Below are 141945 nucleotides of genomic sequence, written 5' to 3'. Positions count from 1 at the left end.
GTTGGTTTGTTTAATCCTGAATTAGGAAGCATTATTGGGCTCTAAACGATGTGATTAATTATTATAAGTCGTCAATTATGGTACAGTTGCTATTGTCGAATGGCTTTATATAAAGGTGTTGGTCTGCCATTAAAAGAAGTTAATTTTTGGTTTATAAGCAATGTGGTCAGTGTCACTGAACCTTGTTGTGTTGACATGAAAGAAAGCCAAAATCAAAGTATAGAAATAGCGGAAAAATGTCAAAAAGGGAAGGAAGAAGAACTTCACTGCTTAAAATGGAAGTCACGTGACCCAAAATTAATTACACCCTATATTATTATACCAATAACTAAATACAAAAATTTCAAACAGTTATTTATTTGTTAAACAAATTATATCATTTAACTTCTCATTGCTTTACACTTATGTCAAATTATATTTTAAATTTTCATTTAAGATATTGTCGATTTAAAAAGATAAAAAAGTATATTTAAATTGCTTTTGTTCTCTGTTATGCTAAATAATGTAAAATTGTTAAAAGTATCGGAACAACTTTCATCTTCACTTCAAATATCAAAGGAACAAAATTTTAACCTATTTTTTATAATTTTTTTTCAAAAAGTAAAAAATATTAATTTAATAACTAATAATAATAATAATAAAACAAAAACAGCCTATAAGTGTAAAAGATATAATGAAGAAGCATAATCTAGAATTTGTTGAATAATTTAACGAAGGGAAAAGAAGATTTAGTAGAAATAGTAAAAGAAATAATAGGAAGTTGGCGTGTTGTCTGGATCGTAAAGGGTTGAGATAAGATAGAAGAGGAAGGGACCCCCACATATCTTTGCATGCATCCATTACTTCACAAAGTCAAATTTGGAATCATATATCATATGAACGAATGAATGAATGTCACTGCACTCCAACATCATACATAACTATGCAACCATTCCATCACTCACATCACACTCTTTCATACTTCCACTCCCACATCATTAATGTTACAAGTTTTTCACTTCCATGTCTATCTCACTAATTCCAAAATTTTTAATTATTTACTTACGTAAGAATTAAAAAATATTTTTTTATGAATGAAGTTTGATTATTTTATTATTAAATTCAAATTTATAAAAAAATTAATTAACTGAGTTTTGTTTTATAGAGATTATTATTCTTTTAGAATTCTTTTATTTTTTTTACTTTTTTTATCTTTGGTAATTTTTTTTTAAGGATTAGAAATTGTCATAGGAATCTTTAGAATTTTATTATAAATTCATTTTGTATCTTTTGTTGAGTTATTTTAAAAATTTCACTGACTCAAAAATGTCTAAGAATAATCTCTATTCATATAGGAGTATTAGAGTATATTTATATTGTTTATATAAGTGATAGTAACCTACTTGGCTAGGTTAGGTTAAAGCTAGGAGATGTGAGGGATATTTCATTGGATGAATGGTGCAAAAATGTGGTGGTAAATGGTCCAGTGATGATGAGCTAAGGTGTGGATAGGATAGAAACTCATGACCTCTAGGAAATATGGTGGTGGTGGCATAGTGTTTGGTGGCTCTAAGAGAGGTTAGACTAACTCAAGGAAGAAAGTGACTAGAGGGACCTCATGGGTTGCCTCCTAAAAATCCTAAAAGCATGATCTCCCACCTTTGCTCTCATTGACTAAAAATAAGGCCTTCTAAGGAGTGGACAAGTATCCACAAATTCTCTCCAATGATGAGAGGACATGTGGTCACTCACAAAACATAATCCTCTCCATTTATAGAGTGTCATGTGGCCACTAATAAAGTTAAATCCTCTCCAATGAAAACATGACACATGGCACATACTTTCCACTTGGTTTGGATGTCTAGCTTAAAGAAAAGTCCTACACTAATTAGGCCTTAATATAAACCTTAAACAAACCTTACTTGGCCAAAATACATGACCTAAAGAAACCTACACTACTTGGCGAAAATACATGGCCTAAAGAAACTTACACTACTCCAAGCTATGCTTCATGATGACTCCAAAGGTGGTATAAAGGATAGAGTTTAGACCATCTTCATGGATGACTTCAACTCTTCTAGTTTAGACCATCTTCATGGATGACTTCAACTCTTCTTGTAGATGTTTGACCATATGGCTAGGGGGTATGCCATCAATAAGTTGTTTGTGTACATGTATTGTATTATATGAAGACACCTAAATCTATAATAGGATTGTAATGCTCATCCAATTAAAGGAATGATTGAATGTGGTATTTAATATATGATGAGTTTATCCATTTGAGACATTTAGAATATGATGGTTATTGAATATTGATTGAGATTTTGATTTAAGATATTAATACGTGATTGAGCAACAAACTAAAGATAGGTATATTAGTTTTATTATATTAGCTCATGGTATCATATTAATTGAAATGAATTTGTGACTTGTAAGAGAGATAAAAACACCAATTGGAGTCAATAGATCAAGCTGATATATTTGTCATATTTATGAAATTATGCAGACTTGTAGAGCAATCCAATCACTCATTAAATGAAATTTGATTTTTGAAATTTTAGAGAGCTTAGACCATTTTACTCATTGAGCAAGTCAAACCTTTATTGGGTGAGCCTGATAAATAAGGCTCTCAAGATTTAGGTTGTTAGGAAAGTAATTGATTGTTAAGAAAAATTCATTTTAATATGATCCAAGGAGTTTAAGGTGGTCAAATTGTTAAACAAGTCAATCTTCTCACTAAGTGAAATTCGAGATATTAAAATCCAAAGAGCTTAGAGAGAATTGATCGTTGGATGAATAAAATAATCATTAGGTGAGTATACCTAGGGGTGGAATAATGAGTCTGACTTGCCAACCCGTTAATAAAAGGTAGGTCAAGTCAAGATATTGAACCTGTCAACCCATATCAACCTGACTCATGTCAAATTGATGGGTTGCAAGATGGGTTGACCACGAGCTAGCCTATAACCCGTAAGTGATTTAGAAAAAGACTTGACATGTGTGGCCCAATTCATTATTTTGCTACTTTGCATTCTCACTAGAAAATATGGATGGATATTTAGTTTGTTTGCTTCTGCTCTCCATTTAACTATCTTTTTTAGAGGTTTTGAACGAAAAAAAAATGTTAGTTTATTACCAAACATGATGATTAGGCCTTTTCTTTTACAAGTTTGTTTTGGCTGAAAAATTACAGCATAATGATGTTTATTTTTTGGTAATTGAAATTTAAACTTCATAATATTATTTTGGTAGGGTTATACAAATGTTGGAATTGCTTCCTAGAAGGAAAATGTTGGAAGTAGTGCAAGACATTGTTATAAACTAGTGAAATAAAAAGGTTTTCAAGAAAGTCTCGCAACTTCAATGGCTGATTGTAAAGATGGAGTTTCCTTTCTTGTTGATCAGACTAAAATGTAAAAAGAAAAATGTTGCAGCTATACTTGAACATGGTTAAAGAAATAGTTAGTTCTTAAGAATTGACTTTCACGAATGAATGTTTTATCTCCATATATATATACTACAATGTACTCCTTAATCTTTTCTCTTTTAATCAATTATTTTGTAGGTAGTCAAGGACAAATGATTTTTTAAGTTTAACTAGAGTTAAAAAAACACACAATTTTTTCTTAAAAAAAATGATGGAATGAGCGGGCTAGACGTGATGGACCGTTAGCCCGTCACGAAATGAGACAAAGTTGTATTTTCTGGTCCATGTTGTGTAAACGTGTTGCCAATCCTGGTTCATTTTCAATAGTAAAATATGGATCAGGTTAGCCCGCTTTGTCACCTCTAAGTATACCTCTAGAGGTGTTTTGTTGAGCGAGCCTAAGTTCGAAAAACTCCTAACATTGTCTTGTTGGACAAACTTGTCTCATATAATAAAAATAAATTATTTTAAGATTTTTAAAATCAAATGGGTGGGTGTGTGGTCAAGTAAAGTTAAGGTGTTAATCATAATCTATTAGTTTATATGGATAAGTGGTTGAGTAGAGTTAAGAGCATTAGCCATTATCTCTTAGTGATATTTGGTATGAGGCCGAGTAGAGTCAAGACATGAATCATAGTCTACTCTAGGATGTTGATTTGATATATAGATATGTGTTTGATGTGAATGTAGTTATGTGTTTAATGTGATTGTAATTATTTTCAATGAGAAAATACTTTGTACTATTGTATGACCACCCGTCAGTCAAGAATTAGACGGTCGACCATCCAGCAATGAAATGACCGACCAGTCAAGAACAATAATTAATTGATAATTAATCTGAACAATAACAATCACTAATGGGCAATTAGTAAGAATGGTAATCATTAGTTGGAAATTAATAAAAATAATAAAAGTCATTAATTTGGTAATTAATGGGTCAAACCTAATTGTAAGTGCATTATAAGGTTTATAAATATATGTTTGACATGGATGTTTCGGTTAGGGGTCGAAGATCTACCTCCTTGCTCAAACGATCTTCTGCTTCCCAGCTTTGATTGCCAAATAGTAACTCGCAAAAGACCGAATAGTTCAAGAGGATTTATAGATTATTTCACGATCAAAGCTGGGAAGTAGAAGATAATTTGAGCAAGGAGGCAGATCCTCGACCCCTAACCGAAACATCATGTCAAACATATATTTATAAACCTTATAATGGACTTAAAATTAGGTATGACCCATTAATTACCAATTAATGACTTTTAGTATTCTTATTAATTTTCAATTAATGACTATTATTCTTATTAATTATCCATTAATGATTGTTATTGTTCATATTAATTATCAATTAATTATTGTTTCTGACCGGTCAATCATTTCGTTACTAAATGGTCGACCGTTTAGTCCTTGGCTGACCGGGTATCATATAGTACATTCCACATTGAGATTATTGTAGGAGTTGTATTAAATAGTGATTTCAAGAATAAATTTATCTTGGCTCTATCAATAATTGAATCATATATAGGAAGATAATATTGGTGAGAGTTGATAAAGGTTCCATCATCTTAAGGGGTGGTGTGCAAAATAATTGTGTCTTGTGAAAGAAATATATCGTGTTTTGGAGATGTATTTAAAACGAAGCATTTAAAACTATGTGATATTACTTAAATTATTGAAAACTAAAGCCTATAATCAAAGAGAGAATAGACTTTGGTTATTTTAAAACCGCTACCTATAGTTGGTCAATAATTACCAAATTTTCATTGTTATTGTAAAGTTAATTTTTGAAAAATTTACATACCCAACAAGGGATCCTATTACATCGTGTTGCTACAAAATTCACATTCTCTTCTCCTTTACCTTTGGAAACTTGCATTTTGTTGCATTCTTTCACTATTTTCATCATTTTTCGCTCTATTCGTGATTCATTTACACCGCTAGATAACTTGTGATGTGTCATTTTCTTTGCTGCCACTCCACTTGTTAGATGTGATTTTTGTTGTAGTTGTTGGGTGCCATTTTCGTTGCCACTATAGTCCTATGCATTCTTCTTCTATTTTCACCTTGCTCTATTTCCACTATTGGCTCACTTGTGAGGTTCGTTCTCTCTTCCCTCATGTTCTTTTTTTCTGTTTCATTAAGGCTTGTTATGTTCTTCCTAACCTATACTTTTGTGGTACCATTTGTGTCTAGGTTTTGCATTCAGGTGGCATTATTGTAGCATGTATTTCCTTGCTTAAAAAAAGTGTTTGCACTGCTACAATCCTTCTCTTATTGTTCTGGTACTTAGTATTTTGCTATTAGATTTTTCTAATTTCTTTAGATTTCGATTTTTATTTTGGATGTATAGGCTTTGGTTAGAAATAAAAAACAAAAGAACCTTTTTTTTTACTTTATTTGAATATTTGATTAAGAATTTACTTTGGTTGAATTCATTGTGAATAATCTAGAAAGGTCTTGCATTTGATTGAGAATCTACTTTGGTTATCTGCATGAATTATTCTAAACTTGAGAGCGGTCATTCGTGTTGTATTGGGAGTTTGTTTTTGATGCGCTTTAAGTCTCTGTTCCTCACTTTCTCTGATTTTTGCTTGATCAATGAGTTCTAAGAGTTCACTAGGAACGACTTAAAGGAAGATATGATCCAATGGGAGGTCGCTCCTCACCGGTCAACGAGCTATAGGGGTTCTCTTGGAACATTCCCTAGGCTTATAGGAAAATATGATCCGGTGGGAGGACGCTCCTCACCGGTCGGCAAGCTCTAGGAGTTCACTTAGAATATTACCTAGGCTTAAAGGAATGATATGATCTCATGGGAGTATACTCCTCACTGAATGATTGCTCAAAGTTGGTCAAGTGGTTTGTATGCAGGGTCCTGTCATCTACACTGACGACAATTAGCAACTCGAATTTGAACGGTCAGAAAAAGTGTAACCAATCAAACCAACGCATTTACGAGTTTAAACAATTAATATCAAGTTAGTTTAGGCTATAAGGCCGGATGGCCAAGCAAGCGAGACCGCTCGATATTTGATTAAACGTTTGAAGACCAAAATGGGAAAGCACATTAGGATGTGTCACAACCGAGATTTTAATTCTTAATGCCTTCTGACCTACCGAAGAGTTGAGGATGTTTACTGTAATTATACCCTGCACAAAAGAAAAATGGCCCAACAAGCATGGCCAAAACTGGGAGGAGATTTCCCTCCTAAGTATTACATGGAATATCAAAAATATAATTTTGAAGGTGCTTCTCAAAGAGGGAGTCAAAATCGTAGGTTTGGACTAAAACCTTAACTTCACTCGACCGTGCCCAATTTGATTGCCGCCGCTAAATCAGTGAATTGTTTTCACTTTTGTTTCCTCCTTAAAAGATTGGGTAGGATTTACTTTCACCGATTATCATCTCTAACAAAAACCACCTGAAAGTGTAGATTTTATGAGTGCTTATATACTACTAAAGCTAGCTCCTTTGGACATAAACTGCATTATAGCATTCTATAAGGCATTCCACGACACCAACTTCAAGGATCACCACTCTCACTTCATCGTCGCTTGTTTCCTATTTCTTCGTTGTCGCGAAACAAGGGACAAGGTTACCCATTCAGTAGGGGACAATTGCGACGGTCGCGACAGGCTTTGCCAAAGGGTGCTCTCTGTTGTCACATTTGATGTGGAAACTTCCTCTTTGAATAACTCAGAGAAAAGCTTATCAAGCAAAAATTCATTTGCATTGGCCATGAAGCAAAGATGATCAAAATAGGGAAAGTATTTTGCAACACAAGGCCTTAGCAATGGTTGACTTGCCAATTCTCCCCATATCCTGAATTCCAATGACTCAAGATTTTTTGCAGTAACAATTCTACCTTTGCACAAGTTATTTTAATTATGACTAAGCTATTTAGTTTCGTAAGATATCTTAGGTGTAGCTTTTGCCATATATCATTGACAAGATTATCCTGTTCTTCTGGAATCGACAAGAGCATCTCTTGCATCTCCTGTATACCTAATTTGGACATGTTCCTAATCCATTGTGGCATATCATATTCATTTTCATTGGGCTGAACCAATTATTGAACGCGAGAGCTTTGAGAAATGTGAGAGTAGATGAACAGGGCTTCGTTTTGAAAAACCTGACCATTGAAGAGTAGCGATTGTTAGTCAACGGGAATGTTCCTCAATGTCTTTATCATTTCTTTGATTTCTTGGAACTTGTCGGACAACTCCACTTTAATACAAAATTATTTCTCATCCCTCTCAAAGGTTGTTATGAATTTTCCTTCACATTGATGCTTCCATTGAGAAGTCTCAAATACTTGAAGCCCTTAGGGTAACCGTTGAAAGAGTGTGACCAATGTTCATTACTCACGAAGACCATTTTGTGAATATTGCAAGAAGACGGCCATCTAAAGCAAATGAGTATGCTCATTATAGCTCCCTGCTTCCTAGTTATTGCTAAGGTGACTTTCCACAACCCATTCAGATACAAGAATCAAAACGAGTTCTTCGTTGCTCCCAACGCTAGGTGCGACTGCCATATCCACGACACCATCCGCTTCTGGTGGTCTGTGATTAGGCTGAACATCCAAGATAATCGGTCACGCTTTCAAGGCTTAACAAAGACTTACCGCTCGGTTATACAACAAGTTGTTATGTGTGAAAGACCCTCAGGTCAAGGTTGAGCACGTTACACAGTGACAATATTGAGGTTAGGCGACTAGGCGATTATGTTTCCATTGTACCGCTCGTCTGGTTCCTTATGGCTACAAGGGATGTCGCTTGCCCCCACGGTGGGCACCGTGGGTGTTGAAGTCCCTTACTCAAAGCACTCAAAGTTGTCCTAAAGATTGGATGAGCTCCCTGATGATCCTCCATCATCCAAGTTACGATGTTTGCTCTCTCTCCTTCTTGTCCAAGCCGTGTGGGAAGGTGCATGCAGAAGACACTCTGACGCTCAACTCAGTGGCTTTGTGTATTAATGTTGTAATAAAAATGATTAATCAGAATTAAATACCTAACAACCTCCCACGTATATGTATAAATATTATATTAAGCTTACTAGTAGGTCTGCCCCATTTATTACCAATAAATGACATTATTTTTATTAATTGTCAACCAATGACTATTATTCTTATTAATTATTCATTAATAGTTGTTATTACTCAGATTAATTATTAATTAATGACTATTTCAGACTTGTCGGTCATTTCCTCACGAGATTGTCGACCGCCCCGTCCGATCATACCTTCCAATTTGTCAGCTCACTTTTAAATATTATTCCTAAATAGATGGCTTGTATTTTTTTTTAATTTACTTTTATTATATATAAATTAATATAATTATTGGTCTAAGTAAGTTAAAAGTGGATTAATTGAGTTGAGGAGGTAGATTGACATGAAAACTTTAACACCTAATTAAGTTGGGAACCTATACAAATAAATTATTAGAATGTACTTGCTAACATGGTGACAAATTTGCACGTGTTGACAACAAATTATTAACTAGATTTTAATAAGCTAAGAATTTAAATTTCTTATTTTAATAGCAATATAGGACGACACCTTCTTATTCTAACTAATTAAAATTTATTATTTTTACAATTTATCCAATAATTTTAGTTAACTAAAATCATATTTTTTTGTATAAAAAATACATCACAATTAATTTCTTTTAAAATAAGTACAATGATTCTTTTCACCTTCTTGAACGATAGGATGACATAAATAACTCCATTTTTTGTATGAAATAACTAATCTTTTGTTTATGAAAAAATTAAACGCTTTTAGGTTTTTAAAACATCAAAATTTTATAAGATTTTGGTTAATTCTTTTCATAATTTTCATAATAATTTCTGAGCAAATATAACATTACAAATTATCGGTTGTGTGAATAAAATGTTTTTGTGTATTATCATCAAATCAAATCAGAATAAAACCGAAGACAAATTATGAACATAAATCAAACTAAAAATGATGATTCTCCCATCCAAATTTGTGCATGACAAATGAGAATATGGAACTATGTTTCCCATAGACCCTACATCCTCCAAGAAATGCCACACCTATTATTATACAAGTCGTTTTTTCAGATAAGATCATTTTCACTGTAACAATGAAATTTTAATGTATCTTTTATAATTTTATGTTCTGACATTATTTTTAAGATTTTTTTTCCAGATTTTATTTTAATATAAAAAATCTTATATAACCTGCATTTTAATATATATTATTTAAATTTTGATAAAAAAATATTTTCAAGATTTGAAAAATATTTGTTTTACTTTTACAATTGATTTTTTATTTAAGTTTTTAATATATTTATTACATCAACGTACTTCAATAAAATAATTCTAAAATTCATTTGCAGTTTTAGTTCAAAATTAAATTTATTGGCGTGACTGTTATATGTTATCTTAATTATTTTTATGTGTTAAAAATGTGGAACATTTTTGTTAATATAATATAATATTACAATTAATATAAACTAAAAAATAATTGTTATTATTTATATTAAAATTTTCATTGAAATCGGATTGTATAATAATATATTGTTGTCTTTACCTACATTAATATAATAGTTATTATAAGTCATGATTTTGTTATCTAATATGTTTTTAGTTAAAACAAGAAAATTTATTTGTCATTTAACAATAACCATATAATCATATATAAAATATCATATTTTTTAACATGTAAAAATTAAATAAAATAAAAATACGTCATCCAATTAATTAAGAAAAATAATAAGGTATAAAATATAATAGAAAATAATTAAAACTCAATTAAAGATATTAAAATTTAATTAAATATTTTAAATTTCTTTATCGTATACATGTCCTTATTAAGCAGCTACTGATATAAGTTTACATGTGATATATATGTTTGGTAATATTGAATTGGACGTTTATTATTGTATGAAAAATTGTGAAGGACTAATTACAACGCTATCATTAATGCATCGTAGACCGGAGACCTTATAGTATAAACTTTTTTAGTGGCGTCCAAAGCTTCATAATGGTAGAATTCATGCTTCTCTTTAACCAACCCACTTGCAATTCATCTTCAAAAATAATGTTCATTTTAAATTTTCAAAAATCTCGACCTATTTTCCCCAATTCAATCATGGGTCCGTTTATGCTTTATTTACATTAAAATATCATGTAACAGAGCTTTCATCTGCGTGTGTTTTTGTTTTTGAGATTTTAGTTAAATTTGAGCTTTGTAACCTCACTTATTGGAAGATGCCTTTTTTACTCACATCGAGTTTTTATACTAATTTCACTTCAACTCTCTGAATGAATTTTAGTTTAGGCTTAAACTTTTGTGCACAAATTAAATGAGTTCAATTAATTAGGTTTGACTCGATTTAGTAGCCAAATTGAATTTGATTTGATTATGCTTGTGATTAGAGTATAAACAAGTAAGTTACTTTATTTATAAACTAGTGGACTGAGTAATTATTTATTCAAGTTTCTTTTAGTTAATAAATAAATTTAAACTTTTTTTTAGATTTGATTTTTTAAATAAGACAAGTTCAAACATTTAGAAATTATGAGTATCTCGTTTTTATATATATACAGATACACTACAATCGAAATCATAATGCAAAAACTTCACAAGAAGTTTATCTCTTATGTTTTTCAAATTTAATATGAGATATTCCTTTTTGTCTTTAGGTATTATGAGATATGTACATGTTTATATTTCTTTCGAATTTGAGAAGGAGTGTTTACACTCTAATATTGAAGTTAGGTATTAAATGATAACAACAGTCATAATAAATACGTAATTATTCATCTCCTAAATAAGAAAATAAGAGGAAAAGAGAGAGGCGCGTATAAGAGAATGAGTGATTGTGTTTTTATCTTTAAATCCAGTGTATTTTAGATGAAATATTTATTATTTTTTCTACCGATAGATTTATCGACGAATTTTTCTATAAATAATATATTTCTTATTTACTGACAAATTGTTTCATTGATAATTATTTTCATTTACTAATGAATTTTATTGATGGATTTTTCTATCAATAATAAAATCCATCGATAAAATTAGCCGATAAAATTCATCAAAAATTTAAATTTTAAAAAATTCGTCAATAAAAAATTCTTCGATATATCAATGAGTTTATTTTAATCGATAACTTCATGAATTTTTATAGTGTCAATTAATAATAGTTGATTCTTGGTAATTTTGTCATCAATCATATATATAACACAAATAGTACTATATGAAATAATTTTATATATATTACACTTTTATATTTTTATTATAATATTTTTATCTATATAATACATTTTTGAACTAAATTAAAATAAGATTTTAATAAATGTTAAATTGCATTTGAATTGTTATATTGATAGAGTTACAAAATAACTTAAGAATTTGTTTTGAAAAGTAAAATTAATTAAGTTATAAATGTATTAAACAAGCCAAACTGAAGCTAAATAAAAATATTTTTTTAACAAATCAAACTTACGTTTTTAATTAAGCTCGGTTATAAACAGTAAAACAAGATTTGTATCCGTATAAAATTTCTAAAATATTAAATAAGTCATCTAATATCCCTCTAAAATTTAAATACATTTTTCGGTCCCTCCAAAATTGAAACATACTTTTTAATCATTTTTAATAACAACGAGAGAAAAATATTCACGTGGATAATTGTCTTAACACGATATTAATTACACATGATTAAAATTACTTTTAATTATAAAAATCTCAATAAAATTTTCATCCGCATCAAGTTTCTATCTTTATTATTCCTAACAATAACTTCAACTATGTATCTAACTTGAATTTTATACAAGATAATATTTTATATAGATTCATAGCACGTTTTATCCTTAAATTAAAGGAGTCAAACTTTAAGTCATAACCTTTTTTTCTTACAAACAAAACCCTTGACTTCTTACACTTCTGCTTGTTATTGGCTTGATTAAACTTGAATTCATGAAATTAAATGTAATAAGATGTAAAGTTAAAATTATGAGCGTGAATTAAATATGAAGATTTTTTTTATCATATTTGTGTTCGAAACATTTTTATACATATTATTTATCCTGTTTTAAGAAGAAATTATAATTTGTACATGAAAAGATGTTGCATAATGAGGCATGTAAGTATGAATGGTGTCTGAAACAAACATAACATTTTATTCTCGTTCCTAAAGAATATAATAAGTGGATAGATAGAGAGATAGGGTTATCTTAACCAAAGTGTATGCAAATCAATCTGGGGTCATGCGTCTTCGTTTGACTTTTTGTCTTCTTATGTTAGTCTTTTTCGATTCTCTCAACTTTTCTTGTCTTAGTTGCCATAATAATGATGCATGAAAAGGAAACCACACACTCAATAATTAAGTCTCTATGGCAAAACACATAATCTCATTCTTTCTTTCTCAAATCTCATTATCTAAAAAACCAATATTTCTTTTCCATTTCTCTTTTGTCACTCTCCATCCAACTTTAACTCAACAAACCATAACCAGAACTCAAGGGATCACTCTCCATCCATACACTTCATTCACTCGTTCTACTTTGCATATAAACTGTTTGATAAAAATCTTTCAACCCAGTTTTAAATTTGAATTTTCTGAATAAAAAATGAATCTGAAAAACTGATGCTTTTGACAGACATTAATCATAAGCTCATCTTTCACGTTTATAAGTAAAACAAGTTTAACTGAGTGTGATGCCCGAGTTTACAATAGTTATGTTTTTACACTTCCTTTATTGTTTTTTTACACACTCTGAACACGTCTTTTTATGGTAAAAACTGGGACAAGAAAACAATTTTTTCTTGATGAAAAGAAAGAGTATAAAAACAGTGTAAGATATAAAAGTGTGAGAGAAACGTTATTGAACACGCAAGAACATCCACCCCACGTACACTGGATATATAACGGATACATTAATTTCAAAAAGTGGAAATGAATAACTTTTTCTTAAATTCGAAGGTGTCTATTTATAAAAATGAAGAAATGGAAAACATGATAAGGAAGAAGTTATATTATTAGGAAAATCTCTGGTCTGGTGTTTTGGTGAAGTGACCCTACAAGGTCTTTGGAAGTGAGTCTCATGAGAAATTTCATCTACAGTGCATTGTTATGTGTTGTAATCTCTCTCTCTCTCTCTCTTTTCTGAAATTTCACTGTGATAAAATTGTTGGGTTGTGGCTACACACATGCTTTGCCTTGCTAATATTGATGGCGCAGTCAAGTTATTTTCGTCCCACACACATCACAACAACTCACTTGTCCTTTCCTTCCAATGTAGGTTTGTTTTCCTAGTACTTCCCTTCTATGTCACCCATTACAATTTTATTTATTATTTTATTATTATGGCCGTTGTTGTTTGTGTTATGTTTTTCTTAATGGAGTTAAGAACTAAATTTTAAATGTAATTTAAAATTATAAAATTAATTTATAAAGTAAAATTTATATCCATTTATATATTATAGATTTATTTTAATTTTAGTTGATCGATGTGAAATTTCTAATATATATTTTCGTATTGAAGTATGTACATATCAAGTTTGAGACTATATTAATAAGTGGTCCGATTATGGATGACAAAATCAATAAACAAATTATGTTAAAATATGTTTTGGATATCTTTAATGTCATAAGAAAATAATTTAAATCTAACTCAACCTTATAAAATTGCTTATAAATTAAAGTTTCATCCATTCATAAATTATAAATTCATTTTATATTTAGCGGACGTGAGATCTCTAACTTGTTGAGATTTTGACTCAACGAGACTTAAGTTTTTCATTCAAACAAGTCAAGACATCGTTAGTTAACACGTCATCAATATTCTATATAAAAAAGTGAAGACATCATTTCAACTGTTTGTGACGGATCCTAAAAAATATTTTGGGAGTGTCAATTTTTTTTATAAGTATATATAAATTTGAGAAGACTAAATATAAAATTTAATAAAATTAAAAAAAATACTTTTATTTATATACTATTATTTTTTGTTTTTGAAAAAAAAATTGGGAGATACAAATCTCCTCTAATCAATGAAGAACCCTCCTTTAACACTATTGTGGAACTAAACTTTAAGACAATAAAAATGTGAGCCTTCTTTCTTATACATTATTTTTCAAACTCATTCTTAACACTCATTCTTAATGTAGAATTAGGGATGACAAAAAAAATTGTGCTTACAAATATTTGCAGATAAAATTTGTGATGGTTTACTAAATGAATATTCTTAATGGATACCCACATATAAAAGATACAAATATTTAATTACTCATTTGCTAATGGGGCAGGTACGAGTATTACTATATTCGATCCAAGATACCCGTTAATAGTTCATAATTATGTTTTTCATATTTGTTTTCTTGAAAAATAATTATTGCTGAGTTTATTTTAGTATTTTTTTTAGAACGAAGTGATCAAAATAAATTTTATTAGTAAAAAAAAAAGTTATTGAAGAATTGTTTAAAATTTGATATCATATATTTCTACTTTTACTTAGGCCTATAAATTAAAGTTATTTTAATAAATATAAAATTCTTTAATTTAAATTTGCATTGCATTAATATTTTAGTAAGTAATTTGATTTGAAGTATACCTTAAAAATACTTTTCTATTTAATGTTATATTTTAAAGATTTTGTTTTAAATAATTTTATTTAAAATTAAAAGATAAATAAAATATAAAAATATACGTTAGTATTTATGGATATCCACATGTGTAAAAAATTTCACGGATATTTTTACGTGGTTGTCATTATTACGTGGTTGTCATTATTACGTGGTTGTCATTATTACGTGGTTGTCATTATTACGTGGTTGTCATTATTACGTGGAACTAAACTCATACTTGAAATCATAATCATGATTATTATTATGATTAAATATATTTTTAGTCTCTGAAATTTAATGTGAAATTGGAATTCGTCTTTAGGGTTTAGGGTTTAGGGTTTAGGGTTTAGGGTTTAGTATAAAACATGTCTGTTATGTCAAAAAAAATTAATATAATTATATTTAAATAATTATATTCATTCATTCTTAAATTAGAATTAAAATATATTAAAGTTGAAAACAATAACAAATTTCATTTTTTGTTAACAAAGTTCAAAGACTAAAAAATATATAAAATCCTTATTATTATTATTTATCATATCTTCCATTGCACTTGTAGTTGGTGTCCGTATTTTATTATTTTTGATAGTCAATAAAGCAACTTTTTTAAGGTAATTACGTTTGTATGTTTATTATTGCTTAAAAGCTTGGAGTTGTGTTGGCTTGTCTGAAGAGAAACAAGCTCCAAGTAGAGTAAGACGCATTGGTTCAAGAATGCTAGCTAGCTCAACCTAATCATAAAATCATCTCTAATTATAACAATCCAAAAGACACTTTAATCAAATGATGTGTAATTATAACAACCTGATCAACACTTTCATTGTGTTTAGAGTGATTAACTTTCTCATCAACATAGTATATAAGAAAGGTCTTCCAAGTTTAAGTTACTAATTAGATATGAAGGGATATTATATTGCTATTTTATGATACATACATATTACGTTTTTATATTCTTGGCCTTTTCATTCCGCTGAAACTTTATTTTGTTCATCAATTGTAGTTTTGTTAATGGCATATTGTGAGTAAAGGCTTCAAGATTCTTCCTATATACTCTGAAAAATAAATAGTTTGCATTTAAGGAAAATAATGATTCTTTCACAATGTTTTTACTTAAAAGATTGTAAAATATATATCATTTAAAGTGAATTAAATTCAACACAAGCTAACACAGTTCTGTTGAAAATACGTTCTATCGTTTTTTTCCTATTAATTTTTTAATGCGTTTATGTTTTCTTAATTGTATAATATAATATAATATAATAATATCGTATTATATTATACAATTTTAACACAAGTAACTTACTTTTGTTTGTAAAAAATTAAATTAATGTGCATAAATTGGTGTGAACATGAGAGGATTATTATTATTATTATTATTATTATTATGATACTGAAATAAAAACAATTTCCGTCAAACAGTAACTCCAATCGCTGTCCGTTGCGTCACTTTCAATTTCCTTTCACGTACTTTATTTTTCAACAATCACAATTTTATTTTTCTCTTTCACATAGAGAAGGCAAATTGGAAAGAAGTGATTAATTAATTAATCAATCAATTAAAGAAAAAGAAAACGGAGGTTTTGAGGGAATTATCAGCAGGTTGTTAATGATGAAAAAATTGGCCTTTTCTCCGTTGCAATCGCATTATGTGCAAGACTTTATTTCCTTTTGATCAAGAATATTTCTCCGAAGCATGATTATGTCTGATTTGATCGATAATTAATCATACGGAGCCATCAAAATTGACATTGATGGCTACTTAGAAATGAAGACTGAATATGGAATTATCCACCAAATTCATGGTCCTGGAGCCATACCACTCATAACTCAAAACATTGCTCTAATCTTCACTGAAACGTTACTCTGTCATTCGCTTTGGACAACTGAAAGGACTCATACACACAGGTGTCAGTGTTCATCAGTACCCACCCAGAATCAATGTTCAAGTTCTACACCAACATGCATCAATCACACATGCCCACCACAATACCTCTAATTTTTTACTAACTATAATCATTACTTAACACCTTATTATCTCAAATAAATTAACTCCCTGTTTTGTTTTATAATTAGGATAGAAATAAACTTTTATTTTACGTAAAGGCTAAAAGAAGTATTATATAAGCATTTATGGATATTTTTTCAGTAAACAAATTAAAAACTTACAAACGTGTAATAACTCTTTTGTTCAAACACATTATTATTCATTAATACTTCTGTGAAAAACTAAATTTAAATAAACTCTTTTACAACTGCTTGCAGGAATTAATAGAAAATAAAAGGAACGTCTGTGCAAAATAAAATAAAAAAAGAAAAGGAAAAGCCGTTTTGTTTTTAAGAGGGAAGAAAGAAAGTATCATTTTCCAATAAAAAAATGTCAGTTAGCAGAAAAACAACATGAGGTGCTTCTGCGTGGAGCTGACAACTATGTATGAAGTTAAGTCATGCACATAAATTTAAACTGAGTTTTGAAATTAACTCCTCTGTACTTTCTTTCTCTTTCTCTTTCTCTTCCCTTCCCTTCTCTTCTCTTCTCACAGTGTTGCCTTGCTACAACTCACTCACTCTACAAATCCTTCACACACACCATAGTAAGTAAATAAGTAAGTAACTTCCATAAGGCCATAGCATCAACATTTAACACCATTCTCTCTCTAGTGGGCCTCAACTTCCACTTTTATCATTCTTTGCACTCACCAAAAACCTTCCTCTCCTTCACTCAAAGAACAACAAGTTTGTTTGTTTGTGTGTGTGTGTGTGTGAGAGAGAGAGTGTGTGTATGTGAGAAGGGAGCTCCCAGATGCAGTTAGAGTCTGTGTGAGCATCAAATGAGTTTGAGTTTCTGCATCTCTTGCTGGGGGGTGAATGGGGTGCATGGTGTCTCAGTTGGCCGCGAAATTCGCCTTCTTTCCGCCCTCTCCGCCCACCTACCACCTCAAGAAGAGGGACGACGGCAAGCTCACGGTGGTCTCCACGGCGGCGCCCATCCCCCACGCCGATGACACCTCCCTCGACGTTCTCCTCGTCGACACCAAGCATGGAAACAAGATTGTCGCCTTTTATCTCAGAAATCCCTACGCTCGCCTCACCCTTCTCTATTCTCATGGCAATGCCGCTGACTTGGGTCAACTCTACGATCTCTTCGTGCAACTCAAGGTCAATCTTAGAGTTAATCTCATGGGGTTAGTGGTTTTCTGATAAATCATTCTTGCCTATAAGCTCCTTCTTTGTTTTTGCTCATGTTTTTGTCTTTGTCTGTTCTTATTTTACTTCATTAAACCTCACGAAGTTCAAAGACCGCACGTTATCACTGACCCTGTTTTGTATTATCTCCGTGGTATAGTTTTATATTTTTACCCCCTCTCTCTAAGTTTTTTTTTTCTCTTTCTTCCTCCAAAGTTTTTTATTTTTTGTTTCCTATTTTATTGGGTGAGTTGGTGGGGTTTGTTTGTGTTTTATGGGGTAGATCTGAGATTAGGTGAATGTATGCATGGTTAAGATTTTGATGAGTTGTTGTTGTGCGCGGTTTTTTAGATCTGGTGGTGAATGGCGAATGAGTGTGTAAGATATGGCATGGCAATGGCAATGGCAATGGCAATGTCAATGCCTTTTCCTACATCTTTTCAATCAATGTGGAAAGTGAAGGGAGTTGGAGTTTTAGGCACCTGAGCGTGGCCTCTTCAAACAAACAAACAAATTTTGGAAAAAGTAAAAGTAAAAGGGAAAAGGAAAAGTAGCTTATATTTATGGTTGCTTCTTGGTACTCCTTAGTAATCTTTTTGCTGATCTCTCTATGTCTTCCATTTCATTTTCTTTCTCCTCTGTATAAAGTATTCCAGTTTTTTACCTCTACACGGATGGCGACGTACCCTACCGTTTTCTTCCCCTTTAGTCCTGCTCCACCATCACCCTTCTCTGTCAATTTTTACCCTTTTTACACCTTCACATTAAATTTCTCATCTTTCAAACATTAAATTAAAAAAAAGATAAACATAACAAGACCACAGTTAAAATGCTGTCATCTATCTTCATGGAGATGCATCAATTTAGTTCACCATTTGAACAAATTTAATGGGACTTGATTGAATCTGAATTGGGGATTATTGTGCTTAATTGTTGTACACAGTTTTTGAAAGATGAAAATGATGTTACTTCGGTATTTTACGGGGCCAACATTTCGAGACTAAAGTTGAAAATTGATGTTTTTATGCAATATTTGGTTTGCAGATATGACTACTCTGGATACGGGGCATCTACTGGCAAGGTAGGCCATTCTTTGGCAAATACAACATTAGATGTTTTGTTTTATTGAGTGGACAACACAAATGAACCCAAAGAGAAGAACAAATCTGTTTTGTTGAAAGAGTTGTTACCTTATCAGGGTACTGCTGTATCCTGCATTTCACCCTTTATTCTTCCCTCTGCAATGCACCAAAAGGGTTTTCGTTTCGTTGTGTATTTTTTTTGGCATGTTTGGATTGTTTTCTTGATCATGTATTGCGTTTGAAGTGTGACAATACGAACCAATAGCGGTTTCTGGACAAATCCATGCACACTGCACCTCGAGTTCGAACCGGGTAACCGGGTTTTTAAGTAGTGACCAGGACCACTGTTCTACAAACAGTGACCCAAACCAATGCTCACACTAGCCACTGCATCCAATACTCAGTATCCAGATCATTGGCTCAGAAACCACTTGTTGGAATCAAGCGGGGGACCCATGTACCAGCAGGCTAAAGTAACCCAACAAAAAGTGAACATGACCTTGCATCTTCACTAAACATTATTAAGGAATTAGGTGTTTGGATTTTTTCTCTCTCTCTTATTATAATTATCAACCTCATTCTTAACTAATATACGACTTAAAAATAACAGTACTCCAATTTAGAAACATAGTTATCAGGTAAGTTTCTGATGATGTTAGCAGATTGTTAATAATAATGTATGTTCTCTTAATTAAACTCTGGTTGGAGATCTTAGGTAGACTAAAGATAAGATGATTAGATAAGACAATTTCATAAAATTAAAGATAAGACAATTTCATAATAATATTAGAGATAAAGACGATTTCATAATATACAATGAATACAAATTTCATTTTACAAGCCGATTTTGTACAATTGAATTAGGTTTAAAATTTAATTTTTCATTTGAGATGGATTTTATGGCTCTCTGATGTATTTTTTGATACATGATGCTAATCCTCGGTCTCCTTTTATTTTGAATTTACAAAGAAAATGGTAATTTTCTTTGTAAGAAATTGTATGAATGATTATTGATATGTAATACCAGCTCTTTAAAATTGTACAGCCTAGTGAGTCCAGCACATATGCTGACATAGAAGCAATATATGAATGCCTTGAAACTGAATATGGAGTTAGCCAAGAAGATTTGATTTTGTATGGGCAATCAGTTGGAAGTGGACCAACACTGCACTTGGCATCTAAATTGCCAAGGTTGAGAGGTGTGGTTCTACACAGTGGAATTCTTTCTGGCCTTCGGGTGCTCTGCCATGTGAAGTTCACATTTTGCTTCGACATTTATAAGGTAACATATACAAGGTTATTGATTAGGATGTAACATGTAGTTTATGCTTGATAAAAATAGAAACATGACACTGATGCTATCTGCTTTTAACATTTGCCTACATAATGTATGAAAATCGATGTCTATATGTGTAATGGTTCTTTCTTTTCTGACCAAAATATTAGAGCAAAGAAAAAGTATTTGGATCTAGGCTCTTCATAAATCTTAAGCAAGATTGAAAAGGACCCGTATTCGAAGATTTCATTAACTGGAACTAATTGTAATTTTTTCTTCTAAATCATGCAGAACATCAACAAAGTAAAGAAGGTCAAGTGCCCTGTACTTGTAATACATGTAAGTATATGATGGAGTGTACTCGCTCTATTTTTCCTGTGTATTTGCTTGTTTCATTTATAGAAAGTAGTGAAAGTAGCACTTATTGCACAATGATTCTCAAGCTTTTGAGCTTCTCATTATATATGATAAAGCATGTCAGCCATCATAATTTAGTTATTTCCCTTGTTAGGTGAGTAATATGGAAAGTCTAGTACATCTTTATGAAAAGGAAAATTAAGAAGTAAGGACTGGAATCAATGAAAAACTTTCATAGTGATATGTTTTTTATAAATTTAAACTTGTTTTGTGACTACTGTCTATTGTTAAAAGTAAATAATTTGAAATTGTTATGTCTGAAAAATGAACAAGTAGCAACTGCATAACCAGATAGATTTGCTTGATGCTTTATCTAAGTTCATGTTCGATTGACATCAACTTTGGTCAGTGGACTGTTAATTTGATGTGTTTGTTAATTAGTATTTCAAAACTAAAAATTCAGCTTTAATTGCATATCAGGATTACAACTTGTGTAGGTTTACGGGCAAACCCTTTTTCTTAATTTCTTTTCTACTGTATTAATGATCATTTAAACATGAACATTTGGACTGATTATTTATTCTCTCACCAAATTAATTTGCCATGTATCATGTCCCTGCAGCTGGTTTGGGAATTATAAATTAAGAATTTCTGCAGTTTCCCTGAAAGCAGCATCTACTCAGCTTTCATGATTGATCTGCTAAATTGTATTGCAGGGTACAGAAGATGAAGTTGTGAATTGGTTACATGGTAATGGACTTTGGAAAATGGCAAAGGAATCATACGAGCCCTTGTGGATAAAAGGAGGTGGTCACTGCAACTTGGAGCTTTACCCTGATTACATCCGTCATTTATGCAAATTTATCCAAGAAATGGAGAACATGACAACCGAGAAGCGTCTCAAGAAGATCAGGCAAAGTGCCAAGGAATCAAAGTCAAACACTTGTTCCACCTGTGGAACAAGCTGCAGAATGAAGTGTTGTAGAGTTAAGTGTCCTGATTGCTCTAATTGCTGCAGTGACTGCATGAATGTTTCATGGTCTATCAACTGTCCAGAATGCTGTTGGAGACCCAGCTGCATGAAGGGTTGCTGTTTCCTCAAGTTCCCTAGTTGTTTGGGATCATCCTGCTGCACAAAATGCTCATGGCCTAGCTGTTGTGGTGTAACAAAATGTTCATTGCCTAGCTGCTACCCCAAGTGTGCAAGACCAAGTTGCTGCTGCAAAAGTTGTTTCTGTTGGCAATGTTGTGTAGGAAAACACAGTAATGGCAGCACAATTGGAAAACAGAATGGCTAATGTTGTATAGAATGGCCAATCTTGCTATGCTAACACACCCTTCAATATTGTGCAGTGGTGTCACAAACAGGAGGAAGTAGTGGATGACAAGGGTAGGAAAGTGATAATATGATCCAGTGTCCTCTATTATTTTTGGTTTATTTGGAGTTATAACTTAAGTTCTACTATTGGAATTTTTTGCTCATAAAACATTGGTGTTTTAATTAATTTTCGCAGCAGTTGATGAATGACATCATTGTTGTATCTTCTGGTTTCTGTAGCCTTTTAAAGTTTTGCAGTGACCGTGTCTTGGTGTCTAATAGAAATAGTAATAGACAACAACCTTGAATAGTCTTATCAGTGATGTCACCTTACCTGTGTTTCCACTATGCAGCAGCGACAAATGAGTTATGGAGTTGCAGGAATTGGGTAAGCTAATAATTACTATCACCATTTTCATTCCCGGGGTGAATGTAAAATGTTGTCATCCTTGGAAACATGCAAAAGATGCAAGAAATCTTTAGGATAATTTTTAATCTGAACAACTTCATTCTATTCTTGACCTTTAAAGTATTATAATCTTGTTATTTTAGCTTCTTATATTCTAAATTAGCAGAGTGAGATTTGCTAGGTATTGTAATTGCATGATTCTTAGACCCTACAATTTTAAGACTAGATTTTGGATCTTTTTTCTTGTAATGTGCTGATATTTATCTAATGTGAAATTTAGAATTACATTTATTATGAACCATATAAGATAGTAAGTATATTGCAGATTTAGCAAAAGATGGACACGAATATCAAATTTGCATTGCACAAACATGATCCTTGAATTTTTACAATTATAACTTAGAAAATTAAAATAGTAATAAGTTAAGTGCATATAACTAGAAGTACAGCTATTTATTATATTAAATACACTTATAGATTACACTAGTCAGTAATTTTGTGGGAAAAAAAATCCATTTAGAAAATTAGTACACTTAGTAAGCATTGCATGAACATATCTGAATAAACATAAAATTTGTATTATTATTTTCAACTGAGAATATTAGAATCTACAACTAGACTTGGCTAGAGAGTGACAGTTGTTCCCTTCACCACCACCGAATCCTCTCTGCATCACTCCATACCTATTTTGCCCTTGTTCTAAAATGGATGTCAACATTCGTTCCACCTTCAACCGATGTTGACATCCACTTACATATTTTATATTTTAGTTTATTGTTCTTATTTAAAAAAAAAAAAAAATCTTCAACGGGTGATCACATCCGGATGTGGCTCTTCCATTTTAATAAATTTTTTAAAAATATTTTGATTATTATTTAAATAATAATACATAAATTAAATTAATAATAATTATTTTATTAAAAAATAAAACTAATTTATAAATAATTAAGTAATATTTAAAAAAAATTAAATAATATTTACATATTAATTTAAAATATATCAAATTAAAAAATAAAAAAGCTATAACGGATGTCGCCACATCCGTTAACGGATTCCGTTTTAATAAATTTTTTAAAAATATTTTGATTATTATTTAAATAATAATACATAAATGAAATTAATATATAAATAATTAAGTAATAATTTTAAAAAAATTAAATAATATTTACATACTAATTTAAAATATAACAAATTAAAAAACAAAAAATTAAAAATACAAAAAAGCTATAACGGACCATTTTAATAAATCTTTTAAAAATATTTTGATTATTATTTAAATAATAATACGTAAATTAAATTAATAATAATTATTTTATTAAATAAAATAAAATTAATTTATAAATAATTAAATAATAATTTTAAAAAAATTAAATAATATTTACATATTAATTTAAAATATAACAAATTAAAAAACAAAAGATTTAAAAAACAAAAAAGCTATAACGGAAGTCGTCACATCCGTTTTAATAAATTTTTTAAAAATGTTTTGATTATTATTTAAATAATATTACATAAATTAAATTAATAATAATTATTTTATTAAATAAAATAAAATTAATTTATAAATAATTAAGTACTAATTTTTAAAAAATTAAATAATATATATTAATTTAAAATATAATAAATTGGAAAACAAAAAGGTAAAAAAAAAACTATAACAGACGTGGCACATTCGTTTTAATAAATGTTCTAAAAGTATTTTGATTATTATTTAAATAATAATACATAAATTAAATTAATAATAATTTTTTTATTAAATAAAATAAAATTAATTTATAAATAATTAAGTAATAATTTAAAAAAAAATAAATAATATTTATATATTAATTTAAAATATAATAAATTAGAAAAAAAACTAAAATAAAATATGCAAGGGATGTCGTCGTGGCACATCCATTTTAATAAAATTTTTAATTATTATTTAAATAATAATATATAAATTAAATTAATAATAATTATTTTATTAAATTAAACTAAATTAATTTATATATAATTATTTAATAATTTAAAAAAAATTAAATAATATATATTAATTTAAAATACAATAAATTAAAATACTAAAATCTAAAAAAAAAGAAAATAATTCAACGAACGTCGACATCCGTTTAAGAAAAGAGGTGGAGTGTAAGATATTTTAAAATATAAAGGATAATTTTGGAATTTAAAAAAAAATATGATGGTGCAGGGAGTAATTTGGGGTGGTGTAGAGTAACCCTCCCAGAGAGTTAGTGATAAATCCCTGGCCCGTTTTCTTCCGCCAGAATAATTCTGCCTAAATTTCTTTTAACACTCTCGTGCTTCCTTTCTACACTTCTAAAAAACATCAAATTGTATGGGAGTTCAGAATATTTTGAATGGTATAATTTAGAAATCTATTTTAAATTATATAAATTATAATATAAAAATATATTATGTTTATAAAATTACAAATTTATCTAAATTATTTAATGTAAAATACATTGTTGTAATCTAAAAGTTTAAAATATACTTTTTAATTTACTTAAGTTATGTAATATAAAATATGTTTCTGAATTTAGAAATATATTAACTTTTACCATGGAAAACATATCTGAGTTCCACAATTAAAAAGTATAAAATTTGAATATTTTAAACTTTTATCTTCATAAATCTTGTCAAGAAATTTGTCTAAATACATTCTTAGTCAATTATTCACTTCGGATTTTTTTTAGTATTAGATGTTGTTAGAACACGGGAACATTGGAATCAAATTGAATATATAATATAAATGAAAATCTAATGTCACACTTTGGTATGTTAAAATAATTAAACCTAACCGAGTTAATATTGAACAAAATTATATAAGAAAATTGAAATAATTTTATTTAATTTTAAAAGTTATATTTATGTCAAATTGGTCTAAATTGAATAAATCGAAAATAGGGTTAAATATGTTTTTAGTCTCTAAACTATCAAGCGAATTTATTTTTAGTCTCTCTTTCAAACTAAATTACATTTTGATCTTTCTCCTTAAGGAAATCATAATTTTTCGTCTCCAAAACTAACAGCGTTAAAAATAAAGCTGTTAGTTTTGGAAGAGGAAAAATTATGATTTCGTTAAGGAGAAGAATCAAAATGTAGCTTAATTTGAAAGAGGGACTAAAAACAAATTGGCTTAATAATTTAGAGACTGAAAACATATTTAACCTTGAAAATATAACTTACAATTATACATTTATTAGTAACAATTCAAATAATTAAGATGATAAATGTAATTCAATAATAGTTTAATTTTATTTTATTTTATTCATTCAAATATGAGACAGGTTAATTTGTGGTAACAAATTCAATTCAGTTTATGTATTTTCTTCTCCATAATTGTTCACATGTGATTGCTTAATTTTCTATTTATTCGTTTTTTTAAAATGAAGTAGCCTTTGAAATTTAATGTCTATTTTAGATCATGTTATGTTACCACAACATTTGAAAGTTAGTTTGCAATTTTATCATTATAGATTTAAAAGAGTTTATCCTTTCCAAAATTTAATTTATTTTCTTTAATTTAAATATGAAACCATCTTGAAATATGTATATCATGTTAATTTAATGAATTAAAACTTCATTATACAATTTTAGCAATATTATTATATGCATTTAAACGAATTGTATTATTTGGCATATAATATAAATGGTTAAGAGTAGATGTTGAATTTATGTCAAGGTAGACTTGGTTGAATTTGGTTAAATTTTAATTTGGGTTGAATTTGACCTAATTTTAGTCAGGTTGGTTGAATTTGGTCAAAATTTAGTTGGGGTTAACTTAATCAATTTTAGTCGAATTTCGATTAGAGTTAATTTGACAAAATTTAATCTAATTTCATTTGGGATCGATTCGATCGAATTCAGCCAAATTTTTGTGGAAATTGTTGTATTAATTCAAGTATGTTTTTCTACTTTTAAAATGTTTTGGTTTAAACTCTTGTAAACTCTATAAATAAGAGTCATTTATTCTTTCATAAATATAGAGTGTAAATATTACTTCTTATTAGATTTCTTTTCCGTGTGTGTATCCTCTGTTTTCTCTTCCCCTCTATTTTTGTCTCATTCAAACAAACAGTGGTATCTAGAGCAAGGTTGAATATGGGTTTGTGTAGTGGAAAATGGAAAATGGATGTGGAAATTTTCTAAGTAATCTACCATTTCTTGATGGGAAAAATTATAACCACTGGGTTATAAAGATGGAAGCTATTCTTGGATATAAGAGATGCTGAAGATTATGAAAGATGATGTCCAAGAGAAGGATGAAGCCGCAAATAAGAAGAAAGATTGCAAAACTTGTTGTCTTCTCTCCATCAGTGTGTGGATACGATGAACTTTGAGAAGATTTCCAAAGCAAGAACAACAAAGGAGACCTGAGATATATTACAAAAGGCACATGGAGGTGCGTAGAAAACCAAGAAAGTGAGATTGCAGTCCCTTAGAAGGCAAAATGAGTTACTGCCTATGTCTAATTTTGAAACAGTGGCATAATACCTCAATCGCTTGCAGTTATTGGTGAACTCAATGAGAGCGTGTGAGGAGATTGTGACTGATCAAAACATGGTTGACAAAATACTGCATACGTTGTCTCCAAATTCGACTACATCGTGGTGACAATAGAGGAGTATAAAGATATAGAAAAGATATGTAAATGCATGTCAATGATTATATCATGGATATTTCTACGGAAATAGAATAACAAGAAACCAACTAAGAGTTTCTATCATATTCCTAAAGGATAAGTTTATTTTAAAATAAAGCATCCAACTAATTTGAAATGAGTCATCAATATTCTTTCGACATGCCTTCCCTTAAACTGAATTGTTATTTAAGTGAATATAGTCAGTTTATCTCTATAATACTGGATATTCCAAGTCTTTCTCTCAGTTGCACGAACACTTCCAGTCTCAAGGCTTTGGTCATAATGTCAGTCAGTTGACCCTTAGTACCACAATGTACTAATTCAATTTCTCCTTGATTGGTCAATTCCCAAAGAAAGTGAAATCGAACATGAATATGCTCACTTCTATCATGCATAACTGGATTCTTTGACAATTTAATAGTTGAACTTTTACCATAGAAAATAATACACTTATTTTGTTTAATCCTCAAACTCTCAAGTACACGCATCATTCAAATACTTTGAGTGACACTTCTTGCTACGAAAATATATTCAGTCTCAATGGTGGATAATGATACTATAGACTGCTTCTTTTTAGAACTCCAAGCAACTAACCCATTTGGCATCTTAACAACATACCCTGAGATACTCATTCGATCATCAAGGTCTTCGGCATAGTCACTATCACATAAGGCTACCAAATGCTCATCTCCTTTTTCTTTTCTTTCATAATGACATGAAAAAGTTATTCTTAATAGATTCTCATCTTCTTCTTGTTAAACCCAGAAGCTGCTCGCACCCAAAACACCACTTGAAACCCCAAACCAAACCACCACTGGAAAACCACAAACCGCAACCATCACCCTACAAACGAAAAAATTATAGAATCCCAAATCAAAACCGTAGAGAACATGTAGAGAAGAATCAAGAACATAAATTCCAAATAACATAACCCAAATCAAAACAAAAGCTCCAAATCGCGAGATCAAAACCTGTAAAGAAGAATCAAGAACAGAAACCCCAAATAACAGAACTCAAATCAAAACCTTAATCCTAAATCGCGAGATCAAAATCTGTAGAGAATAATCAAGAACATAAACCCGTAAGAGCAGAACCCAAATCAAAACCCTAGTTTTAGATCGCGAGATCAAAACCTGTAGAGAAGAAACCCCAAATAACAAAACCCAAAATTCAACACAACCAATCACGTTCCCTAACCAGAAAAGGAGAAGACAACTCCTAACCAAGACAAAGGAGAAGAAGAAAACCCTATGAAACCCGTAGGGACACCCCAAAGTTGGGTCTGTTCGAGAACCAGAAACAGAGACCGGGAACTGGAAAACAGAGAGGGGAAGAAGTTTCTAATTTGGGTTTCATGATAGTAAATTAGGGTTTAATTAAGGTAAAGTAAAATTAATTCTAATAAAGAGGTTTTAATTAAGGCCAAAGACTTTTAACATTGCCACATCGATCGGGCTGATCTTGCCACATATTTTTGTTGTTAGTGTTTTTAACATCTTAAGCAAAAAGGACCAACTTGAACCGTTTTTACAAAATATGGGAAAATTGTGAACATCCGAAAAAGGTAGAACCACTTTGAACAAATCTACCAAACCTAGAAACCAAAATAAGTATTAAACCAAATATATATTTTAAGGTATATAAGATAATCATTTAATTTTGTTGTGAAAAACTTAATGAATATGTGTCATATTATATATATATATATATATATATATATATATATATTATAAACATATTTAAGTAAGTAATTTCTTACTTTTTAATGAATTTTTATCAAAATTAACAATAAATGTTTTATGATTTTTCATTTCGTAATATTCACTAAATTTATTATTATTAGAATGAATATTATATGCATTTTATATGTTAGTTGTTATTAATTTAATTATTCAACATGCACGTAGTTTATTTGTTTGTAATTTTTTTAATCATACATATACATTTCTATTATTCTTTATATCGATTGATTCATTTTTAAAGTATATGTTCTACCGTCATACACAAAAACCGTCATACACAAAAAAAAGTGAGTAAAAAAATATAAAAGGTTATCTTTAACTCAAATATTTAAGGTTAGAATCCTTGGATGATCGTTATATTTGTTCAGTAATCTTAATTCGATTATCAAGTTTTAAGTTGTTTCAATTAGATCCTTATTTTTAAAAATGTGATGCAATTTGGCTCTTTCTGTTAATACAGAACTAACGACGTTTACTCAATGTCACGTGTCAATCTGTGATTTTTTTTATGAGAACAAATATGTCAATCACGTGTCAAATTGAGACAACTTAAAACTTGATAATCGAATTGAGATTCTTAAACAAATATGAATCATAGGAGGGTTTAAACCAAAATTTTTAACATGAAACTTTATCTTTATGCTTAAACTTCTAATCATGTTGATTTTCTTCTTTATAGAATTAAAAGAAATTCAAAAACTATTAAAATGTTATAAAAAATACATAATATATAAAAAATCAATTATTTATCACAATCTAAAAAAAAATCACTTCTTATTAATTAAGCAAGTCATTTATATCTTTAAAAATATTTATTTGATTTTAAAGAAATTAAAACCTAACTAATATAAAGAAAATTTATTTTATTTATTTAACATGAACATTTTTTTTACAAAGACTACATTTGGTTAGAGAATATGTTATAGAATGAGAAATATATTTGAAGTGTTATTTCATATATAAATATTGTTATATAAGAGTATGATATAAAAAAATGAAAATATATATTTTATTTAATATATGAAAACACAAAAAATATGAAGTATTATTATATATTTTATTAAATAACATAATAATTAGTATGTTATAAAATATTGATTTAAATATAATAAAATTATAACATATTAAACTATCTAGTAATATAATTTTATATGTATATATAAATGATATTGCTTTTAAAAGTTAATTAAAGTTTTGTAATAGGATTAGAGAACTCTGGAGGTTGAGACTTTTTATTTGTCATTGTACTATATGAAATATACCGATCGAAATTAATTCTCATACATCAGACCAATTTAACCAAAACATTTTGTGTCAATTTTCATCATCAATTATTCTCTCTAGCCCCCTCTTTTCCATATATAAGGCTTAGTGGAACTTGACAATGTTGAACGTAAGACTTAACCTTCTTGTAAAGGATATTTTTACTCACAAAAATGAGTTAAACAAAATAAAATAAATGCTTCAATATATTATAATTTATAAATTATAATAAAAAGTGGAACCTGACAAGGTTGAACGTAAGACTGAATCTCCATGTGGAGGATATTTTTACTCACAAAAATATGAGTTAAATAAAATAAAAATTATAATTTATAAATTATAATAAAAAATATTGGAACCTGACAAGGTTGGATGTAAGGCTGAACGTTCTTGAAAGTTCTCAAAACAAAAGACATGCCTTGAGAAATTATTATGGAATTTTGTACTCTTGTTGCAAAACTTGGTATCGATCCGAAGTAGCAATGTCGAGACCGAGCGCACGTCTACACGTATGATTCCTCATGGTTTCATGGGGGTGTGCTCGGTCCCACGGTGGGCGCCAAAATGTTTCGATTAAATTGGTTTGAGGGTCGGTCGTCCTTCCTTGCTCTCTTTTGATCTTCAATCCTCTTCCAGAATGCAATCCACTTTGATGAGTTGTTGACCTGCAGAAGACACTCCAACGCTCAAGTCAGATATGTTTCATAAAGAGAGGTCACTATTTTACTAGGATAGAAAAAGATGATTGTACCTGCACATCAATTGTATATTTATAGGACTTGTGACAACCAAGTCCATTGATTAACCATTAGTGAAATATATTTTTAGGCAATCAAACCCAATAATATCGTATATTTGTAAAGCATAAGGCAATCTGACCTATTAATACCTGTTCATTGTCCATAAATGACAATCTGATCGGTATATTTCATATAGTATATAAGTCCCCCAAGCCCAAACAAGGTCTTTATTAAAAGAGGGGAGTAGGGATTATTATGAGCTTTAAAAGAGGTCACTCACGTTATATTTAAGAAGTCTATTTTCGGGGTGTTGCTCCCTCCACCACCACCACTTCTCCCTCCACCTCCCCAACCTTCTGCACAAAAATTTTAATTACAAAAATAACCTTTTTTACTTTTAACCCTATTTATTTACTTTAAACTCAAACCCTATCTTTCTACCCATTTTTACTTTTCACTCAGCCCCACCTCCCACCTCTCCTTCTCTCTTTTCAGATCCCCCAACTCCATCACATGCGTTTGTTTTAATTACAAAAATATTAATATAATAAAATTATATATTTCATATAATTAAACTAATAAATAATTTTTTATATAATTATAATATTGTTAAAGAGTAGAAAAACCATATATAAAAAATATATATTATACAAAAACATTAAAACAAAAAACTAATTATATATAACTGTAAAATACAAAAAAATATAAATATAAACTAATAACAATAAAGGTCTTAAAAAATACATTATTAATATACATCAAAAATATATTAAAAAATGATACATCAAAACATATAAATTACATTATTAAAATATCTCCAAAATTAATATAAAAAAATAAACTAATAAAAATAAACTGGAAAATAAACATGTAACTTTAAATGGATGTGAGCATCCGTCAACAGATGTCAACACCCGTTTAAGGCAAAACGGATATCGACATCCGTTTTCCCTTAAACGGATGTTGACATCCGCTGACGGATGCTCACATCCGCCGAGAGATGCTCACATCCAATTTAAAGATTATACGTTTATATTTTTAGGATTTATTACGCACTTTCACGACGAATCCTTCAAGCGCCACCACACCACCACAACACACCGATCTTGGCACGGCTGATCAATTGCTTCCACCACCACTTGCAATCTCTTACTAAGCACACTAGTTAATGAAAGTCCACCACACTCTGAGACCACAATTCTATCATAATTAAAGAATGAGAGGAAGAAGTGGAACGTGAAAAAGAGAAAGAAGAACACAATGAAACAATGAGAGGACGAATGATAAAGAGGAAGAAGAGTTTTCACTGCATACATGTAGATGATTGGAGTGGGTAGAGGTTAAAAGATATTAACCCTAAAATTTTACTAAGGGTAAAATAGGAATGGGAAAATAAAGAGAGGGGTAAAACAGGAATGAGGTGGTGGAGGGAGCAACACCCCTATTTTCGATGTGCTTTAAGTAGAGCGCTTGAGCGCCAGTGACACGAGCCTGGGTTTTGTTTCTGTTCTGTTTTCGCTCTATTTAAAGGACCTAGACGTCCGACCCTCAGACTGATTTAACAGAAACAACCCTCATTTGAAGGGCTTCCTAAAAGGGAGTTTTTTTAATAATGGGTTAGGAGTGACCCATAGAATATGGGTCAAATTACAATGATTAGGTAAAGGGTGTTTCATCCTGTACCTCCAACCCTTTCATCCTACACCTCCAAACTTTAATAAAATGTCAATTTCGCCCGTAGAGAATCTAGAGAGGAAATCCATTGATTTCATGCAACTAGAAACTTGCATGCCCTAGGTTCAAAGGAAAGGGAGGAACAGAGAAAGATAACTTACCCGTCCAAAGCAGAATTTTAATCGAATGAATGGGAAGCTCTCAACTCCGTGAACGAAAGCACACTACCTATTAGAAATTTCAATGGTGGGAAGTGGTGGAAAAGTAGAGAGAATTCAGAGCAAGAAGAAGAAAATGGAGTTGAATTTAGAGAGAGAAAGAGTAACTGGATGAAGAACTCAGAGCTAGAAAATGAGACCTCTTCTAAGGTCCTAGTGTCCTTAGCTTCTTGGGCCAGACCGCTAGGCCTAATAGCCTTACATTTTCAAGCTCTTACAAATTTCGAAATCTTATTCATAATTTTTTGTTAAATTTTATTTTTAAATTTAAAATTTAATAATAATCTAATTTAATTTAAAATTTTAATATTATTTAATATATGTTTTTATCTTAATAATTATTAAAATATAATTTCTATTATTATAATAGTTATATTAAAAAAATAATTAAAATAATTAAAATAAAAGTAATAATAATGTAAAAAAAAATAAAATCCGATTTAATATATTTAAATATAATAAATTATATTAAAATATTAAATGAAGTTAAATAATTATTAAAATTTAAATAAAAAACAAAATTTTAAAAAAATTTGGTTAATCGGATAACCAAAGTTAACGAATTTGGATAGATACACAATTTTTTTTCAAATTATATTTTTATTTAAAATTTAATAATTATTTAAATTAATTTAATATTTTAATATAATTTAATATATTTAGATATACTAAATCTGGTTTAAAATTTTTATTTTTGTTTTTTATTTTCATTATTATTATTTTTATTTTAATTATTTTAATTTTAATTTTTTAATAAAATTATTATAAAAGTATAAATCATACTTTAATAATTATTAAAATATAAAATTACTATAAATTATATTAAAATTTTAAACTAAATTGAATAATTATTAAATTTTAAACAAAATACTTTGATGGTAATATCCGATAAAGAAAGTTTTTTAATGGATTTTATATCCGATAAAGAAAGTTTTTTAACATATTTTAATGGATTTTAATATTCGATAAATAAAACTTTTTAAAATTTAAATTTTTATTTAAAATTTAATTTTTTATTTAAAATTTAATAGTTATTTAATTTAATTTAATATTTTATTATAATTTAATATATTAAAATATACTAAATCAAATTTTACATTAATACTTTTTTATCATTACTATTTTTATTTTAATTTTATCATTTAATATAACTATTATTACAATATGAATTATATTTTAATTATTTTCAAAATGCTAAAATAGATTAAATAATATTAAAATTTTAATTAAGTTAAATAATTAAAATATTTTACATAAAAAATAAAAATTAAAAGAAATTGTTTATGGATATTAAAATCCGTTAACATATGTTAACGGATTTGGATATCGATTAACCAAATTTTTTTAAAATTTTGTTTTTTATTTAAATTTTAATAATTATTTAATTTAATTTAATATTTTAATATAACTCTATGTATTTAAATATGTTAAATCAGATTTGATATTATTTTTTTCATTATTATTACTTTTATTTTAATTATTTTTATTTTTTTAATATAACTATTATAATAATAGAAATTATATCGTAATAATTATTAATATAGAAACTTAAATCAAAAAATATTTAAATTTAAATTAAATTAAATTATTATTTACACATATAATATCTATGAGATGAGATTGTCTCGTTTAAGTATTTATATATATAAAAGTTCTTACTATTGTAGCTTCTAGTTATTATTTTTTAATTCAAATTACTATTCAGAATAAAAAATCACCAGTGTAATAAAAAAATACATACAATAAAACTATAAATTAATTTCTTTTAATAATTTTTTATAATTACTATTTTTATTTTAATAATCATTTTAATAATTATAGTTTTGTTTTTTTTATAAAGAAAAAGTACAGTCTCGTGTAATCACATGTTTCCAATGAAGCAATTCATTTTGTTAAAACAATATTTAACAATAAACCATTATAGTTTTCTTTAATAATAATAATAATATTATTATTGTTATTATTATTATTATGTTATATAATTACGGTGGCATGCCAGCAAGAGAGTGATCACTATGACACATTTTCTTTAACTCTTGTGTGACTTGAATGGATGGTTCTAATATGTTCAACGTCTGGTTTTCTTATGTGGGCCCTAATATCTTCATCGTAATATACACGCCACGAATTCACAACTCCGAAGATGATGCTTATTTTGTTTTATATTTTATTCCTGTCAACCTAAACCAAGTTACTTCATTCTATGGCTCATCAAACCCTAATTCACTATTCTAGAAAAGAAAATTCATTCTATGACTTTTCTTGACTTTCTAAATATGTGGATCTCAATAGTTCAAGTCATTATTAATGTAATATTTTTAAGTTGTGTTCATTTGAGTAAATATTATTGTGCACACTTATTATTGAGTAAATATCTTTTGTTCGTATGAACTCATTGAAGACTGATATTGTGGATGAATTTGCAAGATTAGTCACTCGCAATTTCAGGGATTTTTAAGTGTTTTTATCATACTATTTATATATCTTTCGGAAAACTTTCTAACTCACTATTTATAGGTTTATGAATTCAGTGTTACTTTTTCTCTCCACATTATCAATTACGTGACCTAACAATGTTTTTTTTTCTCAGTGAATGTACCAGATAATATATATATATATATATATATATATATATATATATATATATATATATACATACATACATATATTATAATAAATAATAATGATAATAAATAATATATTAATTTTTATCATAAAGATAAAATAATAATTTTATATTTTAATTTATTAAAACTCATTTTATCTATCATATCAATTAAATCACTCACAAACTTCACTTCAAAATACATTACTTCCACTTCCAAAAATCTCTTCAAAAAAATATTATAAATCCATTCACTCAAATCTATCTAAATTCATCTATACATTTGTTTTCTAATTCATTTATTTATAGGAACACTACTTATGAAACTGGGAACGCATAAAGTAGATATTGGAAAACTTTAATTTTCTGTATTCATTTGTACCGGATTTTTTTTAATAAATAATAATTTTATTTATTCACATGTTTCTGTATATGTAGAATTAGAATTTATAGTATATATAGTCATATGTTAATTTTTAAGGAATCTATATTCTAATTCATCATGAATGCAGAGTTATATATGAAAATGATGTGAAGATGAAATTAATGGAAATTCCATCTTTCAAGTATGAAGAGTCTTATATCTTCTTTTTTATTTTCTCTTTTATAGATGAAGGAAAAAATATATAATAGAGTAAGTAATATTATTCTCTTAAAAATATATATCATAATTCATTTTATACTTTCTGTAAATTATATTCAACATTTAATAATTTTAATTTAATTTCTCATCAAATCAAAATATTATGATATTTATAAAATAACTTTTTGTGAGACCCTAAAAATTTCTCTGTAAATTACCTGTCACATCACCATTAATGCACCCCTCAATCCATGCTTATCTCATTTTAAAACCCATTTCCAAATCTGATAAACTCTCTGACATACACTGAAACCGCGCCCCTCATTCTCTGAAAACGCACATGGCTTCACATGCACACACGCCACGTGTTGCAGAAGAAGCTTCCAGTTCAGAATTTAGTGGGCACGTGTCAGCTTGGGGTACGTTCGCTCAAACGAACGTGAATTTCACAAAACTGGATTTCCTAGAATTCTCTCTCTTACCTGCACCACTCATCCTCTTCCTCAGAACTCAAATCCTTCATCTTCTCCAACCTCTCTCTAGAAACCCTAAAACTTCTCTCTACTGTTACTCATTCATCTCTTCTCCGTTTAACATTCAGAACCGTAGGAACGTTCCTTACGCCGTGAACTTCATTTTGGTCCGAACAACTTCAGATTCTGTTGACGGTAAGATTTCCAACTCATAAGCTCGTTTCTGGAATTCCTTCGAACCCAGATTCAGTTACATGCAAGGGCTTAAGTTGATATCGTTTACGTTTCTTTGGTTAGACTTAGTTGAAGAGAATAAGAAAGATCTTGGAGGGTAGAAAACCATAAGTTGGGCAAGTCCAAGTGATACTATTAGAACGAACACTGCTATCCAGGTAAGGGAAGCTTATATGTTTAATTTATACTGCATGTTGTATGATCTGAGTTGTATGTATGAAAATTTTGAAGTTTGAGCTGTTATGAACGTTCTCTGATATCGTATATGATTTCTGGGTTGTTGAACTGTATGTTGGTTTGATACGTATGAATGATGGATGAATATTGTAATATATGAGTTATTAATATGTTGATTGTTGAATGTGAATTAATCTGGAAGTGAAAGTTATAAAGTTCATAGACTTGAGAATCATTTGAAGTATAAAGTATAGGTTAAAATGTTGAAATCTGGAATTTGTTAAGTTTGAGAAATCTGAAACTGAAATCATCCCCTTTGATAAATGACGCTCGTCATCGTACGGTCTTAGACCGTTCGGTTTCTCTTAAAATCACTTAGAATGGAAATCTTTCATTTGGAAAGAATTCTGCTCGAGAACGAGCGTCCCCATATGGATGTCTGAGCGTTCGTTCAGCTCAGCTGTTATAAATAATTGAAACTTTATAAATACGTAACGCTCGGTCTTATACCGAAGCGTTCGCCCTTATAGCGTTCGGCCTTCTGTCGAACGTTCGTTCTTAATAGCGTTCGGTCTTACGTCGAACGTTCGTTCTTGATAGCGTTCGGCCTTATGTCGAACGTTCGACCTTAGTAGCATTCGGTCTGATACCGAAGCGTTCATCCTAAACAGCGCTCGGTCTTATACCGAAGCGTTCGTCTTAAACAGCGCTCGGTCTGATACCGAAGCGTACGTTCAAAATAGCGTTCGTTCCAACATTTGAATATTTATCCTCTTACGTTCGTTCAAATACTGGCATCAGTTCATTTAATTGGTCAACCAGAGAGTTACGTCCGTCCATCCAGTACTGTATTTGGACGTTCGTCCTATCTTCTTCAAAGGACTGAACGTTCGTCTTTTTGTACTCTTAAAGTTAAAGATGAGATTGATTATGAATTATGATAAATTACAGTGCGAACGTTATATTAAGTGATTTTATGATTATGGAATTTGAACGAGCGTTCCAAGGAGGAACGTCTCAGATATGTGGAATATTGAATTGGTAAAGTATGACTGTGGTTAGCTAATGCTGGCTTGGTCCATCCTGATATTCCGTGATACTCATCTTCACGTAGAAGGGGGTAGTCATGTGTGGGAATGGCAGGAGGTTCTATTCCTTAGGGGTACTTTGGATAGGGCTAACCTCGAGTGGCAGCTGTTGAGTGTATCCCAGTTACTACATCACTCGGGTGCAAGGACGCCTGTAGCTACATGGTTCATACAGTCCGGACAGTCGTCTATTATATATATATATATTACTATGATGAATTATGTTAAATTGTATGTTGTGCGTGTGCATTGAAATGTTGAATGTGTATGTTGGATGTATGAATTAAATATTATAAGCTTACCCTTTCGTTTTCATTGTGTTGTCAATTGTCCATGTACGTTCGTCCTGTTTTGCAATGATCATCCGTTGTGGATGTGAGCAGATGGTGGTACGTCCCTGGAAGAAATGCTGGAAGAAGAAAATTTGAATGAAGCTAATCTGGTGGAGGTAGAAGTAAAGGCCGAGCCTTAGAGCGCTCGATAGATTAGAATTATGAATTGTTAGCTTAGTTGGACGTTCGGCTAAATATTTTGTAAAGCCGTTCGTCCTAATTATCCCTGAACCCTATTTTGAGCGTACGTTATTTGTATCTAAAACCGTTCGTTATTTAGCGCTCGTTGTTTTGAGTTGTATATTGAAACTCTGCAACCTTAAGCCGTTCGGCTTTTGAACTCTGCTTTATTAATGAAAAGACTGCTTATTTACTGTTAATTGTAATTAATTCTAAATTATGGTAATTACTATATTTTGGGATGTTACATTAGTGGTATCAGAGCAGTTTTGTTCTATAAAAAGGACACTGTAAGATATGGGTGCACTGTGTTTTTGCTGTGTGCTTATTATATGTTTAGTGAGTTATTGTTTTTAACTCTTGAACAATTCTAACGCTCGTTTTCTGATGAACCAGAGAACCTATGGCGCCTAGACTTCCTCCTCCCCCACCGCCGAATGATACTGACGCGTCCAACAACGCTAGGCTGTTGGAATCCGTGATAGATAGGTTGCAACAGCAGAATAATACTCTGATGGAACAGAACGCCACTCTGATGCAGCAAAATCAGAACGCCATGCAGATTATGGAGGCCGCTCGCGCCAGTTCGGAAGCCACGCAGAGGCAATTGATGGACATTCTTGCTGCTACCAGAGGCACGCCAGGAGCGTCCTCTTCCAATGCCACCCAGCCCACTACGGAATGGAGTTTGGAAAGTTTTCTACAACATCATCCTGCCAAGTTCAATGGAAAGGGACTTCCGGATGCAGCGGATCAATGGCTAAGGGACATGGAGAGGATTTATGATGCCAAAAGGTGCCCAGACGACAACCGTTTGGCATTTACGGAATATTTATTAACTGGTGAAGCTAGCCACTGGTGGACGAGCGCAAAAGCTCTCTTGACGGACGCCCAAACTCCCATCACTTGGGAAGTGTTTAGGAATAAATTTTATGAAGAATACTTTCCAGATAGCGTTCGGTTTGCAAAAGAAGTGGAGTTTCTTCAATTGGTCCAAGGAGGGATGTCTGTTTCTGAATATACGAACAAGTTCAAACACTTGGTTCGTTTCAACACAATGGCCACAAATGAAGAGTGGCAGTGCCGGAAGTTTGAGAACGGCTTGAGAAGTGATTTGAAGGTTATGATTTCAAGCTTGTGCATACGAACGTTTTCTGCCATGGTGGAGAGGGCCAAGGTGTTGGAGAAGAACATGGCTGAGGCGGAAAAGCACAAGAAGCAACATCAGGGTGTAAGGGGACCAATCGTAGCAAGGAATAATACCAGTCAGAAGAGATTCCCTTACGCTCGTCCAAATCAACTCACGAACGCAAGCGGATCGCAAGCATTGGTTCCTGCCGGACAGTATGGGCAGCAAGGTGGTATTACTTGTTTTTAGTGTGGAGGGCCGCATTACCGTTCGTCATGCCCTCAGTTGGTGGGTGGAAAACATTGCACTCGTTGTGGAAGGAATGGACATGTAGCGAACGAGTGCAACTCTGGAGGTCGAGCAGTAATGAGACCACCAAATGCTGGAAGGAATCAGCCGAGAGGGGGACGAGCTCAAGCAGTGGGACGAGTGTATGCGATCACTGGAGCGGAGGCAGCGAGCTCAGGTACGCTCGTCACTGGTACCTGCTTACTTCATGGAATATCTTGCTGTGTGTTGTATGACTCGGGGGCAACACACTCCTTCATCTCGAAGGCGTGCGTTGAAAAACTGGGGTTAGCAGCGAGTGAGATGCAGTTTGACCTGGTGGTGTCAACACCAGCCGCTGGTGAGGTTAGGACGTCTACCATGTGCGTTAGATGTCCTATTGAGGTAGAAGGGCGTAGATTCAAGGTAAATCTCATCTGTTTGCCTCTCAAAGATTTAGAGGTAATTTTGGGAATGGATTGGCTGAATACCAATCGCATTCTCATAGATTGTGGAGCTAAGGAGTTAATTTTTCCTGAAGAAGACGAAGAGGAGTTGGGTGTGACGCTCGGTAAATTAAAAGAAGACATTATGGAGGGCGCTGCTTGTTTTCTCATAATGACGCATGAAGACCAAGAGCTGGGAAAGTTGAGGCAAGAACGAACGTCCGTTATTGGCAGTAAAGAACGAACGTTCGTTATTAGCAGTAAGGAACGAACGTCTATTTTGGAGGAGTTTCAGGACGTTTTTCCAGAGGAAATACCTGGGTTACCTCCTGTTCGGGAAGTTGAATTCACCATTGATTTGGTGACGACAGCCGCACCTATCTCAGTTCAACCATACCGGATGGCGCCTGCAGAGTTGGTTGAACTTAAAAAGCAGATCGAAGAGTTGATGGAGAAGCAGTTTATTAGACCGAGCGTATCACCATGGGGAGCGCCTGTGCTTTTGGTGAAAAAGAAGGATGGCAGCTCTCGGTTGTGCATAGATTACAGACAATTGAACAAGCTGACCATCAAAAACAAGTACCCGTTGCCAAGGATTGATGATTTGTTGGATCAACTGCATGGGGCAACGGTATTTTCAAAGATAGACTTGCGTTCGGGATATCATCAGATTAGGGTGAAAGAGGACGACATTCAGAAGACAGCGTTTAGGTCTCGTTATGGACACTACGAGTATGTAGTGATGCCATTTGGAGTGACGAACGCTCCTGCAGTGTTCATGGATTATATGAACCGCATCTTCAGACCTTACTTGGACAAGTTTGTGGTCGTTTTCATAGATGATATTCTCATCTACTCTAAGACACAAGCCGAGCATGAAGAACACTTGAGGGCAGTGCTGAGCGTGTTGAGAGAAAAGGAGTTGTATGCAAAACTGCCCAAGTGTGAATTTTGGATGAATGAGGTACAGTTTTTGGGCCATGTGGTCTCGGCTGAAGGTATTTCAGTGGATCCTTCTAAGGTGAGAGCAGTGTTGGATTGGAAGAGCCCGCGTTCGGTCACAGAAGTGAGAAGTTTCGTTGGGCTTGCTGGCTACTACAGACGCTTCATAGAGGGATTCGCCAAGATAGTGGCTCCGCTTACCCAATTGACTAGAAAGGATCAGCCGTTCGCTTGGACTGATCTGTGTGAGGAGCGTTTCCAAGAGTTGAAGAATAAGTTGACGAGCGCTCCAGTTTTAATTATTCCGGACACGACCAAACCTTTTGAAGTGTACTGTGACGCGTCCCATCAAGGGTTGGGCTGTGTGCTTATGCAAGAGAGACGAGCGGTAGCATACGCGTCTCGTCAGTTGAAGATTCATGAACGCAATTATCCAACGCACGACCTGGAATTGGCAGCGGTCGTTTTTGCACTGAAGATTTGGAGGCATTATCTTTACGGATCGACATTCCAAGTCTTCAGTGATCACAAGAGCCTCAAATATTTATTTGATCAAAAGGAGTTGAATATGAGGCAAAGACGTTGGTTGGAGTTCTTAAAAGACTATGAATTTGAGTTGCTTTATCACCCTGGAAAGGCCAATGTAGTGGCGGATGCTCTAAGCAGGAAGGCAGTGTATGTCTCGTTGATGATGGTGAAAGAGCTTAGTTTGGTTGAGAGTTTTAGAGATCTAAGGTTGCAGTTTGAGTTGGAGCCGAACAGCATTAAGTGCTGTAACCTTAGAATATCTAGCAACATCTTTGATCGGATTAGAATGAAGCAACGAGAGGATGAAGAGCTGGTGAAGATCTTTAGCGCGCTCGGTTCAGAACGAGCCAAAGAGTTCAATGCTGGGACGGACGGCCTACTGCGTTACATGGGTAGGACGTGCGTTCCCAATGATGGCGAACTGAAGCGGATCATATTGGAGGAAGCACATCACAGTCGTCTTAGCATACACCCCGGTATGACTAAGATGTACCAAGATCTTAGACGCTCGTTCTGGTGGCCTGGAATGAAGAGTGATGTCGCTCGTTTTGTGGCATCTTGTTTGACCTGTCAACGTGCAAAGGCTGAACACCAACGACCAGGCGGCTTGCTTCAACCATTGGAAATTCCAGAGTGGAAGTGGGACAGCATTTCTATGGATTTCGTGACCCATCTACCACGTACGGTTCGAAATCATGATTCAATCTGGGTAATCGTGGACAGATTAACAAAGAGCGCCCACTTCCTAGCAGTAAACTTGAAGATGTCAATGACAAATTTGGCTAAGTTGTACATCAAGGAGATCGTTCGTCTTCATGGAGTGCCTGCAAGCATAATTTCTGACCGAGACCCGAGATTCACATCTCGGTTTTGGCAATCGTTACAAGGCGAGTTAGGAAGCAAATTGCAGATGAGTTCAGCTTATCATCCGCAAACGGACGGCCAGTCTGAGAGAACCATCCAGACGCTGGAAGATTTACTGAGGACGTGCGTCCTAGATCACTTGGGCGCCTGGGATGAAATACTGCCGCTAGTGGAGTTCACGTACAACAACAGTTTTCAAGCTAGCATTGGTATGGCGCCGTTTGAAGCTCTCTATGGAAGGAAATGCCGAACGCCACTTTGTTGGTTCCAGGAAGGAGAGAACGTGCTGACTGGACCTGAACTCATCCAGCAAACGACTGACAAAGTGAAGTTGATCCAGGAGAGATTGAAGACGTCCCTGAGTAGGCAAAAATCTTATGCGGATAGAAGAAGGAGGCCATTGGAGTTTGCTGCAGGGGATCACGTATTCTTGAGACTCAACCCAATTACTGGAGTAGGCAGAGTCGTTCGTCCAAAGAAGCTGTCGCCAAAGTTCATAGGACCGTACCAGATTTTGAGAAAAATTGGACCAGTAGCTTATGAATTAGCATTGCCATCTCAATTATCAAATCTACATCCGGTCTTCCATGTGTCTCAACTCAGAAAGTATATAGCCAACCCCTCTCATGTCTTAGAACTGGAAGACATTCACCTACAACCGGATCGAACGCTGGAGTTGCAACCAGTTCGTGTTGAGAACGTTCGCACAAAGTTACACAAAGGGAAGGACGTTCGTTTAGTAAAGATAGTGTGGGACGCTAAGACTGGTGACTCAACTTGGGAAGTAGAGAGTGCGATGAGAGACTTGTATCCACACCTATTCACGGGTAAGTTTTAAATTTTCGAGGACGAAAATTTTTGTAGTTAGGGAGAATGTGAGACCCTAAAAATTTCTCTGTAAATTACCTGTCACATCACCATTAATGCACCCCTCAATCCATGCTTATCTCATTTTAAAACCCATTTCCAAATCTGATAAACTCTCTGACATACACTGAAACCGCGCCCCTCATTCTCTGAAAACGCACATGGCTTCACATGCACACACGCCACGTGTTGCAGAAGAAGCTTCCAGTTCAGAATTTAGTGGGCACGTGTCAGCTTGGGGTACGTTCGCTCAAACGAACGTGAATTTCACAAAACTGGATTTCCTAGAATTCTCTCTCTTACCTGCACCACTCATCCTCTTCCTCAGAACTCAAATCCTTCATCTTCTCCAACCTCTCTCTAGAAACCCTAAAACTTCTCTCTACTGTTACTCATTCATCTCTTCTCCGTTTAACATTCAGAACCGTAGGAACGTTCCTTACGCCGTGAACTTCATTTTGGTCCGAACAACTTCAGATTCTGTTGACGGTAAGATTTCCAACTCATAAGCTCGTTTCTGGAATTCCTTCGAACCCAGATTCAGTTACATGCAAGGGCTTAAGTTGATATCGTTTACGTTTCTTTGGTTAGACTTAGTTGAAGAGAATAAGAAAGATCTTGGAGGGTAGAAAACCATAAGTTGGGCAAGTCCAAGTGATACTATTAGAACGAACACTGCTATCCAGGTAAGGGAAGCTTATATGTTTAATTTATACTGCATGTTGTATGATCTGAGTTGTATGTATGAAAATTTTGAAGTTTGAGCTGTTATGAACGTTCTCTGATATCGTATATGATTTCTGGGTTGTTGAACTGTATGTTGGTTTGATACGTATGAATGATGGATGAATATTGTAATATATGAGTTATTAATATGTTGATTGTTGAATGTGAATTAATCTGGAAGTGAAAGTTATAAAGTTCATAGACTTGAGAATCATTTGAAGTATAAAGTATAGGTTAAAATGTTGAAATCTGGAATTTGTTAAGTTTGAGAAATCTGAAACTGAAATCATCCCCTTTGATAAATGACGCTCGTCATCGTACGGTCTTAGACCGTTCGGTTTCCCTTAAAATCACTTAGAATGGAAATCTTTCATTTGGAAAGAATTCTGCTCGAGAACGAGCGTCCCCATATGGATGTCTGAGCGTTCGTTCAGCTCAGCTGTTATAAATAATTGAAACTTTATAAATACGTAACGCTCGGTCTTATACCGAAGCGTTCGCCCTTATAGCGTTCGGCCTTCTGTCGAACGTTCGTTCTTAATAGCGTTCGGTCTTACGTCGAACGTTCGTTCTTGATAGCGTTCGGCCTTATGTCGAACGTTCGACCTTAGTAGCATTCGGTCTGATACCGAAGCATTCATCCTAAACAGCGCTCGGTCTTATACCGAAGCGTTCGTCTTAAACAGCGCTCGGTCTGATACCGAAGCGTACGTTCAAAATAGCGTTCGTTCCAACATTTGAATATTTATCCTCTTACGTTCGTTCAAATACTGGCATCAGTTCATTTAATTGGTCAACCAGAGAGTTACGTCCGTCCATCCAGTACTGTATTTGGACGTTCGTCCTATCTTCTTCAAAGGACTGAACGTTCGTCTTTTTGTACTCTTAAAGTTAAAGATGAGATTGATTATGAATTATGATAAATTACAGTGCGAACGTTATATTAAGTGATTTTATGATTATGGAATTTGAACGAGCGTTCCAAGGAGGAACGTCTCAGATATGTGGAATATTGAATTGGTAAAGTATGACTGTGGTTAGCTAATGCTGGCTTGGTCCATCCTGATATTCCGTGATACTCATCTTCACGTAGAAGGGGGTAGTCATGTGTGGGAATGGTAGGAGGTTCTATTCCTTAGGGGTACTTTGGATAGGGCTAACCTCGAGTGGCAGCTGTTGAGTGTATCCCAGTTACTACATCACTCGGGTGCAAGGACGCCTGTAGCTACATGGTTCATACAGTCCGGACAGTCGTCTATTATATATATATATATATTACTATGATGAATTATGTTAAATTGTATGTTGTGCGTGTGCATTGAAATGTTGAATGTGTATGTTGGATGTATGAATTAAATATTATAAGCTTACCCTTTCGTTTTCATTGTGTTGTCAATTGTCCATGTACGTTCGTCCTGTTTTGCAATGATCATCCGTTGTGGATGTGAGCAGATGGTGGTACGTCCCTGGAAGAAATGCTGGAAGAAGAAAATTTGAATGAAGCTAATCTGGTGGAGGTAGAAGTAAAGGCCGAGCCTTAGAGCGCTCGATAGATTAGAATTATGAATTGTTAGCTTAGTTGGACGTTCGGCTAAATATTTTGTAAAGCCGTTCGTCCTAATTATCCCTGAACCCTATTTTGAGCGTACGTTATTTGTATCTAAAACCGTTCGTTATTTAGCGCTCGTTGTTTTGAGTTGTATATTGAAACTCTGCAACCTTAAGCCGTTCGGCTTTTGAACTCTGCTTTATTAATGAAAAGACTGCTTATTTACTGTTAATTGTAATTAATTCTAAATTATGGTAATTACTATATTTTGGGATGTTACACTTTTCATGATAAAGATGTTGTTAACCATAAACCTAATACTATGAAACTATTTTTCAATTAACGTATTTAAATTACACAGATTATATATAGATATATGATAAAAAAAAATATTGACACATACTTATTGAAGAATTGCTGATGCAGAAACTTAATCAGAAATGAAACTTATTGAAGAAAGTATATATTGGAATAGAAACACAGCCACTCACGTTTCAATCTTGTTGGCAATCTATTAGGGTTGACAACAACACTCTTTTATTCTTATCCACAATTTCATAGGAAACTAATGATTAATAAAACGACCCTCATTCGTTACTCAACACAAAGAGATAGTCATTAATCAACACAAGAGATAATAGGTATGATGCCATGATGGACAAAGTTCATTCCTCTCCTCCCTCTGTAGCCTAAAAAATTAGAAATATGAATTTAAAGAGTGTAGTGTTTAAATATGCACAAAATTAAAATTTATTTTTATTTTAAATGTGAATTTATATATAAACTTTAAAATTACATAAATATTTTAATTTTTTTATTAGTTTTCTTTTATATATTACAGGATATTTTAAGTTCAAATTGAAATTTGTAAAATAGTGTAAGTTTTTCAAACTTACGTTTGAAAGATCATTTCACAAAAAAAAATTAACATAACATCGAATCTTTTCGATATTGTATTTCAGTTTTTTGATAAAGGATATCTAGATAAAGTAAATTTTTTTTTTTCAATTTTAACCATGTATTAGAAATTCAGTTATGAGCCTATCTCAATCCCACAAAACTTACCATATTAGAAAGTGAGTTTTTAAGCCTAACTCAACCCACAAAATCAGCATGTAGGGTGAGGTTCGCACTCACTTATAAACTATGAATTGGCCTTATCTCTAGCCGATGTGGGACTTCCAACACACACCTCCCTCACGTTAGGATAAACTCTAATCATGGCTCTGATACCATATTAAAAAGTGAGTTATAAGCCTAACTCAATCCCACAAAATCGACTTATAAGGTAAGGTTTGCACTTCACTTATATATTATAAATTGGCCTTATCTCTAGTCGATATGGGACTTCCAACACCATGCTTATATACTTCTGAAATAACTTTAAATTATATACAAAATCAAAACATAAAAACTTTTAAAAAACAAATAAAGAAATAAGCTTCGATTTTGATACCCAACCGAAGTCTATTCATTCTCAAATTTTAAAATAATTCAAATTTCATAAAACGTGAAAAGGAGAATAGATTTTTATTATGCGAAACAACCAAAGTCTATTCAATTAACTTTAGTCTCAGGCAATCGAAGACTGTTCATTGAAATTTCAAAATTAATATAAAATTATTTAAAACCTGTGAAGTGTAACATCCCAAAAATATAGCATAAAACTATATATAGGAGTCATCATTTAATAATATAGTAAATCAGTTACTGGAAATAAAGTTAACCTTACAGTTATTACAAAATAACCATAAAATTTAAAACTTTACAAAAGTCCTACACTATTCCAAAACTATGTACATAACCGAACGATTATTACCAGGTTAGGATTATAACCCAATGGTTCATACAAAACTATTTACAAGACCGAGCGGTCTTGTACTAAGCCGAGGGGTCCACTCCTTCCAAGAACTGCTCCACCGAGAACTCCTCTCCAATTGCTCACACCCACATGGTGATCATTGCAAAAGAAGAACCAAACAAGAAACATGGACAAAAACAAGAAATAAGGGTAAGCTAATGTAATTTACTTGTATATACATACATACATTTCGCACAAGTCCAAACAATGCAAGGCCGAACACTACAACATACCAAAACCGAATACAAGCAATCATATACAAACCGAACACTCAAGTAGTTATGACCGAACACTATAAATCATGCATAGACCGAACACCTGACTTGACCATCCGAATTGTATGAATGTGTAGCTACAAGTGTTCCTGCACTTGTGGTGGTGAAACAACAAGACCCCCATCAAGCTACCCCACAAGGTTAGTCTAGTGAAGATTACCTCGATACCTTGAGGTTAAAGGACCTCCTACCATTCTCACACATGAGTTACTCCTCTCTACTTGAGAATGAGTAATCACAAAATATCAAGATAAACACTAGCTTAGCAGGATACCCACATTCATACTTTACAATTCAAATACCATCCACGAGACATTCCTCCTTGGAATTCTCTTCCACATTACTTGAAAACATAAATCCTCATTAATTAACATAGCATGTCATTCACCAATCATATTCTCACTCATAAGACTGAAAACCATGTGAACATTAGAGATCGAACAATTTCTCATCACCCTAGGACAGGATCGAACAATCTATAACAGACAAGACCTAACAATTTACCAACACTGACGAAGGCCGACTACTAGGGAAAGTCTAACACTATATTAAAACTGAGTACTAAAACTAAGTTGAATACCAAGACTAAATTGGATGCTAGTATAAGACCGGGCGCTAACACTAGCATAACTGCTAGTATAAGACCGAGCGCTAACACTAACATAACTACTAGTTTAAGATCGAGCGCTAACACTAGTATAACTACTAGTATAAGACCGAGCGCTAACACTAACATAAATGCTAGTATAAGACCGAGCGCTAACACTAACATAAATGCTAGTATACGACCGAGCGCTAACACTAGCATAACTGCTAGTATAAGACCGAGCGCTAACACTAGCATAATTGCTAGTATAAGACCGAGCGCTAACACTAACATAAATGGTAGTATACGACCGAGCGCTAACACTAACATAAATGCTAGTATAAGACCGAGCACTAACACTAACATAAATGCTAGTATACGACCAAGCGCTAACACTAACATAACTACTAGTATAAGACCGAGCGCTTGACCAAGACCGAACGACCAACTGTGCACACTCCGCGTTCTGCATAATTTTGCAAAATTCTGCAGAATTACGAAAAACACCAGAATTTACCACTTTTATACATTTTTGGCAAACTTAATGATTCTAACAAGTCACAATACACTTATTCAAACTCACCCCACTGCCAAAAATCACTCTCATTTTCACTCTCTCACTTCCTCAAATTGACATTGGCCGAACACTTTTTCTGCATAATACTCCTCAAATCCAGTTCACAGAGTTCAGTCCTCACATTCAATCGACAACAGAAATTCAACATGAATTCAATCAATCATACAATTCATTTCAAACATATAAAAATACAAGTTAAATTATTTAGCTTCCCTTACCTCGAATGAACCAGACAAATTCTACACTTCCACAGTCCTATCTAACGCGCAGGTAACTAACTTCTAAGGCAGCTTACAAATTTCTGATCGGTGAAAAGGAACCAACCAGAGGATCAAAGACAGAAAACAGATTCAAAGGAGTAGTTGATGAACACATGCAAGCTGAACAATGCTTGCATGTACCAAAAAATGTAGGAACCTCCAAGGACGAAGGAATTGAACTTACCAACTCCAAAATAGCAACTTGATCGGTGAAAAGAGAAGCTCTTGACACCAGGAAAGCTCAGGCACGGCCTGATTGATGATCAGTTGAAGAAAAAGTGAGAATTTCTAGAGAGAATTTGTAGAGAGAAGGAGGAGAAAATAAAACTCAGAAGTTTGGAGAGAAGAGTTGCATGCAGAGAGTGGCACTAAATTTTAAAACTTCTATTTATATACTACCGTCAAAAACCGATCAGTCCTTTCAGCTGCATACACGTGTCTTCCTTCACTTTCTCTTAATTTCACGGTCTTTACATGAAGGAAGATAGATTTCGATTCTGGTAATAACTGAAACTTATTCTTGACTATATACTTCAATTTGGGTCATAACTGAGGCTTATTCGTCGTATATGTTTTGGTTTTGACTACATTCAAATCTTATTCTAGAATTTCTTTTTTCAAATAATTTATCTATTTCTCTTTTTGTCTAACAAGAAAAATCTGGATAAAAACAAAAACAATTAAAAACAAATCAGACTCAAGCCAAATACAACAATTTATAAATAAAGCACTTTAAATAATGTACAAATATTTACTATAATCAAAGCACTTCAAAGTACTACACATTATTGTACATTTTTATATAAGGAAAACACTTCAAATGTCAATGTTGTATAACTTCGAAGGAAATCATCACATATATGGTTGTTCCTAATGTCAGTTGCATTCAACTTTCTCTCAGTCAAATAGTTGACATAAGTACATCTAAACTCCACTTCATCGCCACTTCCAATTTTGTTACCTTGTAGAAATTGTATACATTCTTTAACTTCTCTGATTCTTAGCATTGATGTGTGGTGAATTATTCAAATTTCAATTCATACGTATATATACTGAAATTATGTGATCAATTTTATTAATGTTTAAATGACTGATGACATCACTTTTATATTCAAGGTGTGGCCCTATCTGATTCTAGATGAATGACTTTTTTTTTAATTTCTTAGTACATTTCGCATTGGTTTTTAGGTTACAAGAAATGAAAATGATTATGAACCACAGTCAAATATACATTAGAAGATCAATACAAATACCGACAAATATTCATGAATTTTAATATGTGTATTAAAATAAATATATATGTATCAATAAACTATTAAAAAATAATTAATCTTTCAACATTTAATACTTATAAATTATTAGTATTATCACTTCTTATATAAAATTTTAAAAAATGTAATTTATTCAAAACACTTGAAGATAGTAAATAATTTTCGTATTAAATCTCTTATATAAAATTTTAAAAAATGTAATTTATTCAAAACACTTGGAGATAGTAAATAATTTTCGTATTAAATCTCATACGAGAAACTAAAGCTAAAGCTAATTGAATAAAACAATAATCTTAAATCCATAAAATTTAAATATATAATTAACCAATTTTAAATAAATAAATAACTCAACACATCTAACATACAAAAAAAAAATTAACAACATATTAGATAAATAAACTCATACTAGATCTAAATTTTAAAGCTAATAATAAGAACCTGAAAACATAAAACATCATCAATAATGGAGGAAGATACAATGCAAAACGTGTTTTGGAAGCAATAAAACACGAGTTACACAATCCACCATGTTCCTGTAGGGATATGTGTAGAGCTGAGAGACATATCTTTCTGACATGACTTTCCTGCTTTCCAATGCTTGAGTCGCCTACTCCGTTCGCTTGTATTCTTGACCAGGGGGAGATGCTTGCAAAAGGCATTCTGACGCTCAAGTTAAAAGCAGTTTAGTGAATTGTTTAACATAATTGAGTATTTTGGATCTAGTCGAACGTACCTGACTTTTGGCCTTATCTTATATTTATAAGTCATCTCATGGATCCTAAACTACCACAGATCCCATAAGATAAGGCCAAAAGTTTAATCAGATATTTACAAACTTACCTTTATATTCAGTTAGTTACTCATAAGGCTTATCAATAACTTTAATCAGATATTTTTTATTATTTTATTGTTTGCTGGACTATTGACCCAATAATAACTTAAACGCTGACCCAATTATGATCCAACATTGTTGATAGTGGATGGACCGAAGTGTCCTGAGTGTTAACCCTTGAGTCTATACTATATATCGTACACACCACAATCGAGTACTTTGGATAGTGACAAAAGAGTGAACTTTAGTAACAATAAACCTCTGCCAAAGACGCAAACTTAATGATAAATGGAAAAAAAAATCGAATGAGGAAAAGAGAAAAACCACTCACGGGTGTTCATGTTAAGCAACGCTGTCTGAGAGTGAACTGCTCAAGAACTCGAGAAAATTGGCGACGGCAGACAATGGAAGGTATTTGACGATGGCTTCCAATGCCGTTGGTTGAAAATAGAAGAAAAGAAGGGATGGTGGAACAAGGACAGTCGTGGTGGAGGAAGGGAGAACACGAGTTCTTTACAATAATGCAATGCAACATGCGCTTGGAACAAAAACTTCATAAAAGTTAACCCGAAGTTAAATATATATATATATATATATATATATATATATATATATATATATATATATATATATATATTTAAATTATATAAAACAGAAGTCTATATATTAGTACACTTGGGTTATTTGAGGGAGAGATATGAGATTGAATTTTTCATAAGATTTTTGGAGGGCATGAAGAATGCAATTATCAAATGACCATTTAATCTTTTTAAAATTTACAACCCTTTATTTATGATAACTAATGATCGTAATAATAATAATAATGAAATATAAAATATTTAAAAATAATATTAATGGTGAAAATAATACAACATTTAAATGACATACTAATAAAGTTATAATGACAACAATAATTAGTTAATAATAGTATTAGCTTTTTTTATAATTCAATATTTAATTAAAATTATTTTTAATCAATCATTGTCAAAACATAAAAACAGAGTATTAGAATTGATAAATGTTTTAAAATAATGAGATGAATATTTTAAAATTAAAATAATTTACTAGTATAAATAAAAAATTTTAAACTCGTCTCATTACTTAAAACACAAATCATCTCTCTAAAACTATTCCTCTTAGTTTTTTCTCCTTTCTCTCTAAGAAATCTTACTCCTCGATCATCTATTTGATGATAAGGAAGTTCCTATGAGATCACAGTTGAGTAATCTCTACTTCTACCCAGTCAGTTCTTTGTTTAAAGCAAGTAAGTTTTTAACCAATTTTCCTTTTATTTTCGATCCATGATCATGCAGAGAAATTTATTTTTGCATGTATCAAAAGTGCTTCTTTCTTGATTCTTGGTCAATTTGAGGTTCTAAGATTTGATTTCGATCACCAATTGGTGAGTTATAGGCTTTTCTAGAGTTTTTTGCGGTGGATGCAACTGTTGAGAGTTCTTAGAGCCATAAGAGTTCTTCCTAAGATAAGGGAAGTTAGTGACCTTTCTTGATGTTATTTTAATTGATGATTTTAATTAGGTTGTGTTGCATTTGGTTAAAAATAGAAGTTTATCTTCCTTTGTATGAATTGGGATTTAAATGTTTTAAAATAGTTAATTGATGTTTGGTGTGGTGATGGATGTTTTAAAATGTGATGAATCTGTTTGGATGTGTTCTTGATTGTGAATTTTGTGTTTGTAAAGTTAGTTGTGTTAATTAAATTGGAATTAGTGAGAAGGAAATGTTAGTCTTGGTTGTAGGTCATTTTGGTCTAAAAATGAAGGTTAAAAGATGTGAATTTTAGACAAACTGGTCTAAGTGGAAAAATAATGTTTTATAGTCTTTGTGGTATGGTCCATTGAAACATAATTGTGTGGTAATTTAGCAAAAAAGATGGTTTAGAAATGTATAGTATACAATTGGTGATGTTTTTGGATGGTTTTTAGGTGCAAATTGGTGGTCTTGAGTAGTGAAATTTTGATGTGAATGTTCTGAGGTAATTTGGAGTAGTTGGGATTTTTCTTTGAGTCATTTGTGACTTGTTCAGACCGCTAAGTTGCTTAAATATGAGCTATAACTTGTGGAATTCAAGTTTAGATTCTAAAATGAGGTTTTGGTTATTTTTGGATTGAAATCTTGTGGTAAAATAATTTAAAACGAGATTAGGTTGGTTTATATACTTTTGGTTAGGTCCATTTTAGTTTAGAATAAATCTATGAGTGTTAGATGTTGGGAAATATGCATAGGATAGGTCATAAGTGGTTGAAAGGTACAAATTCTGCAGTTTTGGTTTTGCAGAATTATGTAGTCTCGCTAAGTGAGTGTATATGCTGAGCGAGTAGAACACTTCTAGCTGAGCGGGTCTAGTCATTGAGCGAGTCTAGTCGCCGAGCGAGCATAACTCATTGTTTATGTATTCATAGAGCGAGCAATGGTGGTTGAGTGAGTAGACTGATATACACTTTTAGCTAAGCGAGCAGACCTGATGGCTAAGCGAAAATATCAGAATTTTCAACTAAGTTTTTATATACTTCTTAAGGTGTGTTCAATATATGTGATTGTTTGAATGATTGATTTATAATATTTATTGTGAAGTATGAATTGGTTTGAAATATGAATTTAAAACAAGATTATGTATATGATTATGTATGATATATGATGATGAGTTTTGTATTCTTTTCTTTATTTTCTTATGAAGGATAAGTATATTGATAATTTAAGGTGTATTTGGTATATTGTATGGAATGTGTGGTATGGTTTGGAACATGTGGTCAAATGGATGAAAGGTTGTGGAAAAGAATTCCAAGGAGGAACTTCTTATTGGTAGTTTCAAGTGTCATTAGTATGAATGTAGAGGGCTCAGTCTTGAGTGTTAATCCTGACACTTTAATAATCTTTTATTCTCAAGTAGAGAAGATTGACACATGTGGTGAAAGTAGTAGGAGATATTAGTCTTGGATGCTTTGAGTATTATCCAAGGCGTGGAACAAACTAACCTTTTGAGTGTGGTAAGATGAAAATCGTTGGCAATGGTTTTGCAAAGCAGTAGAGGCCACCACAAGTGCACGATCCGCCATAGCTCGACATTCATACTAAATCCGGACAGTAAAGTCTAAGTCTTGACATGTTTAAGATGTGTGGATTGTTTTATAATAAATATCATTCATGTGTGAAATATTAATGTATAAAATGATTTGTTTTGTAACACTAGCTTACCTTTGCTTTTGTGTTGTTTATTGTGTGTTGTCTTTTATTTTGGAATGATCACCTAAATGATGTGAATTTAAGAATAACTCTTTAGGGTTGCTTCATTAAGAGGTGAGGGTGAAACAAATGTGTAGTTAGATGGATCTACACAAGTAGATCTCTTCTTTGTGGAAAATTGTTTTACCTAGTTTTTCTTTTAGCATCTATGTAAAGTTCCATTTTGATACTTTTATACTATTAAAATGAAATGTTACAATCACATCTTATTTTAAATTAATTACAACTATTAAATTTTTGGGTTAAATATGTTTTTAATCTTTTTAATGCAAAATTAGAATTATTTTTATAAAAAATTTGATATATTTTGATTCCAAACTTTAAAAAGTAAATTAAAAAACTCATTTAATTCATAAAAAAATTAAGATAATTAATTAAAATGATTATATTTATTTAGTTTTAAATTTAAAAAAAAATTGGAAAAAACCAATTTCAATTTTATAATAAAATTAAGAGATTAAAAATATACGTAATTCTAACTTTTAAAAAGAATCATTCAAGTTTTATTTTAATTTAATTTTACGTAATTATACTTTATTTTTAATTAATTTTAATCATAAAAATAAAAACTTAACATATTAAAATATACTTTTTTATTTTAGCTTTATAAAAACATTGAGAAACTTTTATAAATTTTACCTCTTAATTATAAATTAGATCATGAAGAATTATTTTTCTTCCTCCTAAAATTGTCTCGGAAAAAAGAAGACGTATCGGGGGTTTTCCAAATTCCAGCAATAATTACGGCGAGGGAAGGGCAGCGTTTCAAGAAAAAGATGATGTGAAAAGGAAAAGAGGTGGGTCCCACACGGATATGGAAGGTAAAGGGACCCACATAATTCGAAGGCACGAACCTAAAGTTGGGTTCAGAGTTTGCGGCCGTCACGTGCTCTGCTGCTGCTACCACTGGACATTCGTTCCCTATGCATATACGTTTTTCATTACGTGTAAAGTAAAACTAAGCACACCACATTTTTTTTTCTTTTTTTTCTTCTTAATTACTTCATAACTTTAGCTGTAAGCATCTCTGCGAGCTTATTCTATTCGAAGGAGTTCTCACAGAAAAAATTGTTATACCCACAAGTTTTATACTATATCGACTGTTTATGGAGTTATAAAATAAAATTACTTTTCATGATTTAAAATCCATCATCATACAATTTGAACATTTTATTTTCATATTATTTTTTATGATTCAAATGTCAGCATAATGTAATTTTATAAAACGAGTTCGTAAGGTCAACAAATTATGTATCACAAACTTAAATTTTATTAAAATAGATTATAATTCAAAATTCCATATTAAAATATAAATTTTTAATCTAAGTTAATTTCATAAAATTAACTTATAAAATAATATTTATATTTACTTATATATATATATATATATTTTTTTTTTCAAATTCCCAACTAATAAAAAAAGTAGTCTAAGATGACAAAAGACATATAACGAGTAAATACTATTATATCCAATCTGGCCGTTGACATTCATACATCACTCAATTAACATCTGTGGTCATGATGTTCTAGAAAGAGTTATTATAAGTAAATAATTATACAATATAATTATATAATAGTTGCGATAACAAATGAATATATCTTCATGATTATTGCTTGTTATACTGAAAATAAAACAACAGAGATATTTTGTTGGATTTTGTAATTGGTTAAACTTCTTTTTTTACAAATTCCACGTTAAAGTCCAACCAACTACCTGTAATTATTTTATTTCTTTTTTTTTCCTCAAATTGCATATTCATAAACAAATAGTATACGTGTGTTTATGTTGAAATAAAACGTTATAATTTTTTCAATTATAATAAAAAATTAACATATACTAAATTATTAAACTTATAATTAAAATAAAAATGTGGAAATGATAGAAAATGTTCACTCATTCTGTTTCATCTATTTGACTGTTTATATAATAGTTTTCTGAAATGACTCATTCGCTGCTATTTTTTTTTAGGATTTATAGCAAATTGTCGTCATTTTCATTGTCACACTTACAATATTATCCAAAACATTATCATTATTATTACTATTATTATTATTATTATTATTATTATTATCTTATTAAATATTAAATGGATTGCCCTTTTCTATGCTATGCATTTGGTGGGATTTGGTGCATCAGCGGCAGTGCTTAGATGGAAATATATATAGAATGAAATGCTGATTCATTTTATTTAATTTATTTATTTACCCATTTATTCGCGAAGTGATATACTTGTCACTAATCAATTTGAGATACAGTATATCAAATTAATCTCCTTTCTATTGTAAAATCTTAAATTGATTTCATCTCAGAATAATATCCTTTTGTCTTAAATTTATAATCCATAATTTACTAACTAGGAATATACTAATACAATCATCACTTTGACAATTTTTTATCTTTTATATTAAAAATATATTTCCATCAATTTTTTATTACTTTAAAAAAATCAAAGCTGATTCAAAAAGTTATCCAAAGAAATCCAATCACATGTATACAGCTATAAATTTTCAAACCAAATAATTTTACAATTCTCTATATCTATTTTGTTTTTTGTTACTTAAATTAGTTATAAACCAACCGGTGGAATTACAATATGAGTTTTAAATTTCATATTAAGTAAAAGTTAAATAATATATTAAAAAATTAAAAGGTCATTTTACCTTAAGGTTTTAATTTTTTATGAGATTATTCTTAACTCATTTTTACTAAATCTCTAAAAAAATATCCTAGATCCAGATGTTAAAAAACCTTAATTTCTTTTAACACTAATAACCTTAGCACGCATGCCTTATTAAACGGAGAAAAGAGACAGGAAAAAAAGATGATTACCTACACCTATTATACGATAAATGTAACACCATGTCAATGATCCAGCTTTAAAACAACTATTCGTTGACATGTCAAAATAGAATCATTACAGAAAATAATCTACGTTGAAAACCCTTTAATAATAATTACTCAATTTGAAAAATTATATTTTTAATCATAAAAGGAAAGAATTATTTAATCTAAATAAAGAAACTAAATACATTAATTCTTTCAATAAAATGTATTCAGTAACCTTAAAATAAAATGTTGTTTAAATAATTTTTTTATGAGAATTAATTAATTTTTATCTTTCCTTAAAGTAATTATATTAGAAAAGTTAAGAGTGTTAAAAAACATTGTGACACTGCAATGCAGCAGAAAGAGAGAACACGTAAAGTTCGGCGCAGTAGAAAATCGATCCTTCCGCGTAGAAAGCGTTTGGATTAAAAACAAAAATCGATTTCGTATAATCAGACACTTCGTAGTTCCCGAAAGAAGCTCTCGGCAGTAATAAAAGATCACGATCAGGATCACGCTAATTTACTTGCAAATTCTTTTGTCGTCTCAGATGCCGAGATCATTGGCACATTGTTGGAACATCATATGACTTTATACCATATCCTTCTTCTCTTTCTCTCCCTTTCCTTTTCCCCGCCGTAAAAGCTGTCGTCAATCGGTAAAAGCACCAAACACCCTTTTATTGTTTCCTCACCAAACTTCCAAAACCAACTCTGAAATTTGGAGTTCAAGTACAGTTTAAGGTTGCCGGCCGGCATTGATTTATTTAATTTAAATGTGGACGACGATTTGATCTGTTATGCTCTGTCTCTCTGTGTTGGAATTATTAACTGGATTTGGTTTTGTGACGTTCGTTGTTTAGTAGGTTAAAATCCTTATCTGTATTGGACTCGGTCCTGTTTGCTCCCTCTGTTGAGAGAGGTTGACACTTGACGGCGTCAGACACGCGCTTGGTTGTTATTGTCTTTGAGTTGGTAAGACATTTAAAAGAAACTTTCTTTCGCATTGCAATTCTTTATAATTCTTGTGTTCCCTCTCGCCACTTGACATACACAGAGTTTCTCACCGGGGTTTGATTCTTTATTCATTTTTTTTCGTGTTTGAATTTGTTGTTATTTTTGAATAATTCTAAAGTTTCATCTTTTATATAAAATGAAGTAGTGTGTGGGGGTGTTGAATTACAGGTCCTGTAGTGTTGTTCATTGCCATGGCTTCTAAATTCAAGCATGGATCCTCCATGGTCCGGAATATCACGCAGCTGAGCAATGATTTGGATCAGGAGGGTGAGAATGGGAGTGTTGGCCTTGCTACCTACACGGTTCACATTCCTCCAACGCCTGATAACCAGCCTATGGAGATTTCTCTGGAGAGGTCGAGTTCTCGGAGAGCGGAGGATCAATACGCTTCTAGCTCTCTGTTCACCGGTGGTTTTAACCAGCTCACACGTGCCCATTTGAAGGACAAGGTGATTGAGTCCGAATCCAGCCACCCCCAGATGGCTGGTGCAAAAGGGTCCGCTTGTGCAGTGCCTGGGTGTGATGGAAAGGTCATGACTGACGAACGAGGGTTGGATGTAGTCCCTTGTGAGTGCGGTTACAAGATTTGTAGGGATTGTTATAGAGATGCTTTGAGGGCTGGTGAGGGGATCTGCCCTGGTTGCAAGGAGCCTTACAATGAGCCTGAGGTGAAATCACATACACTGCCTCTGCCTCCTGGTGCTGGGGTTAATAAGATGGAGAGGAGGTTGTCGTTGATGAAATCAGGAACGTTGACGAGGAGCCAGACTAATGAGTTTGATCATGCTCAGTGGCTGTTTGAAAGCAAGGGGAGTTATGGATATGGGAATGCTATGTGGCCTAAAGAATCTGAACCTGATGCCAGTTCTGCTTCTGATTGGATGGGGGGTGATCCTAACGTATTCAATGAAAAGCAGTGGAAGCCCTTGACCCGGAAGTTGAGTATCTCTGCTGCAATTCTCAGTCCTTATCGGTATGACTCTCTTTTCCTCTTAATTTCTTTTACCCTGCTTTTTTTGCCAAGCTAGTGGAGATGCATTTTTGTGAGGTTGGATTTTCTCATTGTTGGCTCAATATAATGTTTGTTATTATCTTATGTTGGAATCTCCATCATCTTGTATTCAATTTGATTCAGTTTTCTCATTTTGAGGAATTAGTATACTTCGTATACATCTATTTTTTTAGAAGGAAGACAGTGAATTGGTGAAACTATCATGCGTTACAAAAACGTGCTTTGCTTGTTATTGTTAGTATTAATATGATTTGTCTTGCTCTTCTGGTGTTGACTACTGTGATATATGTTCTATCTACTTTATATATTGTAGTAGTATCTGAATCAACGTGTTAAATATAACTAATCTAGAATTAACTTTTACTTGCTATTTTGAGTTTCAGGCTCATGATATTTGTTCGGCTAGTGATTCTAGTTTTCTTTCTAAAGTGGAGGGTCCAAAACCCCAATGATGATGCAATCTGGCTGTGGGGCATGTCAGTGGTATGTGAAATCTGGTTTGGCTTCTCCTGGGTGCTTGACCAGTTTCCTAAGCTCTTCCCCGTAAATCGTGTTGCTGATCTTGATGTTTTGAAAGAGAAGTTTGAAACACCTAATCCCACCAATCCCACTGGGAAGTCTGATCTTCCGGGAATAGACATGTTTGTGTCAACTGCTGATCCAGAAAAAGAACCACCACTTGTTACTGCCAATACCATTCTCTCCATTCTAGCTGCTGATTATCCTGTTGAGAAACTCTCATGCTATGTCTCTGATGATGGTGGTGCGCTCCTAACTTTTGAGGCCATGGCAGAGGCTGCAAGTTTTGCCAACTTGTGGGTTCCTTTTTGCCGGAAGCATGACATTGAACCCAGGAACCCAGAATCTTATTTTAATCTCAAGAGAGACCCTTACAAGAACAAAGTACGCTCTGACTTTGTGAGGGACCGCAGACGAGTAAAGCGTGAGTATGATGAGTTCAAGGTTCGGATTAATGGCCTTCCTGATTCAATCAGGCGGCGCTCTGATGCTTATAATGCTAGTCAAGAAATTAAAGCCATGAGGAAACGGAGAGAGAATGGAAATGAAGAACCTACGGAGAATTTGAAAATTCCTAAAGCTACATGGATGGCTGATGGTACTCACTGGCCTGGGACTTGGACAAATGCTGCACCAGAGCATTCCAGGGGTGATCATGCCAGTATCATACAGGTAATTATCAATCTTTATGAGACTCATTATTCATTAGTATTCAATATTTTGCATCTGGGTTTTGTTAGCTGTAATACCAAGCTTCAGGTCCTCAGTGGTTAAAACTCTCATTATCCATTAGCCTAATGCATTCCTTGTTATTCATTTGTACTTCAAAGTAACATATTTTGTTGTAAAATATTGATTGTAATGATCATATCATATGCCCTCTCTCAAATGTAGGTAATGTTAAAACCCCCAAGTGATGAACCACTGACTGGCACAGCATCAGATTCAAATGCCTTGGATTTAACTGAAGTTGATATTCGTCTTCCTATGCTTGTCTATGTTTCTCGTGAAAAACGACCAGGTTATGATCACAACAAAAAGGCTGGGGCCATGAATGCCTTAGTTCGAGCCTCAGCCGTAATGTCCAATGGCCCTTTCATTCTCAATCTTGACTGCGACCATTACATATATAACTCTCAGGCCTTGAGAGAAGGAATGTGCTTCATGATGGACCGTGGTGGAGACAGGCTCTGCTATGTCCAATTTCCTCAAAGGTTTGAAGGGATAGACCCCAATGATCGCTATGCCAATCACAACACTGTCTTCTTTGATGTCAATATGCGTGCTCTTGATGGAATTCAGGGTCCCGTGTATGTTGGCACAGGGTGCCTATTTCGAAGAACTGCTCTCTATGGCTTTGATCCACCCCGGATCAAGGAAGAGACTGGTTGGTTTGGTAGAAAGAATAAGAAATCTTCAACAGTGGCATCTGTCTCTGAAGCTGGTGCTGAGGAACAGTCATTGAGGAATAATGTCATTGAGGATGAAGAAATGGTCACTGCTCTTGTTCCCAAGAAATTTGGCAACTCCAGTCTTCTTGTTGATTCAATCAGGGTGGCTGAGTTCCAAGGGCTGCCCCTTGCTGATCATTCATCCATCAAATATGGTCGTCCACCTGGCGCTCTAACACTCCCTCGGGATCCTCTTGATGCTGCTACTGTTGCCGAGGCCATCAATGTGATCTCGTGCTGGTATGAGGACAAGACTGAATGGGGCATTAGAATTGGATGGATTTACGGGTCAGTTACTGAAGATGTCGTGACAGGTTACAGAATGCACAATAGAGGATGGAGGTCTATATATTGTGTGACAAAAAGAGATGCATTCCGTGGCACTGCTCCAATCAATCTCACAGACAGGCTTCACCAGGTTCTTCGGTGGGCAACAGGCTCGGTTGAGATCTTCTTTTCACGCAACAATGCTCTTTTGGCAAGCTCTAGATTGAAATTTCTGCAGCGGATTGCTTACCTCAATGTTGGAATATACCCTTTCACTTCCATCTTCCTTATTGTGTATTGCTTCCTTCCTGCCCTTTCACTTTTCACTAACCAGTTCATTGTTCAAAGCCTTCAAGTAAACTTCCTAGTTTATCTCTTGGGGATAACCTTGTCCCTTGTCATCCTTGCTGTTCTGGAAATCAAGTGGTCAGGCATTGCGCTCGAAGAGTGGTGGAGGAATGAACAGTTCTGGTTGATTGGAGGCACCAGTGCTCATCTTGCTGCTGTGCTTCAGGGTCTGCTGAAGGTGATGGCTGGCATTGAGATTTCATTCACTTTGACATCAAAGTCTGCCGGTGATGACGAAAATGACGAATACGCTGATCTCTATGTCCTCAAGTGGTCATCTCTTATGATACCACCAATCACAATCATGATGGTTAATTTGATAGCCATTGCCGTTGCAGTTAGCAGAACAATATACAGTGAGGATCGTGAATGGAGCAGTTTGCTTGGAGGTGTGTTTTTCAGCTTTTGGGTTTTGGCTCATTTGTATCCCTTTGCAAAAGGGCTAATGGGTAGAAGGGGTAGGACACCCACCATTGTGTTTGTATGGTCAGGTCTAATATCAATCACTATCTCACTCCTTTGGGTTGCCATTGATCCTCCCTCTGGTAGCACTCAAATTGGAGGGTCATTCCAATTCCCTTGATTTCTAGTGCACACTTTTCATGTAGCACTTGTAATTAATTCAAACTGGCCTTGCTGTTCATCAGATTTTGTAGTTACCATTCATTGTTAGACAAGCTATTGCTTCTCTTTTGTTCATCATACAAGAAGGAATGAATCATACATTTTTTTTTTCATTAGCTTCTCATTTCACACCTTTTCAACCTCTGGTTGTGTATCGAACTGTGACAAGACTCTAAGACATTCACAATTCTGTGCGTAGTAGTTGAATCGAGATACAAATTACGTAGGAGGGTTTATATTTTGAATTGTGAATAGTTTTATATTTTTAATATTGGGTGATAAGATTATAATATTGTTAATTATTTCTATTAGAAATAAGACTTTGAATTTAGTCTATACTTACTACCATTCCAAAATATTTGATAAAACTTGGCAATTTATTATTCAACGTGAATAAAGTGATATAGATTGTTCAAACTTAAGTAGTAGTTAAAAATATTTAAAAGATATTGAGACTTGTCCGTGAAACTCATTATTCAATGGCATTTGGTATCATAGTAATTTTCAACAGCCTCTATTTTGATGTTCCATTGTGTCTTGTATTTCCCCACTGTCATAGAAGTGTGATTCGTGTTTCCCATTCAGCGTGTTGCTTCAAATACAACTCAAAGCTGTTACTTTCAGTTTTTTTTTTCCAGTATAGTCTTGGCTTCCCGTTTTTTTGGTGGCACTCGTGAAAATTGAATATATCCAGAAGAATGGCAAATGCGACATTGACTGAGAATGCTTTTGAAATTGGGGCAAGCTTTTCTGTCTACAGCGTGCATCACAGTTGTACACTTCAAGTTGTGAGATTTTTCAACTTTGGCAATAGTTTTCACTTTAATTTTTGGTTTAACTGCTCCTTTAGATTTTGTTAAAAAATATTAAGTTTCATAGTTTTTCTTAGTTTTAATTAAGTTATAATTTGTGAAAAATCAATTAACTTCTTTTACGTTACTACTCTACAAACAGGTTAAAAAATTATTTTAATTAATTAAAAAATATTTGTAAATTTACACAATATGAAAGACTTTATTCATCAAGAGTAAAAACACATTACATGTGTGTTCATAGTTTTTTTTATTATAATAAAAAATAGAAAAATTATTGTTATTATTGTAATCCTAAAATTAAAATAAATTTTGTAATTTTATTGTAAACTGTTTTTATTTATTTTGTAATAAAATGCTTAAATCTAAGAAAATAGTCAAATAAAAAATATTAAATTTAAAGAAACATTTACTTAAAAAAATAGTATTGATAAAATAATCATTTTAATTTAAAAAATATATTTTTAAAGGATAAATTTAGAAATATCAAATAAAAAATTCCTTTATATATACTAACAGATACACCATAATTAAATTAAAATGACTATTTCAAAAAAAAAATACTAGAGATGGTTTGAATTATGTTAGACTCAGCCTCTTTAGAATTTTTTTTTAAATGAAAAAAGTTCCAGATTGATGTTGCTGCAGTTAGTGAAATTAATTATCATGATACATACTTTATTTCATACCAATAAAATGATTACTAAAAAAAGTCAAAATATCCGGAATTTATATTAGTGTTATGAAAATGGTTAGAACCAGTAGGTTAATCCGGTCTACTACGGGTTTGAGTCAGGTTGAGTTTTAAAAAAATGACATTTTTTATATGAGTCAATTTTCAACCCGGTTCACCCAGATTGAACTCGTGTGAGTCGAGTTGGCTCATCAACCCATCTAGTTTAATTTAATTATTTATTATTTTGTGTGTCAATATTATTAGTTAACATTTTTTTTTATTGTATTGTCAATGAGAATAAAGAAAAAGATGTTTTAAGATAGCAAAATATTATAAATTTATAAATTTATCCATTGAAGACTCTAATCTTATGAATGCATAAATGACTCAAAAATTATATATTATAAACTTATTTATTCGCTTTTTGAGTTTGCTTTTGGATTACATTTGAGTTGTATGTTAATTTTTTTTTTTATTTTGAACTGTCTTTTGGAGTTTAACATCATTTTAGAGTCAAATTATTTAAATTTGAATTACAAAAGAATTGTAATTTTTTTTGGATTTAAAAAAAACTCGTAATTAAATGAGCTAGTAAGTCAACCCCTTTAACTCACCAACCCGTGGTAGATCGGGCCGAGTTCAAATTTTTTTGACTCGCTAATAAATGAACCGGGTTGGGTTAGCTCATTAAGTGATCAACCCATAATGGACTGGGCTGAGTTGAATCGAGTGGCCCCTTTTAATAGCACTAATGTATATTTATTATTAGAATTCTCACGTTAAAATAAATACACTTAAGTTATATTAAAAATTTGAATTATGAATCTAAATTTTATTAAATCAAAATAAGAAAGTTAAAAATTATATAAGTGAATAATGTTAATGTGTTGAACTCATGTTTCATTAACTTTGTATCTTCTTTAAATTATTCATCAAATTATAATATACAAATTTAATCTTATACATTTATAAAATTAACTTCAAAATTTCTAGTGTACATTTGTTAAGAATTTGGTTTTTTTTCGTGCTCTACTATAATTTCGTGGTGCACTCTTACATTTTTTAAAGCCATTATTTTACATTTCATAAAGGTTTAAACCCTTCGTTGGTCCTCAAGTTTGTATGAAAATCTCAGTTGGATCCTCAAGTTTTTTTCTGTCTCAATTGGGTCATATTTTTTGTAAAAGTGAGCACATTTTGCCATAACCGTTAAGTGTTGTGAAACGGCGTTAAAATGGTGTGAGCTGGAGCACAGAGAATGTGGTGACGTGTTTAGGGTTTAGTACGTGGACTGTTTTGTTTAAAATAATAGTGGTGATGTGGCAACTCTTTATTCATATTAGGTATATCAGAATTAGGGATTTGAAAATTGGAATTGGGGATTTAATTTGGTTGTTGCGAGACGAAGCGGAGGACGAACAAGAACTCCAATCTTGAACAAGACGAAGAGGGCAGCTAATAGTTGAGGCGACTAAGGTAAGATACCTCGTTTCGTCTTTGGTTTTGTGTTTCAGTGCATGTGATTTGTGGTCTTCGACAATTGGGTTTTTGTCTTGGTCTGTATGTATTTTTATAATGCTTTGTGGTCCCCATTTTGCATGTTCAATTGTTACATTGTTTATCAGTTGTAGTGGTCCAAATTTTGTTTCTTGAATTGTTTTTCAGTTGTAGTGGTCCCCGTGTCTATGAGTGTTTCGTTAGTGGGGATGTTACTTTGTTCCCTGTCCCCCTGTCTTTGTCGGTGTGAGTGTTTAGTTAGTGAGTGAGTGTTTAGTTAGTGGGTGAGTGTTTTCGTAGTTGTAGCAGTGTAATATTCGAAACACTTGTTAACCCCCATAATGTACAGGTTATAAAAGGAAGTTGTTGATATGGATGAGGAACGTATTAAGGTGGTGGTCCACCATTCTGGAAATTTTGTGAGTGATGATAATGGGAACTTAAGCTTTGAAGGAGAGAGAGCAGAATGGTCTTGTGATCCAGACTTGTTTAGCTATTTTGGCATAGTAGCGTCAGTCAAAGATTTAGGTCATCCTGACATCAAAGAGTTATGGTACGGTTTAGGAGGTCAGTCTGTGCACCCAGATAGGTTAGAATTATTAACTGATGATAGGGGTGCCATGCACATGTTGAACATTGCTAGGTTAAATGATGAAGTTCATCTGTATGTGGTTCATAATATGATGGAACCAGAAATAATAGAAATGATTGATTGGGTTGGTGGTCAAGTTAATGATGAAGGTGATGTTGCAAGACAAGTGGAGGAGGTTGAGGTTGTTCGTGATGTTCAACTTGGAACAGAAATGGTGGAGGGTGAGGGGGATACCCATGAGGGTGAGGTCCATACTGAAGTTGAAACAGAAATGGTGGAGGGTGAGGGGGATACCCATGTGGGTGATGTGGGTGATGTTGAGGTCCATACTGAAGTTGGAAGAGAAATGGTGGAGGGTGAGGGGGATGCCCAGGAGGGTGATGGTCTGGATGATACTGCAGTAGGAAGAAAAATGGTTGAGGGTGAGGATGATGCCCATGAGGGTGAAGGTGATGGGTATGAGGGTGATGGTGAGGATCATAGTGATGTTGGTAAAAAAATGGTTGAGGGTGATGGTGAGGATCATAGTGAAGTCCCTGAGGGTGAAGGTGATGGGTATGAGGGTGAAGGTGAGGATCATAGTGATGCCTATGAGGGTGATGGTGAGGATGTTGAGATCCATCATGAGGAGGAAGCTGAGGTACATGATGTAGATGATTTTGAGCTAGAGGATTATGAAGAGGATGATGATGTAGAAGACAGTGAGGGTGATGCACATCAGGCAGAGTCTGAGGACGAAGATGTAGATAGAAGTGAAGGAAGTCTACATGATGTCAGCGTGCATTGTGACATTGGGACTTCTAAAGGAAATGTGGGAGAACAAGCTTCCAGTGCCTTACTTGAGTCTGAACGGTCAACAGATAATGAATTTATTCATGATATGTGTGGGTTGTCTGACAATGAGTGGTTATCAGAGGAGTTGTTGAGTGGATCAGATAGTGAGGACAATCATGTGAGGACTAAGATAAGGTTTCCCACTTTTAGTATGCCTAAAACTTTGGTGGATTATAAATGGGAAGTAGGAACCTATTTTCCTGAGAAAAATGAATTCACAGATGCCATAAGGACTTATGCACTAAGTAATGGGAGAAGTTTAAAATTTAGGTTTAATGTCTCGGTAGGTCCCTATTTTCGGCGTGAATCTCAAATAGGTCCCTTTTCTTTTCGGCGTCTCAATTGGGTCCCCATTTTTGTAAAATTGTAACAATTAGGGGTCTGCCGTCAAATTGGACAAACGGCCGTTTAATTGTTGCTTACGTGTCAGATGGGAATCATGCCACGTGTCATTACTGAAAACACTGTTCATGCCACGTAAGCAACAATTAAACGGCCGTTTGTCCAATTTGACGGCAGACCCCTAATTGTTACAATTTTACAAAAATGGGGACCCAATTGAGACGCCGAAAAGAAAAGGGACCTATTTGAAATTCACGCCGAAAATAGGGACCTACCGAGACATTAAACCTAAAATTTATTAAGAATGACAAGAAAAGGATTTCTGTCAAGTGCTTGGGTGGAAGAGGAAATTGTAAATGGTATGCGTATTGTTCCTTTAGGACTGATATCAGTGCATGGCAACTGAGGAAAGTGTTTGATAACCACAACTGTAGTAGAGATTTCAATGTTAAGTTGATCACTTCAAAGTGGTTGAGTGAAAGGATGGAGAAAACTATGAGAGAAAATCCTACAATGAAGGTCATGGACATTAGGGACAAAGTTACTAGGAAATGGAATGTAGGAATTTCAAGAAATATGGCGTTTAGGGCAAGAGCAATGGCAAGAGATAAGGTTGAAGGATCATTCAAAGATCAATATAGAAGACTTCGCGATTATGGTCATGAGCTGCTGAAAACAAATCCAGGAACAACAGTAAAAATCAAAGTTGATAACAGTAATGGTGAGGTCATATTCCAAAGATTTTATGCATGCTTGAAGGCATGCAAGGATAGCTTCATTTGTTGTAGACCTATTATTGGCTTGGATGGATGCTTTCTGAAAACCAAATATGGAGGGGAGTTACTAACAGCAGTGGGAAGAGATGGAAACGACCAAATGATGCCCATAGCATATGCTATTGTTGAGGTAGAAAACAAAGACTCCTGGACTTGGTTCTTGGAGCTCCTTATTGAGGACCTTGGTGGGGCAGCTGTATGTGCAGGATGCACATTTATTTCAGACCAACAAAAGGTCAGTGAATGTTCAATATGTTTTACATATAACTGAATATCTTCATTAAACAAATGTTAATTACAATATGTTGAATATGTCAGGGTCTTTTGCCAGCAATCCAGGATCTTCTACCTGGTGTAGAACAAAGATTTTGTGTTAGGCATTTATATTCAAACTTCAGAAAAAAATTTCCTGGAAAAAACCTTAAACGTCTGATGTGGCGGGCAGCAACAGCAACACACCCACAACAATGGGAGACTGAAATGAGGAATATTAGAGACATAAATCTTGACGCATTTAAATATCTGATTGCCATCCCACCTAGGTATGCATTAAGTCTTCTAGTTATTAACTCTTAACCATATTTCAATATTTGCTTCCTTGCCATGACACATAGTTGACTACTTATATTCACTTATCCCAGGTTTTGGTCAAGATCTAGATTCACCTCTAGATCACAATGTGACACTCTTGTCAACAACATGAGTGAGGCCTTTAATAGTGTGCTAGTCGATAGTAGGTCTAAGCCTATTATTACCATGTTAGAAGACATAAGGGTTTACATAATGAAGAGATGGGCTGCCAACAGGACAAAGATCACATCATATCAAGGTTCAATATGCCCCAAGATTTTTAGCAGATTTCAAAAGGAGTCCTGGTTAACTAGACATTGGTTACCAAGGTAACTTTTATGATGTGTGTTTCCATTCATGTTAACTTTCTTTCCATTTATTGTGATCCATCTAATTGTGTTTTCAATTGTGTATTACATACAGGTGGTCAAGAGAAAAATTATTTGAAGTGAAACATCTTTCAGAATTTGGTCAGCAATTTGTTGTGAATATTGACACCATGGACTGCACATGTAGAAAATGGGCAATTACTGGCATTCCGTGTACTCATGCCATCACTGCAATGAAGTTTTTGAATATAAATGCAGAAGAATACATTGGCAACTGGTTTAGGAAGTCTACTTATGAAGAGACTTACAACACAATAATTAACCCTATCAATGGACAACATGTCTGGGATGTTACACCCTATGCAGATATATTACCACCAAAGAAGAGGACAATGCCAGGAAGGCCCAAGAAGAAACGAAGGCTAGAGGAATGGGAGTTGAAGAAGAATAACAGTGAATTAAGAAAGGGTGGCCAGAGGAAAACATGTGGCATCTGCAAACAACTTGGACACAACAGAAAAGGCTGTCCACAAAGACCTCCAACAGTAGAGGTTCCTACAGCCCAATCTTCTCAAGTCACCCAACCTCCAGCAACACATGTTCCTATTGGTGACCAATCTTCTCAAGTCACCCAACCTCCAGCAACTATGCCTTTATCTGATGAATGATGTACTGATCAATGATCTAATGTACTGATCCTAAATTTATATTTTGTAGCAAATGTTTGCTCTATCATTTTGAACACAGTCTGTGCAAATGTATTGTTATGATGTATTTTGGATATGTAAGACAATGTTGTTATCATTTTGAACAGCTTCTGTTATCATCTAAGACAATTGAACAGCTTCTGTTATCATCTAATACAATGTTTGTGGTTATCAGAAAGTGATTACTGCCCAATTTTGTTATCACTCATCAACTTTATTTCTCATTACTTTATTGCTCATTGCTTTATCATTATTCCACTTAAAGTAACAATACAATTAAATGAAATTAAATGACACACATTATCACTGTAATAACTCACCAACATTAATAAAACACACATTACATATAAGCCAAGTTTCAAGTCTGATAACATTAATAAAAAACACATTACATATAACCCAAGTTTGAAATCTGATCACAGATGACACAGCATCAACCAACTTTCACCAACATTGCTAATACAATTACATTCAAAACAAATATGACAAAGATCATCCCCACCAACAATTTAAACCACTTATCTAACTTAACTAAACTTTTCTCTATACAACCCAGTCTGATCTTTGGACAATATGTTCCTTCCATTTGCAACACACTGTCTTCCATGCTCATCACACCCACTTCTTCAGTTCTTTCACTATCAGTCCTTTCTTCTACATTCAGCCATTTTCCTTCATTTCCTTCGTCAATGCACCACTTGAAGAAGTTGCAACCAACCAATTCTCCACTCCCACCCTGTTCAACACCAACACACACACCTTCGTCAAAACCCAAATAAATAGACATACATTTATTGTGATATCAAACTGACCTTGAAGTTAGGGCAACCCCAGAATTTTTTCCCCTTGTTCTTAGGGGTTCTCGCAGTACGAAACACTGCACTGTGACCACAGAGGCATCTTGGGTTTCCATCGAAGCTCCTAACACTGCCACTACTGCGTTGCATGGCCGAACCCAAACATTGGCAAGAGGAAGATGAACGAGACATCCTTACCACCTCCTCAACAGTGCTTGCCCAAGACGTAAGACACCAGCTCTGGTTCACCAAGACGAAACACGATCCTCTCCAACAGGAGAATATACTTTGGATGAGATGGGATGCCCTTAAATGTTAGGGCTTCGTAGCCTACGTGGATAAAAACAACAAACAGTCAATTTTAATGCACAATGCCACGTCCGTAAATTGAAAAATCCAGCTCACACCATTTTAACGCCGTTTCACAACACTTAACGGTTATGGCAAAATGTGCTCACTTTTACAAAAAATATGACCCAATTGAGACAGAAAAAAACTTGAGGACCCAACTGAGATTTTCATACAAACTTGAGGACCAACGAAGGGTTTAAACCTTTCATAAAAGTGATTTTTGAATTAAAAATTAAAAAAAATGGAATAAATTTAATAAAATTGCTAGGATATGATTTTCATTTATGAAATAAAATTCTCGGAACGAAATTTTTGGAACAAATAATATACATTTCAAAACAAACTTTTTGGAAGGTATATAATAATTTTTAAAAAGAGTTTTTTCAAATGATGTAATGAAAGAAGATATTTTAGTTTCATTTTGTTAATATGGGGTGTAATTAGTAATGATGGAGGTGGAGGAAGCGAAAACCTGAAATTTTGTATAAATTGGATTGATATAATATGTATTTGGGCACTAGTTTAAACCAAAAGAAAATGGGTGTTACTCCCTCCACCACCACATTTTCTCCCTCCACCTCCCCAATTTTATTACATATTTTTTAAATTACAAAACTAACCTTTTATAATTACAAAAATAACCTTTTTACTTTTTAATCCTAATTATTTACTTTAACCCTAAAATCTATCTTTCTACCCCTCCTCACCCACCTCCCAACCCTCTCAGATTCTTACTCAAACTCCATCACATCTGTTTCTCATCTTCCATCTTTCCTTCATATCCATTATTCAAAAATAATATATCAAAAAATATAAATTATATTATTTAAATATCTTCAAAATTAATATAAAAAAACTGTAAAATATAAACCGTATAATCTTTAAACGGATGTTGACATCCGTTGACGGATGCTCACATCCGTTTAAAGATTATACGGTTTATATTTTAGGGTTTTATTACGCACCTTCACACCTCTGAACCAGCACCTTGAAGCATCACCACACTCACGACTGAAGATGAATTGCTTTCCCCACTTTCAATCTTACTAAACACAAAGTCCATCACACTCTCACGTCACAATTCTGTAAAAGAGAAGACGAAGTGGAACATGAGAGACAACCCAAGGGTAGTGAAACGTAAGAGACAACCTGGAAAAAATAATAAAAAGAAAGAGGGAAGAATGATAAAGAGAATAAATGTCCATATGAGATTTTAAATAATATTAACCCTAAAATTTTAATAAGGGTAAAATAAGAATGAAAAAATAAAGAAAAGGGTAAAAAGGGAATAGGGTGATGGAGGAAGCAAGTTATGGTGGTGGAGGGAGTAACACCCAAAGAAAATTTAACTAACCTAACTAGTATGACTTAGTATATAAATCTTATTCATAGAAAAACTAGATGGAAGTAAGTGTAGGTTATCAAGAGTTTTCTTCTGATAAAACATAGTAACAATAAGATGAAATATATTTACATTTATTTAATACATATTACAAGAATAAAATAATTATAAAAGAATAAATTTATATATGTATACATTTTCTAGAAATAAAACAAAATATGAAATGAAGGTTAAAAATTGTGTATGTCAAAATATTATTTTTCACTAAAATAAAATAATGGTGTTGAATAGGTAAATATTTCTACTGGTTGGTCAAGAAATAGCTGTTAAATTCTTCAATGGTTACGCGTGACAGCTTAACTGCAACTATCAGAATTCAACAACTGCTTTGCCTCTTAGAAATTGGTAACATTTCAGATCTTACTTACGCAGCTACTAACACGTAAGAATTTGAAATCTCAAATTCTTTTCATAAACTATTCTCTTTTATGCTCTTATGATTTCGAATATTCACCATTAGGCTTCAGCTGCTTTTTGAAATTGTTGATTTGCTGTAACATCTAAAATTTTAGGTTTTAGATTTACTTTATTGGTTTTTGAATTTTCGTATGATTTTGACCAAATTCTTTCCATTGTAATATTAAAGTAGGTAATGGTATTAGTAGTTTTAGAAGTTTTGGACTGTGTTGTTGTTATTATTTTCGTTTGCATAATTATAAACAGTAAATTTGAATCAAATAATAAGTGTATGTCTTTCATATTATAATAATATCTATATATTTATTTCAAAAGTCAATTACAAATAATATGTAATATTTTTTTATACAGGTTTACTTTCTTCAATATCTTACAAAATAAACTCATTCCATATGGCAAATAATTTTACACGAAAATTCAATAATGATTCATTTTAATATTTCAATAAATACCTCAAATCATATTAATAATATTATTACTTTAATTTAAATATACTTAAGCAAAGTTAAATATCAAGATCCACTATAATAAATAAATGTCATATAAATGGATATATTAATTATTTAACATACTACAATAATTATATATTTATTTGTAATAGATATTGTTTCTATCATGTCCCATTCTCTCACATGATTTATAAATCAAGATTTAAAATAATTTAAATATTTCTTATTCTTTTCAAATGTTTAAGTGTTTTTTAAAAACAAAATTATGATGAGATTTCATGTTTGAAAATGAACAATATCTTAAATGTGTGATGATGAATCTTAATAATGTTACTAGACATACTTAAGATTGGAATGGTGTCAATTGTTGGATTAAAAATGAAACATTTAATCTCTTAAACTTTGAGGAAAAATTTATACTAATAAAAATTGAGATTTAAAATTGTTTGAATACTCTTTGGACAATACTTGGAAATTGGATTAGAATAAATAAATATATATATATATATATATAAACATCATCCTTTTTAGTTTATATAAAAGATATAACTAAATTCATAAATATATTTGGTTCTTATCTTCTTTCACACTTTCTGTCACAATCGTCATAATCCCATCAAATTAACATTCAGTGATGTATCGCTAATAAGAACCCCAAACATGGTTATTTTAATAAAATCCTAAGTCATTTCAATTGATGTTGGACCAATAAGAAGGTAGTTAATATGAATATTAATTAGTGTAAGCTAGCAACAGGTAGGTTCAATGTCATTTCAAAACCTAAAACTTTTGTGGCACTAACTTCCACAGTGGTCGCTCTTAATCTTTTTAATTTTCAATCACTTTGACGATTTCTAATTACTTTTCTTCTTAAATACACAACCAACAACGTTTGGCCCCTAGAAAAGGAAAGACAATGCAATTTCCCAACGTTGGTGATAATAACTTTGGGCCATGTTTGGCGTTTCAAAGCAATTTTAAACTTTCGGAAAATTAATTTGAGTAGAAGAGAACAAAATATTTACCACAATATTTATTAAGTGTTCGTACATAAATAAGTAAAAAAGAGATAGTTAATGATCAATTAGTTATGAAGTTGCTAAAGTTTTCTTTCAATAGTTAATATATTACTCTTAAAAGTTTAATAATAACTAAATTAGATAATTCTCGAAAATCTATTCTTATGAGAAGGAGATTTTCAAGAAAGTAATTTCGTTGGAATTCTGATATAAATACTTTCTTAATTTAATTTATCTTGTACAGTTTTTTTTTCCTTGTTACATGTTCTCTCCAATTTTTCTGGATTACAAGTTAATTTTATTTACTAATTTTTGTGTGTACTAATTTTGGACTTGAAATATCAGACCACCACTAAATACTAATATCTCATATCCTCATATGTTTTTGTGCAAGATAAATCATCAATATATTTAGTTATTTCTGAAAAAATTCAAAAAATAATATTTCAATTTATGAAGTCGAGGATCTAATTCCTGCTTAATCGTTCTATACTCTCGAGTCTTAGTTTTCAAACTGTTTATAGAAATCCTTGAATCTTTTAGTTTGCTGAGGAAGGTACTTGTACTCTCATACTTAAGTCAACATTTTTACTTAATGATTCATTAATAAAATTGGGTTAAAGAAAAATATCTTTTATCTCATTCTTAACTTATATTTATAAACTTTGTACGTTTCTAATTAAATCAGACCATTAATTATCCAAAAATAGTCTTTATTATTATTAATTTTCAATAAATAACTTTTACTGTTTTATTAATTATTCATTAATTACCTTAATTACTGTCTGGATTAGTAAATTGTTGGCTGACGGATCCCTCGGTTCGTTGACATACTGGCATACAGTAATAAACACTTAAAAACTACTCATTCCTTTACATCTAAATAGAATGGCACCCCGTTATTCCTTTTAAAAGTCTCCTTATATATTAAAATTAAAATTATTAGAAAATACAACTTAATAATTCTAATTTTAAGAAATAAGTATCTGTAACAGAAAATTAGATAAGTAGAAGTGGAATTAGGCAAAACTTTAAACATATAAATGGATGAAAAAAATGATTAAAAATAAAAATTCTCATTGAAAGTTATAATACAATATTTTCTAATAATAGAGGTGAAGTTTTAGTGTTTATAAATATTTAATATATAAAGAGGATAAATATTTACATTCCTTTATTATTTTCAATTATATTTTGAAACCAAAAAAATAATATACTGTCCAAAATATTAAAATTGATTACTGTGTAATCACTTATCACTTTTTCATATAAGTACTGTTGTTAATATTACTTTTTTTTTCTTTAAAATATATGGAGACACCGGTAATAAGGGAAATATATATTTAATACTTCTATTTTACTCTTAATTATATTAAAAAAAAAATAACGGTCCAAATATTAAAAGTAATTATAACCAATTATTTGTTTACGTAACTATGATTCTTTAATATTATAATAATATTTTTTCTTTAAAATATATAGAAACACGAAATACCTATTTTTCACTGGTATTGAATAATATGTACATATTTTTATGATTAACAAATTAATTGGTTTTGTTGAAATCAAAATATTAAAAGGGTAGGCTGAATTTAAAACTAAATTGAATAAACCTTTGAATTATTCGAGAAATTTGAGTTCAAATATCATGCAAAAATTTTGCATAGATACAACTTTTGTGTTATTTCTATCTAATGAAAAATATTTTTGAAGTTATTAAATTATATATATATATATATATATATATATATATATATATATATATCAAAATATAAAAAATATCTTAAAGGTGTTTTTTCTTTTTTTCAGTAAACTAATAAAACATGTACTCAATTTTTGTAGTTAGGGAGAATGTGAGACCCTGAAAATTACTCTGTAAATTACCTGTCACATTACCATTAATGCACCCCTCAATCCATGCCTTATCTCATTTTAAACCCATCTCCAAATCTGATAAACCCTCTGCTGTCACTGAAACCGAGTCATATCATTCTCTGAAAACGCACATGGCTTCACATGCACACACGCCACGTGTTGCAGAAGAAGTTTCCAGTTCAGAATTTAGTGGGCACGTGTCAGCTTGGGGTACGTTCGCTCAAACGAACGTGACTTTCACAAAACTGGATTTCCTAGAATTCTCTCTCTTACCTGCATCACTCATCTTCTTCCTCACGAAACACACCCATTCATTTTCTCCAACTTCTCTCTAGAACTTCCAAGCTTCTCTCTACTGTAACCTCTCATTTTATTCTCCAAATTCCATTTCAGAACCATAGAAACGTTTCCAGAGACGTGGACGTTAGTTCAGACCGAACAGAATTAGATCTTAAGCTGGTAAGTTCTTTTCTCCAGTAGCTCTTCTATTAGGGTTTCATTCGAAACCATGTTCTCGGTTCATGCATGGACTGTATCTGAAAATTTTCTGGTTTTGATGTTTAGATCAAGTGAGAGTGTTGAGTGAAATTGAGGGTAGAAAGCTGTAAGAGACGAACCCAACTTTTGTATTAGGGCGTACACTGCTAACCGGGTAAGGGAAGCTTATATGTTTAATTTATACTGCATGTTGTATGATCTGAGTTGTATGTATGAAGTTTGAGCTGTTATGAACGTTCTCTGATATCGGATATGATTTATGGGTTGTTGAACTGTATGTTGGTTTGATACGTATGAATGATGGATGAATACTGTAATGTATGAGTTATTAATATGTTGATGGTTGAATGTGAATTAATCTGGAAATTTGTTAAGTTTGAGAAATCTGAAACTGAAATCATCCCCTTTGATAAATGACGCTCGTCATCGTACGGTCTTAGACCGTTCGGTTTCCCTTAAAATCACTTAGAAATGGAAATCTTTCATTTGGAAAGAATTCTGCTCGAGAACGAGCGTCCCCATATGGATGTCTGAGCGTTCGTTCAGCTCAGCTGTTATAAATATTTGAAACTTTATAAATACGTAACGCTCGGTCTTTAACCGAAGCGTTCGCCCTTATAGCGTTCGGCCTTCTGTCGAGCGTTCGTCTTTGATAGCGTTCGACCTTAAGTCGAGCGTTCGTTCATGATAGCGTTCGACCTTATGTCGAACGTTCGTCCTTAGTAACGTTCGGTCTGATACCGAACGTTCGTTTAAATGACGCACGGTATTCTACCAAAGCGTTCGTCCTAAACAGCGCTCGGTCTTATACCGAAGCATACGTTCAAAATACTGTTCGTTCCAACATTTGAATATTTATCCTCTTACGTTCGTTCAAATACTGGCATCAGTTCATTTAATTGGTTAAACAGAGAGTTACATCCGTCCATCCAGCACTGTATTTGAACGTTCGTCCTATTTTCTTCAAAGGACTGAACGTTCGTCTTTTTTGTACTCTTAAAGTTAAAGATGAGATTGATTATGAATTATGATAAATTACAGTGCGAACGTTATATTAAGTGATTTTATGATTATGGAATTTGAACGAGCGTTCCAAGGAGGAACGTCTCAGATATGTGGAATATTGAATTGGTAAAGTATGACTATGGTTAGCTAATGCTGGCTTGGTCCATCCTGATATTCCGTGATGCTCATCTTCACGTAGAAGGGAGTAGTCATGTGTGGGAATGGCAGGAGGTCTTTCGTATCCCTCACTTAGCAGGGGCGAAGGGTTAACCTCGAGTGGCAGCTGTTGAGGGTATCCCAGTTACTACATCACTCGGGTGCAAGGACGCCTGTAGCTACATGGTTCATACAGTCCGGACAGTCGTCTATTATATACTTATAAATTACTATGATGGATTATGTTCAATTGTATGTCATGCGTGTGCATTGAAAAGTTGAACGTGTATGTTGGATGTATGAATTAAATATTATAAGCTTACCCTTTCGTTTTCCTTGTGTTGTCAATTGTCCATGTACGTTCGTCCTGTTTTGCAATGATCATCCGTTGTGGATGTGAGCAGATGGTGGTACGTCCCTGGAAGAAATACTGGAAGGAGAAAATTTGGAAGAGGCGAATCTAGTTGGAGTAGAAGTGAAGGCCGAGCCTTAGAGCGCTCGATAGATTAGAATTATGAATTGTTAGCTTAGTTGGACGTTCGGCTAAATATTTTGTAAAGCCGTTCGTCCTAATTATCCCTGAACCCTATTTTGAGCGTACGTTATTTGTATCTAAAACCGATCGTTATTTAGCGCTCGTTGTTTTGAGTTGTATATTGAAACTCTGCAACCTTAAGCCGTTCGGCTTTTGAACTCTGCTTTATTAATGTAAAGACTGCTTATTTACTGTTAATTGTAATTAATTCTAAATTATGGTAATTACTATATTTTGGGATGTTACATTAGTGGTATCAGAGCAGTTTTGTTCTTATAAGGACACTGTAGGTTATGAGTGCACTATGTTTTTGCTGTGTGCTTATTGCTTGTTTAACGAGTTATTGTTTTTAACTCTTGAACAATTCTAACGCTCGTTTTCTGATGAACCAGAGAACCTATGGCGCCTAGACTTCCTCCTCCCCCACCGCCGAATGATACTGACGCGTCCAACAACGCTAGGCTGTTGGAATCCGTGATAGATAGGTTGCAATAGCAGAATAATACTCTGATGGAACAGAACGCCACTCTGATGCAGCAAAATCAGAACGCCATGCAGATTATGGAGGCCGCTCGCGCCAGTTCGGAAGCCACGCAGAGGCAATTGATGGACATTCTTGCTGCTACCAGAGGCACGCCAGGAGCGTCCTCTTCCAATGCCACCCAGCCCAATACAGAATGGAGTTTGGAAAGTTTTCTACAACATCATCCTGCCAAGTTCAATGGAAAGGGACTTCCGGATGCAGCGGATCAATGGCTAAGGGACATGGAGAGGATTTATGATGCCAAAAGGTGCCCAGACGACAACCGTTTGGCATTTACGGAATATTTATTAACTGGTGAAGCTAGTCACTGGTGGGCGAGCGCCAGAGCCATTCTAACGGACGCTCAACAGCTGATTACTTGGGAAGTTTTTAGAAACAAGTTCTATGAAGAGTACTTCCCTGACAGCGTCCGCTTTGCCAAGGAAGTTGAATTTCTGCAGCTCGTCCAAGGAGGTATGTCCGTCTCCGAGTATGCCAACAAATTCAAACACCTTGTCAGATTCAATACTATGGCCACCAGTGAAGAGTGGCAGTGTCGGAAGTTTGAGAACGGGCTGAGAAGTGATTTGAAGGTATTGATTTCAAGCTTGTGCATACGAACGTTTTCTGCCATGGTGGAGAGGGCCAAGGTGTTGGAGAAGAACATTGTAGAGGCGGAGAAGTACAAGAAGCAACAACAGGGTGTAAGGGGGCCAATCGTAGCAAGGAATAATACCAGTCAGAGGAGATTTCCTTACGCTCGTCCAAATCAGCCCACGAACGCAAGCGGATCGCAAGCATTGGTTCCTGTCGGACCGTATGGGCAGCAAGGTGGTATTACTTGTTTTCAGTGTGGAGGGCCGCATTACCGTTCGTCATGCCCTCAATTGGTGGGTGGAAGACATTGCACTCGTTGCGGAAGGAATGGGCATGTGGCGAACGAGTGCAACTCTGGAGGTCGAGCAGTAATGAGACCACCAAATTCTGGAAGGAATCAGCCGAGAGGGGGACGAGCTCAAGCAGTGGGTCGAGTGTATGCAATCACTGGAGCGGAGGCAGCGAGCTCAGGTACGCTCGTCACTGGTACCTGCTTACTTCATGGAATACCTTGCTGTGTGTTGTATGACTCGGGGGCAACACACTCCTTCATCTCGAAGGCGTGCGTTGAAAAATTGGGGTTAGCAGCGAGTGAGATGCAGTTTGACCTGGTGGTGTCAACACCAGCAGCTGGTGAGGTTAGGACGTCTACCATGTGCGTTAGATGTCCTATTGAGGTAGAAGGACGTAGATACAAAGTGAATCTCATCTGTTTGCCTCTCAAAGATTTAGAGGTAATTTTGGGAATGGATTGGCTGAATACCAATCGCATTCTCATAGATTGTGGAGCTAAAGAGTTAATTTTTCCTGAAGAAGACGAGGAGGATTTGGGTGTGACGCTCGGCCAGTTGAAAGAAGATATTATGGAGGGAGCTGCTTGTTTCCTCATTATGACGCATGAAGATCAAGAGCTGGGAAAGTTGAGGCAAGAACGAACGTCCGTTATTGGCAGAAAAGAACGAACGTTCGTTATTGGCAGTAAAGAACGAACGTCCATTTTGGAGGAGTTTCAGGACGTTTTTCCAGAGGAAATACCTGGGTTACCTCCTGTTCGGGAAGTTGAATTCACCATTGATTTGGTGACGACAGCCGCACCTATCTCAGTTCAACCATACCGGATGGCGCCTGCAGAGTTGGTTGAACTTAAAAAGCAGATCGAAGAGTTGATGGAGAAGCAGTTTATTAGACCGAGCGTATCACCATGGGGAGCGCCTGTGCTCTTGGTGAAAAAGAAGGATGGCAGCTCTCGGTTGTGCATAGATTACAGACAATTGAACAAGCTGACCATCAAAAACAAGTACCCGTTGCCAAGGATTGATGATTTGTTGGATCAACTGTATGGGGCAACGGTATTTTCAAAGATAGACTTGCGTTCGGGATATCATCAGATTAGGGTGAAAGAGGACGACATCCAGAAAACAGCATTTAGGTCTCGTTATGGACACTACGAGTATGTAGTGATGCCATTTGGAGTGACGAACGCTCCTGCAGTGTTCATGGATTATATGAACCGCATCTTCAGACCTTATTTGGACAAGTTTGTGGTCGTTTTCATAGATGATATTCTCATCTACTCTAAGACACAAGCCGAGCATGAAGAACACTTGAGGGCAGTGCTGAGCGTGTTGAGGGAAAAGGAGTTGTATGCAAAACTGTCCAAGTGTGAATTTTGGATGAATGAGGTACAGTTTTTGGGCCATGTGGTCTCGGCTGAAGGTATTTCAGTGGATCCTTCTAAGGTGAGAGCAGTGTTGGATTGGAAGAGCCCGCGTTCGGTCACAGAAGTGAGAAGTTTCGTTGGGCTTGCTGGCTACTACAGACGCTTCATAGAGGGATTCGCCAAGATAGTGGCTCCACTTGCCCAATTGACTAGAAAGGATCAGCCGTTCGCCTGGACTGATCTGTGTGAGGAGCGTTTCCAAGAACTGAAGGAAAAACTGACGAGCGCTCCAGTTTTGATAATTCCAGACACGACCAAACCTTTTGAAGTGTACTGTGACGCGTCCCATCAAGGGTTGGGCTGTGTGCTTATGCAAGAGAGACGAGCGGTAGCATACGCGTCTCGTCAGTTGAAGATTCATGAACGCAACTATCCAACGCACGATCTGGAATTGGCAGCGGTCGTCTTTGCATTGAAGATTTGGAGACATTACTTGTATGGATCCGTCTTCCAAGTCTTTAGTGATCACAAGAGCCTCAAATATTTATTTGATCAAAAGGAGTTGAATATGAGGCAAAGACGTTGGTTGGAGTTCTTAAAAGACTATGAATTTGAGTTGCTTTATCACCCAGGAAAGGCCAATGTAGTGGCGGACGCTCTAAGCAGGAAGGCAGCGCATGTATCGTTGATGATGGTTAAAGAGCTAAGTTTAGTGGAGAGTTTTCGAGACCTAAGGTTGCAGTTCGAGTTGGAGCCGAAGAGTATTAAATGCTGCACCTTGAGGATATCAAGTGATGTGTTCGACCGAATCCGGATGAAACAACGAGAGGATGAAGAATTGAAGAAGATTTTAAGCGCGCTCGGTACGGATCAAGCCAAGCATTTCAACGCTGGAACGGACGGCATGTTGCGTTACATGGGACGGACGTGCATTCCCAATGATGGCGAACTGAAGCGGATTATCTTGGAGGAAGGACATCATAGTCGTCTCAGCATACACCCCGGTATGACTAAGATGTACCAAGATCTTAGACGCTCGTTCTGGTGGCCTGGAATGAAGAGTGATGTCGCTCGTTTTGTGGCATCTTGCTTGACCTGTCAACGTGCAAAGGCTGAACACCAACGACCAGGCGGCTTGCTTCAACCATTGGAAATTCCAGAGTGGAAGTGGGACAGCATTTCTATGGATTTCGTGACCCATCTACCACGTACGGTTCGAAATCATGATTCAATCTGGGTAATCGTGGACAGATTAACAAAGAGCGCCCACTTCCTAGCAATGAACTTGAAGATGTCAATGACAAATTTGGCTAAGTTGTACATCAAAGAGATCGTTCGTCTTCATGGAGTGCCTTCAAGCATAATTTCTGACCGAGACCCGAGATTCACATCTCGGTTTTGGCAATCGTTACAAGGCGAGTTGGGAAGCAAACTGCAGATGAGTTCAGCGTATCATCCTCAAACGGATGGTCAGTCCGAACGTACCATCCAGACGCTGGAAGATTTACTGAGGACGTGCGTCCTAGATCACTTGGGCGCCTGGGATGAAATACTGCCGCTAGTGGAGTTCACGTACAACAACAGTTTTCAAGCTAGCATTGGTATGGCGCCGTTTGAAGCTCTCTATGGAAGGAAATGCCGAACGCCACTGTGCTGGTTCCAGGAAGGAGAGAACGTGCTAACTGGACCTGAGCTCATCCAGCAAACGACTGACAAAGTGAAGTTGATCCAGGAGAGGTTGAAGACGTCCCTGAGTAGGCAAAAATCTTATGCGGATAGAAGAAGGAGGCCATTGGAGTTTGCTGCAGGGGATCACGTATTCTTGAGACTCAACCCAATTACTGGAGTAGGCAGAGTCGTTCGTCCAAAGAAGCTGTCGCCAAAGTTCATAGGACCGTACCAGATTTTGAGGAAAATTGGACCAGTAGCTTACGAATTAGCATTGCCACCTCAACTATCAAATCTACATCCGGTTTTCCATGTGTCTCAACTCAGAAAGTATATAGCCAACCCCTCTCATGTCTTAGAACTGGAAGACATTCACCTACAACCGGATCGAACGCTGGAGTTGCAACCAGTTCGTGTTGAGAACGTTCGCACAAAATTACACAAAGGGAAGGACGTTCGTTTAGTAAAGATAGTGTGGGACGCTAAGACTGGTGACTCAACTTGGGAAGTAGAGAGTGCGATGAGAGACTTGTATCCCCACCTATTCACGGGTAAGTTTTAAATTTTCGAGGACGAAAATTTTTGTAGTTAGGGAGAATGTGAGACCCTGAAAATTACTCTGTAAATTACCTGTCACATCACCATTAATGCACCCCTCAATCCATGCCTTATCTCATTTTAAACCCATCTCCAAATCTGATAAACCCTCTGCTGTCACTGAAACCGAGTCATATCATTCTCTGAAAACGCACATGGCTTCACATGCACACACGCCACGTGTTGCAGAAGAAGTTTCCAGTTCAGAATTTAGTGGGCACGTGTCAGCTTGGGGTACGTTCGCTCAAACGAACGTGACTTTCACAAAACTGGATTTCCTAGAATTCTCTCTCTTACCTGCATCACTCATCTTCTTCCTCACGAAACACACCCATTCATTTTCTCCAACTTCTCTCTAGAACTTCCAAGCTTCTCTCTACTGTAACCTCTCATTTTATTCTCCAAATTCCATTTCAGAACCATAGAAACGTTTCCAGAGACGTGGACGTTAGTTCGGACCGAATAGAATTAGATCTTAAGCTGGTAAGTTCTTTTCTCCAGTAGCTCTTCTATTAGGGTTTCATTCGAAACCATGTTCTCGGTTCATGCATGGACTGTATCTGAAAATTTTCTGGTTTTGATGTTTAGATCAAGTGAGAGTGTTGAGTGAAATTGAGGGTAGAAAGCTGTAAGAGACGAACCCAACTTTTGTATTAGGGCGTACACTGCTAACCGGGTAAGGGAAGCTTATATGTTTAATTTATACTGCATGTTGTATGATCTGAGTTGTATGTATGAAGTTTGAGCTGTTATGAACGTTCTCTGATATCGGATATGATTTATGGGTTGTTGAACTGTATGTTGGTTTGATACGTATGAATGATGGATGAATACTGTAATGTATGAGTTATTAATATGTTGATGGTTGAATGTGAATTAATCTGGAAATTTGTTAAGTTTGAGAAATCTGAAACTGAAATCATCCCCTTTGATAAATGACGCTCGTCATCGTACGGTCTTAGACCGTTCGGTTTCCCTTAAAATCACTTAGAAATGGAAATCTTTCATTTGGAAAGAATTCTGCTCGAGAACGAGCGTCCCCATATGGATGTCTGAGCGTTCGTTCAGCTCAGCTGTTATAAATATTTGAAACTTTATAAATACGTAACGCTCGGTCTTTAACCGAAGCGTTCGCCCTTATAGCGTTCGGCCTTCTGTCGAGCGTTCGTCTTTGATAGCGTTCGACCTTAAGTCGAGCGTTCGTTCATGATAGCGTTCGACCTTATGTCGAACGTTCGTCCTTAGTAACGTTCGGTCTGATACCGAACGTTCGTTTAAATGACGCACGGTATTCTACCAAAGCGTTCGTCCTAAACAGCGCTCGGTCTTATACCGAAGCATACGTTCAAAATACTGTTCGTTCCAACATTTGAATATTTATCCTCTTACGTTCGTTCAAATACTGGCATCAGTTCATTTAATTGGTTAAACAGAGAGTTACATCCGTCCATCCAGCACTGTATTTGAACGTTCGTCCTATTTTCTTCAAAGGACTGAACGTTCGTCTTTTTTGTACTCTTAAAGTTAAAGATGAGATTGATTATGAATTATGATAAATTACAGTGCGAACGTTATATTAAGTGATTTTATGATTATGGAATTTGAACGAGCGTTCCAAGGAGGAACGTCTCAGATATGTGGAATATTGAATTGGTAAAGTATGACTATGGTTAGCTAATGCTGGCTTGGTCCATCCTGATATTCCGTGATGCTCATCTTCACGTAGAAGGGAGTAGTCATGTGTGGGAATGGCAGGAGGTCTTTCGTATCCCTCACTTAGCAGGGGCGAAGGGTTAACCTCGAGTGGCAGCTGTTGAGGGTATCCCAGTTACTACATCACTCGGGTGCAAGGACGCCTGTAGCTACATGGTTCATACAGTCCGGACAGTCGTCTATTATATACTTATAAATTACTATGATGGATTATGTTCAATTGTATGTCATGCGTGTGCATTGAAAAGTTGAACGTGTATGTTGGATGTATGAATTAAATATTATAAGCTTACCCTTTCGTTTTCCTTGTGTTGTCAATTGTCCATGTACGTTCGTCCTGTTTTGCAATGATCATCCGTTGTGGATGTGAGCAGATGGTGGTACGTCCCTGGAAGAAATACTGGAAGGAGAAAATTTGGAAGAGGCGAATCTAGTTGGAGTAGAAGTGAAGGCCGAGCCTTAGAGCGCTCGATAGATTAGAATTATGAATTGTTAGCTTAGTTGGACGTTCGGCTAAATATTTTGTAAAGCCGTTCGTCCTAATTATCCCTGAACCCTATTTTGAGCGTACGTTATTTGTATCTAAAACCGATCGTTATTTAGCGCTCGTTGTTTTGAGTTGTATATTGAAACTCTGCAACCTTAAGCCGTTCGGCTTTTGAACTCTGCTTTATTAATGTAAAGACTGCTTATTTACTGTTAATTGTAATTAATTCTAAATTATGGTAATTACTATATTTTGGGATGTTACATTTATGACCATATATGTATATATATAAGTTTTGTCCGTATAAAATATAATTGGAAATTAAAATATAAAGTTATAGGGTATACGTAGTGACTAGTGACCAAGGCAACATGATGAATGACCAGCCATGCATTTTTTGACACACAAAATATTTGGACTTATTCTTTCGCGCACTCATCGATATATTCTCCACCTACTAATCAAGCCATATATATACTAACACAAAGCATAACACCAAAATACATTCATTAAAAATAAAAATAAAGAACAGATATAATGACTATAGTTTATTTATGCCTCTCAACAAATAAATATTATCTCAAAATACCCACAAATAATAAAGCCATAAAAAATGGACACTATTATATACATCTCAGTATTTCAATAATCACATATCACCCTCATCGGTATCAACCACCGCATTAGTTGTACGGCTCTTCCGCCGAGACTGCCGGCGGTGGCTGCCACCGAATCTCAACCTCCCGGTCTCCTTAAACCTTTGTTTCTCCGAGGGTACAATGACACACTCGGGTGGTGGCACGTTGTACCTTAATGTGTCATAGCAATACGAATAGTACATGTAACGTTGGCGGAACCGCCGCATGGCGAGGCGGCGCATGGGAGTGACGGCGGCGTAGTCTTGAGCCTCGAGATCCTCGTGTTGGTCGTAGCAACCTTGGCGGTCTAAGATCTCTTGGACGGGGTCGACAGAGCAACCCTTAAGGACTAGGTCCTTAAATTGGGTCACAAAAGGTGCATACTTATAGTTTACTTTGTATTTACCACCAGATGTTGCCCAATTTGATGCATCCCATATGGTCGCATACAGTGACATCGGCTTCGATGGGTAATCACCTCCCATTTTCTCACTTCGTAGCACTTCTCTAATTGGAACTTCATCAACGTAAAAACTGCACCAATTCAAACATATAGTCATAAAAATAATCAATTAAACAAACAAAAAAACAGTATAGTATATATTCCCGTGAAATAAAAAAGATTTGCCAGCTACGTTAGTGTTGAGTTAGGTGGGAATTATGGGAACGGGGTTTGGCAAATGGTATAGGAATCTATGAGCTTGCTTTAGTTCGGTAATCTTACAAAAAAATGGTGGCAAGTTTTGGAGAGATTAAACAAAGAAAGATCACATGTTTCATTACAATAGCAACTGCCTTCTGATTGTGGTATAGAATTTTAAATTAGGCTTTTCAAAGGGAGATATTTGAAAGAAATTGTAGAAGTGCATGATTGATAATTATAATTAGGAAAATAATGCATTTTTGGGCACCCCACAATTAGGCAGATAATAGGGTAGAGAATAAATTAAAAGGTTTGGCAAGCCATTATAAGGAGAAGGACCGTGATGGATACGTATGACTCAAAACAAAAGAGTCATATCAGATGTGTGTTATACACAAAAACATAAGGATAAGCACAAATTTAAGTGGGGAAAAATAGTGGATGATTGTTTAATCTATCATCATCGCCGTATACATAGGTGAATTAAAATAAGAATAATTTAAAAAGGCACATCAAACAAAATTCAAGTTGGCCATGAGTGTGGGCCAATTATACCATAGACTCAAACTGGGAAAATAATCATTGAATTCGAAACCCACACTACCATCTAAACCATCCTTTTAGTAATGAAAAGTATATGCTTTTGAACCTTCCTAGCTCACCCAACCCAAACCAGACCAAGTTGTTGTTGTTGTTGTTGTGGGCGACGCATCCCACACGCAACCCCAAACCCTTTCCTTCCTCACGTTAAGTCAAACAAAACCAATTCAATACCAAAACACGCCACGTTAAAGTTGAATCCCATGGCATGCCTAAAAAGTATTTCAAGCACAAAAAACCCACTCAATACGTATCAACACACAATTAATGTATAATCACGCCGCATAAATACACAAACAAACCCTTACATCACATTCTTCGCTGTCCAAAGGATGCTGTATCTGTGGTATTCTTTCGTCGGATCGAACCACAAACGGTAACGCTCCTCGCGCCCACGGTTCGTACTGCCGTTGCCGTATAAGTTCGTCTGAAACCGCCACGGTTTTCCGGCGATGTTTCCGAGGAATTCAAAGTCCAACTCATCGTGCGACTTCTCGAACACATCACCGTTTGATGTCTGTACCATGAAAGGAGAAAAATTAACCAACCATGATAACCATGAAACCGTGCATAAGGTTATTAAAATGTATTCATACCTAATTTTTCATAGTACAAAAAGAAAATACTGAAACAATAATAATAATAATAAATAATTGCGACCACAATTCAATCTTTGTTAAACCAAACATGCTATACTGAGCCACCATTCGTAGTTCACCGTTTGAACAGTTCATTAAAAAAACTAAAAAAATTCTGACGTAAATTGAATGGAGTTCACCGACCATCAATCTGTTTTTGACTTTGCTACAAGTTCGGTAGTTTCTCCAGCAAATTAAAGGACGTTTGACTAATATTTAGCGTGTTTTACTGATCATAAAAAAAGTAAAGATAAAGAAGATGAAGAAGAATTAAAAATCCGAATTCATGTTTTCTTAAAATGCATACCATTCCCCCCAGAAAATCATTTTAATTATACAACCACTTTAAAAAAAAAAATATGAAGTCTACAAATTTTCCTTCTCAATTTGCTTTTAAGAAAACATTGTTTACTTACATAAAAGGCCACGCAAAGACCGGCAGTATAATTCGACGGTAACTTTATTCTGGCGCTGAAGAATCCATAGTTGTACATATTAGACGATATAAAACCCGAACCTGTTTCGTTAAAGAATGATGAGAAAGAGAACATAGAAAACGAATAAAATAAAACATAAAACCTTAATTAATTTGTGATCGTTCGTATATGTTATTGCGCGTGACGACGTGTAACTGAAAACATTTTACCTGTGTAGCGATCGAGGAGGAGTTGTACGCCGTTGCCATCGGCGGAGCGGACAACGTTGCTATCTCCGAAGAGCGGAGAAAAACCATCCTTGAAGGGTATAGTAGCGAGGTCGAAGGCTGCGTTAACGAAACTGAAGAGAAGCAGAGAAAGTAGCAAAAGAAACGAAAGTTTGGGTATTGACCCAACACAACGTAACATACGATCCATACTAATTTTATTTCAGTTTCTCTCTTCTTCTTCTTCTGTTTTTCTCTCTCCACCCTTTCTTTTCTCCCTTTCACTCTATATTTATACACAATAAAAATCACATTAAATCACTACGGACAAAACAACATTGATATTCACTTATTCGTTTTTTTTCTTTTTTTTGTCCAAACTTATCCTTGACCGGGTGGTCAAATTACCAGGCTGCCACTGTTCTAGGTTGCATTTTTTTGTGGGCGCAAAATTATGAATAAAAATATTTTATAGCTTTAAGGAGAATATGTGCTTATCGTTAGGTTGCTGCTATCATTGTTGGATTGAACAGATATTTTTATTGTTTAAGGGTAAGTGCTATTTTGTGAACCTTTTGGGGTGGCACCAAATATGGTGGTGATAAGGATTCATAATTTGTAGTGTTGAATGTGTGTACCAAAGGAGGTTTCAATTAATAAAAATAAATCATAATTTAGCATGATGATGACCCGATATATGAATTTAATTTTCTCGAAAACCCTTAGATTTTTGCACTAATATTGTATGGTGTTGGTTACATTTCACATCTTTGGTGGCATTATATATGACAAAATAATTGAACCGACCCATAACAACTATGAAAAGAAAAAAAAAAGTCTTAGTGGAGGGTGATGGCTTATGACCTTCACACGTGTACTACAAGGTGGCAAAGAGCCTTATCTAGCTTGAATTTTAAGATTATGTGTCTTTCCTCGTAAGTTTTCTAAACTAATCATACATGGTGTTGGTCAAACCACAAAATGGTCAATGATTGGTTTTCAAGGTTAAGAAAGTTTTTATTCTATTTGATTGCTAAATATTCAAGCAATTTCACTGTGGGAATTTTTTGTTCAACCTTTTAATTCTTTTTGTTTCCTTTTTTTTAAAACATATAATATTTTAAAGGGTTATTAGAATATGCCAAGCTTGTGACTTGTGAGATGAATATATTGACCAGCTCAGTTTCAAAAGCATCACACCACCAAAGAAAAAACAAGTTGAAGAATATAAAGAGATAATTCTTTGAAAATTTCGTATACGAGAAAAAAAAAATAGAGGAGCTGGTTTAGAATAAGGAATTTTTTTGGTAATAAATGTGACAATGTGAGGGCATTATCGTCTACTGAAAAGATTAAGCCAACGCGAGAACTTTGTAGAAGCGTGTGAATATGATATGCCTCTCGTAATGGAATGGAAAGATAGGGGCCTTTTAGTAAAACAGGTTCGGTCTCTTTTAACGTCAATTTGAGTATTTGGAAGATAAAGATAGAGAGATAAGGAAGAAAATATTGAATAGGTTAAATAAAGTAATGGAAATGGAAAAAAATAAAAATAAAATACGTAAGTACAGTTACTTAATTGTAGCTAAGCCATAATTGTACGTTGGAAAAAGTAAATATATAATTTAAATGTTATTTAGATTTATATCCTGAAATTTGAAATAATGAAAAAAATATATCAATTCCTACAATTAAAAAAAAATATTTGTAGCCCTTAAAATTAAAACGCTGTGAAATTTTTAAACTCTCTGTAGATTCAAACAGTTTAACATGCTGGTCGAAAGGAAATAATTTTATAAATACGTCATTCATTTTGTACATTTTTCACTTTAAATGAAATAAATCCAATATGAAAAAGAGAAATAAACCCAACATTTAAAGGGAATTTTTTTTACCAAATGAAATTATGTATATACACACACAAAAAAGAAGAAGGAATTTCTAACTTCAAAAGCGTATCTGTTTTATTAAAAGAATAATTTTCTTGTTTTTCTATAAAAAAATGCCTTTGCTAACGTTAAATCATTAATCCTAAAATTAAATTGATTTAATCTATCTTAACATCGTATTAAATGGCACAACTATTTACAGAATGGCCACAACCGTCTTGCCTTTGTTGGTTAAATAAATAGATCAAATCCAAGCATTTCGGTGTTTCACAAATACTAATAATTAATTTTCAAACCTTTTACTATGGAAAATAGCTGATTTGATACAAGATTTTTGCACTTATTACTATTTTTTGTTGCATATACAAATTTCGTGAATATTTTATAACTAATCAGACAGAAAACGAAATTTTACTTTCCTATGTAATTATCCCCATTCACTTGATTATTGCATCCATTCAATAAATAATATAAAAGGAAAGAAATAATTTATAAATTTGTTATATTTAGACAATTTTTTCAATAAATATCTGCAGAGAGAAATAAGATAACATAAGCTTAACTTATCTTATTAATAGTTTTTCTATCTTGTTAACCTATGCACCATTCATATAATAGTAAAGTTTTTAAATATCTTCTTTAATCAATCAAAATCTTAAAAAATAGAAAAATTTTAAATAATATTTCATTATAATTAAAATTGATTTTAATTTAGTGATGTATATGTCTTTATATATATATTTTAAAATTGCAAGCATTGATTTTGTATTCTTATCACAAGCAAAGGTGATTCTATATAGAAAATCATCATCTAAACTATGTTCAAAAGATACTTTCACTTTCGTTCACAGAAAGGCAAATTCAGCTTTCACGATAGGAAACTGTTTTTGATCTTACAAGAGTTGAAAATGGTAAAAAAGGATTAAAAAAAAATCACAGCATATAAAATAGTAGTTTAAATAACAATGGTCGTGAATAGGAATTGGTACATGCAAGTAATAGAAATAGAAAGATATTTATATACTGGCTTATTGACATAGTAAAAATAATAGAAAAGATGAAAGAAAGAAAAACAGTTAGAAAATGAGAATAAACATAGACATCATTAAATTAAAAATAAAATTTAATTATAATGAAAATATCTTTTAAATATTTATAATTTTCAAGACTTTTGTTTTTAAACACTCTAATCTTTGTGCGCTTATAGTGCGTAAAATGTTTTTTTCTTCATAGTTTTATCAATTCAATCATTGCTTTGATACAATGTAGACTATGTTTTTTTCTTCATAAATTCATTGACACATAATCGATTTGCCTTTCTTTAATTCCTATAAACATTAAAAGTACAATATAAATAATGTTAACTATAAGATTACAAACACGAATACTCAAAATTCGCGTCAGCAATCTAGAGGATGATATGAAATTATTCACATGTTGAATTAAATTTTTTTATTTTAACTTTATATAAGCATGATGCAAAAGATGTGATATTTTATGATTCAACGTTTCAATTTTGTTAATTTTATAAAATTTATTAATAAAAGTAAGTGTACAAGATTATTCTTAGAGAAAGATGTGGTCTATCACTGTTTGTTAGTCTGCATTTGTTCGAAAGATTTATATTTCAAATTTCATTATAAAAAATATCAGTGTTTACTGCAAAAAGAAAATATATATGAACATCTCTTAATTCCTCAACAATTTTACTTTCGAATTTTCTTTTACACTGGCAAGTTCATGGGAATTTCACTTTTCGTTATGTTAAAGCAAACTTCAAATAAAGATGATAAATTAAATAAAAAAAATCACTTGCTATCTAAGTTAGAATCAGTTGAAAAAACTTATATCTTTCAAAAGAAACCAACACATAGAATAAGCCTTTACATATTAATAAAGAGAATATATATGAACGTGTGTATGTGTGGTAAGCTAGATTACTTGGATATACAGTTAGTACACATTCAATTAGTTATTAATTTTGGATGATCGACACTAATTAATTTTCAAAGGTGTTTCTCTTCCTAACCATTTAAGCTTAAAATTATGTTATACATGTCTTCACAGTCACAACATAGAATATAAACATATATAATCTTGTTAAAAAAACACTAAAATTAAGAATTATAACATTAACATTCAATTTAATAATAGTAACAACATTATAAAAATACATAAATATATGAATAAATACATTTATTAAATAATATTAATTATGTAACATTTCGTTTTAATAACATATAACTATTAAACAAAATTATCATACAAAAAGATAATAATACACTAATCAAAATTGTAAAAAGGTTTTCCAAAAAGACAACTTATCATAACTAGATCATCCTAACATTACACTACATCATCACCATCTTTCTGAATTGGATCAAATGCTACATCATTATCTTCTCACACCATTAAGATGAACATTATAAACAAAGAGAACACACAATAAGCTCTCTGACTTATGTTGCGTCCAACGAAATTATTCTTGTTCTACAACCATAAAGTCAGTAGTCATCTAGCTTTAATTTTGCTTAATGAGATTATTTTCGCCCAACAATTGCTAAGTTAATTAGCTCTCTAACTTTGGTTTCACCTAGCGACCACAACTTCAATAACTCTTAACTTTAACTTTGCTCAATGAGATTATTATTGCCCAACAATTGTCTAGTCAATGAACTCTCTAACTTTGCCTCGCCCAACGATTACTCTCGCCTAGCGACCACGACATCAATAACTCTGATTTTAACTTTGTCCAACGAGTGTATTCTCGTCCAATGATCAACAAAAACTGTTATACAAGACTCAGATGCTCATGTGAGCGAAGATAGTCCATATGCACAAAAGGAACATATAAACCAAGAAAAGAGGTAGAAAACCAAATTACTCTATTGGAGAAATTGACAGAAGAATTACCCTAATGTAGTCCAATCTTCAAATAGATGAATGCACGATTAGAAAATCTAAAGAGAAAGAAGAGAGCTCTAGAGAAAAGGAAGAGAGATCTAGAGCTCGTTTATAATTGTTTCATTTACACTTTAAACTTTTATTATTAAAACAATCAAAGTCTTACTATTTTAAATATACTATCAATTATAAAATACGATATTATAAGAAATTGCAAATTATAGTCTTTATTAAATATATACCTACTTAACTTTATAAGATGATTAAATATTGTATTTAATAGACTAGATTATTGGTATCTAAATTTAAGATGATTAAATATTGTATTCATTAGATTAGATTCTCCGTATCTAAAATAGTCTTTATACTATATTATTGGTATCTAAATTTAAGATGATTAAATATTGTATTCATTAGATTAGATTATCCGTATCTAAAATAGTCTTTATAATTCAGGTATGAATTAATATCTGAACTGATCACTAACATTATGTATCAAAATTTAGCTACTAAAAGAATTAGTGTCTAAATTAGTCAGATATCAATTTACTACTCAATTATAATTTTTTTATTCATATAGAGATTATTTTAAATATTAATAATATTTAGTTTATAAACTGATATATAAATTGATCACTGTAATGACTAATTATTTTTTTAGACAATAATGGGAAAGTTTTAAATATTGAAAAATTTATTTAAAAAATTATTACCTATAAATGTTAAAAGCATATTATAAGTCATAAAGAAAATATTATAAATTGTTTGTCAGCAAAAATATTAGTTGGAATATAATTTAAGAGTTCGTTATAATTTTTTTAGAATATTCTCTTTATGATATTTTTTTTATTAGTTTAAGTTTATTACAACTTATAAAGCTGGACAAATTTCATTTCTTTTTAATGTAGAGGAAAAAGTTATTAAAATACGTTTTAATCGTAAAAACATATTAATGTTCCTCCACTAATTAGGCTATGCATGGATGGACTTTCACAAAGGGTGGACTTTGCTTTCTACAATCATGTGACCTTTTATTTTATATGTTTTTGTGTTACAATTGAAGCAAATTTCATTCATATAAGAAATCAACATTTTGAAAAGGAAAAATGAGCAAATTTATAATAAAATGGCCCTCAAAAATTGACTGAGGCAAAGGAACAACTCAATGGAATAAATTAGGTACTCAATAGGTCATTTTAACTACTAAGGAAATTAACTATGACCCTATTAGATGCCAAACAACTCCATAATAGTGATAGATTCTGTTTTAAAGGAAGCTTTTATACTTTGCCTTCATTACATTTTTGGCTGTATATTTTAAATATCTATAAATTCTGCTTTCTGATTTAGTCTATGTTTATATTCAATCCTTATATATCTTTTTAAATTACAAAAATTAACGAAAGCCTAATTTGTTGATTTTTTTTTACATAATTTTAAAGTTACATTTTATATTGGAATAAATCGAAAATAATTATTATGGGTTCTCAATATAAAAGATCTAACATTATTTTAAACATAAAATCTTAAGAGTTAATTTCTTTTAATATATAATGTGATACTTTCGGTTAATACTTCAATTCCAATAAACTATAGCAAAGATTAAGAATAGACATAAATGGTTAAGCCATTTTATAATTTAAAGTGCATGATATGATGGTTTTGCAAAAGGACATTCTATTTTAGTTGTTTTTGAGAAAGAAAACGAAAAGGATTCTTGTGCGCAGGTTTTATTCAGAACCAAATCCTTCGTATGGGATGGTATAATCCTAAACACAAGCTACAAAGGGACCCACATTCCATTCAGTTTTGTGGCAGCCCTACAAAAATGGACAATTCTTTCAGCTCAACAATCATTCGCATACATTAGGGCTAATACAAGAATTAACAATTCATTTGGCATAACAAATCCATTTGAATATGGAACATGCCAGCTTGTTTCAGAAAAGCTTCTCTGTTACTAAAGTTAGAAAGAGAGAGAAAGATTCAGATAATGAAATTGATTGGAGAACAACCATTCAATCATTAACCAACACAAAAGAAAAGTGGCAAACGAAAATGCACAAACTAATCAAATGTTGGTTGGAGTAGAATTAAATTTCATTATCTTATTCAAATTCAATATAAAAATATATGATCCAGAAAGAAAATTCACTAAAATATAGTTAGTTTTTGCTGACAAAATATAATCATCCACAAAGTTGGTTGATAATTTTTCATGTAAAACTAAGATAATAATTGAAAAATAATACTTTGAAGTAGATAAATTTTTTATATTTATTTAATATATTTTTTTTAAAATAAAAAAATTTATTTTTTTATGATTATTTTATCTTTATATTATATATTAAATAAATATAAAAGTATGTCATTTATCATTATTCAAAATAATTAGATTAACCAAACTACTTAGGCAACATCATCATTTATGAAGATGGTTGAAAGAAATTTGAGTTGAATTTTGTATTATATATCCTTCAAAAAGGATGAAAAGTTATATAAATGTGTTGCAATGAAGATTAGTTTCACAATCAAGTATTTATTTATGTACAGATATCTTTCAAACTCACTGAACAATTAATCAAATATTCTAATTAGGGCAGTTAAATTATAGTAATTAAGAAAGGCTCATTGAAGAACATAAAGTAGTTAGCAGTAGAGATAATAGCATGAGAAGTTAATGGTATAAGTGTTTGAAAAGCTTAGAAAGCAAGATGTAATGGCCAACCTGCTCCCCTAAGGATACAAAGAGTCAGAGAAAAAAAGAACATGGTTTGAGAAAAACGAGGTTGTGAAGGGAAAGGGGTAACATGGTTGCAACAAATATATGAAACCTAAAATTGGGGCATTATAGATTTAGCTTGTGAAGCACTCTAAGGTTGTCATTTTGTTGAGAGAGCAAGTGAGAGGCCCCATATGAACTAAGATGGGATAAATTACAAAATTAATTGAGTTGAAAAATGTTCAAAAAATAGTCTTAAAAGATGTAGCGTGGCCTGAATATATTGTTAAGATATGATTGGATTATTACATTAGAGGAAAAAAGAGGTTATGATTACTCATACGATCACGGGTGGCAACTGTATTTACAAATTTTAGTGCCCACTGAAGAGTTTTATTCCTGGTTTTCTGCAGAAGGACCGATACTTTGGATGAAAAGGGTGTAAAGGGAAAGTGTGAGTAATATGGTGAGAGACAAGAAGATACCAATGGAAGGAATTTTTTTATACATTTACCAATATTATCTAATGTTTATTGATAAGAACGTTTTGTATCTTGTGTAGGTGGGTCAAGTACATATACCTAAAAGCTAAGTCAGTAAACTATATATGTGTTATATATATTAATTTTTGTTTGCTGACAAAAAAACCCTATGAATTGTGATATTGGTATATGATTGTGAAAGACGTAAAGAATAAGAGTTATTTCATGAAATATTAAATTGATCTCTTGGGGTGTATTTTGTGGAGGTGAAGAGGGATAAAGTTTCAACTAAGAAGACAAAACTTATTGAAGAAAATTAACGGCTTAGAGGGAAGAGGGAAAGAAAGAAATTTCTTAAAAAAATGTAATTTCATGTAGTGTTTTTTAGTTTTTGGAGAATAATATCAATACCTTTTTCGGAGATGAAAATATCATTAAGAGTAAATATATTGTCTAACCCTAAGAACATGTACACAAAACATACATCGTAACATTAGAAGACATAAAATAAATGATCCTATACAAATAAGCAAGTATGTATGGTTTTCAAGAGAGAAAGAGGACATTCAATTTATGAGGAAGCAAACCATAGGAATAGCATCATCCCAATGATGATATAGGATATTAATAATTAGTAATAATATATGGACAATTTCAACTCTGGAAACATATAAACTAATGTAAGATGACATGTGAGCTAAAAAGAGTACAAAAAGGAGAAAAAAATCATTTACGCTATCATTCCTTAATATTTTGATTAATCAATTTTTTATTTTATTACTTAATGAAGTAAACACAGACAAAAGTTAATACCCATTTTCTTTTAAATAAATTAAAGTATAAAGAAATGTTCATAAATAAATACAAAGAAATGTTCATGGTTAAATATGTTTTTAATTCCTTAATTTTTAATAAAAATTAGAATTAATTTATTTTTCGAAACTTTGATCAAATTTAATAATTGAACTTTAGAAATATGTGGGTTTAGTTCTTTTAACCAAATTTTGTTAAGTTTATTTGACGTTTCAAGGATAACATGAGTTGCTTATATTGTTTGACACATTTTCTCTTCACTATTAATTAAAAAAAATTCATTTAAAACCTCAAATAAGTTTAATAAAATTTGATTCAAAACACTAAAGTCATGCTATTATAAATGTGAGAGACTAAATTAATCTAAAGTTTTAAGAAGAAACTAATTTCAAATTTCACTAATAAAGAGATCAAAAATATATTTAATCCATAAATAAATGTAACAAACTATCAAAACCCAAAGGTAATGACCCAAACTAAACATATATGTCAAAATAAATGGTGAAAAAAAGGGTTACAACTTGTGTAAAAAGAAGATTGCATAATTGCCCAGTTAAAATAACTCTAGGACTTATTAGTAGGGTCAGAAACCATTTTCTTTAATTTTAGTAAATGTAGATGAACCAGGCGAAAAGAGTTTATGAGACGAGAATGCAAAATATGACAGAAAATTTGGTTCCAAGATAAATTCTAGATTCATGCCCTTCTGCAATCAATTGACTCATACTATTCTTAAAAAGAATTGATATCCAACGTTACAAAGCAATTTAATTACGTATAAATGGGTAAGTAGAAACATAAAGAACGAAATTTAGTTGTGAAGAGGTTGCAAGTGAGTCTTAACCAAGTCCTTGGAAAGCAACTTCAGAGGAAAAAAAAAACAAAAAAGTATTATCATACATATAATCAAAAGCGCCAAAATCAAGTATCCATGAAGTTGAACTTTTCATGATCTGAGAAACGCAAGCTATTTACAAATCAGATCGGAATAGAAAGGTGTGTTTCATAGCTAGATTTTCATCTTAAATATTTCCAATACTATGCATGAGAAAACTTTGGTTCAATCTTTTCAAATTTGAAAACAGTTGTCTAGTTAGAAAAGCCAAGTAAAGAAAAAAGCACACTGGAATATCACTTATTCTCTTTTTACAATGAAAACATTAAGGAAATTACAAGTACTTCACCCTCTTCTATTGCTAAGACCTCCCCTGTCACGTTTAACAACCATGTCAGAAGTCCACAAAATCAGTGATTCGTATCAGTAAGGGTGGGAACATGATTTGGTTGTATTTTGTTTAAGAGATACTAATTTATGTAACATCACAATATCATTTGCAAAATCTTCTCTCATCCTTTTTCTAAAAAGAGTTGCAAGTTTTGAATGCATTAAGAGTTCTACAAAACAAAACATAGTTGAAAATTCATCTTTTGTCTAATGGAATTTTCCTATCATCTTTTTCTAAGTAATCATGAAAAAAAACCTGGTCAATAAACTAAACTCAACAAATGCAACCAAGAGAGGTCACTTCTACCATTAAAATTTTCAGAAGTAACGTGGAAGTCCAAAAAGAGAAAAAACAAGAGTTGAAAACTTTTTGTGAAACTTTTTAAAGGGGAAATAAAGAGGTTCAACATATACTATGAAAATATTGCACGAAAAAAATGCTGCCTGTGACCGTTTATTCACTTTTGGTGATTGGTATGGTTGTTGCTCAACATGATGCACGACATCCAGTGTTTACCAAAACAACCACAATCGACCTTGAGTAGGCCGATGCTTTTTTGAATGATCCAGAATGTTCATCGACAAAAAAGAAGACAATAAATGATAAGGGTAGCCAACATCATATGAAGATATACATAGAAAAATTTACCAACTCTAATTTGATATCAAGCTACTCTAGAACGAGAATTATAAGTTAATGTCAAAACAAAATCCATGTCTACACAACATATAAATACAATAGAAGACAATCTTTTATCACATATTCTAACAACCCCGATAATAAGCAATACAAATAACAAATAGAAGAAAAAATTTAAAATAACCTCGATTGAAGCTTAGAGAAAATACACCTCCACTGCATAATCTAAAATATAATGCATTCCTTTCCTAAAATTGGTCAACCATTAGATCAATCTTTATACAAAAGATCCACCAAGTGATAAAACACCAACTGTTCTAAAAGTATTTATATATGAGCAAACTGCAATTTTATTCTATTTTTCTTGTTCTGATCTGCTAGCCACTATGTAGAGGGAAAAAACCACGAAAGTGCTCCCTTCAAAATACCACAACATGAAGCAAAGAAACATAAGGAACCTAATACAGAAACATAACTTATTATCGCCCAACAGCTTTCAACAGATAATAAAATTTAATCAAATAGCATTCCCAAACCACAGGGATTCTAATAACGCACAGTTTTTATCTTAAATAAAATATATTTTTAAGTTAAATTTTTAGATTATAAAATATAAAAAAAAATTCCAGCAAGCTATATGCTGTTAAATTTTAAATTATAAAATATAAATAAAACTTTCCAGCAAGCTATATGCTATAAACATGAAATACGTTTTGTATAAGAACAATGTTCAATTGTATTTTACACAATGCATGAACAGTCAAAGCACACCCAAGTAACAGGGAATAATTACTAAGTTGATACTAAAAGTTCAGATAGTGCAGCAATATAGATTAAGAAACAAGGAATGCATAAATCTTAGAAATTAATGCCGGGGTTCATTAAATAAGAATTTGGTGAGCCCCGCAGAATTTTATGATTATAAATTTCAATGAACAATAAATGTCTTAAAAAAATGTTTTAAAAGGGATGCTGCTAGCATTTCTCTTGATTGGATACTGTCCTTTCACAGATCTTAAAATCTTAAGCTCAAGCTACCGTCCAACCAAAAAGGTTACTCATGTATTTCACGTTCTCTGCTAACATCATTTCCAAAAAGCTTAGTACCTTTCTAGTACACTTGTGTTTCAATGCACTGCATTGACGGAAGATGTTCTTTACGGATAAGAAATCGTATATATAATGTTACATGCCAAGGTCATGACAGAAAAGCACAAAGCAAAAGACTATGTTGATTTTTTCCCTTGTGTTAACATTGTGCAAGCTTAAAACTGAAGAACCGAGCCTCAATATTAGTGTAAATAAGTAATGAGCCCGAGTTTTGGAATTTATATCAGTATACTTCCTATGAAAATAATTAATGTGCAAGCAAAGCAAAAAAACAATCACAGATCCACTAAAAAGCCAACTACTGTCTTAGAGTTAAATAGTAAGATATCTGCTTTAGTTGAGCTGAGTTTTAGAGTTTATACAAGACAGTTGTATTGAACTCGAGTAATGTCCTAACAAAGAAACAAACATTCTACACAGATGCCTGATGAAACATGACAAATATGAATTTAAGACTCCTGCAGTTACAGAATTTACATTGCTGTACAGAGCATTCTAATGGTATATATGTCTGACAACCCAACTGGCGTAACACCTATATGCATGACATATTTACTACCAGCTTGTTATCCCTGACAATAAACAGGAAAGCAAATACCTGAATTACCTTAAAGATAACTGCCAAAGCTCAAGATGAAAAACTACTAAAAAATATGGTGCATAGAATAGACACTAGACTAGAGGAATCACTGTTAATGTTTCCAGAAACAATGACTCTTATTTTTAAGAACTGTTCTGTTGGCCGGGAACCCAGAATACACAGATTAAAGTTTAGGCAACATTTCCTCCAGGACAAGCTAAGGAGCCTTAAGCATTTAATAGATTTAGTAATACCAAAATTTACAAACATGAATTGGTAGCCGCGCTAGTTATTTAACACCCATAAGTGATAATCTATGCAGGTAATGAAAAGGTAATATAATTTGATTGTGCATAAAACCAAATACAACAGTCATTACAAAGTACAGAAGTGACCAGATGTAGATTAGAATGCAATCAGTGGCTACCCATGATGACTTAACTCCTTAAGCAATATCTAATAATACCTCAATTTACCACAATTAAGAGGATTGCAGTTCAATTAGATTATACTCTACCTCTTTTTCTGCCTTAAGCTTGAAAGGGACATTAACTGAAATACTTTGTACACACAACATCCATTGCAAACATCACCTCTTAAGTATGGGAAAAAAACATAGACCTTTTGCAATTAACAAATATGTAAAACGTTAAATAGTTATAACAAATATGTAAAATGTTAAATAGTTATATACAGAAACAAATCATTTTAAGCTACTTTGACTCAAGTGAAACTAAACACTTTCAATAATGAAAGAGCCCTATTTAAAAAATAATCTCAGTTAGTTCTTCGTTGAATAATCAATTTAATCAAGTCTAGCCACAGCCACAGGCATTGACTTGATATACAAAGCCCTAAGTATAGTGGTGAAAGAGAGATAATTTTAACAAGCTTGCAGAGGGAACCCTTCCTCAGAGCAAGCGAGGTAGAAGATAACCATAGTAAATGAACAACTCCAGTTGTGTCTCAGAGAAGTAACTAACTATAAAGCTGAAATGGCTAGATTTACCTTGGACCCTTATGGATATTTTCATAGAGCATTTAAAATAGCTGACTCATCCATGATCTGAATACAATTTGATACAATCTAGGTTTCTAAACTGTAATTAAAGTGCACATGCCCTCACCTTCTTTTAAAAGGTTTTGGTATCTTACAGATGTTATAGACAAAACAGATGATTTTAGATTGATTGCAAATGAGAAAATGTGATAATAAAAGCATAATTAAAACATAAAAAAGAAAATTATCAAGTCCCTTTACATATATTTGACCAAACTATCGATAAGAAGTTCGACTATAGAACAAAATTTTATTGAGTCATATTCTCTTTCAGAAAAAAATATGTTTCTTGAACACTGCAGAGAACTTAAATGTTACTAGTCTGTCATATTGTAAAACATGGACTTCTTTCAGATGTATTAAATTAATAAATGAACACTTCCTTAACACTTACCCCAATAAGTGGAGGAGGCTGAATAATGCATTAGCTCGACTATGCCATGTAACAAGTTTATAGTGCTGACTGACAAACAGGTTAATCCAATAGAATATATCTTTAATCTACATACAGATTTAAAAAAGTCAAGCTTTACAAAGCAGTCAGGTTTCCTAATAAACTTATCTTTGTTGTACAAAAGTTTCCAAGGTCATCATCAATTTAAGCCACCCAAAAGTAAGTTTCAAAGTCATCAACAATCAACTCCCAACTAGTCTTCTAAAATTCAGAGTCTGTTGCCAAAAAGATTGCCTAACCTCAATTATCAATGCCACCAATAGTAAGTAAATCTGAAGGAAGTGATGCGGGATCAAGTTCCCAACAGTCTTTCAACAGTTCAGGGGTTTCATCACAAATAAGCTTCCGTGCTGGAATTTGATGAGAAACTAAGCACATGTCATCCTTCCCAAGAAATATAATAGCACCACTCCCCCTCTTTTGCCGCCTAAATACTGTCTTGTAACCATCAACCTTCTCAAGATACGCCATGCTCAGACCATTTGCCTCATTGTAACTTGTCAGACATACAACAATGTCATAGCATCTCTTGCGGTCCTCTGCATCAATACTTCCCTCGCCATGCAGCGCCCATACTGAGCCTTTCTTGGGGTAAATTTTGTAAAGTTCACGTGCTGCCCGGTCACAATCCACAACATGGGAAAATATATTTACCGAATTCACCGAAGTCTTCCTGGCAACCTTAAATCTCCCACAAGGTGTATGAAACCCCATTTTCTCCTTACTAACTATCCTCCCATCCCCAATGATCTGTACATCCAACCAACTTAATCTCACTTCAAAAGGATTCAGTGAAAGAGTTTCATCAATCAGGGCATAATTCCTCGGCATTCCATCATCATCGTCATACACTGCCCACACTTGACCTTTCTTAAAACTCTTCTCCACTCTATCTTTGTCAAAATCATAAAAATCTGAATCCACCACCGCCATGTTTTCCAACCCCCCTTTATCAGAATACCTATGCCTCGCAGATCTCAACCCCTTTCTCTTCGATAAACCCACAAGATTCTCCTCAATCCCAAGCCTCACACTCTTCTTCAAAGCCCTCCCCTCTCCAACCTCTAAACCTTCAGAGTTTTTCAATGCCCGCCGCCTCTCCACCCGATTGCTCCTCTTCTCAATTCTATCATCCTCCTTTTCCTTTTCTTTTTCCTTCAACTTTTTTTCCTGCAACTTTCTCCTCACCTCAGTCTGAAATTCAGCTAATGTCATCATTTCCTCCCCATTTTTAACCCTTTTAATAGGTTTGGACCTCTCCAACACCTCCCCAACTGAACGCATTCTCTTCCTCAATTTCCCTTCCTTCTCATCCCCCACTTCATTATCCACTTTCCCTCTCACACCAATTTTCTCCTTCTTATTTATCTCTTTCAACTTCAACCTCATACTCCTAACCCTACCTTCCCCATCACCATCCCCATCACTCTGAACCGTTTCCACAGCCGTAAAACTCTTCTCACAACTCGGGCACACCAATTCTTGACCCATATACTTTCTCTGAAACTGGTGAAGGAGCCTGCAAGTGGAGCAGGCGGTCCAGAACGTCTCGCTCTCCGCCTTGATCTTCTGTCGGAGCTCGGCATCGTACTCTCGGCGGCGACTCCGGTCGGAAAGGAGGTGGAAGGCCTCGCCGACGAGCTTGAAGGCCTCCTCGGACGCCACGTTGGGGTTCTTGTCGGGATGGAGGAGCAGTGCGAGCTTCTTGTACTGTCTCCGAATGACGCTGCTGTTTGCAAAGGGCTCAGCACCGAGCGCACTATACCAGTCCGACGCGGCGAGGACAGTGAGTGAAGTGACGGCCTCCGACACGCCGTCGAGGTGCGGGCACAGACGCTGCGCACGCTTCGCGTATTTGAGAGCGGATTTGGCGTTGTTGGAGGCTTTGAACTTGGACTCCGCCATGGCCTTGAGGCGCAGCGCTTCGGATTCTGGTTCCGAGTCCGTTATTGGTGGTGCCATTGGAACTGGAATGGGAGAGAATTAAAGTGAAGAGAGAGTGGACGTTGAAGAAAGTTGAGGGTGAGAAGAGTGGGTTTTCGAGAAAGTGGACAACGTTCCGGGCCAGGCCCGTAAAATAACGGGCCCCTTGTTATTCCAGCCCATTTTCACAACTAGTTATTCCCAACTTTTTTTAAAAGCAAATTGACAAAATTGTCCTTGGCAAAAATACGATTGTTATATGTCGTTCACACAATATTTCTCAAAATATACAACAAAAATATTCTCACTTTGAATATAAAAATAACACAATTGAAATAAAATTCTACTGCTTATTTCCGAAAAAATATACCACAAATTTTTTTAGTTGTTTATTTCAGACTATATGTTCAGAGAAAGCTTGTGTAATAAATTATCAAATACAATATAAGAAGTTACATTTTTAATTACAATTAAATTTGCTTTCTTTATAAAATTTAAATCATACCTGAACAATATTTTTTAATTAATAAAAACACAAAAGATTAGTTAGTTATTTCATTGTAAAAAACTGAATTGTTTTCCCTATATACGATTATTTCTTGGACATAATATATAGTTTTCTACACAAACCTTTTCATTTTGATGTAAACAAGTTTAATCCGGCTATTTTGTTTTTCACATTTTTATTTTATTTTATTTTTTCCGTTCCTTTTATTATTTGTAGCTCACAAGCTTTTTATGTGCTTAAATAAAGTCTAGAGAATAAATTATATATTTTTCAAGTATGACATTGATAATCCGGTTAAAGAATATACCATTGCTTTCCATCAATTTCTATATAATAACACCATAATAATTATTATTACTAATTAAAAATATAAATTGTTATGACGTTATTCATTAAGTCCTTATTTTAGGGGAGATAAATTAGAAGAAAAAATTAGCTTGTTTATAAGTTAAATTGAGTCTATTTGAAAGTTAAAATGTGCAAGTTTACTCATATAACTATGTAAACTAATTTTAATTTGTGAAAAATAAATTTATTTTTTCTCTTATTTTTTTATTGTAAAAGATTAAATAAAAATGTTCCTTAAGGAGCTGCTGGTAGTTATAATATAATCTCTTTTTAAAAAATATCATTTATTAAAAAAATTAGTTATATATAATAAATATTTCTTTTAAATTGAACATTAAAGTGTAGATTGAATGATAGATAAATTTTAAAATGTTAAAATATTTTCGTTAAATAACTTGCAATTTCTCTAATTTTTATATTAAGGAGATACATACTTTGGAGTAATAGATAAATTATATTATATTTGAGATTAATAATAAATAAATATTTTTAAATGGTAAAATTGTATTTTAGAATTAAATTAAATAACTTATATGATGATATATTACTATGTTTATAATTTAATCATATTTTTTAAAAGTACTTAAATTTATAACATATCTCGTTAAAAGCTCCTAAATCGTGTTCGAAAAATAACTCTTAAAATAGCTTATAATTTGTATACATAGAAGAGAAATGAAACTTGGTTAAAACATAAAAAGTAAAAACTTCAACCGTAACATTCCAAAAATATAGCATGAAAATTATATAAAAGAGTCATTACTTTAATAATAAGATAGAACAGTTTTTTTTTTCGAAAATTAGAGTTAAGTTACAGTTATCTTAAAATACCTAAAATATTAAAAGTTCACTAAATCAATTCCTATTACAAAATTATTCACAAGACCGAGCGATTTTTTACTAAGCCGAGGGGTCCTCTCCTTCCAAGGACTGCTCCACCGAGAACTCCTCTCCAACTGCTCACACCCATAGGATGGTCATTGCAAAAGAAGAATCGAACAGGAAACATGGACAAAAACAGGAAATAATGGTAAGCTAATGTAATTTAATTGTATACACATACATACATTTCAAACAAGTCCAAACAATGCAAAACCGAACACTACAACATACCAAAATCGAATACAAGCAAGCATATACAAACCAAACACTCAGGTAGTTATGACCGAACACTATACTCATGCATAGACCGAACACCATAATTCATGCATAGACCGAACACCATAATTCATGCATAGATCGAACACCTGGCTTGACCATCCGGATTGTATGAATGTGTACCTACAGGCATTTATGCACTTGTGGTGATGAAACAACAAGACCCCTATCAAGCTATCCCACAAGGTTAGTCCAGTGAAGATTACCTTCATACCCTGAGGTTAAAGGACCTCCTGCCATTCTCACACATGAGTTACTCCTCTCTACTTAAGAATGAGTAATCACAAAATATCAGGATAAATGTCAGCTTAACACGATACCCACATTCATACTTTACAATTCAAATACCATCCACGAGACATTCCTCCTTGGAATTCTCTTTCACATTACTTGAAAACATAAATCCTCACCAATTAACATAGCATGTCATTCACCAATCATATACTCACTCATAAGACTGAAAACCCTGTGAACTTTGGAGATCGAACCAGGACAGGACCGAACAGTCTATAACAAACAAGACCTAACAATTGACCGAACACTAGCGAAGGCCGACTATTAGGGAAAATTTAACACTATATTAAAGTTGAGTACTAAAACTAGGTTGAATACCAAGACTAAATCGAATGCTAGTATAAGACCGAGAGCTAACACTAGCATAACTGCTAGTATAAGACCGAGCACTGACACTAGCATAACTGCTAGCATAAGACCGAGCGCTAACACTAACATAAATGCTATTATAAGATCGAGCGCTAACACTAGCATAACTGCTAGTATAAGACCAAGCGCGAATACTAGCATAACTACTAGTATACGACCGAACGCTAACACTAGCATAACTGCTACTATAAGACTGAGCGCTAACACTAACATAAATGCTAGTATAAGACCGAACGCTAACACTAGCATAACTGCTACTATAAGACTGAGCGCTTGACCAAGACTGAACGCTAACTCTAGCATAATTGCTAGTATATGACCGAGCACTTGACCAAGACCGAACGATCAACTGTGCACACTCCGCGTTCTACATAATTCTGCCAAAATTCTGCAGAATTACGAAGAACACCAGAATTTACCCAAAACCAAATATTTTTCCCAACTTCTAATCCTCCAAACATGATTCCTACACCACTTCAAACCTATCTAAGGGTGCCTCAACATCTCTAACCTTCCTTCACAAAATGTCACACCAAAACCCACCCAAAAATCTGCATAAAACTCAACTCAAGAACCCAAAATCAGATTTTACCACTTTTATACATTTTTGGCCAACTTAATGATTCTAACAAGTCACAATGCACTTGTTCAAACTCACCTCACTGTCAAAAATCACTCCCAACCTCAAACTCTCATTTTCACCCTCTCACTTTCTCAAATTGACACTGACCGAACACTTTTTCTGTATAATACTCTCCAAATCCAGTTCACAAAGTTCATTCCTCACATTCAATTGAAAATAGAAATTCAACATGCATTTAAATCAATCATACAATTCATTTCAACCTATAAAAATACAAGTTAAATTATTTAGCTCCCTTTTCCTTAAAATAGCTGGACCAAAGGAAAACCTTCACTGAATTGGCTATCCCACAAGCACAAACACAACCTACAAATCTTTGGATTGGTGAGAAAACACCATCCACCGAACCAGAACTAAGAATTAGACTCAGAGGAGGTGAAGAAGGACACATGCAAGCAGAACACAACTTGCATGCAACTAAAACGTGCAGAAAACACCAAGGACAAGAGAAACCACTTACTAGTGATTAAACCAGTAACTGAGAGAAGATTCAGCAGCTCCAAACTGCAGAGATACTCATATTTGAGCTATTGAAAGAACAACACGACTTGAATAAGTGGAAATCTAGATAGAATTTGTAGAGAGAAGGAGGAGAAAATAAAACTCAGAAGTTTGGAGAGAAGAGTTGCATGCAGAGAGTGACACTAAATTTTAAAACTTTCGTTTATATACTACTGTTAAAATCGATCGATCCTCCCAGCTGCATCCACTTGTCTTCCTCCACTTTCTCTAGATTTCACGGTCTTTATATCAACAAATTTGACAATAGTTATATAAGTTTATCAACCGTATTGAATTAATAAATTATCTTTTAACAAATATTTAATAGAGAATCAAGTAAAAGAAATGTAAAAATTAAGAAAAGGTGTAAATTGACTCTGTCAGTGTCATTTATTTGAGATATTTGCAATAATGAAAAAAAAAGGGAAACGAGAAATTGTGGGCATAGGGAGTAAACGGGGATTTCACAAACTGTGCAAAATGGGAACGAAAATCTCACTGGACAGCGACACCGTACGACGATCCATGGGTTCCTCTCCGTGAACACCCAAAACCAAACAACACAAACATTAACCTTAACCAAACAAACCCTAATTTTTGATCTGCCCCTAATTCATTGTTCCCTTCTCATCTATTTCTAAATTAATTCTAGATCATTTTTTGCTGTATTTCCCGAATAAAATCCCCCGAATAACCTTCCTGCTACCCACTAAATCCATTTTTCTTTACAATTTTTATTCTGAGCATTTGATTGTCGCTTCTACCGCTTGTTTTTGTTATCTTCAGCAGATCAACTTTTTCTACTCTGCTCCAGCTTTGGAGGATCCACAGTCTCTTTCTGAGTGGTAATTTGAAAATTCTCAGCTTGAATTAAATTGAATTGTTCATATTGCTAGCTTTTTGAGATGCATAAATTTCACTTCGTATCCTGGGTTTTATCTTGGTTTTCTGAACTCTGGATATTGTTGCCTTTCAATTTTGGTGGAGATTAATGCTGTAGTGTTATCATAGAATTAAATAGAACTTGCACCATCTTTGGTTTAGAGATAAGATAACGCAGGGCACCATTACAAGTTGGATTTTGACCTATCTTTGCATGGATTGGGTGGGAAAAAAAGGATTAGTGCCTTGGTTGGTTCTTATTGTTACAATTGATATTGACGATATACTGATTCTGTAGACTAATTCAATATAAAAATCATGTGATTCAAGTGTTTTATCTAACTTGCTCAACTTTACAGTGATTTTTATGTAAGTTTTGAAGAAGAATAGTGTCTTTGAGGCTGTCTTGTAATGAAAGTTATGTTTGGTGCAGGATGGTTTAGTGTATATTTTTAAGATACTGATATTAGAGTATGGGCAGTAGTGAGATGGATAAAGCTCCAAAAGAGAAGGAGTCAAAGACGCCACCACCTATGTCACAGGTCTAATTTTCTTTATGTTATCTCCATTGATTCTTAATGGTTAGTACATTTGTTGTGACGCCAAAACATTGTTTTTCCAGGAGCAGTCTTCAACCACCGCTACTGGAACAATTAATCCTGATTGGCCTGGATTTCAGGTTTCTAATGAAACAGTTTTTACTAGCATATCATTTTTATTATTTTCAAGATTGAATTTTGGTTCACCCAGCTCCCTTATTTTCTAGGCATATTCTCCTATACCTCCACACAGTTTCTTGGCATCAAGTCCACAGGCTCACCCTTATATGTGGGGTGTCCAGGTAATTATCACTTCTATTATAACTGTCACTTATATTATAAATACCAATCCCGCCTACACGATAATGTTAATGTTTAAATTTGCTTTGTGCTATTGCTTAGTCAAATCTAAAACCTAACTGGACCATACTTAAGCTTTGGCCAAATGGAAAATATTGAAGTTAATTTAGAAATTAACTCCTTGTTCTCTTTGATCTATTGCTATTATGAAGTTTATAGGGTTTTAGGTAGGGTAGGCTGAAGAGAGGTGATAGGCTAGTGAATAATATGAATTGGTATACCAAATTAAAGCAATAAGTTTTATTAGTTCTGATACTAGATTTATAATTCTAATTGAATAAGGAAACAAATCATGAAATACAATAAAGTGTGAAAATGAATCCTAGAATATTTTAAATTATGCCATCATTCATATAATAATTGTTTGATATCCCTAATCAACTAGAAATATGGTTAAATTATAATTTATAAGTGAGTGCAAACTTTACCTTTCAAGCCAATTTTATGAGATTGAGTTAGATTTGAAGTTCACTTACTAAGAATGTTATGAGATATTTTCTAGATATTCTAATGCTCACTGTCCTCTAGCTAAAGTCTTAAGCCTTTTACAAATGAAACTGTGAAAAGGGAAAAGAAAAAGAAATATGAAGTGATTTTTCTAATGCTGGAGATGTTGGAGATCAGTATATCTGGTAATATATCTTCTCAAGGGAGCTGTAGCAATCCTTAGGTTGAAAAGCTGGTTGGAGAGTTGCATGACCACAGAAGAGATTTTTCTAGGGGTGATCATTAGTAGAAAATTTCTGGCTAGGAGTTATAATGGGAAAAAAACTTTAACTTCTATAATATACAGTGTAAAAACTTAGGAGACCTTAAAAATTTGGAAAGATGACTGTTGAATATAGTGAAAAACTATATTTGAATTAATCTCCCTTGTGTAAAATATACACATAGGGTTCTCTATTTATAATAGAAGAAATATGGGCTAAGCCCAAAATACAAATGAGAAATAATAACAAACTAACTAAAAGATAAAAGATATAATATATCTAACACTCCCCCTCAAGCTGGAGCATACAAATTGTATGAACTAAGCTTGGAATAGATGAACTCAGTGTTGAACTAGATGATTTGTCTTCAAGAGTGTGAGGCAAACATAGATGAACTAACAGCAGCTTGTGAAACTTCAACTTCAAAAGTGGATGAAGGAGAGCAGTGCTGGACAATGACAAGCTGCAAGGACTGATTCCCAATCAATGATGGATGAGTGACGGGATCAACAGTAGTAGCTGAAAGCTAAGAGCTACAAAACTGCAGGGACTACACTACACTAAATCCTCATCAATGATGGATGGGTGACGGGATCAACAGTAGTAGCTGAAATCTACAGAACTGCAGGGACTACACCCATATTTATGTGACTTGCAGTGTCTTGGAAACGAACTCCCCCTTAGTGTGAAGGGCGGAAATGTGAAATATCACAGTTGTTGGACCACTAAAACAAAACAAAATATTAAGTGGTGATACTTAGTCGTGTATCACAAGAAAATCGGGCTAAACTCTAGCCCAAGAAGAACTGACGCAGTTGCGTTTGTCTGTCTGAGGCGGTAGCGACTGCAGCGGCGGTTGACTGCTATAAAACTGTAGGGACTAAATTGCCATCACTGTTTGATGGGGCCTGTAGTGGTTGGAAGCGACAAAACTACAGGGACTGCCATCACTAACTAACGAGGTGATGGGGGCCTATAGTGGTTGGAAGCATACAGCGGCAAACGGCGCGGACAGCGGCAAACGGCCGGACAACGGCAAACGGCGCGGACAGCGGCAAACGGCGCAGATAGCGGCAAACGGCGCCTGGACAGCGGAAACTCTAGGTATGAGCCCAAGCCAACAAAACGGAGAAACAGGAACCAAAACACACTCAAGAAGCTCCGGCGAGACGATCTGCAGTGACGCGGTGAAACTCCGACACCGGGAAGGCGGCGCGTGCAGAACACGCGGCTGAGACTGGCCGAGAAGAAGCGGCACGTGGTGAGGAGTCTGGTCATCACTCCGACGGGGTTGGTCGTCGCTCGAGGAGACGCTTCAGATCCGCAGGTCACCCGTCGAAACTGTGACGGTGGCCGGCGGTGGCGGCGGCGACGATGGCCGGAGTTAGCAGCGGAAAGTGGCGGCGACAGCAGTGGCACACTGGGTCTGGACTGGTGCTGACTGTGGCAGAGATTTAAGAAGAAAAAATGGACTGCCCACTGAGATTTTAGGGGCTGCCGGCGGCCATGGCGGCCGACCGCCGGCAGACAGCAGAGACCACCAGAAGAGGATCAGAGAACTTGCTCTGATACCATGTTGAATATAGTGAAAAACTATATTTGAATTAATCTCCCTTGTGTAAAATATACACATAGGGTTCTCTATTTATAATAGAAGAAATATGGGCTAAGCCCAAAATACAAATGAGAAATAATAACAAACTAACTAAAAGATAAAAGATATAATATATCTAACAATGACCTACAAATTGTATTTGGGGCTGGTGTGAATCATGACCAAATCCAATCACCTGAAGAATGGCAGGAAGAGCGTCATCATCAATCTATCAATCAGTACAAAGTCACTATTGACATGATCATTAGCTGAAAAAGAAGTCACCAAACTGGTAGAAAAGTCAGTGTCACAAAAGCAAACATCCAAAAAGAGCCTAACTGCCAAAATCAGAGATAACCACAAAAAGAATGCCAAGAATCAAGCCAAGACAGCTGAAAACAGCTAACTCTTGATGAATGCAGGAAAAACACCAAATTTGAGTGTCACACAATTGATTGGAGGCCAAGGGAGCTAAACAAGCTCATGGAGGTGGAAAATAAATGTGATAGAGCCTAGACCAGATGGTGCAGTGAGGCATGCAATGGAAAAATGGTGTAAATATGGGTTCACACTTTTCAATGCACTAAAATAAAGGATGTCAAATATGGGATAACAGCAAAACAAAGACCTCGATCTGGTTGGTCAAGGTGAGACTAGATCTGAAGTGAGAAGAACAGATCACACGCCAAGCAAGATGGTGGCTGATGGAAGGAGGGGTATAGATTTTGGAACAGTGAAATATTGGTCATGTGTGAGTGTGAATTGCGCAGGTATGATGGCAAGGTTACATCAGTGGCAGGTCATCTGCAGCACATTGGAGGGCTTGCTGCCATTCAAAACTGTGAGGGAGAATGGTTATTTCAAAAACACATGGTAGAGGATGACAAATGACAGTCGCTGAAAATCAGCATTGGCATTGATGGACTAGGTCATGGAAGATGGTTTTGATGACCATGTTCAAATTATACGGGTTTTATGTGGGGTATGAGGAAGTGTGAGATTTTAGAAGTGAATAATTTTAAAATCATATGCTTTTGATGGAATACTTAACAGAGAGCCTTAATGCCAATAAAATAAACTAATATTAGATTCCTGATCTTTATTAAACAAGGAAGCAAATCATGAAATATAAAAGATGATCTAAGAAACTCTAAAATACTTTAAGATACAATGATGTTATTATAAGATTTTTTTTAGTTATTCTAATCAACAATAATCAGTAAACAGCATGTGGAAGAACATTAATAAAACTAAATTTACCTCTTGATTTGATTGCAGCTTGAAGCTACAAGTATATATTCATGTTTGATCCGGATCATATTCATGAATTAGAAGAGTTTTATACATTTTTAATTGTTGGCCTGTGAAGCGAATTCCGTGTTTACCATTATTTGTGTTGTGGCATATCAGTTATACTCTGGTAAAGGCACTGATGTCGGTGGACTGGTTAGTGGCGTGGTGGACAATGGTGGATTTATTAGTAGTCTTTGTTGACTGTTATTGTTTGGAAGGAACACAGCTATGGTAGTGGTGATTGGTGGCATGTAAAATTTTTATAGTAACTTGAGACTTGCTTATGGTTAGGACTGTATCTCTTGCGAAATACTTGCTTCTCCAATATGCATTTATTGTGATTGATGGTGCTCCTAATTCCTTGCATTTTTAACTAAAGTTTAACTATTTTGTTAAAGTTTTGTTGCATCAGGACCCTGTATGTTTTAAAAAATGGCAGGCTTGTATGTCCTAATTAGGAGTCGACACAAACCATTTTTGTCTTTGCAAATGAAGTCTGAAGATTTTGGTCCTAGATCGTTGAATGGTCTTGTTTATTATCTTTTTTTGTTCTTCCAATTGTTCAATATCGTGTCTACTTTACATCTAGTCTACACTTCACTAACAGTATGAAATATCTCATTTATCTTAATATCTCTTTGGTTCATTAATGAAATTTTTATTTGCAGCAATTTATGCCTCCCTATGGTACTCCACCACATCCATATGTTGCAATGTATCCACCTGGTGGCATTTATGCTCATCCATCCATGCCTCCGGTATTCTTTGTAAAACTGTGCTTTCTTCAAGTTATCACTTTGAATCATTGGCTGATCAACTACTTTTGTCTCAAATTTATACAGGGATCTTATCCTTTTAGCCCCTTTGCTATGCCTTCTCCAAATGGCATTGCTGAGGCTTCAGTGAGTTTCCCCTTCTGTATTTTAATGCTCATTCTCACCTTTTCTTTTTCTCTGCCTTTTCCCTCTTCTGTGCAGAACTTGTCCTTATCCACGTAAGGAAAAATAATTTATTAGTTTGCCTGCAGGGAAACACTCCTGGAAGCATGGAAGCCGATGGTAAGCCTCCTGAGGTGAAGGAAAAGTTGCCAATCAAAAGATCAAAAGGAAGTTTGGGTAGTTTGAATATGATCACAGGGAAAAGTAATGAACATGGTAAAACAACGGGAACATCTGCTAATGGAAATCATTCAAAGAGGTAAGATGTGTTGTGTTGATCAATCTTGTTAAATTATGTACCCTATTATTTGAATCAAAGCAGTCAAAGAAAGACACTTTTTACTTCTAAATGTCTTACCTATTTGCCAGATTGCTGATTTAAGATTGATAGTTCATGAAATAATGCATCCATCTTTTTGCATGGCATAGTATTTTGCTATGATATGTCACCAATCACCATTATCAGTCATTATTTCTGTAGCTAGGGTGAATAATATAACTAATATATATTTGGAGGCCTTATTATTTAAATAGAACTCAGGCTGACATATCCAAGAGCAAATTCTTAAATTCAGAACCGGAGGAATGAATATGACTTTGACATGATGTCCATCTATTGTTGGTAACATTTGCTTCCATATCTCTCTAGTGTTAAAGGAATGACCATCATTTAAATTGATTAAATCATTGGTCTTACTTTTCTTGTACTCTGGATCATGGAAGTGAAGTTAGAAAATTGTTTGACTTTATTCAAATAAAGCAACTGCTTACGGGCTACTTTGGTACATGATTTTGTTTCAGCCCTGCAGAGCCTAGCATTATCTGAACTACAATGATAACATGTAAATGACTTCGGGTTCATGAATACCATATACTGTTGATTAGGGAATAGAAACAGTAGTCAGTCACTTCCAGAAGTTGATGTTTCCATTGTCATTTTAATTTTAGTTGGTTTATTGCAGTGAAGCATGTATGCATTATTTTACAGTTTTGTGCTTTGCTGTGTATTTAACTTTAAATTACAGAAATTGCATTTAATATTTATTTTACTGTTTTAGAATGCCTGAGAACCCCTACGCAGTTATTTGACATAGATGTTTTTTATACATTGCTGTATTTTCCTGTAAATAATTCTTAAGATGATATTGGGTTTGGCATTGGTTTATTTTTTTAATCCTGTTGTGTATTGTTGCCTTGCCATTTGCATTTGCATACGGGTGACTTATGCTGATAAGAAATATTGTATTTGTAGTGGTGATAGTGCAAGTGAAGGCGAAGGTACTAGTGAAGGAAGTGATGCAAATTCTCAAAATGTAAGTTCAGGGACAGTCCTCACTCTAATGTTTTGCACTATGTTTTCGATATGCATTCATTAATATTTAGTTGCAGTATTAAAGGAATATACAATAACGACAAAATATTTATTTAACTAAGTTTGGTTGGTTTATTGGATTGTATTTCATTGACTTTATTAAAGACCAAATTCTCGGGGATATTATTCATTATGGGATTCCTCTTAACAATTTCCTCTAGTGTCCTCCTTGGTCTTTGCCTCTTTTCATAGGACTAAAAACCATGATCTACTCTTTTCACCAATGCTTCCAGTGATCATCCTTATTTGTCCAAACTTCCTTGACATAATATTTTTGTCATCTCTTAACCGATTGATACCTCATCGATATTTTCTCATATGTACTCATTTTGTATCTTGTCCTCTGTAGCATGTTCACACATCCACCTAAAGTTTTAAGGAGGATAAATGTAAAATTGGTGAAAAGAACATATTACTGAATAGAATACTGTAGCTCTTTCTATACTGCCTAAATATAATTCCCATCCAATTGCTATCCTGACAAACTTTAATTCTATTATTCTGAATAAGAACTTTAATTTCCCTAATACAGTTCATGTTGTGAGGGGAAAAGGCAATGAACAACTTTCAAAATTATTTGTTATTGGATTTATGGAATATAAGTGGTGAATTAAAGTTTTCAGGAAATCAAGAGAGCTTATGTATTTTATTAAAAGCTTGTTGCTAAAGCTTGTGTGGCTAGAATGAGGGGAATCAATTTGCATTTACATAAAAAGGTGCACACTCAAAGCTATTTATTTTCAGTGGGCTGATCTTGGAAAGATATGAATGCAAAGAATGAGATCTATGTCTGCTTTTTTATTAGCTTGGAAAAAACATTTTATCGAGTGACTTGATAAGATTTGTGGAAGGCTTTGGAAAAGAAAGGAATTCATTTTACTCATATTTAGGCTATATGAAGGCATGTATTGTAGGGTAACTAAAAGTGTGAGAAGGAACTCATGGAGGTGGAACTAAGGATTTTCCTTGTATGTGATTAGCAGAGACAAATTGTCCCTAAATGCTGGTATTTTGTCAATGTTGTCAAAAGTGAGTGTGCTCACGAATTTGCATGATCCTGTGAGAATGGGACACCCAAGCAAGCCAGCAAACACACAAGGTGGAATAGGGAAGTTGTGCATTGTATTGATCCTGAAAGCGTTTGTGCAGCCTATGGATCTCAATTGCAAATCAGAACCAAACTTCTTGTGTGACACTGCTATACACGATTGTGGTCATCATCAACTCTGCCTTACTGTCACTGGTCATCACAGTGCTCCCATTGTTGTCTTTGGCCATCACAGTGTATTGTTGTTGCCGGCCATTGCAAGGCTTGTGTCGAAGTTGCCAGCCATCTCAGCACTCCCATTGTTAGTTCTGACGCTCACATCTTCATCAAATAGACTTGCATTGCCATTGTCATTGTGGCTGTCATCATCATCTGGTTCTGCAGGCAGTGACAGTAACTGTTGGGGATGTGTCACTCTTCACTATTGTTGGCTGTTCAGTGTTTTTCTTCATAGTGATCTTATTTTAGTAAAAAATGTAACAGCTAACACAATCATCCTACTTTACTTAGGATGGATTGACTATGGGACTACATATAAGTGGAGTTGGAGTCCGGAGACCAGGGATATTGGAGGACATTATTAAAGGGAATAAGGTTATTGTTATAAAACAACAAAATATTACCAGGCTCTGTGAAAGTTTTTTGATGTAAAATAGCATAAGCCATGAAGTATTAATGGATGTTCAATTTTATTTTTTGATGTCTATGTCAGATAAACTATATACATATAAATGGCAACCATGTTTAGACATCGGAGATTGGGTGTGGGTTGCATAGCTCCTGCTGCTCTTGCTTGTGAGGGCACAATTGACTATTTTCTGAAAGATACCCTACATAAATTCTGAGTTAGTTATTATGGTTGGTATTTTAGTATTTATTCTTTTTTTTTTTTCATAGGACTCTCAATTGAAATCAGGGGGCAGACAGGATTCTTTTGAAGGTTTGCCGAGCTTACTTTCTTATGTTTCAATATATATAGTTTATGACTTTGTGGTGTATTGCCTTATGTTGACCTCTAATGTTTGTGCGCTTTGGCTGAAATGTATCTTTTCTATTGAATTATAGATGAACCATCTCAAAATGGCACTTCAGCATATACTCCTCAAAATGGGGGCCTAAGTGCACCTCCTACTGCGGTCAATCAAACTCTGCCTATCATACCTATCTCTGCAGGTGGTGCTCCTGGAGCTGTTCCTGGTCCCACAACAAACTTAAATATAGGAATGGATTATTGGGGTACACCAGCTTCTTCCAACATTCCTGCACTTGCTAGAAAGGTTCCATCTACTGCAGTTGCTGGATCACGGGATAGTGTTCAATCACAACTCTGGCTACAGGTTACTTTTGACTACAGACTGATGATATGATGTTTGTTAACTTGATAACATATTAATTTATGTCCTAATTGGGAAGTTCATGACACTTATTTTCTGGCTGTGAGATATTCTGAGAATCTTATACCTTTGCGGAGGTTTGTAGGCTCAAACAACATTGTGAAAATGATCACTATTTGCAGCATAGTCGTCAATTGTGTGTAATTGAGTTGCAATTAAAGTGTGGTGGACTGGAGCAGCCCCTTGCTGCTCCCAAGTCACTCGTCACAAACTACATGGATGTCATGGCTGTTGGGGCTGTTGCTGTTCCATTCACAGTGTAAATCATACAAATTGCAGCCCTCACCACTGCTCCTTTGTTCGTTCTCTCAACTTGCAAGGCTCTGCAGCTTTGCCGTTGTTGGACATGGGCTGTTTGCCATTGTTGGGCACTGTGGCCTTTGCTGCTGCTCAGCCTCTATGACCTTTCACTACTCTGCATTCTCTTGCTTGTTTGAGCCTGCTATAGCTAATAGCAGCTAATGGGTTGGGTCATAATTAGATTCAGTGTTTTTTTTCTATCTCTTGTCTGTTTTGAATGGTCGTGCCTGAGGCCAATTGCTTTTTTCTTTTGTTTTTGTGTGTAAAACGTGACACAATTATAATAAACTGAATAATAATAATAAATGTAATTGTATTGAAAATAAAGTATAATATATAATATAAGAAAGCTAAATAATAATAGTAAATATAATATAATATTCTGAAATATGAAAAACTATTTAAAGAATCACGTATAAGGTAATAAACTAAATTATAATAATAAACCTAATAAAAATTTATGTGTGATATAATAAATTAAATAACTATACTGATGAAAGCTAGATAAAACACAATATACAATATAATAAATTAGATAATAATAATAAAAAGATTCTAAATAATATATTAACAAGTTAAAATAATATAAAATTAAATGCATTTTTATATAAAACAAGTTATATAGATGCTAAAGTATAAAAAAAGTTTTGTATGTGTGTGCGCCTGTGTGTATTGTATATGTGTATATGTTAAAAAAAATTAAAAATAGGAATAAAGAAAAAGTAAGCATAATAGTGGTCATTCTAAAAATTGTTTCTCCCAACCACTACATAGCTTAAGAGGGTTAGTATTTTAGTTGTATCTGTGGGGATACCTAATCAAGTTCTTTCTTTTAGTGAATATGTTTTTGTCAATGTGGCATTTATTAAATCATGTTTCTTTTGTATTGTAATAGTTAGTTGTTAATTCCTAGCAAAGCCAAATTACTGTTTAGCTTGTTTTGGATTACTTAATCTGCTTCTGCGGACGACTGATTCTTCACTCAGTCGATGCAAATGTGGCGTCATTAACACTTGTTTGCTTAGCTGCATACTTCAGTAAGGCAATTTATTAACATGTGGTGGGTGTTATTAGTGCTTATTCTTTAAACCCTTTGCTAAATCTTTTTGTTTTTAATATGTTGGGTTAAGAAATTTGGTTCAAGAAGTCAGGTAGCAAGGATATGCACTACTGTCTCTTTACAGGCTATGGTGGTTCATTTGATCATTTAGAGAAGAGATAGACGTTTTCGTTAGAAGATTTTTACTTTGGTTTTACCTTGCTATGGTGTTGTGATCTGTTTTGGTCGGTACTGGTTGAAAATTAAGAATGATTGAAAACATTTCCTTTGGGATTTCTAGAGTCTGAGATCTCTTCTCTAGCCAATCTTTCACTCAGCAGAAAGCCGATAGTGTTGTCTTGCTATCGCTTTATGGTCCAACCTCTACCAATCTGCTAGAATTCCAAGTTATCACCACGAATGTTAAAGGGCCTCACTATAAAAAAAATCCGCCCATTTTCTTACCTAATAGTTTGACATGATTAGGTTGCACCTTCTTAACTTGTAAAAAAGGGGTACTGAAAAATCAGGTAGAAGGCTGCCCCTCCGGTGTGTTTTCTTGGGGCTCAGAAGTATGGGAATTTGTGTCCAATTGTGAATTTATGTTGTGATATTTAGTGTTGGCAGCAATCTCATAAGGGGGCATAGAGCCACTGCATTTTTAACAAATGAACATAGTTATATTGATTTTTTGCCCAATGTTCAAATTGAGACTAAGGTCACGTACTCATGATCCTGCTAGTATAAGGATGTTACGAGCTGCGAGGAGCTGATAAAAAAAAGAAAAAATGAGTTTATGAGGATCAGGGGAGGTGTGGATCGCTTCATGATTGCAAGGTTGCTTGTCAATTTGTGGGATCATGTGCTGCGCTGATCCTTTCCGTTTTTTCAGTTAGTGTTTGACACCCCATTTCTTGGCTCCCAGCCTGAAAACAAAGCCCAATCCATCCCTTTTGTTCTACTAGGGTTTCCACACATTTGGAAATCAGAAACGTAAGAAAGGAGGCAGATGATGACGATGAGTGCACCTCCAATGCTGATGCTACCATTGCTGTTGAACAACCATCACCGTCGTCGTTGACAAGCAGCAAAGCACTAACACAGCCCAACCAACACTAGCTTCACTGTTGTTAGCATGGCAGTCACGACCATAGTTGTTGGTGCTGCTTTCATAGTCATTGCTGCTCACTCGAAATCTATTAAGCATCATTGAATTTTATGCATTGTGAACCTAATTTTAGTAGTGTTATTGGATCTTACTTCTTAAGACTTATTATGAGTTACTTTTATTGTCTGAGACCTGATTTTCAACTTTTATTGTTGCTTATTAGTTTCTTCAATTCTTTTGTTACCTTTCAGGATGAAAGAGAGCTTAAAAGGCAAAGGCGAAAGCAGTCTAACAGGGAATCTGCTCGCAGATCCAGGTTGCGTAAGCAGGTAATACAGAGTACCCTATAGTGATTTCTCTGGTTGATTGATCATAACATATCTTAACTCCTGTGTGAGATTTTTCTAAAGGCCGAGTGTGATGAGTTAGCTCAGCGTGCTGAGGCTTTGAAGGAAGAAAATGCTTCTCTCCGGTCAGAAGTTAGCCGAATCAGGAGCGATTATGAGCAACTACTCTCCGAGAACACTGCTCTCAAGGTAGTCTCAGTACCATGTTCTGTACGACATCGATTTACCTATCCTAGCAAAGAATAGAATAGGTTCAGAGTGATAAATTACATATTTGAAAGTTATTCAGTGAAAAACATAGATATAACTAAACCTCTGCATCATTCTCCTAGAATCCTTTTACGTATGAATATTGACCATGTTTTTTGATCTACAGGAAAGGCTTGGGGAATTACCTGCTAATGATGATCATCAAAGGTCTGGGAGGAGTGATCAACATGTGGGTAATGATGCTCAACAGAATGGGCAGACAGAGGCTGTGCAGGGTGGTCACTAGCACCTACCAACCACAGCATGCCACCTTTCACGGAGATAATCTAACTTAATAGCAAGAGCAAGATCTTGTTTCGGATAGCTTGTAGTTCAAATTGTATTAAAGCTTACCATTTTATAGTGTTAAGATATGTTTAATGTTATATGATCCTTCATTCCTAATTTGCCTTCATTTTTACTCATTCAAAAACCTGGATTGTATGTAGTGTGTGAATTCTGTGTCATACCTTATCTTTAGCTTAAAAGTTAGTGTTCGCATTAAGCAATATAGTTAATGAACGTGAGTTTGCCCATTATATGATCTTCTGTACAAGTAATTTATGGGGAAAATAAAGAAAAGAGAATCTTTGAATTCTGTTTCATGACAACATCGCAACGTAGCCTTTTAGATGATATTTTTGCATTACACGCTTACTGAAACTGCTTTTGTTTTGACGAATTAAGAAGTTTTAAACTGAATTTATTCCGCAGCATGAGCTAGTGAAAATGCTCAAACAATTGATGTCATACAGCAGTTCAGACAAGAATGTGTCTTTGAGGATGTAAGGTCTCTCATGTTAAGCCATTATTCGTATTGCACCCCAAAAAAAAGTGTTTGTTTGATTTAACATCAATCTTATTTAAGAAACTATTTAGGGTAATTTAGTTTGGATACTATAGTTGAGGTCAAGTTACAATTACTTTATAGAAAGTAATTGCAGACGGTGACGTTTCATGGAGAAAGATGTGGTAAGCGGTGTTCTACTAGAAAGATGGTGACATTTAAAAAATAATTTTATTAGAAAAATAAAATTCAACAGACATGTGTCAGTTGATGTGTAAGCATGTAGATGTCTACGTATAACTTCGTTTACCATGTGAAACAAAATTTAATGTTACTGGTAAGGAGAGGCTAAATTCATTGCTTTAGAAAGTGAGAAGACTAAACCAAATTAAAGTTTCAATAAAGAGAATAATTACAATTTTTCAATATAATTGGGGGATTAAAATCAATTAACATGTTAATATTTTGTCGTTTTATTGTAATTCATTTAATATTATATAGCAACTTTTCAAACAATGTGATATTAACAGGGGAGAAATTGAAATAGTTTGCATCACAAATAGGGGGAGCAATTCATTTTTGACATTATTGTGTAAATCTGTTGATGTATCTTTGTTTGATTCACTCTCTCTCTGCTTTAAATATATATTGGGTACTTATTCCTTTTTTGCTAATGTCTAAACGGGGTGAAATCGGGGTGAAATAGTTGAGATAGTTGAATTTGGATGACATATATTTGTGACCATGTGTCTGTTTATAACTGTATAAAACAATTTCTGATTGTGTATTATATATCATGGTTGTGCATAATCAAAAAGGGAGAACTTGTTGAAAGGGGAAGCAATGTGAGTGCTAAATCCAATCCATGTGCCTATTTTTGATGATGACAACACATCGATTGTAACAACACATAGATGTTATCATGACACAACAAAAATGTGTATTTGTGATTGATACATATGTTGCTATGAAAATATTTCTTGATGAATACATATGTTGATATGTTGTTTAGTTTACATACTTCTGTGATCATAATTGTACTTATATCTCTGTAACTGAATATTTTTGTGTGTTAAAACCATAAGCACAAAGCAACTCTGTATGAAATAATCGATTACCGTAATGTTGTGATCAATTAAGTTCATAAGATAACCTATGTTTTTAAATTGTGGCTAAACAACAAGTTTTAAATCGATTACATTAAGTGTAAAATCGATTAAAACCCGTGCCTTTGCAAACATATTGTAGAAATGTGCTGTGATGAGTTTTTCAAGAGAATTTTTTTTTCAAAATCTATTTAAGTAAAAAGCTTAATCGATTACATTGGTTATGTAATCATTTAAGTCTGTTATAATTTGAAAACTGTTATCGAGCTTAGTCGTATATGCAATAACGGTCCTATTTTTAAATATGTTTGACTAACATTTATGGAAAATCGATTACATTAATTCTGTATTCTGTTGGAACAACTAGTACCAATTTTGCGCAGCGAAAATATAAAATCAGAGTACGATACAGATTGTTAAAAGCAAAGAGCTTGTTAGGTCAATTTTAAAAATGATTCCTTTAATATTCTCTTAAACGTTTTATTAAACAGTTGATGTGCAGAAAATGTAAAGAGTGTAGGAAGTAGAAAAAATCACACAAATGATTTTTATCCTGGTTCGAATCAAAAGATTCTACGTTCAGTCGTTAATGACTATGAATAGTGATTAACTTTTTCACTAAAAACAATTTTGCAGATTACAATATAGTGAATGAAATAAGAATGATAAAACCTTCATTTGACGAACGAACCGGAAGAAAACCTCATTCGACGAACAAACCGGAAGAAAACTTCCTTCGACAAACAAACCGGAAGCAAGCAGTGAACACTTTCCTTCGACAGACGAACCGGAACAGTGCAGCAAATATCTTCCTTCGACCAACGAACCGAAAAAAAACAACTCTGCCAACTTAAAGAAAACCGCTCCAACCTTTGACACACAAAGCGCGAGCTTCTCTTATTCACAAGACTTGACAAGAACAATGAACTAACACTTGAGAACTTCCTCAGATCACACTGTATTCTCAAATGACTTAGATCCCTTTCTAAAGTGTTTGGCAAAGATATATATAGCCTACTGGTTCGAAACTAAAGAGATGCATTACAACTGCCAGTGATAATCGATTATTATAAGTGATAATCGATTATCTGTGAGACTTGGAATAATTTAGAATATTTATTCTTCAACCGACCCGTTCCAGTTCTTCACCTCCTTTTATCGTTCGGTTTGAGTCCTGATTGCCTTCTGCCGTTCAGTTTGAGTTTGACACCGTTCGGTCATCAACTTGTGTTCGGCCAGTGTTAGTGACTGTTCGATATTACTGAGTTTCGCCAATGTTCAACTTCGTTCGGTCCTGAACTGTGTTCGACCAGTGTTCACCCTGTGTTCGGTCTTGAACTGTTATACACTACCAAGCCTTCAACTACTACATACCGTTCGGTCTTTGACTATTTAGTGATCGTTCGGCTGTTGACATATAGGTACCGGTCGATCTTCTAATTGTATTCGACCATGAACAGTGTTCGGTCTTTATCGACCGTTCGGTCTTCTAGCTGTATTCGGCCATGAACAATGTTCGACCTTTATCTATTATATGTCGTTCGACCTTCAACTGCTGAGTGACCGTTTAACCTTAATTTGATACGACCGTTCAGTCACTGTCATGCCTTCCACTGCTTGGTCTTGGTCATAACTTTACCGCTCAACCCTAAGTTCTCGATCATGACTGCTCGTGTGCTGACTGCTCGGTCATGAAGTCTACCGTTCGGTCTTGATGTCTTCTCTTATGTAGAAATGCTTTTAAACTCATACAACAGAAGTCTTCGTATTCTTCACTTTGTAACATCATCAAAATCATTATCTTCAAGATACCAATGCTCCTCATTGGTTACATATTCAATTAGAAATGTGTTAGTTGTAATACTATTACATCTACTACTAATGTAACTGATTACATTACTAATGTAATCGATTGTAATACTGTTACATATGTTACATTACACATATATGTAACAGATTGATCATTCTAAACTTTCATATCTAATATCTTTGATTTGAGAAAAGTGTTATAAGTGTTGAGACGGTCCAAGAAACAAGATTCATAGAGTTTGATACATCTTGATGGTTTCTTGAAGAAAAAATCTGGATTTACATTGCTGATCAATTACTGCATGAGTGAGGTGTATTCTTACCTGATCAGACTTCGTTTTCTACCATCTTAGATTATGTTGATTCCCTATGCGTGTGGCCAGGAAGAAGAGTGAGGAGCTCTTGGTACTTTGAGAAGTGATCTCAAAGGGTTATGTAGTGAAGACATGTGGTTCTTTGTGCAGGTATTATCTTTCTATATTTGATTGTTGAGTGGGAGAGGTGTTTACATTTGAGAGAGTCTTTGTAGAACCTTTGGTGTAAAACTCAAATCATTATAGTGAAAGATCCTTCAATCCAAGGTTGATTGGAAGGAAAACTGGATGTAGGCATTGAGGTCAAACCAGTATAAATCCTCTGTTTGTATTTCTCTCCTTATCTCTTTTACTTTCACTGCATACGCGTCTTACTTAGATTACAAGAAAGGTTAAAGATCATTCTAAGTTTACGAAAAGATTTAAAAAGCATTTGTTTTTATTGTTCACCAATTCACCCCCTGTTGGTGTTGAGAAACAAGACACTTCATTTCTAACACTAGTAATTTAATTCGCTTTGTGTCACAGGATGAACTAATCAATCATCTACCACATCTAACTTAAATTAGGTGAAAGCTAGTTTAAGTTATAAATCCAATATTTGAATAATCTAATGATAAAGCCTGATCATTAATCCAATGAGTTCATTCATCGGAAGTGGAGAAATGCCCTGAGTTTGAATGTCTTTAGATATTAAGTTTCAGACATGGTTCTAAATTACATTAGTGTACTTTTAGAAACAATGAATGAACCTTGGTAATTCAATAAAACAATAATCGTGCCTAACAACAAAGTAGTGAAGCATAATCCCAACACGTTTCATCTCATTAAGTTATTTGTTTTACCTTTGAATTCTGGATCAACATTGTTTTACAACCAATCTATTAAAATAAAAAATTTAATGTTATACTTTTTTTTATAAAGATTGATCAAATCCTTATGGATATGACAATTGGTACTACAATTAAATCAGTGTGCACTTGTTGATGTGATTGCTTTATTTAGTGGTCATCACACGCTAATCCATAATTTTTATCGGTTATAAGTATCCAATATAAGTTAATTTTGAGATCAATTTGACATTTATCTTATTTTGATTCTGTTAAATATCTGAAAAAATAATCCTAATTTGAATTGTTTTGCAGATTTTGACTATAGAGAGTTAAAGGGGAAAAATAAAGAAAATGGAGGAAATCCAAACAATTTTGGATAAAACTGAATTTGGCGTGGCTGAGCAACAATCTTGAGGCTTGAGGCACATAACAAAATCCGCCTTGGAGGAAAACTTCAAGCATTAAACCTGAGGCTAAGCCATGAAAACTCCTTCTCAAAGAAGTTATCTAAAAGGCTACAACACAAAAAGTACGAGTCATAAGTCATAAAGAAAACCCACACTGGAAGAAAACCTTTGTAGTTAGAGCCACATTTTCACTATCGAAGCCACATCTTAGAAAGTTTATACAAATAGAGTTGCTCTTTTGTTTTAAAGACTTCTGACTTTAGAGAAAGACTTTTGAAGAGTTTTCCAAACATTTTCCTTTGTATTTAGAGAATATTATTAAATGTTGATAGGGGGAGCCTAGCTTCTATAGATTTTGGTTTTTCATGATGAATAGGTTTAAATGATTAGAAATGGTTTTAATCATTCTTGCACAACAAAATGACATAGCAAATGTTTAAATCATTAACATGTTAGTGCTAGATGTTTTAATCCATTCATGATTAGTGAAATAAGCCTAAAATAGATTAAGAATCTAGTTTATGGTAATTATAATCGATTACATAAGTGGCATAATCCATTAAAATAAGCCATAACACTTAGAAAGCTAAACTGGAGCAAATCAATTTGTTATAATTGATTACAAAAGTTACATAACCGATTAAAATAGAGAGATAGGAAAAATCTGTTATATAAGTAACATAATCTATGAAGAAAGGCAAATAGATGACTAACTAGGCTACGTGGCAAGATAATCGATTATATAAGTTCAATAATCGATTAAAATTGAAAGCAATGTCTAATCTATTACACAAATAGCCTAATCTGTTAAGTTTGTTAAAAGAATCAGTTACAGGCACATATGTCAAAATAATCGATTATACATGTGTTATAATCTGTTAAAATAGAGGCAAAAACATAATAGATTATGTTGATAATATAATCGATTAAACTGCGTTAGGATTTGAATTTTCTATATAAACCTGACTCCATACCTGTTTCATTAAGTTTTAATTTTCAAATATTGATATACTTTTTGAGTTTTGTGTACAGGGTCTCTCAAGAATAGTTCTTGGAGAATTTCATGCTTCCTTGGTGATCATACATTCAAAGATTCATTCAAGACCAAGTGGACTTCATTGTTGCTGATATATGTCCACTTGAAGAGTGTGTTTTCATCAGTGTATCATTCTTTCTACATTATGTAGCACTTGTGCGAGTAGGCCAGGTTAGAGATTGAAGGTTTTCATCTCTTGTATTGGGTGAGAGTGAGTGTTTTCCTCTCTTATTTGTGTTGTAATTTGATTTGAGAGTGATGAGGATAACAATTGAGAGTTTCATTGTATTTTCAACTCAAATTTGCTTTAGTGGAAAACTTCTCAACTTAGGTTGTTGGGAGAAGACTGGATGTAGGCTTTTGATAAGCTGAACTAGTATAAATCTTGGTGTTCTTTGATCTTTCTTTTACATTTTCTTTACTTAGTTGATTCATTTAATCTTTGAGTATTGATTTCAAGTTTTAAGAACTCTTGGATTGAGATATAAGGCTTCCTATTTCTGACATTAGACGTTTAAGAGATAATATTTCCTCCTTGTATTGTATTGTTCTTATCTATTATGAGGAGCTAACTCTCTTAGAGTATTGAAGTAAAGATGTAACCCTTTGGAAATTGATGAGTGCATATTTATGCCCATATTTATGCTTTAAAATTAAATTTTTGATGAAATTCATGTGCTTGAATGATTGATTTAAAGAGGATTCGTGATGATTTAATATATTGTGTTTGGGATTAAAAGGGACTTAAAAAGTGATTTTAATTGCATAAATTATTCTTGGAAATTCTTACGTTTATTTGTGCAGCTGAGAATATAAGTTTTATTGGTCCAAATGGCAATTCAAGGCCCAATATCAGATTTTATTTGGAAAATAATATACAAATGGGCTAAACTGACAGACTTTACCCTTGCACCTCCTAAAATTCCTACATACACTCCTATTTCTGAAACTGGCCAACAAGCAAGCCCAAACACTAAGCCTTTTCTACTACACCTCCTAAATTTCCCTACCCATACCCCTCCTAAGCCAAACTTCACCAGATCATGCCACGTGGCAGTCCACCACTAACATATTGAACCACTCAGATGATGCCACATCACTGATCCCTGCACTCACTAGTGAACCAGTCAGAACACGTCACCTTAGCCCTAACCCATGAGCATCATCTTCCACCTTCTCCACAGAAACCCTAGTCGCCAATGCCATCAGCCGCTGTTTCGCTTCCGCCGTACCATCCTCATCGCCGGCCAACTTCTTCTCCCTCCTTTTCTGTCGGACCATGCCGCCGTGAAACCGCAAGCCGCCTCTCCATCCGCGCCGCCACCATCTCCAACCTTGCCGTCAACCTCCACCGCGACCATCGCTCCACCATGTCGCGCATCTCCTCCATTGACACAAGCTCTGCACCACATCATCCGCAACCTCCGTTCATCTTTTCCATTCTCGGAACCCAATCGCACCTTCATCTCGGATCTTCACTCGCGATCTTCCGCAACCACGCCGCGTACTGTTTCTCCAAAATCGCGCCTAGATACTTCAGGTCGCCGCCACTACCGTCCTTCCGCTGTTAACCTTCAAGCCACCACAACGCTTCAACGCACACCGCCGCCGTCGCACGACCTTCTTCCACGACCAATCATCATCTCAGACCTGCAAATCCAAAAAACCCAGAAAATCCAATCGCCGTCATCCTCCGTCGCGCACCACATCGACACCACCAAGCCATCATCTACCCATCATCGCACCAGAACCTGCAAAGAAACTCAGATCAAGAATCGCGACGCACCCCCTCATGAGTTCATCTTCATCACCATCGAACATCGAAGAGGAGAAGAGCTTCTTCTCCAACAACAGCGCGGCGCAGGGGGAAGCCCTTTCCCCAATTCTGAACCCTAGTTTTAGGTAGGGAGGAGCCTGACACGTGTCGAGCTCCCATTGGGCGCGTCCTCCTCTGGTCAAAGCTGGTCAATAAGCCTTCTCTGGTCAAAGTCTGGTCAACTGAGGGGCTTTCTTGCAATTTCAGAAACTCAGAAGGGGCTAAAGTGTAGATAGAGGAAATTTCAGGGCATTTGTGCAATTTTGGAAATTTAGAAAAGCAGTGGAATTAGCCTATTTCATCGTAACTGTTTTTAAGTTTCTTATTTGTTCTTTTAACATTCTCCAAACATTACTTTTATCCATAAACATTGCATAGCATTCGTAAGAGTCAGATATTCAAAAGCAATTCCGTGTTCGTTGGGAGACGACTCAGGGTTACTTCAACCCTGTCTACTTTCTTGAATACTACTTGGCAATACTGAAGTTGCCTTGAAAAGTAGTATTAATTTGATAGCTTTAACGACAACCTATCAGAATTCTCTTGTATTAGTATTGTTTTATCTATCAAAGTATGCTTTTATTATGTGTTTTTGAATTAGTTTACATTCATTGTTGGATGAACTGCGTCGTTTTTTACTAGCTTAAAATTGAGTGGGAACTAGTTCCAAGTTGTGGTTCAACAAATTTTCCTCCTACTTTTAGATGTTAGGAATAAATATAGGGCTTTAGCTAGTTATCGACGTCTTTATAGATTGTAACCGAACCTTTACAAGAGAGGGACAAAGTGGTACAATCTTGCTTCAACAAACTTTTATCATCTTGAAGTCAACCATTTTTTAATTCCAAACTATGTTACGTGTTATTTGTTGGAATAGATTTATTCAAAGTCAAACTAGTTTAGAACTTTGGATATTCGTCAAATCCCTCTAGATACGACACTTGTACTACAAACTACCTATAATATACTTAGTAGAAGAGTTGATTACTTTGGAGCATCACCAATTCACAATAAAGATTGAATAAATAAAGAAGTACATTCAACCCTTTTAAAAACAACATATATACCTGCCATACTAGCATAAATCACATTAACCAAACTCTAAACCTAATAATATCCCTATGACTTCTACAAAAAGTTGTTATCTTGTTAGATATACCTTTCAGCATTTCTATCGTTGATGCAGGTGTCATACTAAAGATAGGATTGAATGGTAGAGTTGGTCTTCTCTTGTATTGCTCATGTAACATTTTTCTGGTTGCCGTTATAATTTCTTAGATCCATTTCTTCATCTATTATTCCTACATACCTGCACACAACTAATAAAAAAAATGCAATAAGGTGTAGAGTAGTAATAGGTTGACACGGCTCCGTGTCACTTACACTCGTTTGACACGGTACAGGTCAGCTTTTTAAAAATAATTGCAAACTAATGGAGGGTAAAAGTGGAAAACTGTAAATTGGAGTTTCTTTCTTGGGTTCTCAATCGAAACCCCGTTTAGGTTATGTTTCAAAAACCTTTCTCCATCATTCTTCGTTGGCGCAATTGCTTCTCATTTCTATGTTTGAGGCGCTTCAATAGTTGGTTGTCGAGGATTTTAATGGCTGTGAAGTTGAGGGTTGTGGAGGATTTCGGTTGGCATCTCGATTTCTCTCGCATTTGTTGTGTGTGTGGCTTTGAGGTAGCAGTTTTGAAATTTTTTTCTCTCGTAATTTCGGTAGTTTTTGTCTGTGTAGACCGCTTGTATGTGATATTTTAGCATATGAGTTTATTCACGGGGGTTGTGGGGGGAAAGAGTGACCAAGCTCTTGTTTTTGGGTTGACGGGAGCTGAGTGGCTTTGCTGGTGCTGTCTTCTCTGTTGGAGCTTTATGTGTGGTGCGAGAGGAAGCACACGAGTAAAAAGCTTGAGACTTTTCAATTTGATTTTGACCCTGAGGAAGAAGGGTGTAGGCGTAGATTGAGACGTAATATAGAGTCGATTTGGTTAAAAATTGGAGAGCTTCAGAAAGTCACTGATAATTTTTCATCTAAGAACTTGATTGGCTGTGGTGGGTTTGGGTTGGTTTATAAGGGAACCTTACCTGATGCAAAATATCAGATTCACCCAAAATAAATTGGAAATAGTTATAATATATATAACTGTTATTGTTATGCATGATAAAATAAGTTAAATTACTACAAAAAAATCACATTTTACATGACTTTTTGTATTGATAACATTTTCTTTTTGAGAGAAGCTTCATTTTCATCGAAATTGTGTTTATCAGTTAGTTCCATGTTATAGAGTTTCATCACTGTGATACCAAGCAACTCAGAAGAGATATTAAAGTACAAGTACCTTGGTCATTTTTTATCTGAGTACCTTCGAAACAGATTCTTTTCTTGAATCTTCTAGTTAGCAAGAAGCTTTGTTTGTTTTGTTTTTTTTATTTTTTGTTCTTATAAGTGCAAGTTTATCTACATAGAGTTTTACGTTAATTGAAAGGTTGTGATTTTGAAATAAGATTGAGTTGTGTTGTGTGGCAGGGACTGTGCTCGAAACTTTTGAAGATAACAGGTATTAGTCTGAGTATAAGAAATCGACACTTAGATCAGTTGATATCATCAGGCTTGGATCTGGGCCTAAATTGGAGAAGAAACTTAAATTTGCAACAAATGTTTCTTCTGGAATCATTTTTGGAAGGGAGCTTGTGAATTCTCCTGCCAATGTGCTAACACCAGGTTCATATTAAACTAATGTTTATATGTTGTAGATAGGTGAATTTGACTAAACTTCTTACCAAGCTCTATAAAGAAAGTAAAATAAAGCAAACTCTTAAAAAAATTTAAAATTAATTCATATATCTCAACTTTAATCTTGTATTTTTTGTTCATGGGTTTGGTTTGACCGCCAATGTTTTTTGTGTTTTTTTTTCTCATTTTCTTTCAATAATATTTGTCATGTGATGACAAATGATAGATGTATTTTAAGGTGCCGACTTAACTGAAATGTTAAACTACAATGATGCCATTTATAATAAAAAAACTTAAGACTTGACTAGAACTTTGTCAATTAAAAGGTTCTTGCATATTGAAAGGTAATAGTACAAGTTGGACTCTGCATACGCATCTGACCGTGATATGTTTGAGAGAAGAACTCTTTATTCAACCTTATGACAAAACAATTGGAAGAAAGCACGACACAAATGTGCAAAGGTAAAATATCACAAATTCTTAGATCTATATATTTATATATATAATTTCATTATATTGTGCGTGTAGAAGATAATTGTTCATATTACACACTACACACGAAGATCTTTATTTCCCTTCAAATAAGCAACAAGTGTTGTGTGTTGTATAGATACTAGGTATGCTTGCTTGTTGGGTGGAAGATCGAAATGGAGAAGCTTTGAAAAAGCATCTTGCTAGAATCCCAGATTATTTATCGGTTTCAGAAGATGGAATGACCTTGCAGGTAAATTAGATTATATTTTTAAATCTGAATTAAAATTAATTAATTATATTGTTATATATTATTATCAATAACGACAACTAAACAGGTAAACATAATAAACTTAAAGATTGTGTATATAATGCAGGGTTGTTAGATTCTACTGTTAACGATTTACAATTTTATGTTTCAACTCTATAACAAAGTAAATGAAATAACAATATAAGTCTAGATGCAATGGTCATGATATGTGCATTATTTTGTAGTTTAATAAGACATGACAAAGATATTAATGAAATTGTAAACTGAATTTTAACATTGAAGCTAATCTTGTGAGCTTTTCTTTTGTCTTGGTAAATAGCTTTACCTTTAATAAAAAGTTCCTTTAAGGGTGTACTTGTACCAACCATTAAATTTTAACCATCAAAATTAGGTGTTGTTTTGATGAATTTGCTTTGAAATTCGATTTGGCTTGCAGCAAGACCTGGTTCAGTGATTTAAAATGGAACTAAATGATTAAAACAAGTAAAGCAAAGTACTGAAAAGGATGAAGAACCGTGTAGCCTAGTCAAAAACCAAAAACATCAAAAATGGTTTTCTTTGAGGCATTTCATCAAACACCTTTGGTTTTTATCAAACAGTTTCGAGTTAAAGCCATTTCAACCTGCATTTTGATTTCTTTGCTTTCTTAATCTATTCTAGCACCTTTTTTAGGATCCATTTGAGTGCCTACTTCTGTTCTATACCTATTTTTATTGCTTTTAAGATTTTTTACCCAAAAGAAAGTTGCTACTGGAGATAAAATGCCTAAAACAAATCAGAAAGAGTGTTTGTGAGGTTACACCTAAAGTAAAATTGTCTTGACCTAGAGAAAATTTTGTTTGAGTTTCCAAGTGCTGAAAAATCCATTTTGTCAAATCTGAATTGTGCCTTTTTAGTGAGACTTTTACAGTTTCTAATTTGAAAAGAACTTGAAGTGATTAAAAGGGTTTTGAATTAAATTGGTTGATCTGATTTACAACTCAAGGTGCAGATTTTAACTTGCCAAAGTTGATCAAAACAGTTTCACCAAGTCTTGATTAGATGATTTTGCTTTTCTTGTCTAGCTAATTTAGTTCTGTCTAGTCTGGAATATTTGGTGGTTATAACAATGCAGGTCTACAAAGTAGTGGTTATAACAGTGCAGGTCTACAAAGTAGTGCGTTCTGGTCTAAAAAAATGTGAAACAACAATGTATAAAGGGGTGAAGGATCCAAACAAGCATGGAAGCAACTCAACAAGTTTCAGAGTAGTGCATACATGGAGGGTAGTGTAGCTGGATCCTCTTGGAATTCTAAATTTGTAATCTGTTTTTGATTTAATTTTCTTTTATTTTCTTGTAAAAGGTAATTTAAGACCAAGTGTTTGGAAGAGTCCTTGATGTAACACTACCTGCACTAAGTAATATGACCCTTTATATTTAACTTAAAACATTTTTTTTAGTTGTACATAACAAGGTTAATAAATAATCACATAGCACTTGTTATATAATCACTTACTTACTGTACCAAACTAATATCATCCTTCATATTGAACATAAGCATTTTTTTTAGTTGTACAAAACCAGCTTCAAAAATAACCGCATTAGAATGAGTACATAACCAATTACTGGACTAATAAACGTGATGAAATTTATCCTCAAGAACCACTAGATTTGTTCTACATAACGATTTTAGTTGTACAGAACCAGTTTCATAAATAACCACATAAGAATGAATGCATAACCAGTTATTGTACTAATAAATGTCATGAAATTTATCCTCAAGAATCACTATATTTGTTCTACATAAAGTGTTTCATATTAGACTACAAACCCTTGATTGAATAGTCAGTTATTGGACTAACTAATATGATCTTTCGTATTCAACTTAAGCATTTTTGTAGATGTACATAAACAACTTAAGAAATAATCACATACAATTGAGTACATAACCAGTTACTGCATCAAACTCATTTGATCGTTCATATTGAACTTAAATAGTTTTTTAGTTGTTCAGAACTGGCTTAAAAATTAACCACATACAAATGAGTACATAACCAGTTACTACACCAATAAATGTGGTGAAATTTATCCTCAAGAACCCCTAGATTTGTTCTACATAAGGAGTTTGATACTATACCACATACCCTTGATTGGATAACCACTTACTACACCAAAATCATTTGATCCTTCATATTGAACTTAACCAGTTTTTTAGTTGTAAAAAATCAGCTTCAGAAATAACCACATACGAATGAGTACATAACCAGTTACTGCACCAATAAATGTGATGAAATTTATCTTCAAGAACCCCTATACTTTTTCTACATAAGGAGTTTGATACTACACCACATGTCCTTGATTAGATAACCACTTACTGCATCAAACTCATTTGATCCTTCATATTGAACTTAAGAGTTTTTTAGTCGTACAAAACCAGCTTTAGAAATAACCACATACAAATTAGCACATAACCAGTTACTGCACCAATAAATGTGATGAAATTTATCCTCAAGAACCACTATATTTGTTCTACATAACGAGTTTCATACTAGACCACAAACCCTAGATTTGAATAACCATTAGACTAACTAATATAATATTTCATATTCAATTTAAGCATTTTTGTAGATGTACATAACCAGCTTAAGAAATAACCACATAGGACTGAGTAAATAACCAGTTACTGCACTAATAAATATGATGAAATCTATTCTCAAGAACCACTACATTTGTTGTCTATAACAACTTCCTTACTACACCACATACCTTTGATTGGATAACCACTTACTGCACCAAAAGTAATATAATCCTTGATATTGAACTTAAGCATTTATTTTTATTGTACATAACTAGCTTTGGAAATAACCACATAGGACTTAAGACATAACCAGTCATTGCACCAAAACTTGTGAAATCAATTTTTGACCAACACTTGTTTAATTTGTGTTTGATTTGTGTGGAGTGGGCGTAATTAATTGCTTTAGTCATTCTACTTTGCTGTGATATGATTTAAGTCTTATTCAAGTGCAAGATTGGATGACCCCTTATTTTTTTATTAATGATTTCGTCAGTTGTACAGAACCAATTTAATTCATAACCACATATTGCTCAAGGTATAACCAGTTACTACACCATATTGTCAAGTTTTTTTTTCATATGAAAACAACATGATATAAAACTTAGAACATAACATACATTACATAACCACTTAATGCAACAACTAATCTATGAAGCTGACTTTAGTACTTAACAAATTTTACTACAAAACACATCCATGTAAAGATACATAATATTCCACAATGATAATAAAGATAAATCTGAAATACAAAACAGGAAATTAATGAAGTCCTAAAATTTTTCAATATTTAATGTTCTTGTTTGATCCACTGTCTTCAGGTTTGTTGTTGTTGTCAACTGGTGGAATGAATTTGCTAAAGATGTCATCAACGAAATGTGTTGAAGGCTTGTTGGTAACAACTTGTAGTGATATACGTACTAGCTCATCAATTGGAAACACCTGCAAATACCGACACTATCAGTGAAAGTGGTCAAAACAAGTTAACAACAGGAATCGAAACATGGCAATATTATTAAATTTAGATGGCCATACAAGTTATCAATAAGAATCAAAACACATGAAACCAGAATCATTTGAAACAACACAACACAACACAACATATATGATCAATTCCACCTTCAAACCAAAATATTTGGTACAAATTTCAATAACATTGTGTGTGACAGTGTGAATTATTTTTCATCCTTTTGAAAGCTTTAACTATTTATAAGTATGAAATGTTTTTTATTCTGTTGATACAACCTTGACACTGCCCATAAAACATCATCTTGAAGCTATATAAAGTAAATTCTTATTCATCCTTACTCGTTATTGTTAAATTTATATTTTCCAGTTCATACATATAATCTAGTTTATAACACCACAAAGCATGAAACCATTCTTCCAGGTCATAATAATCTCCCCATACCTTATTTGATTTCTTTCCTTACTCCAAAATCCTACTTTCCCTTTCCATCTTTGTCTCCCAATTCTAACATTTCCTCTCTGATATACCACCGCTCCCTCTCTCGGTGTTTCTCACTACCTCAACTACCAATAGCAGATTGCCCAGCTAGCAACGTCTGGACTCATTGGATTCCCTTTCTTCAATGTTTAACGTCAATTTGAGAGGGTATAGGGACATCTGGAAAAATTACAAAACCCACACAATTGAAAAAAAAAATCACTACCACCATCAATCCAACCAAATCTAAGAAAACCCAAAATGAAAATAAACAACATAATGTGAGAGAAGAAAAGGGATTTCATCGCACTCAAATAATAAATTCTATCGAAATCAGTTTCCCCAACTCTATAGCAAGCCGAAATTACTAATATAATGTGAGCATCACATATTTAGCTATATATAATTGAATAGGTCTAGTCTAAATTCTACATCTCTAATTTACTAATTAGGATTTTTGAGTATGAAGCAAAACAACAAAAATATTATGCAAAAACTGAGTTAATCCTATCTAAACTCCAACTTTGAGTTAACGCAAACAGGTTTAGCAAAACAGGAAGTAATAAATTTAGTGATTGAAAGAAGATTTCAGACTGAAGAGCACAAATGAAAACCCCTTAAAGCCTAAACCATCAACTAAAGGCATGAGAAACACACGTTCAAGCAGTCCATCAGTTATCAAACCAAAACAAATTTAATGCGCATTGAAAACATAGAGAACTCACAATTTCTCAAGGTATACAGAACAAGGAAAACAGAATGTCCAGGCCCACGATATTACGATTACAAATTCCAAACACTGAAAAAAGGTTGATCAAGAAGATTGAGAAAAACCTTAATACCCCACTAACACACAAAACTCAGAAAGAAGGGAAAAACTACAATGTGTAAGACCTGCTGAATAATGGTAGAGGGGAATGCAGAGGAAGTTGTGAAATAAAGCCAAAAGCAAAGAGAGAAAGTTTTGTCCTTTGCTTCAATTTCGATTCTTAAATCCTTCAGCAAAGAGTACTCTTCGTTTCCCATTGAATCGAATTTTTCAAGTTTTACCACACCACAATCGTGTTCGGCTTCCAGCTTTCGTGCACACAATGTAAATATCAATTTCGCACTTTTTTTTGCCTTTGATTTAGGGTTTCTTGAGCACCATAAAGAAGGAGATTTTGTGTTTGATTTATGGTTTTTGGAACAAAATAGAGAAAGAGAAAGGGTATTGCATTCCTAAACCATTGAAATGAATCCAATGTGTGGAGAGACAAAGGCTTGCTTTTTCAAAGGGGCGACCACTTTCGTTGTGCAAAATTTCAAACTTACCCTTAATGACATTCATAAAAAATGGGATCCACAGCGTGTCAAATGAGCGTCAATCAGTATAAGTGTGCCAAAGTATTGTTTTTCTAAGGTGTAATAGACCTTTGCCTCACATTACACAACTAACAAAAAAAAATGCAATAAGGTGTAATAGACCTTTGCCTCACATTATAACTAAACTTAATATTAAAGTTATTTTGGATACTTGTAATACAAGTTTTTGAGCACACCAATTGAAATATGAAAAAAATAGCATTTTGGATTTTATTTCTAATCCAAAATTTCCACCTCATCAACCTTTGGATTTTTGAACAAAACCTTATTTCTATGTTCATATACTTCAGATTAAAGTCATGCATGTAACCTCTCAAATAAGATTTCCTTTTCTATTCAATTCTAGCATGTTAAAATGATGAAAATGTTGCATGACTTTGTTTTTATTATTCCTATCCATTTATAACAAAGATCCCAAGCTAAGTTCGCCACCTTACATTCAAAAAGCAAATGTTGAACTGATTCTTCGTATTTTGTACAAAATCCTCGCATCTTACATGATACTAGTATATTTTTATGATGGAGGTTATCCTAAGTTGTCACACTATTCAAACCTACTCTCCAAATAAAGTGCTTGAGATTAGGGATTGCATTTGTCTTCCAAATCATATTGAAGAATTCACCCTAATCACCACAAGTATTACTTTGTAGAATTTTGTTTGCAAATTTTGCAGGTATATCTCTGACTTCCATTTCCAAGAATCATGTTCGTGTATTCGTGGTGCATACTGTATTAATATTTGTCTCAACATATTTACATGTGTTAATTAATTCCCACTCAAACCATTCCCTGTTCCACATTATTTTCCATTCCCATGCACATTATTCCATACACCAATTTCTAATATTGTAGCTTGTTTAAGAATGAAGTTACTATATAACCTAGGAATTTTTCAGCAAGTGATATTTCATCAATCCAACTATCTTCCCAAAATTTGATTTTTGTTCCATATCCTATATTCCATTTAATATTTTTATACAACAAACTTTTGTCAACTTCAATACTGCATACCTTCTTCAGATCCTTCCACCATACTGATTCATAATTGGATTGCTTCATGTTCTCTAACTCTCTCTAATCCCCATATTTATATTCTAGTATGTTTCTCCACAATCCTGTATACTCATATCCATATCTTCATTTCCATTTTGCTAAAAGTGTCTCATTAAATCTTTGTACATCCAACCTCCCATCTTTTTTTGGCTGGTGACCATTTAACCCATGCTATTTTCTTGTTATGTGTTCCCATAAAAACTGTCTTTGCATTTTGGTGTTCTCTTTTACAACTATTTTTGGAACTTTAAAGAATGATAAATAGAAAAGAGAAAGGGCACTTGAGACCAATTTCATCAAACCTTCAAAGGATAACTATCTACCTTTCCATTGTTTCAGTCCCTTCCCAAAATTTTGTATAAAATTGGATCCCAAAATTTACTGATGATTTTTAATTGATAAAAAATTACCGATGAACTTTTGATTAAGATGTAACATCAAAACATCTTTAAATAGATTTCAAAGGTCAAGACGTTTTACATTTTATCCTCACACAAAAAAAAAGGATATCACCTGTGGTTATTTTTATCTCTCTTCTTCCTATTTTGGCTACATTTAAAAGATATAAATTTCTTGTTTGTTTACTTTACCGGGAAAGATTGGTAATTGGAATGATCTAACTACTTTGAATACACAAACACTAATGTAAACTTGATACCCCAAATTAGGATAAATAATCACGTGATGTTTTCTAATGATAATAGTTAACCTAAAAATGATTAATGGTTAAGGTTGTCAAACTGGCTAAATGAAAATAGGATTTAAGACCGTAATCATAATCTAATTAAGAAGTTTTATCATATGTACATATATGTATTGTAACTTCTCGTATTTAGTCGTAAAAACTTAAAAAAAATACAATACATATAACATGTTTTCTATGGTTTTTTCATCAAATATTTTGTTTTATTTATTTTATTTAATATTCAACTACTTATAAGTATAATACATCAAATACAAAAGAATAGTAGATGAAGAAGACTAATAAAATAGATGGAATGGAGGAGATGAGGTAAAGAAGTTTAACAAAGAAGATAATTGGGAACGAAGAAGATGAATGTAAATAAGTCTTGATATAAAATACGAATGTGGATGAACTAAACAAGTATAAAAAAATTATTAATATAATAAATGAAGGAAATAAGTACGAGAAAATTTATATTTAAATTCAATGAAGAAAATTATAAATAAAAGATATGTTATTTTTAAATTTTGACTATTAAATTAAAAATATTGAACCGTTTTTTCTCAATTCATAAATATATTAAAAAATGGGTAATATATAACTAAATACCGATTTGGCTTAACTAAACTTAAATAAATATTTTTTTATTAATACGTGTTAATTCATATTAATAGAAATATTATTCATTAAAAAATATTAAAAATAATTTTACATCTTTTAAATTTTCAAAAAAATTAATTCTTTGCATCTATATTGGTATCATAATTTAGTAAACTCTAATATTTATGAGTTAATTTTACAAAAAAAAAAAATCCACTAAATAAATATATTTAATATAACAAAATCTGGGTTATAATTTTACAATTTGTTGTAGTAATTATTTTATGACACTTTGTAGTTATACACGTGTATCATGCAAATGGTTGTTAGGAATTTCTTCCAAACAAGATGTCTCTTGGAAGCAAGATATAGAAAAGTTATGAAGAACGTTGTCCCACGAACAAAAGTGACTCAAGCATCTCAAGACAAGTATCTCTTGGGCATTACACTAATACATTAAGTAATAATTAAGTGAAATTTCTTATTGCTCCAATTATTAAATATAGCATGACTTTATTATTAAAACAGAAATATATTTGAAACATTTCTAATATGTGTATGGATGTATCCACTGAAAACAAAATTCTAAAATGGGAACTACTAATAACTAGTATATGCCTACTACAATTAAAAAATAAATAAATTATTTCAGAAGTGGGGTTGGGTATCACAATCACACTTTGGCATAACGGTAAATAAAATATATTACTGTATTAAAAGAAGAATATTAAAAGAAAATTTTATTATGAAAATTTTGTTGTATTTCAGATTTTGATTTCATCATTAAACAAATAAAATTTAAAAAAGACTTAAAATTTAAGTAGGTTGGTCTACAATAAACTTAAAATTTAAGTTTGTCAAATCTAAGTTGTTGTAAAATAGACTTAAAAAGCTTGAAATAACATATTTAAAAAAAAGCCTATTTTAT

The 141945-nt window shown here is 33.4% G+C and overlaps 9 protein-coding genes across 13 annotated transcripts; 6 read left to right on the top strand and 3 right to left on the bottom strand.

The window, feature by feature from the left end:
• Positions 1-17403: 17403 nt before the first annotated feature.
• LOC124846578 (alpha/beta-Hydrolases superfamily protein) lies at positions 17404-22452 on the top strand. 2 transcript variants are annotated; one of them, XM_047323862.2, is made up of 5 exons: positions 17404-18159; positions 19231-19267; positions 20314-20550; positions 20836-20883; positions 21618-22452. In XM_047323862.2, the coding sequence occupies exons 1-5, from the start codon at positions 18002-18004 to the stop codon at positions 22197-22199; spliced, it is 1062 nt and encodes a 353-aa protein (XP_047179818.1). In that variant the 5' UTR covers positions 17404-18001; the 3' UTR covers positions 22200-22452. The 2 variants fall into 2 exon arrangements, with proteins under 2 accessions (XP_047179818.1, XP_047179817.1); XM_047323861.2 differs by having other exon boundaries at positions 17407-18185.
• A 16527-nt stretch (positions 22453-38979) lies between these two features.
• Positions 38980-43590, top strand: LOC148192160 (uncharacterized). Its single transcript, XM_088100023.1, has 7 exons — positions 38980-39665; positions 39711-39920; positions 40026-40171; positions 40514-40893; positions 41389-41652; positions 41920-42346; positions 43286-43590. The coding sequence occupies exons 1-7, from the start codon at positions 38980-38982 to the stop codon at positions 43588-43590; spliced, it is 2418 nt and encodes an 805-aa protein (XP_087956149.1).
• A 14488-nt stretch (positions 43591-58078) lies between these two features.
• CSLD6 (cellulose synthase-like D6) lies at positions 58079-62996 on the top strand. 4 transcript variants are annotated; one of them, XM_047324353.2, is made up of 5 exons: positions 58079-58304; positions 58512-58620; positions 58831-59635; positions 60058-60865; positions 61088-62996. In XM_047324353.2, exons 3-5 carry the CDS (start codon positions 58854-58856, stop codon positions 62840-62842), a joined length of 3345 nt encoding a protein of 1114 aa, XP_047180309.1. In that variant the 5' UTR covers positions 58079-58304; positions 58512-58620; positions 58831-58853; the 3' UTR covers positions 62843-62996. The 4 variants fall into 4 exon arrangements, with proteins under 4 accessions (XP_047180309.1, XP_087956989.1, XP_047180307.1 ...); XM_088100863.1 differs by having other exon boundaries at positions 58509-58620; XM_047324351.2 differs by having other exon boundaries at positions 58288-58389.
• A 4255-nt stretch (positions 62997-67251) lies between these two features.
• On the top strand, positions 67252-70179 carry LOC148192159 (uncharacterized). The gene is made up of 5 exons (XM_088101044.1): positions 67252-67571; positions 67916-68647; positions 68731-68954; positions 69054-69311; positions 69406-70179. The coding sequence occupies exons 1-5, from the start codon at positions 67341-67343 to the stop codon at positions 69977-69979; spliced, it is 2019 nt and encodes a 672-aa protein (XP_087957170.1). The 5' UTR covers positions 67252-67340; the 3' UTR covers positions 69980-70179.
• Positions 70180-70303: 124 nt separating this feature from the next.
• On the bottom strand, positions 70304-71340 carry LOC148192158 (uncharacterized). Its single transcript, XM_088099937.1, has 2 exons — positions 70831-71340; positions 70304-70754 (listed from the first exon to the last, which is right to left on the bottom strand). Exons 1-2 carry the CDS (start codon positions 71005-71007, stop codon positions 70452-70454), a joined length of 480 nt encoding a protein of 159 aa, XP_087956063.1. The 5' UTR covers positions 71008-71340; the 3' UTR covers positions 70304-70451.
• A 7692-nt stretch (positions 71341-79032) lies between these two features.
• Positions 79033-85743, top strand: LOC148192157 (uncharacterized). The gene is made up of 5 exons (XM_088100021.1): positions 79033-80113; positions 80423-80835; positions 81331-81556; positions 81935-82306; positions 85655-85743. Exons 1-5 carry the CDS (start codon positions 79033-79035, stop codon positions 85741-85743), a joined length of 2181 nt encoding a protein of 726 aa, XP_087956147.1.
• Positions 85744-86257: 514 nt separating this feature from the next.
• On the bottom strand, positions 86258-89210 carry XTH30 (xyloglucan endotransglucosylase/hydrolase 30). Its single transcript, XM_047297941.2, has 4 exons — positions 88933-89210; positions 88703-88803; positions 87957-88165; positions 86258-86939 (listed from the first exon to the last, which is right to left on the bottom strand). The coding sequence occupies exons 1-4, from the start codon at positions 89138-89140 to the stop codon at positions 86417-86419; spliced, it is 1041 nt and encodes a 346-aa protein (XP_047153897.1). The 5' UTR covers positions 89141-89210; the 3' UTR covers positions 86258-86416.
• A 13604-nt stretch (positions 89211-102814) lies between these two features.
• Positions 102815-104822, bottom strand: LOC124825338 (DNAJ heat shock N-terminal domain-containing protein). Its single transcript, XM_088101076.1, has one exon. It carries the CDS (start codon positions 104768-104770, stop codon positions 103049-103051), a length of 1722 nt encoding a protein of 573 aa, XP_087957202.1. The 5' UTR covers positions 104771-104822; the 3' UTR covers positions 102815-103048.
• Positions 104823-109019: 4197 nt separating this feature from the next.
• Positions 109020-122266, top strand: BZIP68 (basic region/leucine zipper transcription factor 68). Its single transcript, XM_047297937.2, has 13 exons — positions 109020-109397; positions 109868-109976; positions 110057-110113; positions 110201-110275; positions 114599-114688; positions 114773-114832; positions 114958-115127; positions 116121-116181; positions 118186-118228; positions 118354-118625; positions 121381-121458; positions 121540-121665; positions 121853-122266. The coding sequence occupies exons 2-13, from the start codon at positions 109908-109910 to the stop codon at positions 121970-121972; spliced, it is 1221 nt and encodes a 406-aa protein (XP_047153893.1). The 5' UTR covers positions 109020-109397; positions 109868-109907; the 3' UTR covers positions 121973-122266.
• Positions 122267-141945: the final 19679 nt, after the last annotated feature.

This window comes from Vigna umbellata, chromosome 10 (genome assembly GCF_029865625.1).
Source record: "Vigna umbellata cultivar VRB3 chromosome 10, Vumbellata_1.0, whole genome shotgun sequence".
Lineage (NCBI taxonomy): Eukaryota > Viridiplantae > Streptophyta > Magnoliopsida > Fabales > Fabaceae > Vigna > Vigna umbellata.
Note: the sequence above shows the minus strand (reverse complement) of the source record. Positions and strands in the feature narration are given on the sequence as shown.

Coding starts and splice junctions, on each gene's coding strand:
- CSLD6 (XM_047324353.2), top strand. CDS start 58,854: ATGGCTTCTAAATTCAAGCATGGATCCTCCATGGTCCGGAATATCACG. Junction 59,636..60,057: donor GCAATTCTCAGTCCTTATCG/GTATGACTCTCT, acceptor TTTGAGTTTCAG/GCTCATGATATTTGTTCGGC. Junction 60,866..61,087: donor ATCATGCCAGTATCATACAG/GTAATTATCAAT, acceptor TCTCAAATGTAG/GTAATGTTAAAACCCCCAAG.
- XTH30 (XM_047297941.2), bottom strand. CDS start 89,140: ATGGATCGTATGTTACGTTGTGTTGGGTCAATACCCAAACTTTCGTTT. Junction 88,804..88,932: donor CCTCCTCGATCGCTACACAG/GTAAAATGTTTT, acceptor TTAACGAAACAG/GTTCGGGTTTTATATCGTCT. Junction 86,940..87,956: donor TGGACAGCGAAGAATGTGAT/GTAAGGGTTTGT, acceptor GAATTGGTGCAG/TTTTTACGTTGATGAAGTTC.
- LOC148192158 (XM_088099937.1), bottom strand. CDS start 71,007: ATGTCTCGTTCATCTTCCTCTTGCCAATGTTTGGGTTCGGCCATGCAA. Junction 70,755..70,830: donor GGGGTTGCCCTAACTTCAAG/GTCAGTTTGATA, acceptor GGTGTTGAACAG/GGTGGGAGTGGAGAATTGGT.
- LOC148192157 (XM_088100021.1), top strand. CDS start 79,033: ATGGAACAGAACGCCACTCTGATGCAGCAAAATCAGAACGCCATGCAG. Junction 80,836..81,330: donor AGCAGTTTATTAGACCGAGC/GTATCACCATGG, acceptor AATGAGGTACAG/TTTTTGGGCCATGTGGTCTC. Junction 81,557..81,934: donor GACTGATCTGTGTGAGGAGC/GTTTCCAAGAAC, acceptor TTTATCACCCAG/GAAAGGCCAATGTAGTGGCG.
- LOC124846578 (XM_047323861.2), top strand. CDS start 17,869: ATGGGGTGCATGGTGTCTCAGTTGGCCGCGAAATTCGCCTTCTTTCCG. Junction 18,186..19,230: donor CTTAGAGTTAATCTCATGGG/GTTAGTGGTTTT, acceptor TTTGGTTTGCAG/ATATGACTACTCTGGATACG. Junction 19,268..20,313: donor ACGGGGCATCTACTGGCAAG/GTAGGCCATTCT, acceptor AAAATTGTACAG/CCTAGTGAGTCCAGCACATA.
- LOC148192160 (XM_088100023.1), top strand. CDS start 38,980: ATGGCGCCTAGACTTCCTCCTCCCCCACCGCCGAATGATACTGACGCG. Junction 39,921..40,025: donor GCATTGGTTCCTGCCGGACA/GTATGGGCAGCA, acceptor TCGTTGTGGAAG/GAATGGACATGTAGCGAACG. Junction 40,894..41,388: donor AGCAGTTTATTAGACCGAGC/GTATCACCATGG, acceptor AATGAGGTACAG/TTTTTGGGCCATGTGGTCTC.
- BZIP68 (XM_047297937.2), top strand. CDS start 109,908: ATGGGCAGTAGTGAGATGGATAAAGCTCCAAAAGAGAAGGAGTCAAAG. Junction 114,833..114,957: donor ATGGCATTGCTGAGGCTTCA/GTGAGTTTCCCC, acceptor GTTTGCCTGCAG/GGAAACACTCCTGGAAGCAT. Junction 121,459..121,539: donor GATCCAGGTTGCGTAAGCAG/GTAATACAGAGT, acceptor ATTTTTCTAAAG/GCCGAGTGTGATGAGTTAGC.
- LOC124825338 (XM_088101076.1), bottom strand. CDS start 104,770: ATGGCACCACCAATAACGGACTCGGAACCAGAATCCGAAGCGCTGCGC.
- LOC148192159 (XM_088101044.1), top strand. CDS start 67,341: ATGTGTGGGTTGTCTGACAATGAGTGGTTATCAGAGGAGTTGTTGAGT. Junction 68,648..68,730: donor TTATTTCAGACCAACAAAAG/GTCAGTGAATGT, acceptor TGAATATGTCAG/GGTCTTTTGCCAGCAATCCA. Junction 68,955..69,053: donor CTGATTGCCATCCCACCTAG/GTATGCATTAAG, acceptor CACTTATCCCAG/GTTTTGGTCAAGATCTAGAT.